The 143,216-nt window shown below is 44.7% G+C and overlaps 3 protein-coding genes across 3 annotated transcripts; 2 read left to right on the top strand and 1 right to left on the bottom strand.

Annotated features, from left to right (window-relative positions):
* Positions 1–49,326: 49,326 nt before the first annotated feature.
* SHQ1 (SHQ1, H/ACA ribonucleoprotein assembly factor) lies at positions 49,327–88,075 on the bottom strand. Its single transcript, XM_041425864.1, has 12 exons — positions 88,056–88,075; positions 85,834–86,016; positions 85,313–85,377; positions 84,750–84,872; positions 83,825–83,973; positions 83,043–83,155; positions 81,046–81,173; positions 76,284–76,438; positions 75,001–75,054; positions 72,921–73,044; positions 69,848–69,968; positions 49,327–50,353 (listed from the first exon to the last, which is right to left on the bottom strand). Exons 2-12 carry the CDS (start codon positions 85,974–85,976, stop codon positions 49,705–49,707), a joined length of 1,824 nt encoding a protein of 607 aa, XP_041281798.1. The 5' UTR covers positions 85,977–86,016; positions 88,056–88,075; the 3' UTR covers positions 49,327–49,704.
* Positions 88,076–91,148: 3,073 nt separating this feature from the next.
* On the top strand, positions 91,149–111,674 carry GXYLT2 (glucoside xylosyltransferase 2). Its single transcript, XM_041426057.1, has 7 exons — positions 91,149–91,219; positions 97,210–97,399; positions 97,598–97,729; positions 103,765–104,016; positions 104,974–105,097; positions 107,352–107,524; positions 108,115–111,674. The coding sequence occupies exons 2-7, from the start codon at positions 97,259–97,261 to the stop codon at positions 108,295–108,297; spliced, it is 1,005 nt and encodes a 334-aa protein (XP_041281991.1). The 5' UTR covers positions 91,149–91,219; positions 97,210–97,258; the 3' UTR covers positions 108,298–111,674.
* Positions 111,675–115,263: 3,589 nt separating this feature from the next.
* Positions 115,264–142,810, top strand: PPP4R2 (protein phosphatase 4 regulatory subunit 2). Its single transcript, XM_041425583.1, has 9 exons — positions 115,264–115,440; positions 116,138–116,219; positions 132,914–133,084; positions 137,691–137,784; positions 138,594–138,631; positions 138,954–139,028; positions 139,401–139,544; positions 139,813–140,081; positions 141,021–142,810. Exons 1-9 carry the CDS (start codon positions 115,407–115,409, stop codon positions 141,332–141,334), a joined length of 1,221 nt encoding a protein of 406 aa, XP_041281517.1. The 5' UTR covers positions 115,264–115,406; the 3' UTR covers positions 141,335–142,810.
* Positions 142,811–143,216: the final 406 nt, after the last annotated feature.

The raw sequence follows: 143,216 nt of genomic DNA, 5'->3' as shown, positions 1-143,216 counted from the left end.
GAGGCCGGCAGACTTCTCACAAAGCAGCATGATGTTTGCCATACATAAGAGCATCCTTGGCAAGGCAGGCAGGAGCCTGTGCTCAGAAGCCTGGAAGTCTTCACCACAAAATAAAATACCAAACCAGAAAACAAGCATTGCCCAGAGGCACTGGTGGCCAACATACTGCACCCTCTCTTGCTTTCAAAGCACAGCGTTAACTGCCATCGGGTTTGGGTGCTGATGCCAGAGAGAAGTCAGGAGGAAACTACTCTTGGAAATCTCACTTGACAACATCTTTGAATATGTGGCCCAGACTGAGTTCATAAGCTTTTTGGGAAAAGCGTTGTGCTAGGACTTGTGTAAACACGGAGCTGGCTGATGGATGACCCTGGTGCAACACAGAGATGTATGCACACTCCAGCAAAACTTACTGAATTAACAACCATTTTCGATTAATACAGGGACACTCAGAGACTTTACTGATAGCTGGGGAGGGTGGGGAAACAATAAGCAGAAGTTATCACACAGTGTTCCATTTTCCAGACTTCAGGAATGAGTTGGATGCAAGGTCAGATGGGCTATTTTTAGTCGTGCTGGGAGCACAAGCATAGCAAAGTGGGCAAGGGATGAAGCAAGAAGGAGCTGGAGAGATAATTGGTAGATGTCCTCATAAAACTGCCTGGGGGTGAACATTACTTGATATTTCCTTTAGTGACTCCATTAGGAAAAGGAGGGATTGTGCTTATAACCTGAAGATGAGAATGCTGGAAAAAGAGAAGAGTGCAACTTTGAGAGAGCAAAATGGAAATGGGGTGAAATATGCTGTTACTGACTTTGGCAGCTGGCTGCTTGTAATCAGCCATTCTCACCTGCAGCAGAAGCTCCTTGGTGTGGCACGCAGGAGGGAGAAGACCTGCCTCGGGTGTTTGAGTGCCACTGGCATAACTGAGCTCCTGGAAAGGCCAATGCCAAGCAGGGGTGTCAGAAGCACCAATGAACAGAGACAGGGAGCATTTAACACCACTGAACAGTGCACAGGAAAGATCTTGGAATTCTCCAGTTGAAGACAAAAATGCATTCAAGCAGGGACAAGCATGGAGAAGAGCTTCTAGGATGGTCAGGGGAATGGAAAACTGATTTTGTGAAAGGAGTCTCTACAAGCTCAACTTTCTCAGTCTGGGGAAACAAAGGAGGAGATATGACCACTGTAAAATACACTGGGGAAGGAGGCAGCACATTGCAGCAATGAAAGAGCTCTTAGACAAGAATGAAGAGCGCAACTGATCCGTGCTGGACATGTGGGATGGAAACTAGACATCTGTTTCTAACCTTCAGAGGAACACGGAACAGAAACAGCTTTGCAGTGGGAGGAGCAGAGGCACTCAAAGTAAAGACGGACCTTGATCACTCGCAGAAGGAATCACCCAGAGGAGCAGCTCACAGTCCCTGTGATGCCGCTGAGGTCAGACCCCGATGCTGTCACCAGAGTCCTGTCTCTTCCTTCTCACCCACCCACAGCAAAGAATCTCATCTGGCTTGTTCCCAGCCAACAGATTTCAGTAGATGTTCTCTCAAGGGAAGGGAAGACGTACAGGGAGAAGAAAACTTTTCATCCAGCTTTTGTGCCTAGAAATGGATTTCTCAAACATCCTGGGATCTCTGATTTGCTTCTAAATTTGGTATGTGGGTTTTTCCTCACAGAAAACTTAAAACTTCCTGTATTCAGCAAAATAAGGGTGTTTTTAAAGTTTTCTCTTTTTTTTAATCTATTTTTAGATAGTCTTTCATGGTTTCTTTGGAAAAAAGTTGTAGAACTGAATTAGCAAGTGATCAAATACCGACTATCAGGAACTTCAAACAGCAAGCCAAAAACTTTCTATCAGAAACAGCCTGCTGAAGAGCAACGTAGGAGAAAAAGGATCTGAAAGATGAGGAGCAATATGCAAGCAGCAGCCAGTGCCAGGAATCTCCAGGGTCTGTAAACCCTTAAAATGCCAGACAGACTGGAGTGAAAAACAGCCTGAAAGGTAGAGAGGCATAAAAAACTCTGCATGCAACAGAGTTAAATATAAAACTCGGCTGAGTAGTAAAGAAAGGCAACAAAAACTAGAGGCTCTAGCTAAGCATCCTGCATGCTGTACTCTACAGATAGCAAAGGCTGTGCAATTTAAATCTGTAATCCTTTCCCAAGCAAAGAGGCTTTTGCAACAGCACAATCTGGATGTCACCAGCATATGAATAGGCATCTTGGGACTGATCTGGAGAGCAGAGGTCAAAGTTTAGTGATGTATGTACTTGTCTCCCTAATGGGTCTTATTGATCATTATCCATACAAACAAGCAACATCTCCAAATCTGCTTTCCCCTTTGGGCTAGATGCTGGCAACCAGGAAAAAGTACCTTGCTCTCCTAGGTGCATGCTCTTTGTAGAACACTGAAGCCTGTGATAAGGAAACACACAAAATTGCTGGACAGACTGGTGAAACCCAGCAAGTGGAAAATGGTCAGTAGATCTCTGTAACATCTGCATAGCAATGATATGAGCACAGTGCTAAAAAATAAATCCTGATAAAATATATTAAAAATATTAGGAAGACATGAGTGAGGAAAGAGGAAGTCAACATTGCAATTCAATCACCTAAGTGAATTATGCATTGTGGAAAGGGCTGAAAAGTCCCAGTACAGATAAAATCAAATTCACAGTTGTCCAACCACAGGTATTCCAGCCAGGCACCTTAAATTGTCCTATCTGTGATACAAAGTGGTGGCAGTCCATTGCTATCTCCACACCACAAACACCATTTTCTTGAAGCATCTTCAACAGGAGAGCAAAAATGGGAAAAGCATGGGAAGATGGGACCGAAAGTACCACTGCTGTGTACTCCTACCACAGTGAGCACTGCGGTGGCAGTCAGCCAGCACGGTGGTGTGAGCAAAGCCAGCTCAGGTAGGGCACTGGGAACGCCCTCGGGTGGAGACTAAGCCGATAAGTACTCAAGGTAAGGGTGATTATCAGATCTCCTCAAACTTCCTGAGCTTGCAAGGTAGAGCCAGAGAAAGCAGCCTCACTCTGGAGACTTTGGTACTCCCACTTCTAGCTGCTGCCAGAAACTGGAAGTGAGGAAAAAAACCCCCAATCAGCACAGTCTACAGTATTTCAGAATCTCAGAAGCCATCCCACTTGGGTTCAAGTTCAGGAACCAGCTCAGGCAGCAGGGAGGTCCTGTCTCTCTGTGGAGATGTTTGTCCACCTCCATAAGCAAACACAAGGTCACTAAGGCTGGTCCTGCTGATGTACAGCCTGAGATCTGGCTGTCTGCTCTGGCCATCCTCATGCTCACCCATCTCCCACCCTGCAGGCTAAAAAGGGGCAGAGGAGTTTGGCAGGGCTTCCCTGGACAGCAACAGCCATTTCCCACCAGTGATTCCTGCTCCTGGCTCTGTGGGATGTGCAGTTTGCTAGCAGAGTTTTGCATAAACCTGGTTATCCACCTGCACAGCCTCACTTTGAAAACAATAGGTCTGCACACCTTGAAAAAGCAGAGAAACTTGGGAGTATAAAGGCAAGTATGGACTGTCATGGATATTGAGCCATAGCCCAAACCAGAGCAGCAGTAGCTGTGTCACTCCAGTGGAACTGTAACAACATGATCCCAGCCCCTGTCAGGAATGTTGTTGTTCAATACACATCTAAGTCACACAACAGCAACAAGCCTGCTGCACGCTCAATTTTCTCCCAGATACAGCAGATCTGGCTTGCTCTGGGGTGTGTGAAAGCACCAGCTCCAGGCAGCCAGAGATGCTGTGCTCTGTGCAGCTGGCACTGGGATCAGCAGCATCTGGGGGAGTGCAGCTACTCAGGACTCACCAAAACAGCAAAAACAAAAAAGCCTCTTTTCTCCTAGAGTACAGCTGATTTCCCTTCCTTCCATTCTCTTAACAGATGTCAGAAAAAAAGCATGAATGGCTGCAGCTCTGTGCTCAACTCACAGATTTCACACTTGCTGCAGAGCTGTCCTTCTGCTTCTGAACCCACTTCTGGAAGGTGTTGCTTTTAAAAAGGAAAAATAGAGAGAAAGGGGGGAAAAAACCCCTTAAACACTTAATAGTAAATTCCTTCAAAAGAAAACTTGCTTCAAGCCAAAAAACATTCACCAAGGTTCAACTAAACGTGGATTTTCACGACTCTGTAATAAACACCTCAATATGGGGGTTTCAAAACGAGAATGCTGAGACAACTTTGCTCCAAGCAACTCAAAATATATATATAATATATAACTTGTTTTTTTAAAAGAAAAATCCAACTACCCCAAGGAGACACTTTATGGTGTTTCAGTTACATATACATATAGAAACAAGCCCAACCAAACACAGAATAAAACAACATGAAAAGCTGTGGATTTGTGAGTTGCCCATCATTCCAGTCAGGCAGGAACAGGACTCTCCCCAGAACCAGATCATAGATCTGGATGCTATTGCAGCAGATTAACCTGAGATCACTACAGGAAGGGAGCATTTCCAGGTGAGAGAAGGGGCTCACTGCAGAAATGCTCTTGCAGAACCCACCTGACTCCAGCCAGGGTTCCCATGGCCTCTGTGACTCTGAGCCCAACCAGAGTGGTGCTCCAGGCTGTACCCACTAAGGCTGTAGATGTCAGAGGGGATCCAGCAGTGCTCTCCAGTGACAGGTAGGGATGGAGTGAACCATTTAACACTCCTGGGGCTGGAAGAGTCTCAGTTCCTGACCACTCAGATGCTGAGTGGCTTTTCCTGGTGCATAAGGTGGGATCCTAGAGAAGCAAAGCTCTGAGTGCAAGGGATGAGCACATCCATCCCTTTCTCAGGGCCAAGTCTGGCTGCTTTGCAGACAGACTTTGATTTGTTTTGGAATGCATCAAAACACCCTTAAATCCAATTTAGGCATTAAAGGGAAAATACCCCATGAGTGCCTTATGGCAGCTTTGCAGCCCCGAAGCACTTACAGCTCACGAAGGGGCAGAGGTGATCCAAACCAAGCATCGTGGTGATGCCAACCACAGCATCCCTGCAGAGAGCAGCAGTGGGACTCTGCTGCCAGGGGACCAATGGCCTTAGGCTGGTTTTAATTCTTGCCAGCTCCCTCATGCTCTCACGCAGAGGATGGATTGGGAAAGCACAATCCACATTTCTGCAGGGAAGAGACTGTAGTTAGGACTGCAGCCATGAGTTAGCTAAACTTGTCCAAATAAAGGGGGGAAAAAGCTACTTATGTTGTTTCCCCAGCCTCAGAGCAATATACTTCCCTCAGATCAATTCATAACAGGTTGTTGTGTTCAGAGCTAAAATTAATCTTACACCAGGAGAATGAATTAAAACAATGAAGAGCTTCCTGCATTCATTGCTAAAAAAATTAATCTTCCGAGAGCTTCCTTTTCTACTTTTCAACTGGCCACCTTGCTTTCATTCAAGGAAAGCCTGAGTAAAAAATGTAAAAATGCTTCCAGGTGGTTTTGGTTAAAGCGAACAAAGAGCTGTGAATTGTGTCAGAGCCTGGTTTCAAGGCATGGCAGAAGGTGGAGGGTTAGCCAGAAAGAGAGAACCACCACTGCTGAGATACAGCCACTGGCCTAATTAGGTGGAATAGCTATTAGTGATTCCACCTAATTAGATAATTAGATTAATTATCTAATTAACTGAGATTGTTGTTAGACAAAGGCAGGTAGAGCTTCAGAGGTGATAAGGAAGACATCAGGGCAAGGTTACTCTGATTTATATTGATTTCTTTAACAGTTCAAGAACTCCCCTGGTTCCCACATTTATTTACCCAAGTCTTGCTCCTCTAGGGTTGTTTTTAAAGTGATTAAAGCAAGGAAGGGGGAGGATGTCCTTTTAAAAAAAGAGAGGGGAAAAACAAGGATGTTTCATTGCAAGTTTCCCCCATACTACTGAAAATCTGGGATTTGGAAAAACCAAATGGGGTAGGGGAACGAGAACTACCTGTGCTCCCCCTATTTCTTATGCTTGGATCTTGCTGTGCATCCTCCCCACAGACCTTCTTGGCTACACAGTGTGTTTGTCTTTGGGGAGAGAGACAACATGTGAGCTAATGATGCACCAACACCGAGCGGGAGCTGTGGCTGGCAGCTTTTCCTGCATGGCTGGCTCCGTGCTGGCAGTGCTGGTGGGAACCACAAGCCAATTAAGGAGGCCTCGTTGCGGTAGATGTGGCATAAAAAGAGCATTAGAACATCCTGCCCCAGAGACCCGGCAGCCCTGGATACCCACGGGCGAGCGAGGCAGGTTTGCAAGTTTAACAAGCCAAGTCCTCCCCGCTCAGGCGTGAAGATAACATTATGCCAGGCAAGCCCGGCTGGAGGAGGCAGAGCTGGAGCCTCCAGCTTCCACAATTTCAGCCACCTGCTTTGAATTTCACCACCACAGAGTCAGGCCCACAGTGCAGCCCAAATTTTAGGGGGCACAGGAGGGCACACAACTGAATCCACACTGTCCTTCCCGTCCTACATCTATTGTTAGATGCATCAAGGAATTTGACCCACTTTGGGAGTTTCTGGTGGTTTTTCACATTCCATTTGTCCTTTCTGACTAACATTTTGCACTTGTTTGTCACAGCCCTGGCTCTGCTCCCTGTGGTGGATGCTCAGATTGCTGGAAAAAGATCCAGCTGCTGTATCCCACTGTGTTTAGAGCTTCTAAGCTCCGAGTGGATCCAGGGCACTACCCACGCTGGGTTTTGAGGCATCCTCCTTTCTCACCGAGCTTCCCTCCTCCAGTTGGCTGCTTGAATTCAGGACTTACAGGCTTTGTATACTTGCTCACACCAAAAACACAAGCTTTGCACACTATGACATAATCCTTGCAGAGACTCATAACAAATGCAATCCCAGGTGGGCTTTCCCCTGGGTTTTGGAGCTTGGCTGGTCCCTGCTCATGCTGCAGAGTACAACAGCATTTAGTGATCTGGTGACTAGCATGTCCTCAGCACCAGGGCCCTTTGGCTCAGCTCCCAGCAGGAATCCTCACAAATCAGCCATATGGCAGAAGAAAATGGTTTACACACCTTGACAAGAGCTCAGAGGTGACTTATGGTTTATCTCCTCTGGCTCTTGTTGATCCCACAGATACACCAGCCCCTTCCCACACCAAATGCCTCCCCATCTCTCTCCCTGACTCTGCTGCAAACCTCTGAGGTTTCTCTTTTGTATGCCCTCCTATCACTTGACTTCTTCATCCAGCCTTAATACCTGTGTATAATAATAGCTTAATAACTTTATAATAGCTTCAGCCTGTCTCCTGGGAGGTACAGAAATAAGCCTGTCTTTCCTAGCTGCAGACACTATGTTAACAGATCATTATTGGTCACACCAGGACCATTAGAACTCTCACCACCCATTGCCCCTGCTCCAATCCATGTGCCTTGGCATCCTTTTGGGCAAGATGCTCCTCCAGGCCACAGCAGCATCCCATGGAAAAGCTGCATGGGTATCTCATGGGCACGCTGTGCCCTGCCAGGTGTGGTGTGTGGGCTTCCCACGCTCTCTTCCTGCACCCCCAAAAGCCACAGAGGCCACAGCCATGATCTCAGTCAGAACTTGCCGTTTCCTGACAAAACAGCCTCATCTCCATGGGAGCTAAAGGGTTGCAAACACAGAGCAGCCACATCCCTGTGAGCCATCAGCCATCTGGTAAGAGTATCGAAGCGAGGGTTTTTCAAAGCCAACAGACACTTATTCTGCAGAGTTTTTCCACTGTAGAGAAAAATCACAAAAATTTCTATTTTGTTGTGTCATAATCCTGGTAGCTAAGAGAGATTTTTATCAGTTTCAACAAACTCTGAAACCCATTGCAGACCTTGGGGAAGGAGCACTCTTCAGCCAGCCACGGGATGTGGTGCCCAGGGAAAAGACAGGTCCTCAGGAATCCTGGAGGGTCATGTCTCCTCTGGAGAAACTTTCCCCAGTGGTTTGTGTCTCCTTGGAAATCTGTCACCAATGTGCCAATGCTGTCCCCCATTTTCCAGCAGGACAGAGGGAGACCACAGGCTGAGAGAAATGAATTTAAAGCAGATTTTCAGTCCCTATCGCAAAATCTGGCTGTTCTGCTGCAACAGTAGTTCAACAAGTTGCAGGAACCAGGCTGTAAGAAATCAGGCAATAAAGCTGGAGGCTGATCATCCACAGAATCCAGCAGCATTAATGTGCTGATCACATTTGGTGCTGAAGGGCCCAGGTGGGCAGTTTTTTAATTTTTGGGGGCTTGGAAATGGACCAGCACATCTCACCGCATCCCCAGAGCTCACACCCCCAGAGGACAGTAAACCAGGGAACAGTGCACAGGCAGTGCATTGACACTCCTCAGCATAAATATCAATTTTCACACTGTGGTCAGGTTCTGTAAGTGTGGGGAATTGGTGTGGCAACGGGATTTTAACGAGGTCTGGCTGCGATTAATCCCTTTCTAGGCAGCTCCTCTAAAGACTCCATTCCTTGCTCAGGAATTACAAGACTAAAGTGAACTGTAAGAGACCACAGTGAACACACAGATGAAACCATCCAGGGATGGAAAACAAAGGTACTCACTGGAAATTATTAAAGCAGCACAAAAACATGGAAGTCACCCAAAATGGAAGGTACCTTGGAATGAGTAAGAAATATCATATTGCAATTAATGCAGTGCAGGACATGAGAGCAAGACAGAGCCTACCTATGAAAGAGCATTCCAACACTGGAGCAAAACCTGTGGCCAAGCCTGGCAAGTGTGCTGGGGGACACCCATCCTGGGCTGGGGCAGATAGGAAGCAGCAGCAACCCCGACAGGGTGAGATAAAGCAGCACTCTGCAAATAAACTGAGATGGGTCACTCAGGTTCCTGCTCTTACATCATGCACCCTCCTGCTTTTACCCCTGCGGCGGAGAAGATTCCCTGCCCAGAAGGCAGCCTGGCTGCTGCCAGAGTGCGCTGGGAAAAGGGAGAGCAAGTGTGCTCTGCAGGAGAAGCAAACGCCTCCCTCCAGCCGATCTCCATCGCTCTTTATCTGCCCGCAGCTGCTCGCAATCTGGCCCCGCAGATAAGGAAGGCAGCGCTCCCCATCCTTCCCGTTCCTCCAGCCGGGGAGGTCTGGCAGCTCCGCGGGGACGGCAGCGCCACGTGGCAGGCGACAGCGTGGCCAAGTCCCACGGCTTTGGCTGGAAGGTGCCACGGAGCGGCAGCTGTCCATGGGGATGGCAGGCATGGCACAGCAGGGCTCCACACACATCTGCTCCAACCCACAGCCCTCCTGTGCTTCAGGAGGGTGCTGAGGGCAGGGGTTGGTCTGGATCCCTTCCAGACCCATCCCTCCTCTCCATCCTTTTGGCCATCCCCCTTCCCAGCTGTAGTAGTAACTCGGTGCCCTTCTTTCTTCCAGCTCTGTCAAGTGCATCCACTGTAAAAGGGCCAAATTCATCCCAGGTGTCCACACAGAGGCTTAACTGGAGGGACGCTTGGGATGGATTTAGCCCATTACACAGCGTGTTAATCATATTACTGCAGAAATCTGACGCAGTTCCCAAAGCACAAGCTGATGAATCCTCCTGGAGCCCAACAGGCCTCGTTCCAGCATGCCAGAGGTTCTTTTATTCATTAATCATATTTGCTTAATAACCTTGTATCTCTCCAGCGGAGGGAACTGCCAGGCTCACAGAAGGTAATTGTGGGATGGCTCTTCTGGAGAGCTGGAAGTACTGGCATTTTCAGCTGGTGTGTGTGGCACAGCCCTGGAGTAGTTTCCCGCCTCATCCTCAACCACAAAGGCATAGGGAGGGATGTGAAGCCCTGCAGACACTTCATACCCTTCTGTCAGTACTTCTCCCTCAGTCTGGCAGCAAAGTTTACGACAGCAAATTTATGATCTTCTGGGTCTGAGCTGCCTCTTGATTGACAAGCCCCCGCCAAGCAGCAGCAGCACGTTTAGTGCAGGTAATTACTGATGATGTCAAGAAAAAAATTGCAGAGAAGATCCTGTTCGCAGCCTGTTAATTGTAACTGTTCCTCTCGCTAAAAGTTTTGATAGGTGTAATCCATCAAATATGCTTTATGCAACTTTGCAGTGCTTGACTAAAGGCCGATTTTATTGCTTTAGCAATCAATGGGGGCTGCACTGTTGGAAGCAGAAGATCCCACTGGTGTTTCCCCATCTCCTGTATCAGCACCCGGTGGAAGAGAGGAAGGTGCTGATTCCAGAGCCTGCTGCTCACTCACTCCATGAGGTATCTGCTGCCGACATCCCAGGAGCATTTTTTAGCTCTTGTAGTCTATTAAAGCCTGAGATTAGTGCTCATGTTGTTCCAGCATGTGGTCTCACTTTGTAGCTGAGGTTCAGGAACTGCCCTTTTATTAGGCTTGCTGAGAATCAAGCTTTTTAAATATCCTGTGATTATATCACTGGAAATCTTTAACTGGCACATTTTCCAAAGTCTGTGTGGTTTGTTTATCAATCATCCCAGGGTTCTCCATCCCTCAACACACTTGTTTCCATACAACATTTCCTGGGTGCCAGTCCCAGAGCAAGAGTGACACCCCACTATAATCTCCAATCCTCAAGGCATTTTTTCCTCACTGTTGTTCAGGGAAAGGATTCCCAGCTGGCATATTCTGGGGCTGGAGCATGGAAGGAGTGCTATATTTGACTGCTCATTCCCATTCAGTGTTGTTCACCTCACCCACAACTCAGCTGCACCCCAGCAGATGATGCACCATCCCTCGAAGGGCCAGGGGCTTGTAGGGGACAGGCAGTGCCCATCTGGCAGCTGCTGCTTCCTCCTCCCAGATGAGGAGCAGTCTCACATCAGCAGTCTCATGGATGCTGTTAAACTACAGCCTGGGCCAGTTTTAAATCAAGCCCAGATGATCCCTCTCCTCCTTCCAAGGAGTGGTAAATCCCTTTAAAATCCCATCGACCTTGGAGGTGTTGGGGAAGACCCTCAGCCTGGCAAAGGGGCAGCTTTTACCTGGCGCTCCCCGTGCTGCCAGCACTGCCAGCTGCTTGTTAATCCTTCCTGCAAAGGACTGCCCTCATTCCCGGTTTCCAGCTGGAAAAATATGAGAGGACAAGCACCCAGGGACAGCCGGGCAGCACACGTGAGGGGTGCTGCTGGGGCACAGCAAAACACTGCTCTGCTCCTCCTCCTTGGCTCATCCCACCGGAGCAGCACATCCCGCTGCAACGCAAAGCAGAAGTGACGCTGACGGAGTACGACGGGAATGTCAATGCTCTTCCCATCAACAGCACAGGGAAAACAGGCAGAGCATATGTGTGTGTGTGGAACTGTGTCACTCTTCTTCCTGAAATGCACCATCCCAGTCCCCATTCTGGAAATAGAAAATCAGGGTCCTGCTGGCACATATGTATGGTGGGAAAGGACTTGGAAAATTCAATTTAAATGTTTTTAAATAGCAAAGGGAAAGCCAAAGACAAGACAAGGAGACTAAAAAGTGCTTCAGCTACTGGGAACAGCCACAAGTACAGGCTGGTTCTGGCAGAGTCATAATATTGTTTAATAACATTGCTGGAAAGCTGCTTGCATGGTTTAAAAGCAACCTTAATAAGAAGTAACTACAAAAATGTTAGTTTTGAAGTTACAGGATTAGGAGAAAGCAGACTGGTCTATGCTCTATGTTAATAGCTGAATCAATGTATTAGAGCAGGAATCTGCACTTGGTCTCACTGTATAAACCTGCTCGATATTTCAGCAGCGAGATATTTTTGCCTTGGTTCTCACAGAGAAAAATACACTCATTTATTTCTCTGAAATACCATATTATGATGGATGCAACTGCCAGGTTATAGCTAATGGATGTAACATGATGGAAAACATCATTATTTAGGTGTGGGAAATTGTTCTTTAGGAATCTGATGTCTGTAGCAAACCTGCACTCCTTGAACCTCAATTCCACAATGCATTTCAGATGTGGATTTTAAGTGACTGTTTCTAATTAGTGTATCACAGAGCCTTGTCAAAATACCTTTTGGTGAATGGCAATAACGTGTGCACAGGATTTTAAACCCTGCCTAGAGAGCAGCTGTGGAACTCGATGCTTGGCTGAGCAGCAGGAGCACAAACGTGGCGACCACCCCCAGCACTCGTGGGTGCTGCTGCTCCTGTGGCACTCATCCCCCCATGTCCTCTCACAGGGAAGGTGCCTGGGGACACGGCAGCTGGCAGTGCAGATCAGGCTGGTGACATGACATCTGCAAGATGCTTCTTGCAAGAGCCCTGCAGCTCCCGAGGGCCCTGCAGCTCCTGTCTCCCACAGCACGGGTACCCAAGGGCCACGCTGTGGGGGTGAGATGCCTGGCACTGCTGAGAGATGTTCCCAGCTGCACAGGGAAACTGGGAGCTCCCCAGTGGCACATGGCATGGGGGGAAGGCATTTTCTACAATTTCCCACAGGAAAATGAAAAGGAGCGATCAAGGAATGCGAGTGCAAGCATTCCAGCTGCTGCGGTGAAAATCCATCCCTGGTTTGGGATTTCCCCTTGCTGCCTGGGGTGATGGAGTCAGCCTGCTGTAACACCTGAGGAGAGCTCCAGAACCAGCCTGTGCTGAGCTTTCTTTGGCCATTTATTCAGCACTGACTCACTGTAATGTCCCATCACAGTGCCCAGCCCAAGGGTCACAGATCACAGATCCGTGGGCCCAGCAGCCCCAGCCCAAACACACTCACTCTCAGTTTTGACACCATTTCCTTGCAGCAGAAGAAACCCCTCTCTGCTCCCCAGCAAGGGCACACATACAAACATTTGCAGCTGGCTCCCATCAGCCACACAAAGATGAATGCTTCAGGTGTTTGATAAATGCTCCTTGCTTCCTATTAATGCTTCTGCTGTGTATCAAAAGAGGCATTAAAACCTGCCTCTGCAGCCCTAACAGGGGCACTCCTGATGGTTTCTGCTCTGCTGGAATAACACGCTTGGCTACTTCAGTGCTCGCCTGCACTCCCAGAGCTGTGCAGGCAACTCCCACTGAATCAGGGCTGCTCAAGGGATGGGGTTCTGAGCAACCTTGTGGGTGCCTTAGCCAGTTTGAGAGGTGCCAGCATCCAAAGGCTGGGCGCTTTGGGATGCTGCCAGATCATCCCTGTGCTCAAACAGGAGGCAGACTCCAGCTGCAGTTAATGTGGGCTGAGCCCTTCTGGTCACTCAGGCTCGGCTGGCACCAGGGGAGCCACCAGACCTGGCTCTTACCAGCTCTGCTAGCATTGAAAAGGCACTGGCAATATTGTCTTTCGTTAGCTGATTGAGAAATTAATGTTAATCTCCTTGCACCAAGCTTCCATCTCCAGCAGTTTTGTGACTGTCGCTGTCTTGTGTACAGTTCTCTTCTGCTTCTCCAGATTGCCCCAAAAAGCCTGGTCCATGTGGAGCCTCAATGACCACAGCAAAAAGAATGAAGCAGCAATAATTATTTCACTGGAATGCCAATCTTAGATCATTTCTAACACCCACTATATAGTTTTAAGCAGTTGGCAAAGTCCTGATTGTCAGAGTAAAATTCACCATGCTGGATCCAGCTGCCTGAGAGGGGAGGCTGCTGCTGCTCTGTGCCCTCAGCACGTGCACAGTATAGAGCACATATATATATATATATATGTAGACACATACTGATGTACACAGCTGGCCACACAACACATCACAGACAGCTCTCACACTAATGGGGCCAGCAATGGCCTCATCCTGCTCCCCTTTCTGGCTGGACAGGGTGAAATTCCACTGGTAGCAAGGTGGCCCACGGACCCTTTCACCTGCACAAACCTTGCCAGGGAAGCTGTCATGCTGGGAGCCAGCAGAACCACAGACTCACAGAATGGGTTGGATTGGAAGGGACCTTTAAAACCCTCCAGTTCCAGCCCTGTGCCACGGCAGGGACACCCTCCAGTAGCCCGGCAATGAGAAGGCTCAGTCGGCTCACGCGCCAGCACGCAGCCCCTCGAGTTATCCTCATTAGAGCTGGTACCTGTTGCAGAACCAGGCTGGAGGGAATTGCATTAGGCTGTTTATGGATGAGAGCAGAGCTGCAGGGAGGAGGAGGAGGAGGACAAGGAGGAGGAGAAGGAGGGGGAGGAGGGGGAGAGCTGTGCCGCAGCCACCGCTTGCCGAGCAGGGAAAGCCATGCCAAGGGGCAGCTGGGGAGCCACAGCCGCCTCCCAGGGCTGCGGCACCCACGTGGAGCCAGCCCCTGCCAACAGCCCTCCTGGAAGGGGTCCCTGCCCCAAAGGAATGGGGACACCCTCTCCAGCAGGCCCGGCACACGGGTCAGGGCATTGTTCTGGCCACGCTTTTCTCCAGCCAGCACAGAGGGCTTGCAGCTGCTGGGGGTTTTGTTTGGCTTTTTCTTCTTTCTCTTTCATGGCTGGGAGCTTATTGTGCATTTCCAACAGCAACCGAGTGACCCAGGTGATAATTCAGCTGCCACTCGGCCTGGCACCGGCACAACTTGGACGTGTTTCAGACACCTGGCATCACGCAAGGAGGGAGGGAGACAAAGGGATCGATACCCTCTGCCCCCGAGGCAAACAAATGGCATCGATTAACTCCAGCGGCCATGGAGACTTGCAGGAATTATCTGGGATTCAGCAGGTCTCACGGAGACAAACTCCTCCACGTGTTTCTCTCTGTAGGGAAGTGGTTTCATCCCTCTGTGCCTCCTCCCCCATCTGCTCCCTCTCTCAGATGTCCCAAACCCTCCAGGAGCACACACAGGGGCAAGAGGCCCCAGACACCTGCCAGCCCCTCTGGGATCACTCCTCAGAGACAAACATTAAGTAGAAAACAAGAGGGTTTTTCCTACAAATAGCAACCAGGCAGTTACAGGGTTTGGAGACAGATGTGCAGAGAGAAGCAATCCACGTCTGTAGCTGCCAACGCCTCATTTCAGCTCCAAGGCATCTCTGTGTGAAGCAGCTGATGGCTCTTGGGATACACACACAGCTCCCAGCAGCACGGTCTGGGACCACAGGCTGGGTTCTGCTTCCCTGGAAAAGGGTCCTGGTTCGGGGTCTTTACACCACGTTCTCCTCCTGGGGTTCAGCTCAGCCCCAGGCTCCCTCCTCAGCCCTCCCCTTGCCCACGGTCCCTCCCAGCATTTCCTGCAAATCATGACTCCAGGCTTGATGGCAGTCAGGAGTTAACACTCTTCTCTAAACTAGTCCTTCTGAACTGGATTCCCCTCTCCATTTTGGAGGTGCTGCTGTTCCCCTGGCAGAGCTCATTGGGACCTCCCAGCCAGGCAATGAGCCAAACTCCCCAAATCCTGCCCTTGAACAGTCACAGCCCCCTGAGAGAGGGACCCTGCTTTGTGGCATCCTCACCAGTGCACTGGCAGCCTGCTGCTGCTCTTGATTTGTCCCAGGGGCTTCCCCCAGAGCCGTTGTGCTCCTGCTGCCTTTTCCTCTCCTCTCCCTTCACCCTTGCACTGCTCTTCTCGCTGCCCAGCTTGATACTCAGCCAGCAAGGACATAAGCCACTGATAAAAGGCTTTTATTTATTATTCAGCCATCTCCAGGGTTTCAGTGCCACAATGCATTACCCTACTTCCCATATCCATTATTTATTTCCTGGTTCAACACAGGTAAAGCTAAAGTGAATGTGAAAGATGTTTGAAGCCCATACTCAAAAGATTAATCCAGCCCAGCTTCCCCAAGCTGAAATCCCTTCTCTGCTCAAAACTCGGACTAAAGATGAAATCCGGCTCCTGGTGAAGTCAAAGAGAGTTTTTAATAATGGATTTCAAGGGCTCAAAGCCTTCACAGATATCGGAAGGAGGAGTGGTCCTGGAGGCTCTCCCAGGCAGGTCTGCCCCACCACCCCTGTGGTGCTGCCCTCACCATCTCCCACACAAATGGTTCTGAGCTCACAGTGCTGTCAGACCAAAACGTCTTGGAATCTTGCTAGTTCCTTTTTTTTGTTTGTGTTTTTTTCTTTTTATTTTCCTTTTTTTTTTTTTTTTTTTTTTTTTTTTTTTTTTTTGGCATTGAGAATTCGAAGGGAAGCAAATTCAGGAAGCGGAGATGTTCCCGAGCCCTTGGGTCACAGCCTTTCTGCCATCTGCAAAGGAAGCAATCGAATTTCACCTCAACCCCCGCCAAGCCCAGGCTGGGCTGGGGCCATCCCTGCAGGATGCTGCCCTGCTCCCACCTCCCCGGGTGCCAGGGCTGGCACCTGCTCTGGGCACCAGTGCTGAGCTCCCCTGGACAGCATTTCTTCAGAGAACAACAGGATTTCTTTGGATAAACTGTGGCTCCAGGAAAGAGGGGGCGGTATTTTTTCTTCCACACCTCAGTCCCAAGAGGAGAGTGAAGAAAGATCAGCTGAGATTATTCAGGCATTTATATTCTGAAGAAAGCCAGCACTCCAAGAAAACGGAAAGAAAATCCTTAAAAAGGCAGGGAAAAATCCAAAAAAGGAAATGTTCCCCTTTTTTTTGTGCAAAGGACTGAGAAAGAGCAGGTAGGCTCACAACACAGCCTTCAGAAATGCTTTGCCATCCCCAGACCTACACCCTGGGGCGCAGAAGGGGAACTCCTCAGCACAGGGTGGCTGGCTTCCCTCCCTGCCTTCTCCATCCCTTCCCACCTGGCTGTGGCACCCCTTCCCACGCAGCTGGGGCTCCCAGGCAATGTCCCTGCCAGGCTGGGCTCCAGGGACCCCACCTTCCCATCTCAACTCATGCCTCACCCCGTCCCTGCCTCCTTGCTCCAGGACTGGCTTTAGAATTCGGACTTCGCCTTTTTAGCCCAGGTTTGAGCCGTGCCCAGCGGCAGCAGGGTGTGGGACATGTCCCACAGCTGGCAGCATCCCAGGACCCTCCAGTTCCCTCCTGCTGCCACCAGCTCTGAGCAGCGATGGCCCTCGGAGGGCAGGGACACTGCTCAGCGCCAGGAATCCAGAATGCGTGTTCCCCTCGATGGCCCTGCCCTGCTCCCCCAGGAGAAGCGTGGCAGAGGATGGCGACCTGCGGGCACCTCTGTTCCCCTCCTCTGCCAGAGCCGGGTCAGGAGAGGATGCTGCCCCGTCCCCTGCCACCCCCTTCACTGCGACAAAGCCAGCTCCAGGGGGCTGCAGCCGTCCTCAGATATGCAAGATCTCCCAGGCAGGAGTGTTGATACAGTGATTAGCGTGTTTGTTATGTTAAATACCACTGCTTAAACACGCGGTGCCCTTCAGCCGGCGCTTGGGAGCCCGTGTCAATATTGGCAGGGGAGCAGCAGCAGCAGATAAGCAGGAGGTGAGGAGTCCTCTCCCATGTGCCACAAACAATGCCTTCGCCGTAGCTTTCAAACCTTCTTTGATCACTCCCCACAATTGTCATCAGAAGAGGACTGGACTGTCTCTCTCTTTATAAATAACATCAGCTTTGATGTAATATCGCTACATTTTCTCCTAATAAAACGGCCTCGATTCAGCCCAGCTCTGAGTAAAGCCCATAAATATTGCTTTTCCCTTCTTAAGAGCACACTTAAGTCCCTCGGAGAGCACGGGAAGGTGCACACATCCCCAGCGTGGGGAGGATTCATCACACGCTGCAATTTAAACGTGCACTTAAGTGATTTACTGAACTGCAGCATTAAATGGGAAGCAGCGATTTCTTTCAACTGCCTATAAATACCATAAGTTCTTGTCATAGCTGGAGCTACTTTTAATGACTGGTGCTTAGCTACATCGAAGTTTTAAAACCCGTGGAAAAAAAAAATAAAATAATAAGCCTTACTTCAGCACATGGCTAACACAAAAACAACATTTCTTGTCCATATGGAGAACATATTGGCTGAACTCAGCTCTGAGGCGACCTTTATCTTCACTCGGGAGATGAGACCAATTAAGCCGGAGGTGGCAGTGCTGCCGGTGAGTTATCACTCTCCTTCCTCGGGCAGATAAAGGTCAGGCGTGAGCCGGTGGGATGCTCCTCCACCACGCTGCCTCTGCTACCTGTTGCCCTGAGACAGCTGCGGATGCCCACAGGCTGCTGCTCCCTGCATGGCCCGGGGGCTCATTTCCAGCTAATTAGGAGATTTTCGACCCTCCCAACACGAGGAGAGCGTCTTTAGACCTATGTGTATACATAAATATATAAAAATTCATATATACACCCTCCGGCAGCGTGCGTGGCAGAACTCCAGCCCGAGCAGCCTGAACCAAACCCTCCCTGCAGTGCCAGGGGTTTGTCCCCGCTCTGCCAGCCCATTCCCAGCGCGGGGCACAGCTGGGGACCGCGGTGGCCTTGGAGCCATCCATCAGCACAGCCGGGTATCACGGCCGGGCCGCAGGGCAGCCACCTCCCCCCGGGGATGAATTACAGAGCAATAAACCACGCTCGTCTCAGCGGCAGCGTTTTATGCCTGCCATCAATCAGGGGGCACAAACAGCTCTGTTCCCAGCAGCACTGGCAGAAAGCGAGGCAGAAGTGGGATCCTGGGGATTTACAGGGGGTCCCGGTCAGGGTGGGAGTGCTGGGCACCTTTGTACCTGTCTGCCCAAAGCTGCCCCGTCGAAAAATTCAAATCACAAAGTAAAACCCTAAATCTGCCAGGAGGAGCTGGGGAGGTTCAGTCCAGGGGAGGCTTTGGCAGAGGTGTTGCAGGTTTTGCCATCTGCTCATTAGTTTGATCTCAAATTGATGAAAGAGCATCATGTGAAAAAAAACTCCAACATTTTGGGATTTGAGGTTTTGGAGGAAGGGAGTTGAATATGTGTGTTTGGGGCTCACAAACCCTTCAGTGGCCATTAGATACCTCAGTGCCTTGTTGAGAATGGCCCTAAACATCTGCTTTCCCATTAGTTACAATTAGGAGAAAGAGCAAAATCCAAGCTGGTACATCCAAATGCCTGTATTCTAAGCACAAACACCTGGACAGGGAAAATACCTCCACTTGATACCTGCTCTCTGGTGAATTTGCATTTTCCTATTAGGCTTGTTTCTCCAGTGGAGTGGAGCTGCTTTCTGAAGCATCCCAAGGCAGCCAGCCTTCCTTAACCAAAAGGAAAAGGCAATAAAACCCCAGACCCCAGCTCATTTTTCAAGAGCAAAGCTCAGATCCCCGAGCAGCACAAAGTCTGCAAACCTGTTTCTCTGGGGTGCAAAGGTTAAAACCAGCCGCAGCAGCACAGTCACATCTTAACCTTGAAGCCCCTGGGGTCATGCCCCCTGCACTCCTCGGGCAGAAGCTGTCCCAGGCCAGCAGCTCCTCCCCTGCCCCAGGCAGATCCTCCCCTGGCACTGGCAGCCCCAGCCTCACACATCTCCACCGGATCCCAACATGCTCCTTGTTTCCTGCAGGAGACACTTCAAGGACACGGATAACAAGGGATAACCACACAACAAAGAGACATTCAAGTATTTGTGAACGGGCTTTTCCCTGGCTCCAGGTAGCTTCTATAAAGCCATCAGTTTTAATGAATGTTTTGTTGTTACCTAATGTTTCAGGACCTTACATTTTTCTTTGCTCTGCTAGGAAAGTTTTCCTTGCTGTTGTATAGTTTTTCCAAGCTAAAAATAGGACTATCTTTTTACCAATCAAGTCTGTCTGGGATTATGTATTCAAAGAGCGTGACATAGAGATGTGGAATAAAGGTTTTATGAATCACAAAATTGAATTCTTTAGGGGCTGGCAGCATTTTTTCTGAATAAAACAACAACTTAATGTCCTACGTGTTGTACTTTATGAACTGGGACCTAAACTTATCTTGTACAAAGGAAATTACAGAGGCAATCATGGGAGGTCTTTTATTAGTATTTCTTCTCTCCCCGGCACAGAGGAGAATATGAATTGATTGTCAAAGATTTTTTAAGTGCCTTTGATTGAAGAGATGATCTCTGATAAGCTGCTGGAGGAAAATAGAAGCCAACAGCTGCTCCATTTACCATCACTTAGCCTCGAGTTCTGGCATTTGCTAAATAAGTCTTTTACATTCACAAACACATCTCTGTGTCACGGCCATGCCACACACACCTCCCTGTCCTGTAGGTGTGGTGGGTGCCACATATTCCATGGGGCTGCAGGAGAAGTTACATTGTGATGCTGGGGACACACCCAGGTCCTTCCCCATCTCCCCAGCCTGAATGCTGCTTTTTTTCCAGCACTGCTCCATCCCTTCTTAAGCTGGGGGAGAGAGAAAATCATTCCTGGTTTAGAGCCCAGGAGAGAAAATAAGCCACTGGTTGTCCAGGGCATTGTGTCTAGCAGATAATTAAAACATCGAGACTGAATCTTTGCTGTTAATGAATTTTGAAGGGGTTACTGATCCCTGCATAACTCTGCCACGTGTTCCCCCCAGCATCTTCCCCTCACAGCTTATTACACCAAGCCATTGTCAGACCCATCTCATAGCTCTGGTAGCTGCTTCTTGCCATAAATCACCTTTTCCCGTGCCACACGATTTGTTTTTATTTTAACACCATCACTGCCCGTGTACTTCCCGGGCCATGCATGGATCACAGCCTGCAGGTGCCCAGCAGGAGGGCACTGCCAGCTCCCCTCCCTGCCCAGCCTTTGCCTCCCCAGGCTGCCAAATCAGGGCAGATGTGGGCATGAGCTGCCCCAACCCGTGCCAGGGTGCTGGGCAAGAGGCAGCACCAGACTCTGCAGCTGAGGCTGCTGGTTTTAGGGAGCCACAGCCAAGATCTGCTCCCTCCAGGGAGTACCTCCCAGGGAGACCCTTTCCTGCTCCATTTAATTTATAAAATGAATCTAAATGACCTCCAGCTCATCAAACAGTGCCAAATGCAGGGTGCACATCTGCAGCACCCACTCTGCACATGGAGCAGCCCTACATGAGCACAGCTGGGGGAGAAGAAACCTCTCAGGCTGCTGGTGACTCCCCCGCCCAGTCCTTGACAAACAACTGCCCTGGGCACAGGAACACCCTGCAGATGTGGGAGCAGGGCTGGAGCAGGGAGCAGGGCAGCAGCCCCACACTCCCTCCTCTCCTGGCTGCAAAGCCTGACCCAACAGAAAAATTTACATCCCGCACCTCTCCTGCAAGAGGTGCCTCGAGGCACCAAAAATCAATCCCCCTGCACAGTTTTATTACTTAGTTCAAAGTGCAGTCAGAAGATGTCCAACATATTTCCTCCTCCTCCCTCCCTCCCTCTGTATAAAGGAGAGGAGGAAAATTAAGTTGCTGGCTGCTGTTGGCCCCATCCCTGCCCCGGGCACTCCCGAGCTGGCTCAGCAGCACTTCCACACGTGTTGCAGCCTGGTTTCTTGGCAGCCTGCATTTGATGCTATCCTGGAAAAAAAAAAAAAAAAAAAAAAAAAGCTCTGGGAAGCTCACAGGCTCTGCATTTAGCACAAGCAATGCCTTTTCCAAAGGAAACACTTAAAGGGTTACGCAAGAATAAAGCTAAAAGGGCTTGTAATTAGTCAGAGTTGGGCAGGGGCTAAATTAGCCAAGAAAAGTCATTACCCGCCTGAGATCTTCACTGTGAGGCAGCAGAGGATGCACACACATCTCTTCAAGATGGTCTGCTAGGAGGCTTTATTTATCCCAGAAACCCCCAGTGCCCCAAATGAAGTGCAGCTGCAAACCACTGGCCCTGCAGAGCCACCACCTCGTCCTGCTGCAGCTGATGGGAGCAGATAAACCCTGTTCCAAAGCACCCTGACCCTGCCTGGCAGAGGGTTTCATGCCCTCTGAGCTCCCTCACAGCCAACTGACTGCTCTGGGGCAGAGGGGAATAAGAAAAGGGATGCACTTTGGGGTGCAGATGCCCTGGGGGGCTTTTCCTGCTGCCTCCATCATGTCCCAGATGCTGCAGCTTCAAGAACGAGTGGAAGAAATGGTGCTAGATTTTGGCTATCCCTGCTGGGCACTTGCCAAGGCAGAACTGACTTGTTCCTTCTGCCACAAGGCTCTTTCTGCTGGAAAACATCCCTTGGACGATGCCTGGGATTGAGGATCAGAGAGCAGGATATGCTAAAGGTACCAGTTTGGGCCAGAGCATCGTGGTCAGACTGTGCTGGGAGCATGGCTTTCAGGAAAACCCCTCCAGCCCGAGGGGAATGGAGCTCTGACCCACTGCTGAGATTCCTGAGCAGCAGCAGCAGCCACAGCAGGGACAGGCAGGGCTCTCCAGGATGGCTGGGGGCAGTGGGGATGGAGGAGCAAGGACAGGGCTTGCACAGAGATCAGAGTGGCCCTTAGCACATTTTCCTAACAGATGGGGTGAGGAGCTGTGTTTGTACCATGGGTGGGTGTGAGATTACTGGAGAGACAGAGGGAAACTGAGGCAGCACTCTCTGCAACACAAACAGTTCCCAGGGTGCTGGAGGAGCATTGCTCCAGTGTCCTGACCCAGACAGACAATTCTCCTGGTGGATGAACCTGTCTGTTGCTGGAGGCCAGCCCTGCAGCTCAGGGAGGCACTGTACCAGGGCCAGAACTGCAAACACTGTGACACAGTGGCTGTGGGACACCCCCAGCTGTGTCAGCCAGCACCCAAACACTGGAGATCCAATCTGCTCCTGGGGTCTCTGAAGCACAGATACAATCTGTTAGAATTTGATTTCAGGATGCAGTTCCACCATAAGTGATACCACAGATGTGGAATCAAACCAGCCCTCCTGCTCCCTCCACACTGGGAGTGCTGCTGGCCAGGCAGGATCCTGAGCTCTGTAGTTATAGCAACAGGCACCATCCTGATGGCAGCAGTTACACAACTCCCAGCTGCTCCTCAGAGAGTGCAACTGGCTGCACAAACCTCTGAGCAGCAACAGCCACCAAAACCCCACGGGCAAGGGCTTGGGCATCCCTGGAAGTGGCCAAGGCTGGGTTGGACAGGGCTGGGAGCAGCCTGGGACAGTGGCAGATGTCCCTACTTGTGGCAGGGGGTTGGAATGAGGTGGTCCTTTCCAACCCAAACCACTCTGTGATTCTGTGGCACGAGCTCCCTTCCTGCAGCACACCTGCCCCAGGAGCCTTCGGATTTCCCCAGCCACGTCCACACTGTGGGCACAACCCCCCAAAAAAGCAAAAAACCCTGTGCCTCCTTTGCCTGCACAGGCCTCAGAGTGTTCAATCCACATGATACAGAACATCTCCAGTGCCTGCTGCTGCCCCTGGGAGTAGCACTCCCTTTGGCACCCAGGGAGTGTGGGGTCAGCAAGGCACACTGGATCTGTAAGCGACACTTTGCCGATTTTCTCTTCTTCGCCACACGCAGCCAGGCTAAAGAGCAGTTCTCTTGCTTACAGCTCAGACACCCTGCTAGAAAATCAATAGTCATTTGGTGATGCTCTGGCACTTGGCTGGCTGCATCGTAATGCCTTGGGAGGAGCAGCTCCCACTTGCCAGCCTCCTGAGCAGGCAGAAACCAGCAAGAGTCAGACTGGCCTTGGGCAGGTACTCTGGGGCCATTTGAGCAGCACAGCCTGACAAATCCATCCAAACCTGCAGGAGTCTCATTCTGTGCCTGTCCAAGGGGCTGCCCCAGCCCATCAGATGGCAGAGAGCAGCGTGGAAACATCCCCTGGGCTCTCTGCATCCTCCCCATCCCTGCAGAGCACTGCTCCCAGCACACCCATCCTGAAAGTCCTGGAAAACAGGGAGCACACCTTGCATCAGCCTCACTAGAGCCTGGAGAGGTTTAAATGTCAGATTTATATGGAACACATCCCAGCCTAGACCAGCAACAGGGGTCCCCAGTGTGGAGCCTGGGCACCTGGAGCCTCTGTGGCAGGACAGCAGGCAGGGAGCATCCCAGAACCAGGACCAGCTCAGGGATCAGCCACAGGCTGAGCCAGAAAGGCTACAGGGCACAAAGCACAGCTTATTTACCTCACCTTGCCTTATTTACCTCCAGAAAGAGAACAGGAATTACAGAATTCAGTGCTAGAAGCAGGATCACTGCTTCAGGGTGGGAAGTGCCCCTGGATTCCTGGGCCAGCATGGGACCAGGCTAAAGCAATGTGATTCTGCTCACTGGCTTGACCAGGGAGCCAGGAGCAAAGAAAAGTGGGCATCAGCCACGGTTTAAAAAAATCAGGAAGCATAAAATAGCTTTGAGCTGCTTGGAACCAAACCCAAAAGCTGATGGAGCGGATGGCATCTTTGTTTAATGAGGAACAGAAATTGCTCTTTTCTGCAAATCCAGGACAGCACCAGCAGGGCTGGATTTCAGCAGGTTCCAAAGGGCAGCAGACACGGGACTTTTAAATGATAAATAAAATGTAATAGCCCGACCTCAGGAATACAACTGTCTGTTTTCAACGCTCCCCTGTTCCTTTAATTCTTCTCCATCAGTGCAGATATATGAAGTGCCACGAATCCCTGCCGCCTCCCCATCTGTGTGGCACAGCCCAGCCCAGGACCTGCTCGGGGTTACAGCTGCTTCGGGAGGCAGATCTCTCCCGGAGAGCAGCAGGGGAAGGACATGACTCTTTCCCCTGGGCGCTGTCGGTGATAAGAGGAGAATTAAGACCGCCAATCTATTTCTAATGGAGAGGTTACGACAGGGCGTTTTGGAAGCAATTGAAAGGTTGGTAAAGGGGCTCAGCCAGGAAATGTATGGAGTCTCATTACCTTTTATCTTCCGAGCACATAAAGTTTGCAGAATCTCTGTTTAGGTTAGCAGGAAAGCTCTGCAAGAATTATATATGCTGCCCACATGCTTATCAAGGAGAGCGAGCTGTGCTCTATCAGCCAGCTGTGGGGCTCGGCAGAGATAAAGATATCCCCCTGCCCAGCAGTGACTCGGATAAATCATCCTGTCCTCACTCTGCCATTAGGCCTAACCTCTGCCTGGCCCCTTCCAGCCCTGAGCTGCCACAGCCAGGGCCACCGAGCGTGGCTGGGGCTGTTTCCATCACCCTGGGGCTCTCCCTGCAGCGAGGGAAAGCAGGGAGTGCTCAGTTTACACAGCACAGCTGTGAATGCCCTGTTCTACAGAGCCATCGGGACTGCAGCTTAGATATGTGCACCAGGAAAACCAGTGTTTGGATCAGCTGGTTTTCAGGCTGGATCCCCAGGCTGGAGTCTGAGGGGCAGCTGGGGACCAGGAGCTGGCTGGGAAATACCTGTTTTTCTGCAGACCACCGTCACCAGCTCCATGGGTGTCACTGTCCCTTTTTGCTTCAACCTGGCTGCCCATCTGGTCCCATGGATCCCATGGCCATCAGCCCCCCCAGCAGCAGCTGCTGCTCTGCTGTACCACTGGACCATGGTAACATTTGGAAACATTTGGCTCCACCACACACATTTTCCCCCGAGACCTCTGGCAGCCCCAGACCCTCGGTGAGATGCAGAAAACCACACGGGCCAAACGATTGTATGGAGAGGTTTAGGCTGGGTATTTGGGAAAATTTCTTCAGCACTAGAACAGGCTGCCCAGGGAAGTGGTGGATTCACCACCTCTGGAAGTGTTCAAAACATGTGTGCATGTGGCACTTGAGGACATTGGTTAGTGGTGAACACGGTGAGGTGACAGCTGGACTCAGTGATCTCAGAGGGCTTCTCCAAATTAAACAATTCTGTGATTCCATGATCCTCCCCTACTGCTGTGGAAAAGAGGGTTTGCTCTGGCCCTAAGCACTGCTGGCAGGGTTGGCACTGTGGTCAGTGTGGAAGGGGGACAGCAGTGACCATCTGGGCTGGGGGACAGTGGTGACTGTCTGGGCTGGGGACAGCGGTGACTCTCTGGGCTGGGGGACAGCGGTGACTGTCCTGGCTGGGGACAGTGGTGACTCTCTGGGCTGGGGACAGCAGTGACCCTCTGGGCTGGGGACAGCAGTGACTGTCTGGGCTGGGGACAGCAGTGACCCTCTGGGCTGGGGGACAGCGGTGACTGTCCTGGCTGGGGACAGTGGTGACTCTCTGGGCTGGGGGACAGCAGTGACCGTCTGGGCTGTCAGAGCAGCCCAGGCCCCACGTGGGCGATGTCACCGCCAGCACTTGGGGACTGTCAGAGCCGTGAAGGCAGCACAGAGATGTCCTCAGGTGCCAGAACCTGCTGCAAATCCCAGGATGTGCATACAGGGAGAGACAGCCACCGCCTGCAGCATGTGTGACTCTGCAGCGTGGGCACAGACAGCGCTGGGGGCACTCAGGGCAATCTGTCCCTTCCAATGTGTGCAGCAGTGCTCACGAGGAGCGTGCTGCTCTGGAGGCTCAGACAGAGCTGGGTGTTTGCCATCAGCCACCAAGGCAGGGGAAGCAGTGATGCACATAAGCCACGTCCCAGAAGACTCATTGGTTTGTTTAAGCACCGTATTTACACCCGGAGAAGAAAACTGCCCGCGTGAAGGAGAACAAATTAAAATTCAATTTCGTCCATACCAAATAAACGCACTCATCAGTGGGAGGATGGTAGAGATATATTGGTACTCACATAATTCCTTGGTGGATTTTATGGGCCAATTGATAAAAAATATTCTCATGAGAGCAATGCACATTATTTCTAGAGCTCCAGTATTTTACTAGCGAGGCAATGTAGAGATGTGTGATTTACACACCGTGAGCAGAGGGCTACCCCGGCATGGGCAACACAAGTGCTCCATGGGGAATTCTCCCCTGGAATCAAGGCACAACCCCTCTGTTTGGCCTGTGGAGAAATGACAATCTAAGCCAGGATTTTTGTGGGCCAGGGTGGCAATGCAATGTAGTCACACCTCCCGTGCACTTTCTGTGTGCACAAAGCTCTCCCTTACCCGTGGTCTCAAGGGCATGAACACTTAAAAGCAAACAAACATGATTTTTCTGAGCTCTGAGCTTCTGGTTTCTTTGAATCCACAAGTCCTGTCTGTGAGGAGCAGAGCTCATTTAGTTAATTAGTGTCATCTACATAGAAAAGAGCACTCTGAAGCTCAGACTCCGGAGAACAAACGTGAAACTCACAGGAAAACTACCCCGAAACTTGGAAATCAGGTGCTTGACTGGTAACAGCTTTTTTGTATTTTACTACACCCCTGCTGTCTGCCCCTGCTCTGCTGCCCCTGGCAGATCAGCAAAGGCCAGGACTCCATGGAAAATTTTCTGTGGGATTCTCCTCATCCAGCTCAAACTCTTCACCCCAGGCACAACCTCTCACCTTTGAAACTGGGAAGGAGACATGGCTGTGACAGAGGGCTGTGCCAGGAAATATTTACTGGGGCTCAACATCCACCTGTTGGGGTTTTTCAAATTTATTTATGCACCTTTGCGTTCATATATATCATAGCTCAGCCAATGCTTCTTGGCATAAATTTTAATAAAATAATCCAAGATGGTTAAAACCAAAACTGACTTCATTACTTCTGACTGTACCAGTCACTGTAATCAACTTTGCCATGTTTTAGGCCACTCAGCAGTTTTGTCTCTGCTCATCTGTACTGACACATGTAGCTATTTTATTAATATCTAATCCTACTACAGAATAAATAAAAAATCCAATAGTAATACTGAAGTCTAATTAAAGACAAAAATCTGTTGCCATCTTCCTAGATTGAACTGTCTTCATTTTACTTCACAGATTTGTACTCCTGTCAATCAGCTCATCAGATTTTCTAGCTGTGTAGACAATTCCAGGGGAGGGATGGAGGCCCTGGAAAGACACCCTGGTGACGGTGACATGACCTGAGCACTGCTCGAGCAGATTCAGGTAAAAATGCAGCATTTGATTTTGCTGATTACATCTTGGGATCCTTGAATCAAATCTTACTTTCCAAAAGGCATTTCCGTGGCTTCAGGGTGTTCACCATGAAACAGTGATTCTTGGTATTTATCGGGTATTTTCAAAGGCAGGAATGGCTGCTGCATCCCTCAGCCAGAGATACCAAATTTAGCATCTTGTGGGAGGCAGCTGGTCACAGTTTGCAGGGCTGCCTTGGGGGCTGCAGCCTCTGTGTCTGTCACGAGAGAGCTGAGTGTTTGTGAGCTGGCAGCCTTCGGGTCTGTCAGATCTCAGCAAATTGTGCAGGTCCATGTGCAAAGCAGACCCAGCAGATCAGACACTGAGGATCTCCAGGCAGACCACTGGGTTTGAAATCAGATGTTGCTGCTGTGTCAGCGTGGGTGCACACCTTGTATTCTCCCTCTGGCCTCCTGTTCCTGTCTTTAAACTGCAGGAGTAGCTTCTCAGAGCTCCCAAACTGTGAGAAGACACAAGGATGTGACCAGACATTTGCAAATTGCAGCAGTGGGCAAGCAATCAAAGCCTCCAGTACCAGCAGCACATGGATTTGCACCATGCCCTCCAACACGATGTGCCTGTGCTGGCTTGTGGGACTGGGGGACTTCTCTGGCTCCCCAAACTACAACAAACACACATAAAAACACATCCTAATCAATAATTTATTACACTGAGATGGCAGCATAATTAAGTAACCAGAGGGCTTTGGGCAAATATCTGGTAGCATAAGGTGCAACGGGCTTTTGGCACGAGTTTTATTTAAACACGTTGGATCAATTTGAATCAATCTGACATGTACACACTTCAGGGCATGGCTAGTTTCAAATCAATTAAACTCCTTATGACTTTATGATTAGAAACCTGAGGTTAAAAACATTAATATAAAATCGCAGTTTATAAAGTGAAAAGTAAAATCCCAGCGTAACGTTTCATGAAGATCACAGGAATCATTATATAAGCTTCATTAAACAAACAAGGTAAGAGTAATTAGGCTGTAAATTGAGCCCTGTAGTTAAAAGAAGAGGAAACTATAATTAGGAGGTGACGGCCACTTAGCTAAAGATAAGGAAATATGGAGAATTGTGCAATTTCAAACCAAAACACAGTTGATTTCCTCGTGGGATGGTGCTTCCAAATGAAACCCTCCAGGGCAGAAGCTGGTTGGAAGAAATAGATGCAGGACAAGCAAGAAAAGCAACTGGTCTGAAATTGGCCTGGAAAGAGAGAAAAAACATTAGGCACATTAGGCAGCGAGGTAGAGATAGTGCTGGTATAAAATAGTGAATAAAACCCTAATTTGTATCATGGCTGTAAGCTGTGCTCTGAGGCTGTGACTCTGCAGAGTACTGAGCAAGTGCCCAGGGCTTCCTGTGGGGAGAATGTACATGTAAGTCCCACTAACTCACACATGCAGGACTAAAATGTGACCATGATCACCTGGACTGATGAGGAAGGGTTCAAGGTGGGTGTTTGGGAGCATTTCCAGGGGAAGACCTCCCAGTAAATTTTGTCCTCTTGTGCATTTAGTGTAGGAATTGCCAAATTCAAACATGCCACCCCTTACTAAGACAATTAACAGAAATCTCATGAGAACAAAATCCTTCCAATGAGCATTTAGAGCACGATGATTTTTCTGCTTCTCTGGCTTGGCACAAATGACCCAAACAGATCCAAACCATCCCCAGCACAACTGCATCCTCAAGCAGATTCAGGCCAGCACATCCTTCCAAACACTGTGATTCTTCCTCAGAAATATGGATAATGATGTTGCATGAGTTTTATCTGCCCTACCCAAAACACATCTGTTAATACAAAAAACCTCCGTGGATGAGAATACGGAAGGGGCTTCCCAGGAACTCCCTCTCTTACCCACAGGGCATCAATCCCTTCTGAGGGCACTCAGCCACAAGTGCCAAAGGGCAGGGTCCAAAGTCCTCAAAGTTATCAGGAAAACTCATCAGCCTCAGTGAGCTTTGCACAGGGCCTGGTGCCAGCAGATCTCCTTCACTCTTTGTTTTCATGGGGTTGAACACGGGAGCCCCACGCACGGCTGTGGGAACTTAACCTTTGCTCACACCCAAATGGATGTTTCTGCAGAGATGTGGAGGAATCTGAAGAATAAAAGAAAGATCTAAAGGATCCTCATGTGGAGGATCTGAATAATAAAAGAAGGATCTATTTTTTGCATAAAAATGCAAAATGTAGAATCAAAGAATCATTAGAAGGGTTAGAAGGGACCCTAGAGATCATCTGGGACAATCCTTACTGATTCCAGGCAGAGGAAGGACTTCCAGCAGACCCTGCCATGCAGGTCAGGTATTGTTCTCTGTGCTGGTGTCACAGGAAACCCGTTGTGCCCATTGTGCTCAGTGTGCCCAGTCTCACAGCCAGGTGAAAAATAATCTTCTTTCATTGCAGCCCAGGTGCCTGTGCTGGTGTCACAGGAAACCCGTTGTGCCCATTGTGCCCAGTCTCACAGCCAGGTGAATAATAATCTTCTCTCATTGCAGCCCAGGTGTTTCCAGGCAGCCCAGCTCCATGTCCTCCTCTCCATATCCTTCTCCTTGGAGAGCCCCTGCCACCCACCCAGGCTTACACAGCCGGGTGTCTGTCTGTCTGTCTGTGGCCAGATGGATTCATTTCACACCTAAAGGCATCTGGTCTCTCCTCCAGGCTTGCTGGGGGCTGCAGCACCAGGTCAGGCATCATCCCCTGCCCAGAGGGGTCTGAGCAAACACAGGACCTGTTTCCCAGCCACGCAGAGCCTCTCAAACCCCACCACAGCATCCCAGCAGCTCAGAAAATAAGGTATCAAGACTTGAAACAAACCCCAAATCTGCCACTTTGAACTTCTTGGCAACCGGTTCAGAGCCTTTGAAGCTGCATCCCCGTCCCACCTCCCTCCCGGTTCAAACGCCTCCCTCAGCCGGCCAGCACATCAGGACAGCACATGGACGGGCAGCTGCAGCACCCTGGCAGACCACCAGCACCAACACAGACCCACCAGCACCCCAAAAAACCCACCAGCACTTCAGCAGAACCCCAGCAGATGCACCAGCGGCCCACGAGAGCCGCGGGCACTCGGCAGCGCGAGCCAGGAGCTGTGCCTCGAGAGAGAAGGAAGGAAGAGGCTGGGGGATATTGCAGGGAATTAATAAACAGAAAGAAGGGATGGGCCACTGTGGTGAGGCACAAGGCCCCTGGGATCAGACCCTGGAGGGTGAGATGTGTGAGTCAGGCCCCACAGCCGTGACCTTGGGTTAGAGCACGGGGAGGTTTGACTCGCTGCCTGAGGCTTGGCTGCTTCCCTGGTGGGTTTTGGCTTGGTTTTCAGGGGGGGATGAATCACTTCTCCACGCTTTTCCTCCTGTCCAGAAAGGTGAGAAACTGCTAAAACCCAGAGAAACCCCTGAAGTCGGTGATATTTCCTGTGGCTTTGCTGCAGGCGCCAGAAACCATCTGACCCCTGGGGAAAGGGCTCCGTGTGTGCAAACGGGAGGAGAAAAACTGGTTCTGTCACACAGGTGCTGGGGCCATAGTGGTGGCCGGGTGACACTGTCCAGCCTCCTCCCTGCAGAGGACAGGGCAATGAGCCTTAATTACGACTTGGGGGGCTCACAGAAACCCCCCTACCTGGCAGTGCCACCGCAGGGATCTGGTGGGGGAGTGGGACGGGAAGGGGAGCCAGCATGGGAGGATTTTACGAGCTGGCACAGGGCAAGTGGCCAGGGACGCCTGAGCGCTGGCTGGGAGCCAGCACGACGCTCCTGCATTTATGAGGGGACCCGCTGGCTTGCCAGGAAATTACACAACAGTTAAATACTTTATTCACTGAACTAGTTTATTAAGGAACTGCTTGGGATTTTTTTCATAGAGGGACCGTTCTGGAAATGATGATGCTGCGAGCAGGAGCTGGCCCCGCCATGTGGCACAGGCTGTGACACTGTGTGAGGCTCAGTGACACTCTGCTGCTGTGCTGCTGCTCCCAGGGAACAGGAGCACAGTGTGCAGTGAAAAGATTCATAAAACGGGAGATCTCTCCCAGGAGCCTGCAAAGAAATCCAGAAGAGCAAATCCCAGCAGGCAGCTACAGTTACACATCAGCAAAGTCATGGCTGCAGCACAGGCTGGCAAGCCCACGTGGGTTTTTAATCTGTGAGTGTGGGCACTGGTGGGCAAAACCCACAGAAGGATAAATCCCACAGGAAATAAATGCTTGTTCCAGGCCTGGAATGGACAGGTTCCCACCAGGGCTCCCTGTGCTGGCATCCCTGCCCTGCTGTGCTCTCTGCAGATGAGATCAGACCCCCCTGTGCCTTCTCAGGTCTCCACTAATTTTCCATGGATGCAAACCCAGCTGTGACTCAGCCTGGCCTCACACACCAAGCAGGCTCTGGAGGCTGCCAGGATGGTAAATGCCAGCACAGAAACTAATGAGGGATCGTCCCTGCAGGTGAGGAGTGACTCAGGGGCAGACCCCGGACTCGCAGGTGCCAAAGCCAACACAGATAAATGACAAACAGTAAACCTTGAGACTAGGAATGAAACAATGCACTGAGTGAGAAGGTTACAGTATGGACTGACCAGAAAAGTCATCAAGGATCTTGTAGATAAACAAAGAAAGGAGAAAAAAATTCCCACATTTTCTTATGGCAGTGAAGGAGCTCTGGGCTCCTGTCTGACACCATGTGCTGGTGGCAGAGGGACTTTGCAGAGGGACATGACCACAGCCAGGGGGCTGCACACCCATCCCTACAACCCAGCCCCAGGGAGTGCCCAAGTTTTGGTCAGTGGCCTCAAGCACAGCAGCAGTTGTCTGCAGGGCCAGGGAGGGGAGGGCAACCTTTTCTGATGAGGCAGGATAATCAGGGAGCCTGTAACTGCCAGGGTGGCTCCGACAGGGAGCTCCTCAAAGGAGGGCGTGAAAATCATCTTAGACTGGATATTATACAGGAAATTATCTGAGATTGGCTATTAGGAAAATGTTCTTCACTTGAAGGGTTGTCAAGCCCTGGAACAGGCTGCTCAGGGCAGTGCTGGAGTCATCATCCCTGGAGGGATTTAAAAGACATGGATGTGGCACATGGAGACATGAGATTTAAGACACGTGGATGTGGCACTTGGAGATGGCACTGGGTTAGCAGTTGGACTTGATGGTCTTGGAGGTCTTTTCCAACATAAATGGTTCTGTGATTCCATGAAAATTGTCTCTGCCATCACAAAGCAGAAAGGTGGTGCAGGGCAGGAGGGGCACAGCCGTTATCGAAGGAACCGCGGCCATCCTGCACCTCCCAGTGAGGAGCAGCAGAAAATGAGTTTTCCATGGCCACAACAACTGCCAGCACAGTGTTTGCAGCTCATCGATCACCTCTGGAGAAAACAGGGATGCCGAGTGTGCTGACCTTTCCAGGGAAGCGCCGCGCATCCGCGGGCCGGCCGCTTCCGAGCGGGAGCGCGTGGCTTGGCTGTTACCCTGCAAAAAAAAAAGGATTTGTCTCGCTCCCCCGGCCTCGAGGGCACAGGAATCACGTCCCTCCAGGACTGGAAGAATGGATTTCCCCTTGGTTTTGCCCAGAATTCACCACCTCGCTGCACAAGCCTTCTCCCAGCTCCCCTGAGCTCCCACTCCTCTCCCTTCTGGAGACAAGGCTGTGGGAGGTGCTCGTGGAGCTCCAGAGTGCTCTGCCCTCTGCCCCCTCTGCTCCTGGGCATCCAGGCACACACAGCCCAGCGGGCACTAGATCATGTACAACTGCTGGAGTGTCACCAGCAAGGATGTGGCAAGCAGCAGCTATGGCCACTCACCCACGAAATGTAAATTTAATGTAACTATTTGCAATGTAAAGTGCTTTGCACTTTGAAAAATGCACTATTATTTGTGCCTTCTGTTGGAGAGAGGGGGGAAAATATATTCAGAAACAGTCTCTTGCGCGTGTTCAGTTCTTTCTGCCTCCAGAGTTACGGAGTTTATATTGGAATTTAGCAGCTGTGGGATCTGTGGACCAACAGTGCCATCACCACTAAATCATCTCTTATTTAGCTAATGCCCTTCATCACTTGCACTTGCCTGCAAAGCTACATCTAGAATAGAAAATCACCTGCCAGGCTCCCAGCACACCGGGCAGAAAAATTCCTCCTTCCTTCAGTTCCTCCAAAATGCATCATCCCAATAATACCAACAATGTATTTATAAATATTTCAGGACTAGTGGGTTTATTTTTAGGTAGTTATAATATTTTTATAAAAGTCCTTTTTTTTTTTTTTCTGGTTCTCATTCCACTTACCAAAAATGTCCACCTCCAAACAGTGAAATCCATTGTGAAGGAATAAATGCATTAAAGACTGCTTAATCCAGACACAAAATTTTATTCTATTTAATATTATGGTAAAGGTTTAACTTCCTAGTCAATATCATTAAGGAGCTAATTTTTTTAACTGTACCTCTGTAGTTATTAACGAAACAAGAAGAAAGTGTTCACAAACAAAAATACTTCAATTAATTCAAAATATTGTGGGTTGGTTTGTCATTTCCTGGCTTTCAAATGCACAGAATCATAGAATTGGAGAATGGTTTGGGTTAGTGGGTACCTTAAAGGCCATCCAGATCCAACTCTTGTGGCAGGTGGCTGCAAGGGACATTCATCAGAGCAGAGCCACCCCCAGCCCAGGTGAGCTGCAGGAGTTCCTTGCATCAGCCTGGTGGCACAGAAAATTGAAGATTGATGATGGTGAAGGAGATTTTCATGATTTAGTGAGGTAAGAGGCTCCTGCAAGGCTGGGGGGAGTGGTCTTCCACCTCGTTAAGTTTCCAGCAAGCTCCATCTGCTGTCACTGAGGGCTACACAGGGGGATGTGGTGGCTTTCCAGGGATCTTCTGGCTCCAGAAGACAGCAAAACTTAATCCCAGCACTCTCTAAGCCACAGCCTTAGTGATGACTAATAGAAAAAAAAAAAAAAATGAAAGGGAGAAGAGCAAAATGTGGGTCAGTAAAAGCTGTACAGGTGGTTCCCCTCAATTTGCTGCGCCACAAAGGACAGTGGGGAGGAAGGAAACCCAGAGCACAGAAATCCCAAAACCTTATTGCCAGATCTGCAATGTTTCTGGCATAGGGAGCCAAGGAACAGAGAATTATAATGAAAAACCATCATTTTCTGGCTTAAATTGGTGAAAATTGGGAGTTACCCAGGTAAAGGCTAAAGCATCAACAAAGCAACAGAAATATCCATCCCAGAGAGCCAGATTGTGCTGAACTGACCCCAGACATGAGGATGGTGGCCCAGGTTCCCTCCCTGGCTGCAGAGGTGACACCTGTACACGTGCAGGGGTTTTGGCAGGGCAGGCTGGGCTTGGGGACACCTGGCTCATGGACCCACAGCCTCCACCCCCAGCTCCTGGTCCCAGTGCCTCCCATCCAGTGCTCATGGAGGACCTTGCAAGTGTCCAGGGCAGCTGTCCCCAGGGATGGCCAGTGAACTGGGTCAGGCTTGGACTCAGCTCCCCTCACCCCACAGACCCCAGAGACGTGGGGCCATGGGGTGCCAGCACATCCATCATCTGCTTCCCAAGCTTCTGCCGCTTTTCTGCCTGGCTTTTCCTCTCATTCAGCACACACAGGGATGGGTTAAAACCTAAAGCCATTTATAGTAATTATGCTGAAGGTTGTCTACAGATAATGCAGCAAATAACACTGGATTTGGAAAAAAAATCTCCACTCTTAGCTTTAATAAAAGCATTTCAAAGCCCTGGAAGGTTATTTATAGGGTGTGTAAATGTAACTGGAGGGGAGGCAGAGTAAAGGGAGTTCAAAGGGTGTCTGTGAAAAGAAAAAAACCCACTGTGTTATTGACACTGCTTCCTGCTTTCTCACACTCAACAACCTTCTTAAAACAAACTAGAGGAAACAACAACAACAAAAAGCTACTGAGAGCTATTTGAGATTAAATAATACTTTTTGACAGCTGGTAGGAAAGGGACTGATTCTGCATTCATGCTTACAATAGCATGCTGCTCCCAACCCTGGCTGGCATTGTAGAAGCATCTGAAAGCCCAGAGGGAGCTGCGGGTCGGGGCTGGCAGGGACACAGGGATGGCAGGAAGATGGGGACAGGGATGGCAGGGACACAGGGGTGGTATAAAGATGGGGACAGGAATGGCAGGGACACAGGGGTGGCAGAAAGATGGGGACAGTGATGGCAGGGACACAGGGGTGGTGTCACTCATATTTTCTGGAAAAATCCCTTTTTCCAGAAATCCCAGGATTTCTCTCCTGGGAAGCTGAGAAGCCTCAGAGAAAAGGAAAACAATATTATCTCATTTGCTTCTCCTGTGTTGTGCTGCTTTGGAATATGGTTGGAGATTGTTTACCACAGATGATTGTTTAATTGGTTTCATGTGAATTGTTTTGACTCATTGGCCAATCACAGCCAAGCTGTGTCAGACCCTGGAGAGAGTCACAAGTTGCATTTAGTATCCTTTAGCCTTCTGACTGTATCCTTTCTGGATTCTTTCAGCATAGTATTCTTTAATAAAACATAATATCATAAAATAATAAATTAGCCTTTTAAGAACTTGGAGTCAAATTCATAATTTCCTTCCTTTGTCTGGGAACCCACAAATACAAGAGGGATGGCAGCAAGATGGGGACAGGGATGGCAGGGACACAGGGATGGCAGGAAGATGGGGACAGGGATGGCAGGAGGATGGTGGCTGCGGGAAGAGCTGAGCTCTCTCCTGCAGCATCAATGGGCTGAGTTGCTGCCACAAGGTTTTCCCTTGGCCCATCATCCCCCAGCATCACCCACGGCTCCAGGGGTATCTTTTAGGATAAGTGGTTTTCATTCCTCCAGGCTGAGCTGGCTGCTCTCCATCTCGTGAGGACCCCAGGTATTTTGGGATGCAGCTCTGGCCTCCCTGCTGCACTCAGTGCTCTGGGCTTTGGTGGGAGACAGCACCAGCTGCTGGGGGCTGCCCACGCAGGCTCACTTCAGCATCCGTGGGAGAAATTTTCCTGGCAGAAACTTGGCTTTAGGCAGAAATAAAATCTGTAGTGCCATCATTTCCTCAGGGCTTTGGAGCATCCGTGGGCTGAACAGGGTTAAGAGCAAGGCTGAGGTCTGCCCTGCAGCTCCCAACTTCTCCAAGGAGCACCTTCCCACTCCTGACTCCTGGCCATGCCTGGCCCTCGGGAAAACCATCCCACGCACCTACAGAAAGCCCTTGGATTTCTCCTCCAGCAGGCTCACCTGCAAATTCATCCACAGCATTTTCTGTGCAGGATGTTTCCAAACCCAGTGGCTCATCCCTTTTCTTCTGCTCTGTCTGGGGGATACCCTGAAGATGTTTGGCTGGCAAGAAACCTTGGTGAGAATGTAACAAATGTTCTCCATTGTAGCAAAAAGGAAAAGGAAAAAAACGAAGTGATGGAACAGGAAGAGAATTAAATTCCATGCAAGAACCAGGGTGGGGAGGGAGGGACACCTGGATAAGGACAAGGATTTTATCCCTTCAGTTCATCCAGCCTCAAGAGGGAAACTGAGGCAGGTGCCCTGCCGTGTCCTGAAGTCCCACCTGGAAACCTTCTCAGTCCTCCAGAGCTGACCTTGCTGCTTCCAAAAAGTTTCACAAATGAAGCTGGGAGGATTGGAATCATAGGACAGGAAAGCTGCACAAACACAGATCCTGTAAAGTGTCTTCATCTTCTGCTCTTCCCTTAAAATACAAACCCATCAAACCACGAGCCCGTATTCCAAGGAGGAAATTGCTGTGGCTGGCCAGGACCAGCCTGCCAGCCCCAGGCTCTGCTGATGAGCACTTCCCGCACAGCCAGGGTACAACAGCAGCTCAGTTTGGGGGGCTCATCCAGCCCTCCTCCTGCCTGGTTCGGGGCAGAGGCATCTTTGATCAAAGGGAGGAGGGTTTGGATGTGCTTGGCTGAGCAGAGCAGCTCGGAGAGGAGTGATGCTGGGTGAAAACATCGGGATCTGAGGCACTTTGCTCTTTGCAAAAGCCAGCACGGTGCAGGAGAGCCCGGCTGGCTGCTCCCCTCCTGCTCCAGAGAGCCAGCCAGCGTGTCGGATATTCATTCATTTTGGGTTAACTATCTCTTCCATTTCTGAGCAGCTTCAATTTTCCTGATGTCTCGGGGAATGGTTTATGAGGAAATAGAGCCTTGAGGGTGGACAGATGGAGAAAAATCTCCCTTCTCACCAAATTGATCACTATAATCTTTCATCTGCTCAGCACCGGCCTGGGCTGCTGGCACGTGGAGGTGCCACAGCTTTACCTGTGGATCAGCATGTCCAGAGGAGAGGAGCCCTGGAGCAAGACTGAGAGGAGGAGGATGCACAGCACGAACCCTCATCTCAGCTGACAGAAGGAAGAGGAAAGGAGATGGGGGGTTCAGATCCAGAGTCCTGAGCAGCCTCAGGGTTTGCCCACAGAGAGCACTGACACAGATTTAATTGCTGCCCTTGCCCCCTCCCTCTGCTGCTGCTGTTCTGGGGTATGAAGGAGCTTCATATCATTGCTAATAAGGAGAGAAGAGAAACCTGCTGTCCTTGGTATGAAGCACTTGTGTAACAACACATCCATGCCACAGGCTGTAACCAAAACTCTGACAGTGCTGGCAGTGTGGGACCTCCAGTGCTGGCAAAGTTCAGGAAGGGGTTAAATAAACAAACAGCTCCAGGGACTGATTTTGACACAGATCAACCTGCCTGAGGGCAGAAAATAGACCTTGCAAGGTCTGTTCCCTTCTGGTGTTCCCTGATGCAATGACATCACGGATACATTTTCCCCTGCCCAGTTGTAGGATTGCTGAAAATGTGACCAGCTCCAGGTGGTGCCAGTGGAATGAACGTCTTCCCTCAATGGGAAACACTGGTTAGCTGGCATTGAGCAAATAAATAAAAAAGGAACATGCAAGGAAGCATCCTGATACCCAAATTCAACCAGGTCTATCAGGAAGAAGCTGAGCCTACAGCAGCCTACACATGATGTAATTCAAGTGCCTGCACCCAGACCAGGTGACTCATGTGGCCATCATCCTTCTGGTCCCCAGACAGTTTCTCAATTCTCCTCCTCCCTCAGGGCTCACTTTTCACTTCCAGGCTGTCCAAGTTGCTCAGGAGAGCAGCCCCAGGCTGCCCAGCTGGCCCCAGCCTGCTCGGTGGTGGCACCCAGGATGGCAGGACCATGGCCCAGCCATGGGGAGGTCTCCTGCCAGGATCTCCAGCAGCAGAAGTGAATCTAGACCTGGGGTGAATCCGCCTGGGGTGAACACATCCATGGGATGTTGGTCAAGCCACGGGGTGAGGCAGCCTCTGAGCCAGCACCCAGGGAGATCCCCCACATCCTTTTCTCCTTTGGCTCCAGCCACTCCCACAACTCTCAATTAATATTTAAGATTTCACTGAATAGCTGGCTGATTTATTTCATTTCTAGGGCCAGTAATTTATGGAAATATATTCTTAAAAATCAAACAGAATGCACTTTACTAATAGCTGGGCCATTCTCTGACATTTTATAGAGTAAATGAGCATTTGTGCCCAGTGGCGTGTTGTCCCATGACTGAACCCCTATAAAGGGCTTAAAAAATATCTATTAGCCAAGCTCATTAACTTAAATATCATTAAAATAAATTATATTTCTCTACACATAGGCCCCAAAGTGAACACTACTCTCAGCGGTTACAGGTCAAACGCTCACTTACTCTAAGGACTCTGTGCTGAAAATAGAAAGGGTGTTAAAATTAGTTTACACATCTGCAGTGGTACAGAAATGATGTGCCCGTGCCTCACTGATCAGTTTAAAAGCGTTAACTTTGCAAATGCTGAATTTTCTTTTCCAGAAACATGAACTTAACGATTTCCTGCTGGTTCTGTGAACATTAAAAAGATCTTTACCTTTATTGTTCAGCTTTTTAGATTTATTCATGTATCCATTTCTCCTGTTTAGACATCCAGCTTAAGGGAATAACTCAAAGCGGGTTTATTTTGGTGCAGCTCAGTTTCTCCCATTCCTGGTTTCAGTTCAGGGGGGTGGTTTGTTTATTTTCCCATTAACCGGGCGTAAAATAAACAAAAGTAGCACCAGCTCCACTGCAAGCACACCAGCTCAATTAGGCTGATTTAAAGCCCTCCCCATCAGCGGGGCTGATTTACGGCCTCCAGCAGCTGCCACCACGGCACTGCTGCCATCCCTGCCCTTGTCCCCAGCCAGGATGGGACACTGGGCTCCCTGGTGGCCCACAAAGCGCCATCCTCTCACAACAAACACGGCAGTGTGCACGGGGGCACCTGGAGGTGATGCAGCGGCAGGCAATGAGCTTTCAACCCACAGAGCAAGTATTTTTGAAGGGCAGAGATGATGGTTTGAGTTGTGGGGGCTCTGTTGAACCCAGGCTGCCAAAAGGGAGCTTGTCCGTCTCCTTCTTGTTATGCCTCAACACTGAGCTGTTCCCAAAACTCAAAATAGTTGCATTTGTGTGACTGTAGGGGCTTAAAAGGCTGGAGAGGCACTTTTCACAAGGATTGTAGTGACAACCTGGGGGAGGACAGATTTAAATTTTACACTAAGAAGAAATTCTTCCCTGTGAGGGTGGGGAGGCTCAGGGTGCTCAGAGGAGCTGTGGCTGCCCTTGGATCCCTGGAAATGTCCAAGGTCAAGTTGGATGGGGCTTGGAGCAGCCTGGGATAGTGGAAGGTGTCCCTGCCATGGCAGCAGAGATAGAACAGGATGGTCTTTAGGATCCCTTCCAGCCATTCCGTGGTTCCATGACTGTTGTTAGAATATGGAAGTTAACAGGATGCCATCACCAAGGACATAACTGGGGGCTGTGATTGCAGAGAGGTCACACAGCCCTTGCTGTGCTCTACTCGACCCCGTGTCATGGGCAGGGAGATCCGGGGTGGCTCCAACGGCCCTGGGCTGAATTTGCAGAAGTTCAAGTCACTGATGAATAATCTCGTCACAGCACAGCGAACACGACAACCCACAGAGTGATTCTCACAGCCAGCTCCTGACAGGCTGAAGGAACAAGACCTTTTGACCTCGAAAGGACACCCTCCCAAAACGCCGCTCGGGCAGGTACCTGCACCCCAACCCGCAGCTGCTCTAACTGCAAACCAGGGCTGCATCTCAGTCACCTCGCGAGAGAAGAGCAACCAAGTCAATCTCTGTGTGGCTATTCTCAAAGCATCCCACGAGTTGTGTTTTCCTGGTTAGCAGCACCTCAAGAACGCTGCTGGCAGTGTAAGAGAAACCCAGCTCTGAGGTCCCCCCGTCCAGGCTGTGACAGATTGCTGGGAGAAACAACGCGGTGATTGAGGAGCTGGACTAATCACAGCAATTGATATAAATTACCGTGTCAGCTACACCGATGCCGCAGTCTGCAGGTTCACACCTCATTAAGCTTCCAAGTGCCAAATGAATCAACAGGGTTCAGCAGAACCATTCTTAATTAATTGTTGTAGCAATAGGGAAAAAGTAACGGAAAAAGAGAATCAGAACTCCCGGCGCAGGCGGGCGGGCTTGCACAGACTGAAACTCTGCTCCGATTTAGCATTTGAGATTAAAGACGCCCACGGATTAATCTCAGCCAGCAAAGAATTGCCAGGGGCTGGTTTTGGACGAGGGTGGAATGAAAATTCAGGCTGGCGACTCGCAGACGTTTTAACTCGAGTTGTGCAGTGTGTTTTGCATGGAGCTCTTCTGTCGCCTGTGAAATCTCCAGGGTTTGATTTCCCACCCCACCCGCAGCGGGCAGAGGCCACTGCTGGGCACCTCAGAGCCTCTTGCAGCTGATGGAAATTGCAGTTCAGCAGTTTATTTTTAAGCCAGATGTGTCCATTTTTTTCCTGTCTATATTCCCCAAAGCAAGATGCAAACTTACCAAGGAGGGAGGAGGCCAGGAAAGCCGTGGTCTCACCTCTGGCCGAGCTCCCAGCCTCCTTCTCCATGAATTCTGCTGTGCCAGGCTGCTGGAAGGACACAAAGTCAAGCTTGGGACAGAGCAGCAGCAGCCACAACTGAGTTTGAAAAGCAAAGGACTCTCCAGTCACCATGTCCTTGTCCTCACAGGGAGCTTTCCTCCAGCACAGGACGGAGCCCAGAGGTCTCATCAAAGCTTGGAAATCCTGGAGCGCAGGGAATGCTGAGGAAAGGCCAGCACAGCCTGTGGGCTCATGGCATCTCCTGTGGCTGAGCACAGAGCCAGCCTCCACAGGCACATCTTGTGGCATCTTTAGGATGGATTCAAGTCAGCAGCAGCAGCATCCAGCTCCCCAGGGTGGAGTTAGCCCAGCACGCCCGTGGAGCAGATCCAGCCGGGACCGCGGCGTGCGCGGCTCACACTCTCCAGGGGAGGTTTGGATATCTTCTCCTGCCTTCCCTCACGCGTGTTCCGCCAGCTTAAAGCCTCCCTGGAGCTCCCATCTGCTCACCACACAGCTGGTAATTGCGTGTGTAATGCGAGGGGCAGTTCAGCGCTCAAACCGCATTCCCAGCGTTGGATGTCTCCGGGTATTTGCGCTTTCCCCACCGCTGCCGCTCATCCGGCCCGTTCTCCCTAATCTGTAAAACATCCATCTCATGCTGGTACCCCAGCTTTGCTCCAGCCTTCAGGCCCAGTTACACCAGATCACCCAGTTTCTCTGCACCGCTGATTAACCTGCAGTCTCAGCAACCTGCCAGCAAAATGTAAATGGAAGAGAAAAAGGGAATGTGAGCACAGATTTCACCTCTTTGCTGCTTGTGGCTGGGGAGCACCACTGCCTGGCAAGGGAGCTTCACTGCTGGAATCTTCAGGGATGTGGGGTGCCAGAAGTGTAAGGGAGGTGCCCGAGGTCACTCAAGAAAACAGAGTAATGAGTCAAAATTACCCATGCTCAGCCCTCACTGTGCCTGGGGTGGGATCCAGTGGAAATACCCAGCCAGTTTCAAGGAACTTGGGGATATTTTAAAGCACATTAGCAGCCAGGAAAAGCTGATACTGCAGCCCTTTCTGCAGGGCCTGGTTGGGTCAGAGCCCATGGGGAAGGAGGATGTGGATCCCTGAGCAGACACTTGCTCAGGGCTGGGCATTCCCTGCACAAAGCCTCCTGCATTCCCACAGACACGTGCACCAGGGTCTGCTTCACATTATCAATGAAAATATCTTCCCATGACTCACCAAAATCCAACGGATTCTCTTAATGGACTGGTCTGTGACTTTCCTCACATTGAATCACTTCTCCTACTGAGCTAATGCATCACTATTTTCTTTCGTTTCTCTTTTCCCCATATAAATCTGTACTTAATTAATAAAGCCAGAAATTCTTTAAGGAAAAAAAATCTCAACCATATTTCTAAGCCTCAGAAATACTGTTCTAGCAACTAGCAGTATTTTAAAAAAATATATTAATAGCAGTTTGAGAACAAGGTTTTGATAGAGTTGGGTCGAGAAACACTTGTATTATAAATATTTATATTATAAATATTTTGTTCTTTTACGCTTATTACTACAAATCAGCGCGAAAACATTTCTGCCCTTGTTTTATTTTAAGGCAGTTAAGGTGCAAATTGGAGGATTAGCAATCCAAACAGAATCGCAGGAATACAAACAGCCCACGTGTAAAAGCCAATTGCCAAAGAGTCTCTGTTCTCCAGCAGGAGCCCAACACGGCAAGGCAGGTTCGTGTGTGGAAAGTCTCTTCACACCTTAATTACAGCTCCTGCCAACCACTTCAGCTCTGGAGTGGGATGTTTTCTCTGGTGAGAGGATACCATTAGCGCAAGGAGCAGCATCCAGGGAAAGCACCTCGCAGGGGGAACTCCTCAGGCTTCTGTTTTTAGCCACTTCGAAAAGCAAATTGATTAACACACACACGGCCGTGCTGGCGCACACACATCCCTCCCTGCCCGTGCTGGCTTTGCACTGACACCCAACAGCTCTGCAGGTTATGATCAAAGTGTGATTTAGGACTTTCCATTAGGGTCATTAAGAGCAGGGTATTAAGGCTGTTTCAGCTATGAGAATCCTGGAATATGCTGGGTTGGAAGGGAGCCATACAGATCATCCAAATCCAGCTCCTTTCCCTGCACTGGACACCCCACGGGTCCCACCCTGTGCCTGAGAGCATTGTCCAAACCTGCTGTGTAATAAATAGATTCTGGAAAGGCATATCACTGCAATTATTCATAGCTCAAACCTTCAGGATTTCAGAGCATAACCACGTTAGCACCAGGATCTTCTTGGAATAGAGACTTATCCCAGTTTTTAGGCAGGGCTATTCCCCCTACTCCCTGAGACCCTCCCCTCCCTCCACCACCGAGCTTGATGGGCTTTTCTGTCGGACATCTGAAGGTAAAAGGCAACTCTCCACGGCGCCCCATGCCAAATCCTTGTCTAATCCTTCACACCGTGGATAAAGCCCTGGAGCACTGCCAGGCACCAGGTTCAGTTTCACAGCTCCCGAACGTGGCACCCGCAGCTCTTTGATGCAGCCTGAGTGGATGCAGCTGGGATCCTCCCCCACGGCGCTGCAGCATCACCTGGACACAGCCAAGCCTGCACAGACTGTGTGCAACTCCTCAAAAAAAAAAAAAAAGTGCAGAAGCCCACAAAAAAGTGCTGAGGCAATTTAAAACCCCGCGGGATGCACACCACGACTTTAACTTTGATAGTGTTCCCCCTCCAGGTGTGTTATTCCCAGGATGTCACAGCCCCTGTGTGTTGCTTGTTACACGGCACACAACAGGTTCTGGGCAGTTTTTACCCCTCAGGTGTTTTCCAGTCGGGCTAACAGGCTGATTTGCTGAGTTACCTGCTGGCAGCAGCAGGAACCAGAAGGAGAAGGAGCAGCCCATGACCCTTCTGCCACCCCTGATCCATCAGCCATCCCGGAGCGTGGCAGGGAGAAGCAGCTGGGGAGGAATAAAACTCCTTGTTCAGGAGAGCAACTACTGACAGCTCATCCCATGCTCCCCTGGCTCCCCCTGCACTGCCTCCCACAGCCCTGAGCAACCTCTTCCTAAATCCACAGCACAGAGAATCACACTTGCTGTTTTTGTAGTGTCATCACTGGAACCCACATTCACAGCTCGGATGCTTTGACCTTGTCTGCTGCACCCCTACATTCAGATTTTTAAATTAATCATCTAATTCCAGGTAAGTGCTTTTTAAACTCGGCCGAATGGGGCATGAATCTTGCTGGATGGGAGATGCAGGTCTCAGCAGTGAGATGGATGAAGCCCTGCTGCGCTCCCCGTTTTGTTTCAAGGCTCCAGCAGCAATTGCCTGCTCTAATTCGAGATGGGAAGACTCGCTGTAGGGTAATTAAGCACGTGGGGAGCTCAGGAGAGCCGCCTGCCAGCACCTGGCAGTGGGATTCCCCTTCCAGAGGCACCTGCGCTAAATGGTAATTCCTTCCCTCCATTTCCCACTCCACTCCCGCCGCTTCTCCCGGCAGCTCGCAGGAACAGATGGAGCAATCGCCCTCCTCCTCTCCCAGCACGGACCCCTGCTGCTTCCCAGCGCCTGGCGCGGTTGTAATACACATAATTAGGCAAATCAATGGACAATGCAGCATATTAGAGGAGGTGGAGTTACATCAAGGCAAAACACGGATCCCTATTTATTTACCGCAGGAAGTGGGACATTTCTGCGTAATTGCCAAAAACTGCGGACGGGAGATGAAATGTGATCACAGCCCTGGCAGGTAGGGTGCAGCCAGCAGGTCACTTACCTGCCTTGTCTGCAGCACAGCTGAGGGCAACTCGGTCTCATCTTGCTATTCTGTTGATTTATGCTTTAAAAATCTCATTACCACTGATGAGTTAGACTCCCATGATTCGAGAGAGGGATGTTTGCAGCCGTTCACCCCACGGCTGACTCCAGAAGCACAACTGGAGGTTGCAGAATGCAAGCAGCAGCAGCAGCAGTGCCTGCCCTCCCTGGGAAGCCAAGCACACACAGCTGCTGGCCCCTGAGGTGGCTGCTGAGCTTCTCCTCCTGTGGCTCCCCAGGCACAGCTTTGTTTAAGGGCAGTGCTGGCTGCCTGCTCAGCAGCTTCCCTGCTCTGCTTCTTCAGCCCTTGCAGCTCCCACCCCGTGGGGAGCAGGACAGGGTGAGCTCTCACCATACCCCAGTGGTAGAATGAGAAAATAAAAAATAATAAATAAAATGCATTGAGTTAAAGAGTGGGTGTGCTGCAGATGAGCACCCTGTGAGCAGAGATGGGACCTCGTGGAGCAGGGTAACACTAAGGAAGGGGGGCTCTGCATGGAGAAGAGGGGTACAAGGCAAATCAGGGATGAGGGAGAGAGGCTTTTACATTTCTGGGCTCTTCAAGGAACGTGATTCCCCTGCCAGGAGGAAATCTGTTTCCAGGCCTGGCACACACCCAGTGGGTTTATCCTGGGTTGTGGATGAAGTCAGCTGTGCTCTGCCGGGAGGAAATCTGTTTCCAGGCCTGGCACACGCCCAGTGGGTTTATCCTGGTGTGGATGAAGTCAGCTGTGCCCCAGGACTGCCTGAGAACAGGACCTGTCCCAGAGAGCCACCAGAGCCTTGTTCAGGTGCTGCTGAGCCTCACAGGTGCCCTGGACAGAGAGCTCAGAGGTGTTTCATGGAGCTGCTGATACACAGTGGAACAGGGGCCAAGCCTTCAGACACATTACATTTTTAGGAGGTTTCTGGGATCTAATTTTGGTCAGCTTTATTGAATTTCCAGGGATTTAGAGGAGCAGTGACTGCAGCTCCAAGGCAGCAATGGCCTTGAGTCACTTGGATACTGATACACAGAAAGGTATTTAAGAATACCTCAGAAACTGCAGATTTTAGCTTCTCACCCTTGCTCTGCACAAGTCAGTAGCAGACAGAGAAATCTCCACTGTCAGATTTGAGTTTTACTCCTTTTTACTCTATTTCTGTGCTCCCCTTCCAGAGTCTGGACCTTTCTGAGTTACGCCTGGTACCTCTGGTGACAGCGGGGAAAATTTTTTCATTTAAGTCACCCTGCACATCAGCATTAAAGAGAGGGACTGAGCACAGAGCTCCTGAGATCACATTATCAAACCTTGCTGCTTTCTAGACCTGAAACTTTTTGTCCTTTTCCATGCTTATCACTTCTCCCGCAGAAATGAGCTGCTCTTGGGTCAGAGCTGTCCTTCAGGGAGCTCTGCCAACATCTTAGTCCTCACCTAAGGGACACAGATCTTGTTTTTGTCTCCAAGCATCCTCACAGTGCCATCAACTGTGCTGCTGTGTGGTGGTTTTTGATATGAGAAAACATTTAGAGAAATGCAAACCAACATCACCAAGTGCGTTTTGGATCTGATATCAGTCAGGTCACCAAAATGAGCATTTGTCAGAGAGGGACTGTTACTTCTCCACAACCTAAGGATACAAAAATAGCCTGGTTTATGGCTACCACAGTACTACAAACCCAGAGCTGTTGTGTCAATGCAAAATCATGCCTCACATGTGCCCACGTAGCACGAAAAAGGGGAGGAACAGATCCACCACAGGCTCAGGGAACACTTGGGTGACTCAGACACCATTTGTTTGTTTGCTGGGAAGGTGTAAATGTCATCCAGTGCTGAAATGCTGAGGAAGGGTCTGCAAGCTCCCACGGGACACTCCCCTGGTGCTCACCCTGCTCCCTGCAGACACCCCGGGCTTGGGGTCCCTCTCTGCTCCCTGTGCCACCACAGTGGCTCCACATCCATTTTCTTCCCCCAGCTTATCTCCCTCCGGCTTTGGAGTGCATTCTTCCTTATCTTGGAGACAAATGGCCTCCACGGAGAGCTCTGAACAGCAGAGCCATTTATCTGCCTGACATGTGTTTCCCTGTTTGTTTTCTGCAGCCTTGAGCCATGGGCTGGGCTGTGACAACGCTCAGCTGTGGCACTGGTGGAGGGTCAGCCGGCCCCTCCACTCAGGGCTCTGAATCAATGCCTTGGCCATATTTATCATTTATTGCAGTAAATCAAGTCTAATCGATGCTTTCTTGTTTTGACGTGCAGCAAAGCCCTTACAAGCTTTTCACAAATCTGTTTGGAATTAAGACAAGCCGGGGGGGAAAAAAAAAGATATTTAATCAATTCAGCTCTAATTTTTGAATTGGGGAAAGAGGAGAACGTGGCACTGTTCCCGTGAGAAAAAGGAATAAAAATCAAAGCCCACTTCTGTTTAGCTCCTTCTGATGGTTTCCAGCATTTCACTTGTTGCTTTTAACACCCTAAAGTACTACAAGAACAAGCATGTCCCTAAGACATCTCCATCCTCTTCCAGCCAACTCCTGCATGCAAAGGCCTCCCTCCCTTCTAAATAAATGTGCCTTCTTAGGAGTTCCTTTTTGTTTGTGTGTTTGTTTTTGGGTTTTTTATTGTTTGTTTTGTTTTCTCAAGTGTTGATACTTCACAGACTCAGTAAGCCTCAGTTTTGGCTAAACAGTATTAAATCAAAAGCATTATTTTCTTTTCGCAGCGTCTCTGTGCTTTCCTTCTGGAGAAGCAAGGCTTCCCTTTCACAGACACTGCTCATCCCGACTCTCCACGTGTGCTGGGTAGTTCAGCCTCAGGCGAAATTCTGATCACCCCACAGGCAAAACTCCACACCCCACCACTACAGAGGTCACATCAAATTGCCATCAGTCAATCCACACCATTCCACACCCCTTATCAGCTCCACAGCCAGAAAACAGAGTTTTACACAGATCTCTCCAGCCCCTGGGCAGCTGCAAAAGTTCCTGAGTTCATCCCTGGAATTTGGGGAGAGCAGGACCATTGCTCTTTTCTTCTGAAGTGCATTTTCCCCCTTCTCTCAGACTTTGGCAGCTCTGGTGTGGATTTTATTGCTGGCATTTAGAAGAATAAGTGCTCCCTGCCACACAGGATGGGAAAGGTTTCTCCCCCAGGGAACAGAACACAGACACTGATTAAAGGAGCAGCAGGTATTTAAGAACATAAAAAATATTGGCAGGTGAGGGCTGCTGCTCTCACTGAGCAGGAGCAGAGCTCACCTGCTGCTTTCCAGCAGGGAACAGCACTGCTGAAGAATAAGTCCTTTAGCTTAGGATTTTTGTACACTTTAATAGAGAAAAGGTTGAAAAGTAATCAAAACTTGCTTCTCCAGAGGAGTGAATCAGATGCTCCTGTTGGCTCTGTGCTCCTGCTGAGCCACACGTGGTGGTCCACGCTTCATCTTCCCAAATCCTTCTGCAGAAATTATCTAACCAAAAAAGCAGATGATTGGGAGCAGCCACCTGAATGCAATAATATAAACTAGCTAACAAACTGCATTAACCTGACTGGATTGTTTGAACATTTTAAAGGCAAAAAAAGGGTTGTTCCTTCACTCTGGTTAACCCTGCTGTGGTGGAACTGAGAGCATCTACAGGAAAACATGAAATAATTGGGATTTCTGTTCTTTAAATAGCACAGAAGTGTCCACATGTAGAAACTGCTCAAAAACAGCATAAAAGAATGAACACATGACAAAACTGCTGAAAGAACTGAGGAAGAACTGCAAAAATATAAACTTATAGAAGTTTATATTTACACATAAATACACAACCACTGGATCTTGTATTGATGGCGTAGAAATTTCCTTTATTTTGTACAAAAAATACAGAATTTATATAATTCAAAATAATTTGCCGTCACTATTTAAACTTTTAAACTTGTAACCATTATTTGAAATGGTTTGCTATGAAGCATTTTAAAATAAGAGTACAATGTCATAAACAAATTTATACAAACACAATGGGGATATTTTTCAAGTAAATCCCAACAGCTAGAGAAAATTAAAATGAGTAATTTCAGTTGTATTTGATCAGGACATCATTCTATCACTGAATAAGCTTAATGAAAACAGTTTCTAGAAGTTTATTGAAATTATACATTTTCACATCAAATATGAGACTGTTGGAGGAAAATAAAAATTAACTGCGAGAGTATCACACAGTCCTATCAATTCTTTTCAAAGCAGTCTTGTCCGCCAACAAAAAAAGAAAAACATTTTTGTGCAGCACAGGACAGCCTTGGGACAGCTCATTCTAGAACAAGCTGTGAGCTCCTGGGTCACACTGTGCTCCTGCACAGTCCTTTAGTCTTCATCTTCATTTGTGCTGCAGAGAAAAAGCAACGGGTTTGGCTTGGGAGACACCTCCAAGAAATTTCCCTTCCCAGCAGCATCTTCTGAAAATCTGTCAGGCTCGGGTACAGGGTTTTCTTCTTGTTCCTGTGAAATGCAGCCTGCAGTAGCCAATCCTTCAGGCTGCTCTGAAAGTCTCAATGCAGACTGCATTTGCATTTCTAATTCTTCCACCAGTTTTCCAGGAGCAGTCGTAGATTGCAAGGAATCCTTTGATTTTCCATCCCCGACCTCCATCGCCAAAGTGTCTGTGCCCTGCCTCAATCCATTACAGTCAATAAGTGGAGCTGTCCTCTCCTCCTGGAGCGTGCCTTGGAAAGAATTTATTTCCCCATCTTCGCTGGTCGAGGACTCCTGCTCATCTGAATCAGAGCCTTCTGTCTCAGATGATGAAGTGCTGCTGGATTCTTCAGAGTCACTTGTCTCCGACTCGGAGCAAAGCAGCTGTTGCTTGGAAACTGTGCCAGCAGCTTTTAACGCCTTCTCTTCCTCCTGTACCAGCACTGCTGCTGCTTCCAGCTCTTCCAGCTCCAGCCCCATGTGGGACTTGCTGAGCGTGGTTTTCTGCAAGGACTCACAGAGTGCAGCCAACTTTTTTGACCTTTAACAAAGAACAAGATATGTTATTGAACCTGACAAGCAGAACTTTCCCATTTGATAACGAGAACACCCATCTTAAACACTTCTTCCATTTGCTTGGTATGCAAACAACTTTCTCCTGCAACTCCTTTTAAAAGTGGATGTCACAGGAGGAAAAACAATCAGAAGGACTCCTAATTACAATTATTTAGGGTAGCTTTTCCCATGAGGTTAGACAATATCCCACTGAAAGGCTTTGAGGATCCCCTGCTGAAAGATCCTGCTGCTGGATGCTTCAGCAGTGCACAGTGAGGGAGGATTCAGAGCAAACCTTTCCAGGTTTGCTGTCTTTAGCTGCACACTCTGAAGCACAGGGCTGGCTGGATGGAGTTTATGTGCAGCAAAATAACTTTGGTTTCCTACCCTCCCAGATATATCTGTGAAATGCATATGAACCAGGAGAACATTCTGATTAGTGATCCAGGCTCCTCCTCTCCCACCCAGCCTGCTCACCCACCATCACAGATGTTCAGTAACTCTGGCTGCAGCTGAACTTCACCCTTCACTTGGAATTCAGCTGAAATATCATTCAGCAGGAGTAGCAGGAGCATTTAGATAAATGCCCCTAATAAAGCAGACACACCACACTGGCTTCAAATCTGTGGTGCAGCCCCATCCATTTCCTGGAGTGTGGGAAGCCAGCACGTGCTCTACCAGAAAAGGGCACCATGGATTTATAAACAGAGACTGAAATTAAGAGAGTGCCTCGGAATGGAGGGGGGTGAGGGCAGAGGGGAAAAGGGGTATAAAAAGCCAAACATACATCCTGTTTCTTGTTGTGGAGTTTTGCCTCAGACTATCAATCAGCTTTTCACCACTTCCTGCAGCAGCAGGTCTGCTATAAATCCTGCAGTAACTGACTGGGTTTCATTTCCTCTGCCAGGGCTGTGAACCTGCAAGGCACCACACACTGACACTGGAGCAAGGAGCTGGGATGTAATACACGGCTCCTGCGAGGCAAAAGTTAAAGTGCTTCTTCTCTCACTTGAATGATTTTAAAGATCTTTATATTCTATTTCCCAGGGGGCATAATTACTCAGTATAACATAGATGCTTCTATTTTTTTTTTTTTTTGCTCCTAAAGGAATTGCATTTTTAAGTGGGGGAAGGGAAATTCAATGCAGCTTCTTACACGTTTTACAGACAGGGCAACATTTAAATGCTTTAGAAACTTGGAATAAAACACACTAGACTTCCTTAGTTCAACCCACCGACCAGGAAACTGTGAAATTATTTTCCCAGAAGTAAAGCAACAGAAAACAATTTATATTTCTAGAATTTTCAAATCTAAAGCTAACAATTAAATGTAACATGATCCTACCAGACTCTGATAAAAAAAAGGGGTACCAATTTTTAAAAACTTATTAGAATAATGTTTTCTTTCTGGCAACTTATTTCCATTTTTTTGTCAAGGACTTGCATTTTTCTTGGAAAGTTCTGGGGGATTTGAGAAATTGCCAAGTTAATTGGGAACAAAGCAAGCATTCTCCCTGCTCCATCAGAAAAGAGAAAGGAAAAGAAGCCAAGTGATGCACTGAGAGGTTCACGGAGCCTTGCAGGTAGGTGGGAACAGAACAAGAGGCTGCAGGGAAATCTGCCCCCTGAGCAGGCTGGGGAGAAGCTGATTTACACCCCAGGTCACAGGAGTTTATATCCCTTTCAGAAAGCATTTTGCTTTGATTTTCCAACAGCTACTTTCCTTCCTTCTAACTGTCTGTGCACGTGCCCCTTCCCCAGGGAGAGCTGCTCAGGCCATGAAGGTTCAGTTCCTTTTCCTCTCCAGGTCCTGCCTGTCCACAGCCACAGGAGCTCCACGGGCTGGCTGTGCCCTGTCACAGAATCCTGTTTTGTCCCTTTTCACGTGGCTCCCTTTCATTCCACTGACACCATGAGAAACTCACCACACACCCTCTGCCACAACAATTTCCCCCCAGTTCCCACTGCCTGTCTCACCCCTGTTTCACTGCTGCCATTATGACAGAAAAGCAATTTTCAAAGTCCTGTTTCTCCCCACACTTCCATTGTATCTGTCAACTTCTGTAAGTATATTCTATAATTCTACTCTATTCTGTAATTCTATATGGTTTTTTTTTTTCTTTTTCCTCTTTTTGCCTATTTTTTCTACCTTTTCATGCCTATTTCCCCTACTCCAGACTCAGTCCTTAAAATCCTCTCCTTTCTTATAATGCAGTTTATATATTAAGATACAGAAATATATCACAGAACTGCACCAAGTATTAAGGAGTTGTATGACATAATGTGCTTTTTTGGCATTAATAAATACTTTGCTGTTCCAGGTTACCTAATGCCAAGTGTTAAGGAAGAAAACACACAGTGATGAACTTGTTTGACTCGACACACATTATGCTACTAAATTCAAAGTGGTCCTGCTGACAGATAAAAGAATCATTTCCCTAAAGCAATTAAGTTGTTTTTTTAGCTCTTGGCCATATCAGGTATTTGCTGTCCCTGCTCACTGCAGGGGGTTGGACTAGATGACCTTTAAAGGTCCCTTCCAACCCCAAATATTCTGACTACAAAAAGTCTCATTTGTTTTCTCAGTAGGTCAAATGTTTCTTCCCAACTTTCTCTCTTCTCATCCAGTCTCCATCAGAATCTACAGAGCTCAACTTTTAAATATGAGACAAACTCAAAACTGTCACCCCTTAACAATTTTATACATAAACCAAAAAATTCTGCTCCCCAACTCTGCAATCTTGTATTTAAAAAAAAACCAAACAACAAAACACCTGAAGAATGGGGCTGTTTCTTTTCTGCCCCTGTACAAGGGACTAAGAGAATTACAATGAGCCATCAGTTCATCTCCTTTAAGGCAATTATCTAATTTGAAGGAGAACCAAGTTTCAGGAGTGCATTTCACATCAGCCTTAAGAAAAGGTGGCAGCATTCCCTGGACAAAAAACAAGGCAAGCAGACTAAAAATCAGCATGGAGATGCTTTCAAAGGGAGGCCGTGGGTCTCTGAGCTGATGGTTTCCTAAGGTGAAAGACAAGCAACAATTCAGGAAAACAAAAATGAAACACCAGAAACAAGATCTTGTGTATGAGACCTGCAGTAAACAGGCCCTGCTGTTTCCAAAACCTTTTGAGTAGTGTTTGAGAGATTAGACAGCAAATACTTTAATTTTTCAAGTATGATTAATGGAATCCATGATTACTTTAAGACATGCTCATTCAGTATGCACATTTGTGGTAATGATATCTTATTATTATGGTAATAGTGTTCTTACATAAACATGCATAATAGGTTTTAAAGGTGCTACACATGATAATTATTAGTTATCACAATGTCAGTTGCTTAAGGAAAATGTTTAATTACAGGTTAAACTGATCAGATGCATGTTTTGTTTAATGCATAGCTTTGAGGAACAGATAAGAGAAGCATCTCGGGGCTTGTCCATGCAGTCTGGAATTAAAATTCCAAGACAGAACTGCAGTAATCCTTGTCTAGGCACAGGAGAGTTTCTTCAGGTGCTAGAAGAAGAAAAAAAATCTTGTTCTACAGATCTTAGATTATAAAGGAGTGAAACTGGGCTGAAAAAGAACAAAGAATCAAAGGAGATTTAACAAATAAAGGGAGATGGATAGAACTCTGAGAAAAATAAAAAGAGGATTATGGCAACAGGAAAGGGAGATCATTAGAGGTTTACAGCAAAGGCCACCTGTGGCAGCATGAAGAGAAGAGCTGGTGATGGCACTGAGTGCAGGACTGGGACACGAGTGACAAGCAGGGTGGGAGCAGAGCAGGACACAACTCCAGGTAAAGCTGAACTCCTACAAGCTCCAGTTCTGCTTTCTGTTCCAGGGAGTACAGAGAGCACAGGATCTGAAGAGCCAAGACAGCTGTTATCTCCAGAACATAGAGCTGTGAGGAAGAAGTCTCACTGCAGACAGACATCAGGGATTTGATTGTTTCCAAGGAAGCTTTCACATAAGCTGGAAAACAAAAAACAACCCAGCCACTGACAGTATAAAACAAATGCAGGACTTGGGAGGGGAGTACATCCAGCCACCAAATCCTCTCATTTTTCCCAAATGATGAAGAAAAAAAAATTATGCTTCTGTATACTATGTCCATCAGTCAGCACTATGTAAGGAAAAAGGTTAAAGAAAGAGTGTTAATAGCTCAGACCTTCCCATCTGCCTGGTACTTCCCTTACATGCAGTACTCTTGTTTTAGCAGTTATGTTAAAAAGACCAAACAACTCAAAGAGAACTTGTAAATATAAAAATCAGCAGTCTGCTCCTCATTCTGAACGATGGTGGTACTGCATACCCAATCATGGCAGGGGAATTACAGATCTAAAACACTCTGCAGATTATTTGCAAACAGGGGAGTCAATGTCACTGCCCAGAGCAGCTGTGGCTGCCCCTGGATCCCTGGAAGTGGCCGAGGCCAGGCTGGACAGGGCTTGGAGCAGCCTGGGACAGTGGAAGGTGTCCCTGGTTGAAAAAGGCTGATCTTGAAGGTCCCTTCCAACCCAAAGCATTCCATGGTTCTATGAAAGATTCACACTGGCAGCACAGCCTCTCAAAGTGCACTCAGTAACATCACACAGCGGAATGGAAAGTGACTTTTCCTGCACAGGCACAAGCTCCAGCTTGCTTTTGTTTTTGTAAACAATAGAAGGATTATTTCTACTGGCTCATCAATTGGGCTTTGCATTCACAGACGTACACAAACATCCCCTGCTCTGAAGTACCCAGTGTAAACAAGGTGTAAGACACGGCACAACCCAGCCAAGTCTCCCCTGCTATCTCCCCTGGCTCATCCCAGCCAAGTGACAGCTCAGAGCTGCCAGGGCACACCAAGCTGCTGCTGCCCCAGCACAGCAGGAAAAGGAACAAGCACAGGACCCTCAGTGTCACAAACACTGACAGCAGCTCTGCTGGCCAGCCTGGTGCTCGAATGGGACCCAACTGATCTTGGAATGAGCTAAAAGCGATGCTGCTCACATGTGGTTAGGGCCCACTCAGCGTGCCAGTGGGAATCAGTGCTCCATGCTGGCAGGGCTGACAAGCCCTGTTTTAGAGTGTGAAGCACTTTACATTAATTATCTTTAAGCCTCGCAGGCAAGATAAACAAGTCTCAGAGGCAGCAGAGCCGTGTCAAGCACGGACGTGCCTGCGGAGGGCGCGGGGCTGTGTCCGGCCCTGCCGCTCCCCGGGATGCATTCAAACATTCCAACACAAACCAGCAGCCTGCTGTGCCACTCTGCAGGGCTGACACATACAGAAAGGGCTGTTATTTAACTTATCTCCACTCAGCAGGAGCTCCGGACACACAGGGTCCATCTCATAGTAAAGCTGCTGCATTAAGCAAAAGGCTTCCTGTCTGCTGCATCACAAGAGCCTTAATTTTATATCTTTCACACACAAGGAGTTACCACATTTAAAGAGAAAGCATCAGGCTATATTTACACCACCTTTCTCCACAAGGCCTGGCAAAACTCAGCAGAGAAAGTTTCACAGACAGCCCCTTTCTTTGATAAAACAGATAAGATACCAAGCAATACAACCAGACCAGTATCCCCACTTTAAATGAGCTCCAAATTACATAGCTGGCAGCACTGCTTACAATTTCCCACAATTATTCATTTAGCCAGAGGCACTGCAAGTATTAAGACAACTCTAGAGTTAATATTATCTCAGACATCACCAGATATTATCCCAGAGTCTCAGCAGTTCAGATACAGAGAGTGTGCAAATTTACTATCTGTGAGACGTTGAAATGTCAGTTACACTATAAGGAAAAATGAAATTTTCTGCCTTGCCACCAAGACTGGTTGAGGACGGGCTGCAATAGGACATCAGTGGTGTTTCTGCAGGGTCTGTCACTAGTGAACACAAGGGCACCTGCAGAGGGACAGGCTCTCCACACCCTTCAGATGGTCTCATTTCCCCCTGCTCACACTGGCTCTTGCTGGATTCCATCCATCACTGTCTTCCAGCCCAAGCCTTATCTGCCCAGACATCAGGGGTACAGAGAGACATTGTTCAACATCCAGATAATGCCAGATGAGTTCCCCATGGAACTCTGTCAGGATCCTGATGTACATTCATATCCCTATGGCAGTAAGTCTACAGCTCAAGTTCTCTCAAAGCACAAAGCTCAACAAGTTACAGCCAAACACAAAAGCAGAAGATAAAGCGAGCTCATACAAGAATGACACAGCTGGCAAAGCACCCAGCTAGTCCATCAAGAACAAAATAAACTGTGCTCTGCTCTAAAATTCAGATGCAGCTTCTATCTAGTCTCAAACAGCTACTGGAGCAACCAAACTGGTGATCTTTGGGGAAAGCTTGAAGCTGGTAACTGAGATCAAACTGGTCACTGATCAGCATATTCTGAGAGCCAGGGGTGCAGGATAAAGCAGAGGAAGGCACATTCAAACAATGGCTGTAACAGAACTTAAACTTCAAGGGTTTAGCCCAAAAGTAGCACAATTCCTTCAGCAAGGTAACTAACAATGAGAAACATCCCTCCACACCTGATGTGCACTTTCAGGCAGCTTGAAAGAAAAAAAAAAAAAGAAAAGATTGAATTCTTATGATACAGAATTGACAGACAATTTGATTTTAATAAAATATTCAAGACATGAAAGAGTCTAGGTTTGATCAGGCCTGACTGGTAAGACACAAGAGCAATAATGATGATGGCATTGAATACTAAAGCAGAATTCATTAATGCAGAAACAGCTCGAGTCAACAGGCACAAAATTGCATAAATGGTCCAACAATGAGGTTAGATCACAAAACCCCTCCAGTTCAGGAAAAGAACCCTTATAAATGGACATTTAGGTGCAATAATAAGAAACTCATCACACTAAAGGCACCATCCATTTTGCCCAAACCACTCTTTAAAAAGTCATGGGTTACAAAAGAACTTGAGCCTCAGAATCTGCCCAGAGACAAGAGACTAAGGCTCAATTACACCTTTTAGAGTGTTTTATAGCATCTCACATACTTCACCATTTATTATTTCACTTTCAAGGTTATTTATAATGAGTACTTCAATTATACACTAGTCAGTGACCTCCAATCATAGTGAAATAGCTTTGAAAAAGCAAGTTCAGGATCAGGGAACAAAAATACTCCAAAGGAAGTTCTGAAGGAAATTCAGAGCAGAAAATAATCTGGGTAAGTATTAATAGTGCCACCCACTTTGCCTGTCATGCACACTGCTGTGTTACAGACCATGACAACAACTCACTTTACACAGTTTTTACTGCTGAAGTAACTTACTACAGACTTTTACCCCAATTCCCCACAAGTTTGGGCAATCTGTGCACAGATTTTATTTCATCCAGATCTGGGAACACAACTATTCCTATCAGGCTAAAACTTAAAGCACAATACTACCATGAAGTTTAAGGCATGAACTGAAAAATACACACAGCACCTGAACCCTTCCATGGCAGCAAAAGGCCCTCACTCAGAAGAGCACAGAAAATATTTTATAATAATCACAAATATGAATAAGTAACATCTACTAAATTTCCTTCCAGCTTTTATTAGCTGGTTAGCTCATCATACTCTACTAGGAGAGCTGAAAGAATCACAGACGAGGTCATACAATTAACAGAGATAAAAACAAACAGAACCATCCAAGAGTTTCATGGGCTCAGTTTATTATACACTTTTATAGTAAGAGGGAGAAGCCATAAATAACTCCATTAAAATATCATTAGCTCTGATCAATGAGTACAGAAGATAATGGAAGAATGTTAGTAAAGGAAAAACAGGATCATTTTCTTCAGAACTCAGGTAACAATTGACCTAAACTTTAACTGATCTTCTACCTTATCTGCAATAAAAGACAGATGAATGTAAACACAACAGCAAAAACAGAACATTTGTTCACAGCAATTAGTCCTGGATTAATCACTGTTTTCATAGGAAAGAAACAAACCACCTCCCCAGCATATCAAAGACTACTTCATTTCTAAACTTCAAGTCAGTACTCAAAAAAGTAAGTGCTGTCAGTCTGCCCAAGATCTTTTGTGCAACTGCAGGTAGGAATTCTTGCTTTCTATCTCTCAAGATGATGGACTCTGATTTTTAGCCTAAATAACCAGGCTTTACACAGTTACAGTGTCCATGTGCACAGTGACTGTTAATCATTTCCCTTCTAACAGCTCCTGGGAACAGCAGGCAACTTCATCAAATTTAAGAGCAACGAGAATTTTGAATTCCTACATACTTCATGAAAAGAAGCAGAGGGATGAATAATGAGCCTCCTGGGACAAGGCTGGCAGGGACACAGCTATTGTAGGGGGCCAGGGCAGGCACCCACCAGCCAGCTGATCCATGCTAATTCCAGCTGTGGATACACCTCGTGCCTGGTGGAGGTGTCAAAGGATGTGGGGAAGGGACAGGAGCACAAGGCTTGGGCTAGGAAGTTTATAGTCTCTTTTCCTCCTTTCCTCACACATACCAGACCAAGCAGAGACTGGAAAAGCATTCCCTGCACAGTAAATCTTCACTGCAAACAGGAAAACCACACTGAAAAATCAGTGCTGGGTTCAAGAAAGTCTGGAAAATGCATCTCCCTGTGAGCAGCATGCCTCCACTTCAAGTGGAGAGGAGCAGAAAAGCTGAAATGCAGCACCAGGAGACTACTCTGGGCATGACAAACCCCTTTCTGTGCAGGTGACCAAACACAGCCCTGCCCCATAAACAACGGCTGATGGGGAGAATCCAGAGGGCTTAAGAGGAACATAAAATGCTTTAATCTTGGAATTCTGGCTTTCAAAGGGCATTACATGGATTCTGAAACCAAGAGAATGATGTACTTACACTGCAATCCAACTGGCAGTCTTGTAAACATGAACTGCTATCTACATAGCTTAAAGTATTACAGTTTGTTAACCATAAATCAAATAGAAAACAGCACCAGCATTTCAATTTAAGTGACTTCTTTTATGTTAATAAGTCTCAATGTTTCAAGTGACTTTCCCCCCTTATTTATTCTGAAATTCCACAGTGCTTCTTTCATAATGAATCTAAATACTGCATGAGCTGAACTTCACATTTATAAATATTTTAAAAAAAGATGAAGCTTTCCAATATAACATCTTACTTTCATTACTTGGTCTTTTTGATAAGTTGAAACCAAACAGCTCATGGATTATAAAAGAAATCAAGTACAGCTTACTTATGTAGATGATATTATGAAAATATTCGTAAGAGAAAACAGACTTGGAATTAATATTGCACTATAAAAAGAAACTGAAGTGTATTTATATGTTTTAAGAATAGTTTAACAGAGCTCTGTTGCCAAAACAGCTCCAGTAAGTTGCAGCCAGTCCAAACATCTAGTAATGGCACAGCTTCCAAAGTCATATATGATAAACACAAATAATGAAAGATGAATAGATAACTCACCACAAAACAGATGCAGAGAGAGATTTTATAAAATGATAGAACTATTGGCTGTGTTACAGAAATGGAACACTGAGCTGTACTAGCCCCATTTCCATGAAGTTTCTTTGCTGCCATTACCTAAAATTTGGTCTTCACCATCACTGCTGGTGATCTAGGAGAAAGCTCATCTCATGCTGCAGATTAGACAATTTGTGTTACAGTATGGGAGTGAAAGGTACTCACACAGCAGGGCAGAAAATGTGAATTTTAGTCTCAGGACAATGCTAGCAAAGTTCTGTATTACAAAAATAACAATGGCAGGGAACAACAGGCTTAAAGGCACAATTACAAACATTACTCCAACATGATCCTACCCCTTCACAATGGATTTATCCACCCAAAAACACAGTGGGGCTGATCAGAGTTTAACTCTTCCACTGCTTCATCGCTGCCACTGACACCCGGAACACCTGAAGGGAAAACTCCACCTGCAGCCCCCTCACTCTCAGTCCATCCTCAACTCACAGTCTGAACAGGAAAAGACACCAAACCCGACCATCTTGCAAGCTGCTGGCAGGAAAGCAGATTTTTGCAAGGGCCTGGAGTGAAGAGCCTGCTCCCAGCTCCCCCCGGCATGCTCGGGCACCTGCTCCCAGCTGCTCTGGGGAACCACTGAACACGGGGAATGGTTTGAAACTGCAGCAGGGCTTGGTTAGGTATAAGAACAGTTTTTAACAATGAGGGTGATAAAACACTGGAGAAGGCTGCCCAGAGCAGCTGTGGCTGCTCCATCCCTGGAAATATTCAAGGCCAGGTTGGAGAGGGCTTGGAGCAACGTGATTGTGCTGAAGATGTCCCAGCTCACTGCAGCAGGGCTGGACTGGATGCCTGTAAAGGTCCCTCCCAACCCAAACTGTTCCATGATCATGCCTCATAGAAAAAAAATATTAAGTTAGCTGCTGAGCAGGTTGGAAACAAAGCAGGAAGATGTTCCCCAGCCTGGAGCTCAGCTTCCCCCTCGGACCAGAGCAGCAAATTCCACCTGCTCAGAAAGACAAGGACTGCACGAGCTCATCCTCCCCCTCATCAAAGCAGAAATGCACTCAGCTGAGCTGTGCTGCCTGAACAGACACGACACAGATCACTGACCCTTCTGCAGGCACACAGGAACTGCCTCCCAACAACTTTGGAAAATCAAAGCAGTAGCCTGAGGGGGGAAAAAATTGGCTTTGTTCTTTGCCTTCTCTGCCCACAGCAAGGTGCATTCAGACACAGCCTGAAGGAAGCTGAGCTATAGAAAAGTGATGGAATAAATAGGAAAAAACAACAGAGGGCAGGAGAGCAAAAACATCAAAGGAAACTGCAGCTAGCAGCTGGAAGGAGAGATTAAATCCCTTGTTAAAAATCCGTGTTTTACAGGGCTTGCTAAAACATACATGAGGGGGAATTTCTGGTATAATACACACCTGTCTATCACCTTTCTGAGCCCTCAGGGCAGTGTTCTGCCTTAAGGCTCTTAGGTCAGAGCACTGTGTTAGTTGGATATTGTTATTTACAAGTGCTCTGTGTGCACCTCCTGCTTTACAGACATGTGAAGTGACAGCTCAGGCCTCAAACAAGATGCAGGACCTAAGGAGAAGCATTGGTAGCAAATAGAAATTGTATCTGTATTAAAAACATGCATCAAAACACTGAAAGAGGAGACACACAGAATGTGCCTACAAATTATTAGTTATTCTTCTTAAATCCAAGAATAAGGTGTAAGAGCAGATAACTTGGGATGAAAATAAATAAATCTGGGGGTTCTACCAACAGTCAATGTACTCTCTAATGAACTGGTGAAGTCCTACCTAAGCTTTAAGGAAAATGATAGCATTTCATGTTTTAGTAGCATAATAAACTGCTCAGAATCTCCAATACTTCCTGCATCAGACCCAGAACTCAGGTTTGAACCGAAAGGTGTTGATGTGAGCTGCGCAATTTTGATAGAAACAAGAAAGACTGTACAGAATTGCCCAACAACACAGGAAGAATGAGTCAACTCCATTACTTTTCACTAGGAAAATGTGAAAATTTATTGCTGTCTGAATTTTTCCTGTTCAAATAGACTGTGTGATTTTTTTTTAAAATACAACTCAATGGCTAAAACCTGAAATCTCTCTCCCATCATACTTACAGACAAGTCCTAATCAACCTTTAATTTTTCTTACCAATGCACTCCTAAGTTTATTTGATGTCTTGACTTAACACAGGTCACTCAGACATTTACATTCATGAAGTATTTCCCCCCTTAATCCTCTCCATTTTTCAACATCTTTTTGAACAAGCACTAGAATCAGTGTTTTAACACAGTCTTACAAATGATGCATTTTAAGGTCATGCCACTTCCTTCTTCTAAATGATACTACTCTGCTTCTTCAGCTGAAGAGCACTCACCCTCTCACCTGGTCAGGTTCAAACAGTTCTCAAGCATGACCCAACCTATTTTTCTGAAGCTGTTGCCCTCAGCTGTCTTTTATTCTCCAATCCATAACTGTGCTCTGTAAGCTTTTACTGATTGTGTCATTTTAGACTCGCTTGTATTAAAATGCACATTGTTCAAATAAGCACTTATGGCCAGTCTGGGGCAGCCTGGGCAATTCATTTTACACCTTTCAATAAATAAGTAACATTTAACACCACGAAAAAAAATCTAACAGGACACATTATGTATTTTCTTACAGATTTTTAAATATGCATTAAATTAATCTCAAAGACCATCTGAAGCAGCCACTCATTATTGGTAAGAGCAGCTGGGACAGCTCAAAGTTAATTCAGCACTCCAGGCCACCAAGGAAGTGAATGGGAAGCAAACCCAGCACAGCACGAGCACTCCAAGCAGGCAGCAAACAGTGCTGCACACTGAGCTGCCTGCCAGCAGCAGCAATGCCAGCTTGTAAAACCTGCTAAGAAGGAATTACAATAATTGGGGATTGTAGTCCTGAGCTACAGTAATTGGGGATTGTAGTCCTGAGCTCTGCAGCAAGAACTCTCAGGACAGTCAGGGCGCAGCCCCAGCTGCCTCACCGTGTTCCAGGTGTGACCACGACCAAGGTTTTGGGCTTTGTCCTTGTACCTGCATGGCTCTCACCAAAGCAGAGCAGCAAAGGAAAGAATAGCCTTCAAATTAAAAATCTTCAAAGTAGGAGGGTTTTTGTTTTGCAGGGAGTGGGGGAAGAGAATTATGTGGCTTTAGTGCATCCCACAATGACATTATCACTAAAAAGCTACAGTCAAAAATATAATCCTCTCACAACAAAACAGATCAAGTTAAGGGGTTTTGTGATGGGGTTGTTACACTACCTGATAAGTGAACACAACTGGCTACTGCAGAACATAAGCTAAAAACACATGCTAATGGCAAAGCTGCTTTTAAAGCAGCACCATGAAAGCCATTTGGCTTTTCTCTGCACCACACACTCTGCAAACTGGAGTTTTTATCAAACCTGAAACCACTGCAGCCTCCACTAAACCAAGGCTGACATGCAATGAAGGTGAAGTCAAACCCAAACCCAGCCAGAGCAGGAACAGCTGCCCATGAGCCTGTAACACAACACCACCAGGGGCATTTTCCCTCACGCCTCAACTGGATGAAGTGCTGTAAACGTGCTGTACAAATCAGATTAATCCCACAGAGCCAAGAGGCAGGATTTTCATCCAGAATATATTACTGCTTATGCCTTTGTTCTTTGGAATCACGGCTGCTGGATCCAGGAGGTTAACAGCTGAAAATTAGCATATTTCTCTAACATTTGAGAATGCTTTAAAGCACCAATTCATTCTTATTATGTGTTAACACATTCCCTCTTCCCCCATCACAAATCAAAAATTTAATACACTAACATTAGCAGTGCACCCTTTGAAAACCTTTTAGGACAGTTTTGTTCCTGAATTCTCCTACCTGAACTCAGTATTTTCACAGCAGAGGTGCTGACACTACAAGGAAAACTTCCTTCACTCCTCATTTTGTAGGACAGTCCTGAGTTTCACAGGTTAATTAATTAATTAAACCCTTCCTAGGAACGTGGAAGTGCCATAAAGGTGAAATAGGACTTCATGAGTATAGGCAGGTTTAGATGGGATATTAGGAACAAATTCTTCCCTGTGAGGGTGGTGAGGCCCTGGCACAGCTGTGGCTGCCCCTGGATCCCTGGCAGTGCCCAAGGCCAGGTTGGACACTGGGGCTGGGAGCAGCCTGGGACAGTGGAAGTTGTTCCTGCCCATGGCAGGAGGTGGAATAGGATGACCTTTAAGGTCCCCTCCAGCACAAACCATTCTATTAATCCATGAATATCAACCCTACAAGCAGCAAAAAGCAAATAACAAAAGACTTTTAAAAGCCTGGCTTGTGTCTTTTCAAGCGTTTTGAGCTTTTCAAAACAGCAAAACACTAAAGAAAACAAAAATGCCAAGAAGAAACAGCTGCAGAAGAGACACAATCAAGATCTTTTCTACACACTTTGAAACATTTTTCAAAGTTTTCCAGATTTTAGCAAATAATAACCAAATCAAATTTATTCAGTTTGCAGATAAATGATCCATTTCACAAATTATTTTAACACACCATTGGAATTTATGTTGAAATTCTATTTACATTCACTGAAAGATCATATTTGACTACAGAAGCTTAGAGATGTTTATATGTTACAAAATATTTCCCCAAATCTAGCAAAAGCCTGAGGTAAAGCCAATGCAATAGACTGAGACTACAATACTTAAATTTGAGTTCTTTACTCCCTTGTGCACTTTAGGATCTGATGTGAGACAGGCAGTAAAAATCCTGTATCTTACAAATCTTTTTTTTCTCAGAGTCCTGGACTCCTTCATGCCTTTGCAGCATCAGGCCAACATTACACTGTATTGATTAAACAGGGGATTCAGAAAACCTGGGGAAAAGAAAAGGGGGCCTGAACAATCACAGTCGATCTCATCACCTCCGTGACATGCTGTGAATGTAATTAATCCTACATTTATTTAGGAGAAATTCACATCCTACACATCAAGCAGCAACTCCCTGCTGGCTTCAGACTGGGTAATTACAGTGTAACAAGGACAAGGCTTCCATTGTAAGGAAGAGATGAAAAGGAAAACAGACCTATGAGGCCAACCCACCTTTCAGGGGCTGTCTCACCTGCAAACCAGAAGAAGCAAATATGACACACTCAGGAGTATGTGATTTTAAATTAGTTAGTACCAATGAAGACAGCAGCTTCTACAGAGACTGTATAAATGCCACCTGGAATCCTGGTTTTCACTTTAAATCAAGGAGTCCATGCTCCAACTGGCACGTTACACCTACAGTCACCAAAATTAGCACCATCACATTTGTCACAGGGTGCAGAGCACGTATTTGTGAAGGATAACAAAGCAAGTTGCAGATACAGTTCCAAAGAACACAGCAAGGCAATTTAACAGCTCAGCTGTCTCAGCTCACAGCTCTCCCTCACTGCACGTGTTGAAGCTACTACAAAATACAACACAAACAATGATCTTTATAATCTTATGTTAAGTTAGAAAGTAGAAAAACATACATGGGATCAAACATTCTCCTGCACACATCATACATATAACCCTATGAGAAAAAAATCAACTGTACAACAGACAGGCTGGATGGACGAGTAACCTGGTCTTGTGGAAGTGTCCCTGCCCATGGCAAAGGGCTGGAACTGGATGATCTTCACAGTCCCTTCCAATCCAACCCATTCTGTGATTCTATACTGAGAGCACCAAACCCTGGAAAACTGCCAGGAACACTCACAGCTTCACCTCCAGTTCAGGAACACAGATAATACTCATTTACCAATATTAAAGCGGTACACGTTTAAAGTAAATATGCATGTCAGTATTAGGTAAAAATACTTTAAATTGCCATGGGCTGGAGCTGTTCCCTGAGCAGGGGTGCAGAACTGCCTGTACTGCCTGCCTGGCCAAGGACTCGAGGAAGCTGTTCAGCCTCCCACCCGTGCCACAGCCAGCAGGCACATGTGTTCAACAGCAGCCAAAAACCCCCATGTGAATAGAGCCTGGCACAAAGGGGAACACAAAACACTGCAGAAAGACATCAGGCCACACAAAGGAACCTCAGCACAGCAAGAGACAGTGGGTAAACTCTTCTGACTTCTCTAAAGGACACAGCTCCTGTGGGGTCACAGACATAGACTAACAGGAGGGAGAAAAAGCTCTCCTGCACCAAATGCACACCTGGACTGCCCTGGTCCCAGCTGCCCATATTGCAGCCATCAACCAACCAGTGGGTTCCCCAAAAACCCTTCTCCTCTCCTTCATCCCCTTCTGCCTCAAGGAAGGTGTGAAAGATGGAGAAAACCCCAGTCTTAGAACAAAAATTCAGTTCTAATTTCACCTCAGAAAGGCTGCCACATGTATCAGAGTGGCTTGTAAAAGCTCGGACCTGAAGAACAAAAGCACGCAAACCAGGCAAATTAAATTTAATTTTATTATGGAAATGAAAGCAATAACAGAAGTGACAGCAGGGTGGATGATAAGCTCACTTAGCAGGGGGATCAAATGAAGTGATGACATGTCATTATGACCTCAGGGGTTAAAGATGCAATTTTCCATCTGGCTGCATCTGGCTTTTCAACAGAAATGTTGACACCACCTGCTGAGATTTACCACAAGCTGCCTTCATAGGTCTTTGTCAAGCTTTTGTTACCCAGGTTAACATTTACTTTTCCCTCCTTTCTGATAAGTTTGGCTGAGCAACATGCTCCATTTCTTCTAAACCTAACAACACTTAAAAGGATTTACATGCCACCTTACACAATGGATGGAATTATTAATAGTCACTTTACTAGCAGCTTGAAGAGAAATACTAAGAACCTAGAAAGCAGGTGAAACTGTCTTTAAGATTGCAAGCAGAGAGATGACATTTTAGCTACATTTGCTAATATCTTCCAGTGTCTAAGACATTTTGGAATCTACTTTTTGCTTAGTAACAGGCACCTGAATAAAGTAATTTTACTGGGAAAAAAAAAAACCTAAAAAAAATCCTTAGAATTCCAGACCCAGCTTGTACTCCCCATCCCCAATTGACTATTAGCCACCTGTATGTGTTTTATTCAGCACCTTCATAATTTCCAGTTCTGGATACACTGTGCTTAAAATAAATCAGCTTTTGCCAGCCCAGTGACACATTCACTTATTCATCTAATTTACCCACAGCCAAACTATGATCTCAAACCAAATTTGTAATCAGCTATTGACACTCTGCTGGCTATAAGGATTTTGTTTCCACATGGCATATTTAAAAGCTAGTACCTACCAGGGGTGTTTCTCTTCATCTGGAATGGGACTGAGTGCTCTCTTTCACTATCCATTATGGTTTTGCTTGTGCCAAACTTTCTTCTAAACCCAGAGATCTGTGCCAGCACAGGTGAGCTGAAGAGCTTGTTTCCAGCTGGTTTTGAAGTGCCCAGATTCAGCACTAAAAAGAACCTACAGTCTGTTTTAACTGTTTAAACAGAGGCCCCAACCTCCACCAGGAGTTTGTTGCTTACAGGGAAAGGAGAAGGAAAACCATCCATGGATTTTGAGATTATCCTCAGCCACAAAAGGACAGGAGGAAATGGAGACAAAGGAAGTAAATAAAGCCTGTATGGAGGAAATAATAGTTAAGAAACGAAACAGGGAAAGTATCCAGACTGACTGGAGATGGAAATAACTTTAACACTGAAAGACCACCACAGTAACATCTATAAACACCTTCCCCTCCCAAAACTCTTCCACCACAACAGCAATTATAGAATCACAGGATGGTTGGGGTGGGAAAGAAACTCAAAGCTCACCCTAATCCACCTCCTTGCCATGGTCAGGGACACCTCCCACTGTCCCAGGCTGCTCCAAGCCCCAGTGTCCAACCTGGCTTTGGGCACTGCCAGGGATCCAGGGGCAGCCACAGCTGCTCTGGGCACCCTGTGCCAGGGCTTCAGAGGGAATTACCAGAGGGATGTCACAACCTTCATCCCTGGAAGGGAAGATGCACCATCCTCCTCTCCAGGTGCCTCTCCTTGGGGAGCTGGGACCCCTTGCTTGAACAGACAAATCACCACCCTGTCAAGGTATGCCCTGAATGACAAGAGAGCTTCGCTGTTCCCTTCAACATAAAGGAACAAAACCAAGTGTTCCCATTCCCTTTGCACTTGCTGAACTTCAAACACTGCTGAACTGCACAGCAATGACTGCAGCATATGCTTAAATGCTGTCCTGATTCAGGCCTAAAAATAGGACTGGGTTCTGCAGCTCCTCTCTCTCTCTCTTGCTCTCCTAATGACAGACAGCCATTGTGCCATGTCACTCTGACAATAAGATAGCTTAATTGCCCTCTTTCCAGCAGCTGTCAGTTCTGCTTAACTGGGACATAATGTGAGAGTCTGGGAGGAAATGTGTTAATCTATCAGTCACTTATAGCTACTGTGCATTTTCCTGGGCTGGATTTAAAGAAAACTGGGTTTATGACTGACTTGCTACTCATTATATTCATTGATATGGGCAGCAGAGGGTATTACTGCTTAATGACTCATTTCTTTGTGAAAGACCCATGAAATAACTTTCTCCTTTATTTACTGCACTTTTTCTGAATTTCCCCATACTTGGTGAATTTCCCACACATTTAAGGTGTGGTTGAAAAAGACCTCTTCAAATTTGACAGTGTAAAATGAACTGGCTGTTTCAGGAATTCAGCAGGATTGATGAATCAAAATATTTGGAAATACCTGTAATTGTTTTAAATTATTTTATGTATTGTTAGCTATAGGAACAGAGTCACTGAAAGCACACAGAGAGTAAGAATCAACATCTACAAACAATCATGAACAGCTATGAACTGAGGATCTTTAATTTTCCAAGAAGCACTTCTGGATCACATCTAAACATAACAGCCTGTGCAGGCTGCCTCAATTCTGTCTCATTCCCCCTTCTGATCACAATTATTACCAAATTCCCTCTATATCCCCTCACTGTGTTGTGCACTTCAGATATTTTATCCCCCAGAGGCTCCTGTTAAATACAAAGACTATTTTAGCCACTGGTTCAGGAGTCTGCATTGCTGTATTAACAAATAAGACAATGACATCTTTTGTGTGTATATTAGTCATGCCTGTTCCAACTCACACCTTTTGTGGCTTTCAGAGAATGCTGTGAAGGTATAAAAAGGAAGGAAAAATAATATAAAAGCTGTACGAAAAACAGAGTAAATCTGACAAGAACAATATAAAGCTTAGTAAGATTTGAACATGCAGCTTTGCTTTAATCATTTAATCCACTTCCCACTGTTTTCCTACTGGTACTTTTGGTTTTAAGCCATTAAAACATGCTGGTATTCCAACCAGTCTGGCTGCAAACTACCCAAAACTCTGGAAATAAGCTATGCTGAGTCCATTAAAAGAACACAGGTGAGACACAGAAGTACAAGGGTTTTGTCTGGAGGTGGCAAAATCCCTCCTTCCTTTGAAGTAGTGGAAGCCAAAGCTTCCCACAGTGCCAGGGAGAGCTGCAGGGGCAGGAGCACAGAGCACATGGGGATTTGTGACACTTGTTCTGGTGTTAATAATCAATTGGTGCAACTGCTACAGCCCATAAATCAATGCTCCATGCAGCTGGGAATGCTTTGCATGTGCTGTCAGTTGTGAACTGGAAGCTGCTTCCAGCCTTTATCCTGAAGTTACATAAGTGCTACATAAACATTTATCTTCATGGGAAAGATCACAATAGAATGAGAAATCCCCACAAGCTGTTTTTTTCTCCCAAAACCCCTATTAATATATTAATGAAAATCCATATTTTTATTTAGAATCCAATTCCTCCCTCCCTTTTCCAATGGTGTCCCTGTATAAAAAAAAATGCACTGAACATCTTTGCTTGTGTATCAAGAAGTGCTGGACAGACACAGTTACTACATGGAAAAACTGATCACATTCCCACACATAGGAGACAGAATTTATTTTACTGATATTTGTTCAGAGATAAAGTATACTAAAAACATCTCCCACATCAGCAACTACTGAAGAACTTACTTGACTTTCTGGATCCAGATGCAGTAGTCTGTAATGAAGAGATCATTAAGGATGTAGGCAGGGTCACTCTCCATAAAAATCTTGTGAATGTCCAGCAGACACTTCAACACAGCAGCCTTTCCTGGAAGCAGATTTCTGTTTTTGTGATTCACAAGAAATCATAACAGATCATCTTCATCCTCTCCCACCTGAGGGTTTAATAACCACGGCATCCATGACCTCCTTGGAAACTGGGCTTGATTCCCAGGCTGGGAACAGCAGCCCTGTAACTGTGTCCTCCAGCATGCACATCCCTGGGGATGGGGAGCCCCTGGGTTCAGCAGGAATCTCTGCAAGACCAGAGCCTGGAGGCCCAGCCATGCGTGTAATTCTCCACAGCTGAAGCAGCCCCTTCCCCCAGCTCCTCCCCTGCTCCAAACTGCAGCACACACAGGCACTGCATTTAAAAAGAGACAAACTAAGCTGAAAAGTAGCTCAGAAATAACAAGAAGTTATGCCCCACCATCTCTCTTAGGAGAAGCATTTTTCCCTTTGTGCCTACACAAATACCAGTGCTGGGAACATGCAGCTCACAGCAGGGCCAAGCACATGGAACTGAATTGTGTGAGGCAATGTAAGGATTACCTAACAGCAGGCCAGGGCCTGGAATTAGGGAGAACTTTTCCTACTTCTGCTAGTCACAGAATAGTTTGGCAAAATGAAAGAAAAAACTCACTTCATGTTCAGGAAGGAGCTATCTGACACACAGGCAATAAATACAGTAAAAGATGAAAAATGTGTTCTCAGTGCACAACCATAACACCTTCCATTGTCAGTTTGACTTTTCCTTCATATTCAACATTCCAATTAGCTGGTATCTCCCCCCTTAGTTTTCTGATGACAGTTGCTAAAGGGTTAAGTGCTGGAACACTTAAAAAAATTATTTTCACCGTTTAATGGTGGGGAAAGAAAACCCACATTCAAATGAAAACAGCCACCACTGCAAATGGAATCTAATAACCCTCTCCCAAGAGGCTGGCTCCTCCTAGGCTATGAAACCTGAACAGGGATGAAATTACATTTTACAGATTTAGAGGAGAGGGGAAAAAAAAAAAAAAGAAACAAAAAAGATCAGAACTCCCCCTGCTGTTCAAGCACAAAATTTGTTTGCTTATTTGTAAGTAATTCCATGCTAAAAAAGATACAGCCAGAGAGTGAAAGTTAAGGGTGAGGAAGATAGCAATAAGGAGGAAGAATGGGGAGAGCAAAAAGCCATGGCAAACAGAACAGAAAAACCCCACTGGTTTTGGAAACCAAGTCAGCAAAGAAAACCTAAAACCCCAAATATAACTAGTAACTTTTAAATTGTATCCCCATCAATGCTTGTCAAACATCACTATTTTGACTAAAAAGAAGTGTGCTCTTTTACAAAGAAGTGATGTGTGGAATTAAAATTTTGCTGATTTTTTCAGGTTCCAGCTGTCAAGCTGTCAGCCCAAACCATTTCCAACATCCACTCCTGTTACTCATCTGCCAAGTAACAATGTACATCAGTGAATGTTACACTAATTCCCAACTAAAAATGTCTTTCTTCATAAATTCAAAGTTCTGGATTATAGTAGCTTGATGGGTCTCTAATGAGAGGCTGCAAATCTTGCCAGACTTGAAACAGGCGATTCTGCATCAGGCAAACTATCAAATGTCTGCTTTCAGAACATGGGCCCATGATATTTAACACTTTTTGCATAGTTACAGCTCTGCATTATACTGATCAATAAATAAACTGCTTTTTATGTGCAAATATTACTTCCTGATTATTCAAAAAATCCCACTAGTTGTGTTTAAAACCATGAATAAAAAAAAGCTTCCAGTGTGTGCAACAGGAAAGTCAGAGAAGGTGTCTGCAGATCACTGGATCCTTCTGCAGCTCCTTGCTGAGAGCTGCCACACAACAGTCTGAAACCTCAATTTTACAGACTCAGAAATCCAGTCCTCTTCCCACAGACTCTTTCAAAATGAGGATAAAATTTGACCCCAGCTCTGTATGTGCCATTTGATATGATAATCTGATTTTACACCATCATGAAATTCTACCAGCTTTCATCCTGTGTATTTGGAAGGAAAGTTTAAGTCATATATCTCTATTTTACATTCTCTTCCCCCCCACAGACTTCTATGTGTTTTTCCACATTTTGAAGGAGGAGCAGTCATCTAAAGACAAACTGAACTTTGCTGTTATTCTCTTTTTAATGGAACAGTATTCTGAGACACCAAAAAAGAACTCTACAAACTTTTAAATTACAACATTCTGAATCTGATTTTACACCATCATGAAATTCTACCAGCTTTCATCCTGTGTATTTGGAAGGAAAGTTTAAGTCATATATCTCTATTTTACATTCTCTTCCCCCCCCACAGACTTCTGTGTTTTTCCACATTTTGAAGGAGGAGCAGTCATCTAAAGACAAACTGAACTTTGCTGTTATTCTCTTTTTAATGGAACAGTATTCTGAGAACACAAGAAAAGAACTCTACAAACTTTTAAATTAGAATATCCTGGTAATAACTTACCCAGTCAGGCAATATTTCACTGGATCACTGAATGTTCACTGCAACACCACTTTCCATTGTGACATTAAAAGAAAAGCAAATTTCTTACCTCTCACTGTATCCTGCTCAGAAAAAAAAAACCCAAAGGCTGTCAGCACTGCATCACTGAAGTTTTGTTATCAGAATTTTCTTTTTCACACTTATGAACAGCAACATAAGGCAGTGCAGATAAGTGAGGAGGGACAGCAACCATCTTTCCCTTAAAACTTCACTCCCTGACTGTTATAATGTCAAAGGGATTTTCAATCAGCAACAGTTTTTGGCAGTAGTAAAGATTAATATTGCCATTTGTGTGGGTTTTTAATCCTGCAACTCACATTTAAAATAAACCACTGAAGCACTGATTCTCAGTGATCCTTCTGTCCAAAAAATAAATCTAATGCTTTTCTCAAAGTAACTCATGCTAAATAGAGAAGCTGCAGGTAACTTGAACAAGCCAAGGTATGAAGATGGTTTGTACAACTTCCAGTCCCTAAACACTCACCCAGCTGCAGAATCATGACTGTGTCACTGCAGGCACGTGTCACCAGCTCAAAATGCCTGTACAGGGGATAGCACAGCACTCTTCTTCCAAAAGATACCAGGACATCATGGATGCTGGAGAAACTCTGTGTGCATCAGTGAAAAAACTGCATTATTCTGTGTGCATCAGTGAAAAACTGCATTAGTACGTGTGCTTGTTTGTTTTCATTTAAGGAAAAAAGCCATAGCAGAATGGGGGGGGGGAAAGCACATTTTGATTTATTATACCTCTAAAAATCTGTATTTGAATAGATATGGAAATGTACATGTTAAATAGAAACAAGACACTGCACACTGAGTTTGCATGGCAAGATAACAGAAGTCCTGTACATTTTAGTGGTTTGGGATTAAAAAAAACTGTAGAGAACACTGGAATATAACATCTCAGTCAAGACTTTGCCATCCTTTAGATTAAAGCAATAAATTACATCTGTCCCACATTATTACATATATTAAGGAGAAGCTATAAAAAGCCTTTTAAGAATGAAGGAAAATTAAATCCACATGATATTAACCAAATACATGTGTACATGTAAGATCTTTAAAAATGATACATGACTCTGCTTTTCATGAAAATTCTAGATATTCAAGACAGGGATAAATATACCTGCCTGGGGAGAACAGTTCATTGTCCTCCTTCATGAGTGAGGAACACCTCTAATTTACTCAGGCCAGAGGCATTAAGGAGTTATTAAAGACTTTCTTAAAAATGATTTCCCTTCCAGCTTTCACTTTTCAAGACAAAATGCTCCATTTATTAATGAATTAAAAAAAAAAATACCTATTTCATCTTGAACTCTCAATCTATTAAAATTAATAAAAGCACTTTGCTGACAGCCAGCACTTCTTTGCATTCTGTGTCTACCTCAACCCATTGTTCATTTTAATGGATCACCAGCAAGCATTTAAATCATTTATGGTTTGTGATTGAATATTTAGAGGCTAAGGTGTGTACATGTCATGGCCAGCAAAATGGCAGTCAAACAAACCAGAGCTGAGGCATTCTTTTTTGTACAGAATGATGAAAACTCCCAGCCCTAATGGTTTGTCTAACAGAGATAGTTATTAAGAGTTTGGTGCCAGGACTGTGAGTTTTCTAGGTGTGAAATACACTGCTGGCACAGGCTGCACCAAAAACTGCTCTGTCTAACAGAGATAGTTATTAAGAGTTTGGTGCCAGGACTGTGAGTTTTCTAGGTGTGAAATACACTGCACAGGCTGCACCAAAAACTGCTCCATCACAGGGTAAGCACGTGCAGAAAACTCCTTCACTATGTTAGGACATAGATATGGGGGAAAAAAAAAAAAGTGAATTAAGACAGGGCATTTTAACTGCACTCCTTTGTAACCTGCTACTGCAGAACTCAAAAGAAAAGAAAACCTTGGCAGAAGACAAGTTATAACTGAATATAACATTCAACACTAGTGGAAAAGATGGAAGGACTGGACCCAAAAATTCTGTCCACTTTCAGTTTTGATCCTGCAAAGTGAGACTTGCCTCAGCAGACTCGGCTCAGAGCTGGGACAGGCCTTTCCACCTTCCTGCATTTTAAGAATTAATGGATTTCAGGCCAGGTCCAGGCCTTTCCACCCCCAGGTCTGTAACAATTTCTTTGCACAGGCCTGGGTGCTTTCAGTGAACAACCTGAACGTGGAGAGATGGAATTCAGGCTTTCCTCTGATCTCTGCTGGTTCCAAAGGATGAGCAGCAACTCAAAGAGGGATGTGGCACTTGGACATGGTTTAATGGTGGACACGGTGATTGTGCTGGTAATGGTTGGACCTGAGGATCTTAAAGGTCTTTTCCAACCTTTATTATTCCAAGAGTATGGCTGAAAAGAAGGGGGCAGGTAAAGCAACATCTGCCCACTAACTTCTGGAGCCCAGAAATCAATTTCTGGTACCATTAAAAACAGGATATACAATTAATTAATTTTCAATACTGAAAGAGCAAAGTTGGCACAAAACCAACACAAAACACCAAAAAAAAAACCCCAAGTAACCCAGTAAAAACACAACACAAAACCTTACTTTTACCTTACCTCCAGCCAGCACAATGTTGCACTCAGTTTCCTGATGTTCCAAGATGATTCAACCTGATTTTAAGAGAAGACAGTAAAACAAGTATTATCTAATCCAACACTGCTGGCAAAATATTTAAGATAACATTCTGGCAGCAATTTAAGAGCCTTTGTGAATAAGAAGCAGTAATTACATTATGTGCATTGAAATGGCCACAGGACAGCATTAAAAATTATATTGCAATGCAGATGTTGAATAACTGAGTTGCTTTCCATAGTAAGATGATCCAGTCCATGCACAAAATCTTAAAAATATAACAGCAATACACAGAGAAATGGTATTTTAGTGGATTTCTGTCCCTTTGCACAAAGCAACAGAGACTTGAATCAACAAAAGCCAAGCTCAAATGCCTTGTTTCATGAAAACAGCTCAAGACTTTTGGCTTGCAGAGAGAGTCCTGAAGCCAGCAGTACATGTAAAATGTCATTATTCTTAATATGTGACAGATTCATAGCAATTGAGTGGAAGTGTGGTCCAGTGGGATGATTGGGGCAAAAAGCCAGAAAGCCTTCATCTATAATCCTGGCTCTGGTAAAGAGTTGTGTGGCCTGAATGTCTTGGTTTTCCTATTAAATAGGAATAAAAACAAGGGCAGGGAGGAAAGGAGAAAAAACCCCAGTGTGTTTTCCACACACATCATACAGTTACTGCAAAACCAATACAGAATTGCACAACTGTGGTCCTGGCAGATTTGCAATTCTGCAACACAACCAGAATCCCAGATTATTCTGGTGAATCAGCAGGTCTGAACATTTTGCTTGTCATTCTGATTAAGCCAGAATAGTTTTAATTACGTGTGCCAGTATTTTGGTTAAAAGCATTGAAAACACATCTCCTTGGTTCATATCAGCACAGGAGATGTGAGGCACAAAGTTGTACTTGGAAAGCAATTCCAAGGGGGCAAGGTATCCACACAGAATGAGAAAGAACAATTATTGTGTTCAATATGCATTTGCATAAACCAAGATACACAAATCAGAACTACACAGAATTGTTGCAATCTCCTGCTACTCCACATCTCTCCTATTCTAACACTGCTGCAGAAGAACACAGGTATTTAGAAATCCTACTAATCTCCATGTGCACCAAATCTAGAGATATAAAGTCTTCCATTTTAACTTCATCATGTAAGTTTAATGCCAGGGAATAAGTTCATGTTAAAAGGTATGTTCCCTAAATGGCAGTACAGGGTCCAGCACTAAGTTCCTAAAACATATTATATTCTTTACTTTTTTGAACTTACATTCTTGTCCCCTTCATTGACACGGATCTCATAGCAATATGCCAGAAGAATATCAATTAATCCAAGATATACGTGGCGACGGCTCCTTTTATCCAGGAGATAAGATTTATTTGTGAACTTTCTCATCTGCTCTCTTTCTTCCTCAGAGAAGACAACTATAAAAAGTAAAAGGATAATTGATTATGAATTTAAAGCTGGCACGTTCACTTTAATAGGTGGTAATAGTACCTCAACAGTGTCTTTAAAAAGGAGCATGGAACTAATCACAAGTCACCCACCTCTCAAGAAAAAAGCCTAAATCACTCTCACTTTCTCTTTTAACTTTTATTAAGCTCTGGTATATTCATTTCAATGTCAAGCACTGCATGTACACACTGATGATTTTGAACCTCTCCAGGTGCCAGGGATTTCTGTGGATGCCTGGATATCTTATACAGGGATAAATGCATAATCAGGATCCAAGTAAAATAAGGATTCTTAAGCCCACACTGTATGGGACAAAAATCCAGAGGGAAGTGACAATTTAGAAGGACTATAGCTGTTCCAACTCTGTTTTTTCTGGTCCTGCTAAGCAGGTCAGTATCACCCCTTGAATCACAACTATAGATGATGCCTCTTCACTCTATCAGGACATTTCTTTGTAAGCTGATTCTTCAGTGTAAACATGAACCACACTTCACTTTTAAACACCAAAGAAACTCCCAATGAAATTAATGAAATCTAGCAATAAAGTTTTCTTCCTTTAAAATTCAAACTCTGAAGCATCACAGAATCTACAAGTGGACCATAAACACAGAAATTCCAGGTCTAGTACACAACATCAAATAAGATGTAGACTAGACAATTCCCAAAGGTAAATGTTACAAGATGCTCCTTAAATTGCTGCAAAGTGCCAGGTGTTCTAAATAAAATATCTTTCTCTGAGAAAATACTTCAATGCTGAAAAAAAATTCCTGTCAATTGCCTGAAGTTTTTGAAAATTAATTATCCAAGCCTGAAACTCATTATTAACATGTCCAAGCCACCACCTACTTTGTTTTCCCTGTACTTCCAAGTACGTGGTGTGAAATTACCAGAACAATTAAAATTGTAATTACATTTCTGCTGTACTAAGCCTGTACACTTTTGTACACTTACACTGCCAAGTTTTAGCTAACAATCTGTACCACTATCAGTATTAATCTGATGCAAAGCAGCACTTGCTGCTACTTATCAAGAAAGCTAAATTGGCAAGTTTTTTTGTAACTTTGATTTTAAATTGTTTAGTGTATTTGCCAGTGGCAAAACCATGCCAGAATATAAATATGTGTTAATATACCCACATCTAAAGGAGTCAGACTTCCATCTCACAAAGTTTCTGACAGATGAGACTGCAGACATTACCTTTACACTTTAATCACCTCTTTTCCTTGTTTTAAGCTGGCCATTCCTCATGTTAAAAAAGAAGATACTTCAAATTGTCCTCCAGGAGCAGAGTGTCAGTGAAGCAGAGTTTAATCTCTGAGGGGAGGATGAGGTCTGACAGCCAGAGGGTGTTTTGTTACAGCCCTACTGCTATTTTACACTGTGATAACACCACTTAAATCACTGGGAGATCAGTATCTCCAGACTGCTATGACACTTGCAGCTCTAAATGTGTTAGGGCACTTAGATACAACGTGCTGGACCCACACAGAGAGCTGACTCAGTGGTCAGTCAGGAAAGCACAGCTCAGGAAGCACCTCTGATAATCTGCTGTGAGAGCAGAGCCTCCCTCAGTTTATAATCCTGTCAAGCCAAGTCTTGAATCCCACAGCTCTCCCAAAGGGAAAGAACTGAGCACAACTGACCCCTCCTTCAAGCCAAGTCTTGAATCCCACAGCTCTCCCAAAGGGAAAGAACTGAGCAGAACTGACCCCTCCTTATATATATTTATGTATATTTTTTAATACTAAAATAGTATGCTAGCACAACTGACCCCTCCTTATATATATTTATATATATTTTTTTAATACTAAAAATATTATGTTGAAATTTTAAGGTTTTTAAGTGTGTGCCTCTACCCCTGCACGTCAAGGAATCGGCAACATCAGATGAAGGAGAATAGTCAGCAGAGAGCAGGTTAGTCAGAATGAAGTTAGTTATTGATATTTGTCTTGCCTTTTAAAACCTGAGCCTGATCATTTAGAGTTTTGCATGAACAAAAAGCAGAATTTCCTCACATAACAAAAACAGCTCTGCAGCAGAGCAGTGCCAGGAAGGAACACAAGATGCAAAGCCCTGAAAACTAAGCAAAGCAGGTAGACAGAAATTTGATAAAAAAAGGAAAGTAATCCATCTTAAACTTATGAATCCACCAGTAATGGCATATATTTGAGCCAAGCCTTAGTGAAAGGCAGAACTTTGAGAGGAAATTGCTTCTCTTTCTATAAAGAAATAAGAAAGAGAACAGCCACTGTAAGCATGAGAGGTTACCCTGAACAAAATAAGATATCCTTGGAGCATATAAATGTTAGATTAAATACATATGTCAGCCTGAGCCTTTGAAGATTATTGTGCTGCCTAAAGAGGAGTTTTTTACAGTAGTGCAATTGGAAGTAGAATAAAAATGAACTTTTAACCAAGCTGAATGTGACTGTTAGAAAATACAAACCCTTTCATCTGGAATCTGTAGAAGCAAGACACTAATGTAAACTTCAGCAGCAGCAGCAAGGAAGCTTTCCAAAAATGTTATCCCCTCATGGGAAAGGCTGTGTAATTAATAAGGCTTTATGGAGTATTACTTGACTTGAATGAGACATTGGAAGTGTGAACAAGAGAATACACAGTAAGATGTACAAAAAGGACAAAAAGAAAAGACATTTGGGATAAGAAAAAAATTTAAAAAGGCAAAAAACACAAACTATGCACACAAGCTGGAAAAAAAGTAAAAAGGTCAAATAAAAATAGACAAAGTAAGGACAGAAGAGAGATGAAAACTTTAAATGTTAATGAGAAGAGATGAACCAAAAAGAGAAAAAAAAATTGGTGATGAGACATTAGAAGAACCTGATGACTTAAAAACAAAGAGAAAATAACCAGGGATAAATATAAGAGCAGTAATCAACCAAAGAAAATCTTCAGTTAATTGCAATGTCATGCAAAAAATAAAAAAGGCCATCTGTACTTCTAATTACTTCTTGCAGCCAAAGACATTATAAAGACAAAAGTAATCAAGATTTTGGTTCCAAGAAACCAATGAAGACAACAACTGAAAAGACATCAATGTAAGTCAGGAAAAGGAAGAAAAAGAATTCCCTTTATTCAGTGTTTCTTAATAAGAAAATAATTTTTTAAAGAATCTGCTAATTTTTATGTCTCTTTCCCACCATAAACTCATTTTTACATTTAACCTGAGGAGCAACATGTCTTGATTCAAAACCAAATCCTTCCTTCCCACAGGACAGAGAGGAATTGCTGATGAGCTGCACCATTCCTGTGGCTGGGCACAGCAATAGAAGAGCACAAATACATCCTGCTGCTGATCAGATCCCAGGTGGAACAGCCCCGAGCCACCTCCTGCCCTCCTGCATTCCCATGCACAGGAGACCTTCCAGTAGAACCTGCACTCCCTCTCATGGTGGTTTCCTTCACCACAGCTCACTCAGGGCTAGGAACTCCACTGATATCAGTCACTTATTCCAACAGCACAAATGTTACCAAACTGAGGTTTCTCCAAGGAAAAAAGGGTGGGTTTGTTGGCATTAACATCTCCCAAATTCCAGATTGCCTCTTTTGTTACTTAAATTTCCTCAAGATTCACAAAACAGCAAGAGCCTCTCCACTCAGCCCCATGGAGGCGAGATTTTTTTGATCATTCTTATGAAATAGATATCTGTTATAACAAATGGTATGGAGCAAAGATGATCCTTTATAAAATCCCTTTTCTGTGTAATTTCCATTAGCAGCCTTGCCAGCCTTTTGAGGAGTTTTTCTGGTTTTGACCCTAAAACACAACAACAGACATGTTTTTCCTCAGTACCTCAGTTTGGAAGAGAAACATTCCTTTATCAATAAAATGATCCAGCAGCTCTTCATTTTAATTATATTCCTTAAGCCAAGCAAACAGGAGTAATGTTTCATTTACTAAGGAGTGAATGGATAAAAACAAACAAAGGAAGCCCTCATTATTGTATTCTCAAGCCTCTTGTACCTTTGTCCACTGCTTTTTAAATCAAGCGTTTATGATGGACATAATTAACAATTTCAGAGGCTGCAAAGACACCAGGAATGAAGATCAGATTACATTCACAGTAAAATACATAACATCTATCCAAATTCTATTTTTCTCCCAGAGAAAATGGGGAAGTGCAGGTATTATCAGTGCACTGAGAACCCGTGGTGAAGGGATTATCATCACCTGCTTTAGGAATATCAGATTTTCATACAACATAGGAAATGAACAAAGAACAATAGAAGAAAATGCACAATAGTAACTCGCAGTGCTCTCTGTAATCACTGTGTGCAGGGAGGCAGCCTCAGTTATCTGTTAGCAGTGTTCCCACAAGGTCACCTACCCACCCTGGAAACATTCCTTCAGGCTTCTAAATGGACACAAAGAGTTTTCTTTGAAAAAAGTTCCCTGAGACCCATAAAATAATGTAATAAAGTAATAAATATTAAATGTAACCGAGCAATAAATTTACTTTAAGAACAATAAGCTATAACATGGCATCACAGCAATTATCACTCAAGCAACAGATGTGTGTGCATATATATTTTTTATATATATGTATATTCTTACCAAATGCAGGACTGTCATGTTCCTGATGACTTCCTCCCTGCAAGGCTGTCATCTTTTTATGAGCATCAATCCACCAGGGTTTGTACTTTAAAAGATGCTTAATAGTTTCATCTTCAAAAAAATCAGCTCTAGGGAAAATAAAAAGAACTTTCATATGCTATTTATTTCAATTCATATTGTATGTGGGTACATATTAACACATCCAGAGAATACATCTCACTTGGCTCCAGGTTATTTTCCATGTTAGAAATATGTTGACTTTAAAGCAAAAAAGAATAGTTATTTTAAAAACCCCAAGATTCTCCTGTGTTTCAGTAGTCCTTACCTCCTCCACCTTCCCTGGGCCACCCAGAAGCCCAGGGAATTAATGAGCTTGCAGCATCACATGAAGCTGAACCAACCTGATTTGTTCTGAATGCAGCTGAAGGGAAACACTCCAAAGGCTTCTCAAACAAATAATTTTGTTGGGTAGCTCTCCCACTTAAGATCCAGGGAGTTTTTTGGGAGGAGGTCGTGCAGCTGAAGGATAAAGGTGGATCAGGGATGGGGATGGACTTAAACAAGGACATGCAGCAGCAAGGTGGAAAAAGCAGAGTTGTACATGAATTCTGGAAGAAAGATCACCTCCATCTCAGCACAAAGCCACTGTGGTAAAAATCTCAATCTAGTAATTCTGGGAGGATTTATCCTAAAGGATTCAAGTCCTAAGCCTCCTCTTACCATCTGAACTTTTTCTTCAAGCCAAACAATGGCATCAATACCAAGAACTGAAAAAAAAACATGGGAAATTTCTCAATACCTTCTTCATCCCCACACAAAACCTGAGCACAAAATGCAGTTTGCTTCCCTCTCACGCTGACAGATTTTTTTTGTTGCCTCCTTTCAATATCAAAGCAACTTATCAGCCAGGGCACATTCTCCTCAAGGCCACCAGAACAGTTGTTTGCCCCCATTTCTACCAGAGCTTCTGTTCTCCTCAGGAAAACAATTTTTCTTGAAGAAAGGCTGGTATCATCTGTTCTGAAACAACCAAGACACAGCCATTACACTAAATGGTGTAGCTCTACCAGGCCAGAACACAGAGTCTAAAACTGAAACTTGAAATTACTGCAATTTGCATCCCATTAGAGGTTAGGAGCTACTTCACTTCAGTGAAATGTAGTTCAACAAAGCTCTTCTGTTTTTTGTGTGTTACAGGAAGACATGAAGATGCCTCTGGAATATCCAACTGAGGAAAAATTCCACGTTAACTTTGCAAAGTTACCTTCTGAAACAACCAAAAATGGGTTAAGCCTTCCTGTCCCCACAAAACACACCACAGTACTAATTCTCCCCACTGAGGACTACCCTCTTCTCCCATCAGATCCATCTTGCAGGAATCTAGTAATAAGTCTCATTGCTTTAATTTACTTATCTGAACCTAACTTCACCTGAAATACTTCAGCCTGAAAGGCACAAAAAATCATTTTCACCTCACTACATGGAATGAAGCATAAAAGAAAGACAAAGCTTTGGTTTGGACATTTTCTTCATTCTGCTGTAAAACAAGTTTCACACGATGAAAGCAAAAAAAACCCAAAGTAGCCAAGACAAAATTTCATCGCTTCAAAACTCAAAGTAGCTCTCCTAGACAAGCATGGCTTATGAATCCTTCTTTCACAAGGTGAAAACAAAGTTCTGATTTTGTCAACCCAAGATACCAGCAGGGAGTGGCTGCTCAGCTGCTGAAGAGGTAAAGTGTGAAACAAGGTTGTGCAACAGCTGACAGCAGCCCCCTTTAAACACAGAGTAATTAAACAGTTGAGTAACCCCAAAACAAATGACCAATGTTTTGTGTCAGCGTCATACTAAAAATACCCACTAAGGCCTGCTCTGATGAGACAAAACCAGACCAAAAACCAAGCTGTTCTTTCCAAAAGTGATCTTAAATCCAAACATTTGTGAGAAGGGAATGTGTTTCAGAGGTACTTAGCCAGGTGAAGTTAATCAGTACTCACAGGTAATGATCAGGCTCAAACTTGGCAGCCTCAGCTGCCAAACGTCTCCTCCTCCGTTCCTCTGCAGGAGTTTGGTCAGGATCCTTAATGTCAATAACATCACTGAGCTCATCCTGCAAATGGCAACAGAATTACAGGAACAAGCCACTGGCATGGCACACGAGATTTATTCAGGAAGAATTCAAGAAGGGTGCTCATCAGCATTGCACTGAAATCCCTAGAAAAGCTTCAGTCTCCAAATTCAGTCTCCACTATGCAAAAAACAAGGAAATGCAATTATTTGAAGCTCCTTAGAACTCATGATGATTTATCAAGTCTATTCAGGCTATTTTATCATAAGGCAGGGAGGTTATTTTGCATTATGATAAATTTGCAATGTTAAACAAAAGCACACAACCCCAACAAAGACAAGATAAGAATCACACACCATTTGTGACTTTTGAGAATAGTCTCACTCTCTGAAGTGGCTGTACATTAATTAATAGGCAATTGCAGTGCCCTTTTAAAAATTATTAGGTAGTTTTTCCCATCCCATTTCCTGATGGGAAATTTCTTCCCAAATTTCATGGTAAAAAGCAGCATCCATGTCCAAACACTGTAAATACTTTATCCATAAACAGCAATCCTGCTCCAAACCCTGTGAAGACTATAATTCATACAACAGTAGGTTAGAGTTACATAACTGAGTTGCACTTTTCAGAAGTTTTTGTCTTGTGAGCAAGGAAGCCTACACAGCAAGTTACCCAGAACTTCTAGGGCAGGAGAAGACAAAATGCATCTACCTGCAGCCTCTGGAACACCCCTGAGCGCAAATTCCCAAAGCCATAGGGGTGCTGCAGTGGTGGAGGGCTTTCTTCATAAGGAATCTGATCCATTTCCCAGTCAAATTCTTCTTCATTCTCTTCACACAGCTCAGCAGAGGCAGCTGTATCTACAGCATGGTCAGAAAAGGAAAATCATTGCATAGAAAAATACATGGTATTTCCTTGGAAGGTTTATTGTGCTACTGGTGTTTGCCTGTCTTATTTTAGTGCATCTTTTAAGAAATCTCATTCAACACTGAATCATACAGATCTCCAACCCACAAGTCCTGCTTCAGACTCCCCAACTTTCTAAAAGAACCATCAGGAACACTAAACTTTAAATGCACTCCCTCAGACTGAAACATGTTTTCCATTGAATTCAGTAAGATCAGCACTTGATCCTAGGAGAACCCTGAGAGAACTTAAGTGATGTTATAATCAGTAATTTAAGGCAGGAATTAAAAAAATCAGAGACAGCCAAGCATTTTTGGCTGTTAAGAACTGATGTTAAGCAAGACATGCACTAGAACCTGTGGTTTTAATTAGCTTCTCACTTGAGCTAATAGTCCAGTTGTAGTTTGTAGAAAGCAGAACTGTGTGTGTGTTCTACAGCCACTAGAGGGGTACAAAGCCCCACAGAGCATTAGCATTTTTTAAAGCACATTTTAAGCATATTTTGGAAAGATTTAAACATAACTAAACCCCTAAAGTTGACATGTGTATGATCTGCAACATATATATTTCTGCTCTTATACATACTTTTATTTATTCACACCCTTCTCATACCTTGGACTAGTCAATAATAAAAATATTGTACTTTTCTAAATTTATCACTCTACAGATCAATAACTGTTTCATTAGACACATGTATCATCTTGTATAAACTAGATTGATTTTGTCATACCCATCTCTTCTACCAGAGGTTTTGCTGATCTTGATTTCTTTGGTGCTAAAAGAGATGTCAGCATGTCCAGCCCCTCAAAATATTGGCCAGGAACCTCCTTGGGCAACTGAATTGTAAAAGTACCTTGAAATAAAGTAGAAATATAATTGTTGAATTAAAATATCTGAGACAGGCAAATGTGCATTTTTCCTCTATGAAAAAGGCTCAGAGTAAGTAGGACACATGCAGATAACATTTCATTTTTCATTGATCCCTGTGCATGTTTTTAACCTTATTTCAAAACAATTCAGGATTTTAATGATAAAACATGAAAGAGAATATTTAGCTACTTGAAGTCTCCTGACTTACATTGTATAAACACAAACCAATATAAGCAAGCTTTATTTAATTTTTAATCCTTACACCAACAATCCACAGAAGCTACATTCACCAACCTGATTATTGTCTTAAGTCATGTAATAAAGGTTTTGCAAGCAACAAATTTATTGCTTTATCTCTTTTTTTCTTGTTTTAAAGCATAAATTACTGGAAATAGCAGCAGTTTTTGACACAGATACCAATACCTTCATCTGTATTGTAAGATGCTTTTTCTCTGCCATCCTCTACAATTCTTCCAGGAAGTGTCAATCTGCAGGCAAAAAACGAGATGCCTCACTGAAAGCCTGCCTAATTCTGCAAGTTAATGTCTCAGCCTATAAAAATGTAAGGCACATTCCAAAAGCAGCACAAAGGGCTTAGCTACACTCCTCTTCACAGTAATGCAATCCATGCAGTTCAATCCCCCTGGATTCCTCCCAGGAAAAGACACACTCTACAAAATCTATACCCAGAGAGTTGTCTGGCCATTTACAATTAAAAAGCCATTGTACAGTAAATTTAGAAAAGTATTTCTTTCAACTCCCTTTAACATGATTTAATGCCTAGGAACAAGAGGCCAGATCCAAAAAAACCAAATCTTTGCATGAACTGAGCTGTCTGTAGTCAACAGAATAAAAGCTGCAGATGAGGAACATTCCAAAGGGACCAAATTAAGTTCATTTCCTACTATGAAGATCAACTTTTGAAAACTTTTTCCACTACTTGCCTGAGAAAGTATGGTTTAGCATAAAATTTGAAGTCTTCCCCTTCAAAGTAAATGTCAAACTCTGAAGCTCTGGCATAAGGCACTCTGATTTTTACTGTAAGGAAATCCGGGTCCTGGGTCAGTTCAAAAGCTGGAGTTATCATGATGAATCCAGCAGGAAAAGCAAACTTTGCTTGTGTGGCCCTGCAGAAAGAGAAAAAAAAAATATTATTGTAACTTCCAATTTATGAGAGCAAGTGATGTCTCTCCAAAATTCTGTAAGAACATTTCAGATTCCCACATAATTATCCTCCATGTGCTCAAGAAGAAAACACTGATGACAACAGCATAAAAGTGTTACCAAAAACATGAAGGTGCCACCTCTCTGCACCTTAATTAAACAACTGAATGCAGAGCTGGAGCAAAGGAAAGCACCTGTTCCATGCCACAGGAAAACCACATTAAAATTCAGTCCTAAATCTTCCAGCTTTTCCTAACTGTTACTTATAATTTCACACACAGAAGATCTTAGACCTTTGCAGTTCTCTGGTGAACTGAACACAAACCACTATTAAAAAAAAATCCTAAAAACAAATAATACTTCCAAAAAAATAGAGCTGTGTTTTGTAATTCACACACATATTAGGCAGAATATGAGCAACAGATTCAAGGGCAGTTTAGGTAACATCCCTCAGAACCTTATGTATGTATATACACTGGCATATGTACATATTCAGCACAAGAAAAGGAATTTATATAGTACTATTCACCTAATATACAACTGTCTGACCTTTCAATAGCTTCTCATCTCAGGTTTAATTTAGAACCCAGTTATGGATTGTTTGGGGATTTTCTGTTTGTTTTGGAAGGTGTGTTTACAAAAGGTCACACAGTTTTGAAAATTAGCTTTTTAAACCAAAATATTTTAAACATTTAAACAAATAAAACCAGAATAAAACTATTATTTGGAAAATAACTACTTCTCACTCACTTTCAGTTACCTTTACTAAACATATCCTCATTCTGACAATTCCATGAACAGCCAGAAATCATTAACCATCAATGAGGCAAAATTAACAGAGCACCCTTTATCTGATATGGGTAATTAGCCCTATTTAGTACACATGAAAAATATTAAAACTTCCCATTTCACAATATCACGATTCCAGGGTTAACATTCCAGGCTGAGAAGCTGCCAGGTGTTTTATGGAATTGTATCTAAATGGGAAACACCTGGCTTGTAGAACACCTACAGCAATACACCACATGCACTTTCCTGTGGATTTTCTTCTTCTATCAATACGACAAGCACAGCTAAGAGGGACCAAAACCCCAACAGCTCATTTGGACTCTTCAGGGATGACTTGCCAGTGTGCATTTTTATTTTCCCCAGTCAGAGGTCCCTAAATAAACAGCAACCCCAGCTCTCCCTGCCCTGCACTCCTGCTGCACTTGGAGCATCCCTGGCCCAAATTAATCACCCCAAATCCCTTTTGGGGGGCTCCCACACAAACCCCTGATATCTTACAGCTGAGGAACCACTGGGACACAACACTCAGGCCCCAGGTATTGCAAATAATCACACTCTCCTGCACTAGGGAAAGGCAGAGGGAGCAGGGCCGGGACAGGGGTGGTGCATGTGTTAAAACACAGGATTGCTCGGCTTGGAAGGGCCTGGGGAATCCTCCAAGGCAGGGTCACCTGGAGCAGGTAACACAGGAACCCCTGGTGGGCTTGGAACGTCCTCAGAGAGGGAAGCTCCACACTCCCCGGGCAGCCTGCTCAGTGCTCTGCCGCTCGCCATGCCAAAGTTCTTCCTCACGCTGAGGCGAAACTTTTCTTGTTTCATTTTACAGGCGCTGCTCCCCGTCCTATCGCTGGGCACCCCTTAACAGTCTGGTCCCGTCCTCTGACACCTCTTGGCGGTATTTATGTACATTAATCTCATTTTTCGCTTCCCCAGCCTAACCAGGCCCATCTCCCCATCAGAGATGCTCCAGACCCCTCATCACCTTTGCTCCCTCTCCTTGTCTTTCCTGCACTCAGGAGCCCAGAACTAAACACAGACTGCCGCCGGCGCCGTCACACCGGGCCACGCACCGACCTGCGGCCGTACCCCCCCTCAGCCACACAGCAGCGAGCCGTGCAATGGAACAGAGCCCTCGGGGAAGGCTGCTGGCACCGGGAGAATCCCGGGAACAGCACCGAGAAGACACCCGGCCATGCCCGCCCGCGTCACTCACTGAGCCCCGCGCCGCTCCCGCCGCCGCTTCCCGCGCCCGCCCGCACCGGGGTGGAGCTGCGCATGCGCACTCGGGCGGGCCCGCCCCCCTCATGGCTGCCCCTCAGAGCGTCTCGCCGTGTGGGCTCTGCCCGGCCGCTCGGTGTTTATAGCTCGGCTCCTGTGCGGGAAATGTGTACAAAGACAAAGAGCTGATGTGGATTCTTGCTGCCTGTAAATGTGGTGGAGTTTCCTGCTGTTTGCAGGAGTTGTTGGAAAGCGAGCGCTTAGCAGGCAGTACGGATGTGGGCAGTAGGGCATTTAGGGTGAAAAGTATAATCCATCGCCTGGACAAATGAAAAGAATAAATTCTTACCTGCTGTTGCAAAATACATCTTGCACAGCATATTTTGCTTCAGCAGCTGCTTTTCATAAAGAGACGTGGAAATTGAACTTGAGTGTGTTGGGGAGATGGTTTGTTTCTTTCCTGTGACACCACTGGTTAATCCAGCGCTATTCCTGTGAACAAATGTGCTATTTCTGTTATGTTTACACTCCTCTGTCTTCTCTTTGCTGCACATAAGGTAGAAGATGAGTAAACAGAAGAGTGACCCCAGGAGCACTGTCAGATGAGGAATTCCCAATTACATAAAGCTCTTCTAAGCTACTGGATTAATGCAAACATCGACAGGGTGAACAGGGGACAGATCCTGATGGATCAAAACAAATACAGCAGGAAGGAGAACAAGAAGATCCAAGAGTAGAAAAATTGTTTTAAAAGCTGTAATTTATTAAATATATCACCTAATGTAGAATTAATCTAATTTTTTTGCCTTTGGACCATGAGCGGAATTGTGGTTCTAGATAATTCTCTACATTTTAAAATGCTGCTGACTGTCTTACTGCCCCCTCTGAGATGCATTCAAATATTTTTCCTGGAGGGAAAAAGCATAATTATGTAACCTCTCCTAATAAAGTTTTCTTTCAAAAAAAAAAAAAAAAAAGTAGACAAACAATCCTGCACACTGGAAATCCACTGAATATGTACTGAACTGAACCAGCAGGTCATGTACTCACAAAAATTAAAAAATTGGCTTAAAAATAGATATTTCTCCCATCTGATTTAAAATTGATGGATGGTTTTAATATTCAGCCTAAACTTCCTTGTGTCCCAGTTTTTCCACGTGCAGAAATTGAAGATGTATGGCATATAAAAAGCTTTTTTTCATGTTAAGAAGTTAATGATATCTAATTTCAGATGCTGATTTGGTTGGGACCAAGGCCTCAGTCATGTCCTCAGAAACTTCTGATGCATTTCCAGAGAACTTCAGCACTAATTAACTTTTAGACCTTACAAAGTAATCTGCAATAAGTATATTGGACAGGAAGCTGGATTATGAACCAGTAGACAACATCTTCTCTGGATAAATTCAAATTTGCAGGACCAGCCTGTGAAAGATAAAGAAGTTTCATCTGAGCATTTATTCTTGTCTCACTGACCTTTCCAAGACTGCCTCAGAATTATTTTTTTTTTAGAGCCTAAGAACTCCAAGCCTGTTCTTTTTTCTTTCTTTTTTTTTTTTTTTTGCTAACACTTTCCTTGTAACAGAACTATTTATATGTTGATTTTAGTGAAGAAAGTGGTGCATCAGCCATTCTGCTTTTCCATCCAAATAAAGGATGAAGTAGCATCTCCAAGGAATGGGTACTGCTTTCTTCTGTAAAATACATACTGAATTTTTTTTTAGAGCTGTAATGAAAAAGTTTTATTTGGAAGTGTACGAAGACTACATCTATTAGTGCATCTTTCTGATGAAGGGAATTTGGCTGATATATATTTAATCGAGCACAGAAGAATTAAAATGCATTATCTACAATGTTTTGGGCAAGTAATTAGGACGACTTGCTGTTTGCTTGAGAAACAGAAACACCAAACTTTGCAATTGACAATTGGCTCTACATTGTGAATAACAATCAGTAAAACTGGCAAGCTTGGAAATGGTAATCCAAAACAAAATCACTGAGAGGGCGTAACTGACACATCTAGAGGAGAAAGTGATTGTATTGATGATACAAAAATCACACATTTGAACAGCATGAGGATTTCAGCCACTGGTACTCTTTTTCATTAAGTATAAAGTTTGGTAGGGTTTGATAATAGTCCATACATTCTTGGGAAAAAAGCATATGTTTATGCATAGTGGTTTTTCTGTACTTTTTCATTTAGTATTGCTGTTTTCTCTTAGCATGAGGTAATTTACATTTTCATACCTGGCCACAATCCGAGTTGGATGAAACTCTTGAAACAGTAGTTGTTCATTGTGTTTGGACCGATGCTAAGGCAAAGTACATTTTGGGACACCACTGGTGAAGGCGTGTGGTGTGAGCAGTGTAAAATGGACAGGCTGTACAGTTCCACTGCCAAGTGAATGCCAGTGTCACTTCCAGTGGCTCCAAGAGGGACACGAGGCTCTTCCAGTTCTAAACGTGGGAGTCTCCACTTGCACTTCTCTCCTCTTTGGTGTCTCCGTTCTTTGTACTCCAGCTCCATGGGGCAGCATGAGTCCTGGTATTCCTGTCACTCTGTACATTTCAAGGCCGTAAATCAGATTATGACCCCAAGCAGGATTTACCTCTGTGAAATTCAGTGTTGTGATTTCTGCTGATGTCCCGCAGCAGACTGGTTAGGATGGGTCACACGGGGACAAAGCCACCCACAAGCGAGTGAGCGCCTCGTTCCTTCCGCAGGTATCGCACCTTCTCGTTTACCTGCCCTCGGTGCAGGCGGAATGAGGAGGGCGCACTGCCTGCAAGCGATAAACTGGGGCAGCAAGGCTGAGGGAGGCTCGGTTTCCCCGTTAGCAGAGGAAACGCGCTGTCGAGACGAGCTTCCCCTTTCTCTCCTGATCACACTCAGCACTGCCCACCCGTGAAACCAAAGTACCCGCGAAAGTACCGCGAAACCTCTGAGCACCGGCGGTCGGTGCCCGGCGCTGCTCGCCGCGCCGCGTTAGGAACACCCAGCCTGTAGCACAGCCCGGCGTTCCGCCTGCCCGGGCTGTCCCGGGGCCGGGCTGCTACTCCAGGCAGTACGGTAGGCGCGGCCCGGCCCGCCCGCCGCCCGCCGCGCCTCGGCCGGAGCCCCCCGAGGAGGAGCCCCGCGGGCGGCGGCAGCGCCAGCGCCAGGTAACGGGGGCGGCTCCGTGCCCCGGCCCCTGCCCTCGGGAATCCCCGGCCGCTGTGCCCGTGCCCAGCCCCGCGGGTCCCCTCGGCGGTGTCGCTTCGCTGCCGGTGCGTCGGGCGCTTCCCTCTCCCAGATGTTCTTCCCCCGCTAGCGATCGGCGATGAAAGACACTTGTGCGAACTGCTGGGGTTCGCAAGTACAAACTTTCCCTGCAGCTTTCCCCGGCAGCGTAGTTGCCAGAGCTGCCACGAAAGGTTTTCGCCGCGCCCGAGCGGGGGGTTCCCTCCTGTGCGGGAGCAGCTTCTGGAACAGCGGCTTTTCCCTGGTCCTGGCCTTGTTTCGGAGGCACCCGCGGGCAGGGTGCTGCGCTGAGCGCTGCTGTCACCTCGGGGGCTGCGCTCCGCGGGTTTGCCACGGAAAAGGGAATGCGGCTCCTCACAGCCCCGTGCTGCCGCTGGGTTACAAACTGCGGAGCGCTGGCAGATTTTAAGCTTTCGAGCTTTTTGTTTTGAATGTTTTTTTTATATGTAAATTAACTCAGCAGAACTTTAAAGGTGTTTTAAATCGTGGTGTGGTGTGTTTCCTGTCCCAGCACCATACAGGCAGGGTATTTTTTAAAAAACTAATTAGTTGAGAAAGGGCAGCTTTCAGTGGGTGGAGGACTTGTTTTCCCCTTTGCATTCCAATTATATTATGGTCAGTGTGACCTCATATATCTAATTAACTTGGTATGTCTTTGTGTGTCTGATTCATGATTTCACAGAGATGTTCTGAATGAAAGACTATTCCCGTTTCTTGAGCTCTTACTCCTTAACTTATTAAAGCAGTTGGTTTCTCCCAGCATTGTTACCCCACTGAATGCAGGAGATGTTTTTCTGGGGCTGAGAGTGGGCCACGGACAGAATTTAAATGCCGGTATTAAAGCAGGATTATTTCCACTAGCAACTGTACCTCCTGAAGTCATTTTTCTTTAAGGCATATCTCCGTGATTATCATGGAAATCAAGAAGAACACTGAAGGAAGGAGCCCGGAAAGTATGGAACTGCCAGAGAGTGTAAACAACCATTCCACTTCAAAGCACTTTGCAGTAGCATCTTCATGTTTCACAATTTGACATTATCTAACTTTTTGATTATTTATTGACTTTGCAAGTCCTTTTTAAAAGGTCTGCAACACAACAGAAAAAAGAAAAAAAAAGAGGAATTTAGTATTCAAAGTGTGCATTTTCTTCGGAATTTTGTTTGTGGGGCTTGGTGGTTGTTTCTTTCCTTCCTCATCCTGCACCATTGGCCCAGCAGGAGTTTGTATAACTGAGAAGCACAATTCTGTAGGTCCTGTTCACCCATTTGCTGAAAGATTCTGTGTTACATAGTTACTACTGAAATTTATTCAGGTGAGGGTATCCATAAAAAAAGGTTTTTTTGTGGGGAGGGCGTGACATAAGTGGTTTGGAAAGACATCAGGTGGTGGGATCTGCTGGGTTTTAAAAGCCTCATCCAAGCTAAACAGAAGGCACTGTGGGGGGTTTGAATTTGGATTGTAAGAAACAGGCCATGGTTATCCTTTTACTTCCTCCTTATGAGCAAAGGAACTTTTTTTTTTTTTAATTTGATGCAAGAGATCCCACTTTATCTAACTGATTCATTCAGGATAATAAATCTGATTAGGACTGTAAGATCTTGTGAGGTGATCACAGTATACATGCTTGTATGGAACTGCAGAATTGATTGACAGAACTTGAATGTAAAACATTTAAATTCAGTTTTGTCAAGTTGGTTTGTCAGAGGATGCAAGTTTTGAGCTCAGCTCAGAAACAAAAGTGTAACTTAGGACTTGTGTTTGCTTCTTGAGACTCAGCATCGTGCAGGGAAGATGAATTGTATTTTGACTGGGATTTGTAATACTGCTCTCTGTTGTCCCATGGAACCAGAAGACATCGGGTTTTAAGTTTTAAGTGCAGAATTCTTTTGACAAAAGAAACTATATGTAAAGGTTAATGTAGGCACATGTCATTAGCTGGCTGGTGCTTCACAAATGTTAGCAATGACATTCATGTGTCCTGCCTTGGTCATTAGATAATTTGGACAGATCTAGGTAAGTTTCTGGTTAGCTTTGAAAGCTTCATTTTTTGTGGTGGTTTTACTGCTCATTCCTGCTAGAAGTAGGAAGTCCTATGCTTTTGGTAAGACTTTTTTTTATATGAAGAATTTTAAATACGTGGCAAACCCATGTGTGCAATGTATCAAAAGAAGGAGGATTGTTTTACATTTGAAGGGCAGATGTGAACATGCTCTCTCTTAAACCAGCGTGGCGAGGCAGGGGAAGTGAACCTTCACCAGCACATTTAGTTCCCTGAAAGGAACTTTTCCAATGCAAAACATCCCTTGCATGGCAACCTCTCTAGATACTTTTTCTTTCTGTGCAGCTTGTGTGCACACAGATGCAAGTTTGGCTTGAGTTTGATAATAACATGCCGAAACCCCAAGTATTTCATACTTGTTTCATAAAGAACCCACTTCATAAAAGAAGAGAGAAACATCCCTTCTGGTTTTGAGTGGCTTTTCTCCCTTCCTCTGAGTGGTAGGAGAAGGTTGAAACTTCAGCCATTTTTGGATTGACAGCAGCTCCAGTTGGTTTTGTGCAACTGCTGCAAAGTGAGAAAGGTTGATTTAAAAAAAATCTGTATTTCAAAGTGTGCAAGAAAATGTGTTTCACATCATGGAGCTGTTGTTGGGACGTTGACTCACGGGTATCTGTAGGGAAGGAGCCTGTTCAGTGAATCACCAGTTTTGATACAATGCCTAAATCTACCCTTGTTTGTGCTGCAAAAGTAAATGAGATCATAATGGGAAGAAGGTTTCAAAAATCAGCAGCTATATTGCATTTTGGAAGTGTCTGCATGCATTATCTTTCAGGAATAAATTTGAAGGCTTGAATAGATTAGCAGACTCTGTAATGAGGTAGAAATGCATTATTTTGAATGGATTTGGATTGATTTAGACAGGTTTTGGGTTAATTATGTTTGAGACACTTTGGCTGTGACTAATAAGAAAATTACATGTAATCTAAACTTTAAGACCTAGGAATGCACACTGTTGTGCTTGAGCACTCAGACTGCTCCTGCTGTGTCAGTGCCTTTCTGAATAAATTGTATTCAGTAAACAAAAAACGAGTGAGCAACTGGATGGGAGTTGCTCTGTATTGTTGGAAGGTCTTTGCTGTAAACATTTTATTGTGCTCCATCTTATCGAGCTCAGTCTTCAGCCACTCCGTGGGGATGTGTTCTACAAGTGTTTTGTGATGCTTTCCGGAGTGCTTGATCTTAGTTTGTGTATTTGTTCTTGTCAAACACATTAAACTGTAGGGCCCAGGTCTCTGCATTGCTTTCAGTGTGCTTAAACATTTAATTTAGGTTATAAAATCCAACTACAGAGTGTTCATAAAAGACAAGTTGAACTATAAAGGCATGAATGTAAATATTAGGAAGAACTGGCTAATGATAATAATTGCATTACTCTGTGTATCTTTGGGCTTTTTAATGCCTTGGGAGTCTCTTGAGGTGGGAAATTCTTAGAGCTGTAGCAGCTGTTCCCCTTTGACAGGTAGGACAACTTGGCTGTGTCCTGCACATCTTTAAGGGATGTCCTTCCATCCAGGTGTTCCTCCTGTCCTTTCCATTCTCCTTGCCCTGTATGGGGTGCCTGCATGAACAGGGCAGGGAAGGGGAGCTGGGATCTTCTTTGCCATGGCTTGTTTGTCCTCCAGGCACTTTGACTTTGCCTCTTCTACACCTGCCCTGTCTCAGGCTTCTGGATAACTTATTTTTTAAAGGCTAAATTAAAATTGCAGTCAAATGCATCCTGCTGTGGCACTGTTTTATCTCCTATTGCAGCTCACCTTTGTTTTCACTGTCCTCTAAGTGTCTTTATGTACTTACAAAGAAGATGCAAAATGTGTCCCAAAGTTCTTCTGTACCTCATTGCTGCTTCTCTCACTGATTATTGCTCTCAGTGTCCCAGACTATGACTGGTGTAGTTCAAATAGCTCCTTTTTCTGGGATGCTTATTCCAATTCAGGCCACTCCAGGCTCCTGAACACCTGCAGTGTTGGAAATTCCTCACCTCCAAGGCTCATCTTTCTCCTCCAGGATGTCTGTGTTGGATGTCTGTTGTTATCCCTACTCCCATGGGCTTTCCAGGCATTCTGCTTTCACCAGGGATTGCTTCTGCTGAGTGTCCTTTGGAAGTGTTGTCTGCACATACTGGATTTTTCACTGCAAAACAGCTGCATAATGCAGAGCTCGCTGTGGCTAAAACTGCCCAGGAAGGCAGAGTGCTTTGGTGTGGGCTTCTGAAATGTTGCAATAAAAGTGCAGAGTTTAGTCCCTCTCCCAGTGAATTCCATTGCCAGAAACTACATCAAAGCAGCTCCCAGCCTGTGCATGGCTTGATTTAGAGACTCAATTAAGGGGAAACATTACACAGATGGAGAGAAGGGGGGAAAGGTGATCTGTGTGAGCAGCTAATTATTCACTTCAATAATTCAGCAATTTTTACACTAATCGGTTGCAAAGTAAATACCACTTCACATAGATGTAATATTCCATTATTTATACACTGATGAAATTGGGGGTTAATTAGGACTATAGCAGAAGATTTTAAACCCTTAATGAAACGTGTTTGCTTTGTACAGTCAGTGAAGTGCCAGTGCCTGGTGTTCCTTTACACAGAGGTGGGTTACTCTGAAGGGTAGAATGCTGCTGTCACACAGAGCAGCACTTCAACGTCTGGAAAAAATAATAACAGCTTAAAACTGTCATTTTTCTCCTTATTTAGAACTTCTGTTTGTAGCATTAACTGCAGTGATTAATTGTGTGTGTGCAATTGTGTGTTCTGAGCAGGGCTGGGATTGATGTGCTCTGCTCAGAGATATGTCCAGAGCAGGCGGTGATCTATGATTTGCCTTTTGAACTCTCCAGGAATGATTACTGTGCCTGGCATTTAGTTGCTTGGTCAGCTCCATCCTGTGTGATGGAGGCTAAGTGCCATCTGTGTTGGAATGTGGATACACCATGGTGCAGGCATTCTTGGAGGATGCAATTTTTACCTCCACACTAAACACAGAACCAAAAGACTGCTTTCAAAAGGTCTTCAGCCCCCCAGGAGAACCTGATTTTTCAGGCTAGCAGGAAGCTTTATTGTGCCTCTTACTGTGTTCCCTGTATCTGGATGAAATGTATTTAAAGCCCACACAGGTGGGTGCTAAGTGAAAATCCCACAGTTTGGCCCTTGGAATATAGTCTGATTCATCTGGGATATGTGACTATATTTGTTTTCAGAAATCTCTATTTTAGCAAAATCTCATGGATTCCATGGGGTGAAATGGAGAGCAGTTCTTTGAAACTCTGCCAGTACCTTCAGGCCACAATTAAGGCATGCATCTTTAATAGAAAATTAATTAACAGAACAATTTACATATGGATGCAGTGGGTTTTGTTTTTTTTTTAAAGTATGGATGTCTTCTTCCAGCCTAGCCATTAGGGGCTTGGAAATGAAGTTGCTGGATGCAGTTGTGTGATCTGCATTGTGTTAGAAAGTTGGCTGGGTAGTTGTAACTCTGTTCTGGCTTGCTGACCTCTGGGCTGGGGAAAGAGCTGTCATTTGCACAGAGCAAGGTGATGTCTGGTTGGAGATGCTGTGAAATTGGCTTCAACTGTGTCTACAGTGCACTGATTTTTGCAAACCCAGAAATGTAGGAATAACAGAAAATAGCCTTTTTCTTTATGTTATAATTGTAACACTATTGATCTGTACCACGGGCAGAAATTACCATGCTATTTGCTTGTTCTGTAAATATCTAACCAGAAAAAAAAACCCTGATCCCTTTCTAAATGATGAAGAAAAAAAAAGAAAACAACCCTGATGTCTGTTAATGGGCAATTCTCTTCATGTCTACCTCAGTAATTTTTATGTGCCTGTCCCTGAATTTTCAGGAAGCCTGGAGAGCAGAAACACCCAAAGGAGCCCTCCTCCTTGCAGTGCATGCATCTGGCAGTGGTGGCATGTGGGGACCGGCTGGAGGAGACGCTGATCATGCTGAAATCAGCAGTTCTCTTCAGCAGCAGGAGGCTCTGCTTCCACATCTTTGCCGAGGATTCCCTTAAGCCTGAATTTGAGACAAAGGTGAGTTTCTCTGTAATTTGATAATTAAATAAATATATAATTAGTCAAAAGTTTTTAATCTCTGAGAAAATTACATTAACATCAACAAGTAGCAGCTGGAGCACGTTGCTTACCGTACACACAAATTCCTTATGCATGCATTTTTTACAAAAGCTCTATAATGTGTAGTGTCTGATTTCCTACCACCATGTCTTTCAGTTAAAGGAGTGGCCTTCCTCATACAGAAAGAAGTTTGAGTCCAACATTTACCCAATAACCTTCTCAGTAGGAAATGCTCAGGAATGGAAAAAGTTATTCAAACCATGTGCTGCCCAGCGCCTGTTTCTTCCGGTAAGGCACCTGGATTTCTGAGTAGGTTGCTTCAGGAAAAGGTTAATTCCAGGAAAGGAAGCTTTGCTGGTGTAATATTAAAACCATTTTCAGGCTGAAACATCTGCTTAAAGATAATTTTAGTCTGTGCTTTAAGACGCTGTTAAAAAAACAGCCCAGAAATCCAGCGTGGCTTTTTCCTGGCTAACAAAGGATGTGTGTTTCTGATTTGTCTCCGGTTCCATGAGCCTCTCGGGCTCTCCAGACTCTCCATACTCCAGAGAGAATGTGAGAGCTCTCTCAGGGCAGATCTTTTGGGGTAGATGCTGCTTGCCTTTTGTAAATAACATTCTTTACAACATCCCCTCTTTACCCACCACCTTCCTTTCCATATGGTAGCCCTTAAACTGATGCTCTCAGCATTCCCTTTTCCTTGAGTTTGACTTCTTTTTTCCAAGACTGTCAGAATTGCCCTTAAGGTAATAATTCCAGTGTGTTTGAAATTGGATTTCATGCAAGAGCTTGGTCTATCCTGGACTCTTTAAGTCCACTGAAAATTGTATTATACCCAGTGTTGTAAACTTGGAGAGAAAGGAAGTGTTGATACCAATTTTGCATATCAGAAGTTCAAAGAATGTTTGTATAAAGCAATTTCTGTGGAACTGAGAACATCTATCAAAAATACCTCGTGGGTTGCTGTTGATTGGGGTGACTCCAGTGAAGTGACAAGCTGTTCACATGATCCAGGTTTCTTCATCGCTGTCTTAGGAGAAGTGGAGGGGGGACAAAGAAATCTTTCCCCTCTCAGATGGAAACAATCAGAGACAGCTGCATGTCCAGATATGTAGCCTGTGAATACATATGTGAGAAAATATGTGCTGTCAGCAGTTCTGCTGATCTGCCATTTCGGGGTGGACTATCAACAGCACAAAGGCCAGATGGGCTGGAAGTAACTCCAACTGCAGCAGGGATCCTCTCTCCCCCGAGTAAATATTTGTATCACCTGGAAGATAATCCCTAAGCGTGAGTTTGTTCCATACAGCGTCAGGATGTCCTGGGTAAACAGAAATCTCTGTTCTTCTGGGATACTTTCTGTCATTCTGGGAGACTAATCATAGGAATGACTTTTATTTCTCTTCACTGTTCTGATGACAGAAAGGGGTTGTTATGCATTCATGCTGATTTAGATATGTAGCCTGTGAATACATATGTGAGAAAATATGTGCTGTCAGCAGTTCTGCTGATCTGCCATTTCGGGGTGGACTATCAACAGCACAAAGGCCAGATGGGCTGGAAGTAACTCCAACTGCAGCAGGGATCCTCTCTCCCCCGAGTAAATATTTGTATCACCTGGAAGATAATCCCTAAGCGTGAGTTTGTTCCATACAGCGTCAGGATGTCCTGGGTAAACAGAAATCTCTGTTCTTCTGGGATACTTTCTGTCATTCTGGGAGACTAATCATAGGAATGACTTAACTTTTATTTCTCTTCGGGTTGTTATGCATTCATGCTGATTCCTTCAGGCTGGGCTTTTACTGATTCCTTTTTGTCACTCTTACATTGCTGAAGTTCTCCAGTAACTTCTTTTAAGGAGTATTAGACTGTTGCTTGTTGTGTTAGCAGAATGAGAGGGCAGCTGTAGATGTTTGTTTCTCTAGGGGCAGTTGCAGAATGCTGTGTGTGGTCAGGCTGAGGTTTATGGCTGTGAGTAGGAGGGGCTGTCCAAGAGGAGTTGCAGCTGACACGGAGTTGATGTGGGTGTAATAAACAAGCTGTCACCATAGCTGAGGTGGCAAATGTCCTGGGGGACCCTCAAGGTTTGATGCTTGAGTTCACAGGCTGGCACAACCTTAGGCTGTGTTTGGGTAATTCCAGCCATTAATTTGGTTTTTTGGTGTTTGATAACTGGGTTCTGATATTCCACTTGAACTGCCAGCACACAATGGGAGCAGAGGGTTCCAAGTGTTCACTAGTTCACTGTTTAGAGAACTAGTTTTATTTTTAATAAATACCAGCAGAATATCAGTTTGGTTTTTTTTCATCTTTCTCTGTACTGAGCACTTTTCCCTGCAGCAGCATGAAATGTGCCCGGATCTAGGTAGGACCCCAGGAGAGCAGTAGTTATCAGCTGCTTAGCTCTCAGTTGTGCAGATTGTCTCGCTCCTGATAATGCTAAGCCCGAGTGGAATGCGAGTCTTTGATTCACAAGTGCCTTTCTTGCCAAAGAAATCTCCTCTGCAGCGCCAGCGGGCGTGTGAAAGTGGACAGGAGGGTCTGAGGAATGTGTTCAGGGAAAATTGGGTAAGAATCTTCCAGTGGTTTTACCCAGTGCTGAAAGCAGAGCTGTGGGATGTGACCCTGCAGTGTGCAGTACTGAACTGTTCTGTCCTGGGCAGCAGGTTGAAGTGCACATTCCCAACTTGCTGGCTCTGCCCAGGATGCTAAAATATTCAGGAAGACTGTACAGCATCCTGCGTTTTCAGAGGAATTCTGAGACATCTGATCACATTTGCCACTTCGATGCAGGGGACTCTGTGTAATCTCAAAAGTCAATCTGCTGCACTCTGCTGCAGCAAAACCATCCAGGGCATTTGTAGAGACACGGAGGAAGATGTAGATCTTTTTGTAAGCACAGAGTGAAACTTTAACATTAAACTAAGAGGGCAGTGCTCTCAGCAGTCCCTGGGAACTGGTTTGTGCTCCTGCTACGGGTGTTAAGACAGCAGGTGAGGAACATCCTCTGGTCCCAGGGATGTTGGTCCCTCAGGGCTGGCTGCAGCTGCCTCCGTGCTGCTCTTCTGGAGCTACCAAAACAATCAGCTAAAGTATCCTGAAATGCCTAAGGGATTTTTGGATGATTTTTGGATGAACATTTAGAGCCCTTCTCAAAACACTTAATCTACTTAAGAGCTTTTAAGATAGATTAGCAATATCCCTGTGTTACAGCTTTCCTCTTGAGGGATGCTCAAGTATCCGGCCCAGTGGGAATAGATGCCAGGGCCTTATCTAGACAAAAGTCTCTGCTGTAACTTGAGTTAATCTCTTACTACAATGAGGTTTAGTAACTCGACTTTGTGGCACTGTTACTCTAGCATTAAGCTAAGTGATCTGTCCCTAATTTTGGATAAAACTGTGCTAGGCTGCCACATGAGCCCTCACAAACCCTTAGGTAGCCCAGCTTCACAGTACACCAGTGTGTGTTTACTCAGGAGTGGGTTATTCTTTGCCAACCTTGCTAACACAGGGAGAATCTATGGAGACAGAAGTTGTGAAATCAAATTACAGATAATTGAGTATTTAAGTGAAGTGCCAGGCTAAATATAGCCAGTTCTGTGCAGAACTTTTTGACAGATTTACTAAGAATACTCTATATAGCTGCAAAAAAAAAAAAAAAAAAAAAAAAGAAAAAAAAGAAAAAAAAATCACACTTTTAAGATGTGTAAGTGCCTGCAGAGCAAGGGGAAGACAAGCAGAGCAAGCTGTATTTCTGGCCATTCCTTTCCAAAATCCCAGGCTGTCAGGTATATCTGCATGGTTTGTGTGTGCTCAGACCTGCAGACACAGCCTGGCAAAGCTCCTGCTCTAGGTCACTGTGTGTCACTTTTAACCTGCACTGCAAGTTCCTGCTCTCTGAGGAGCTCCCACAGCTGCCGTGGGTGAAATTAAATCCCTCCTACCCAAGGCACAGCCCGGAGAGATGTGAGCAATTCAAACTGACATCTGCAGCTTTTAAAGGAGTCTTAACATGTGAAAGTGGGAAGGGCTTAAAGGAGGTAGCACAGCTCTTTTTTAGCTACTTGAGTGTCATTGCAGGACAACACCTTGGACACAGGAGAGGAAGAATCTTTTAACCAGCAGAAAGGAGGGCATGGGAATGCTGAGAGGAGGAATGCAAGGTGGGATCAGGTGCTGGTAGGCACTGCACAAAGAACTGCAGTACCTGCTTGAATCTGTAGGAAAATTACAACAGTCCATGGACTTGCACAGATTTAGATTTATTTGTGTCTTGAAATCTGCTGAAAGAACGTTTTTGTGCTGGAAGAAGCAGTGGCCAGGCTGGCACTTATGCTTGGGAGGGATGAGGAGGGTCTGTAGGTACCTGTTAAACTTCCCCCTGAACTGGGGTAAGTTTTTCCTGCTGGAAGATGCCTCAATTTGCCTTTTTACCAAGGCTCCCTTAGAAAAAAATCTTAAGTGGTCTGCAGTGTCCTGTGGACCCACAGGCAAAGTCTGCTCTGCTTGCATTGCAGTGTTACCTCTGGAACCTGTGGAATTTAGTCTGTCTCAGACTAAATTTGGGGATGATTTTTCTTTTTCAAATGCATTTTGTTTCTATGTGACTCCATATAGCAGGCCCCTAAAAATTAGGACTCCTAGATGCTGCAGAATAATTAATACACAATACCCAGGATATCCTTAAACTGAAATCCTTTTTTCTTTTCAGACTTTCTTCTCTTGATTTGTTCTTATAGTATCTGTCTTTTTTTGCTGGTTTGTTTTTTTAATACTGGACTTGAGGATACTTAACATCTGCAAATATTTACTCTGAGCTCCTAGTCTATTACTGTACAATTTTTGTCAGTTACTTACAGATACCTCCACATGGTGATTTGTGGGGTTTTTGTGGGAAAATGCTGTATTGCTATAATCTTCCATCCAGCAGAGAGATCTGGACTGTGTTGAATGTCTTTACTTAGAGTTTGTTGTATGCCTAACTTTTGTTTAAAATGCAGAGACAGTTCCTTCTGCAGCCGGCCCTGTGCTGTAGGAAGAACATGTAGTTATCCTGTCAGAAATGCAGGTCAGGGATTTGTTAAACTTGACTAAATGTCAGTCTGAATCCCTATGTGTTGAGTCAGGTGAAAAATCTCATTTAAGTCTTTACTCAGGGATTTGGCATCTTAGTGGATTCCTGTTGAGCATGCTTAGAGATGATATTTTTTCACCCACTTTTTCACCCATCAATTCTAATGTGTTTCACTCTTATTTCACATGTAATCCTCAGTCACAATACATTAGAATTTATATAAAACCCAATTTCTTTGGTAGAATTGCTTTTAACTGCATAAACAGGAGAGTTTGTCATTAATGTCATTGCAGTTGGATGAGAGAGTGATTGTTGTGTTCCACATGGTGAAAATCCAAAACCTTTTGGGTTTGCTTTTTGAAGAGAGAGAAGTAAATAGGGGGTTTGGCTAGACCAAAGTAAGAAAATTTCAGTCCTTCAGGAAATTTTGGACAGCTTTAGCAAATAATGAAGAGCAATGAAAATGCAGTTGGAACTGGTGGTCAGCTGTAGGTAATGATCTTTACTACTTTACAAAGACTTGAAGCACCAGGTCATTTGTCCCACCATGGATATTAATGAAGGAGTGTGTAAGGATTTGGGCAGCCACAAGGGGGAACATGGCCAGCAGGAACCGCTGAAATATCCTGGCTCTAATCTGCAGTTACACCCTTCTGACCTGACCAACTTTACTGTGGTTATTCCTCATACAGAATCTGCTAATAGAGCACAGAATATGACCTGGTGTATTTTAATGTGACATTTCTGTTTAACGACCAAATTTTGTTCTTCAGGGGGATGCACATATGTTGATGATCAATGGGATTTTCTTAATTAATGTGAAACAGTTGTATATATTAATTATATATGAAGGGAAGTCTAAATATTCTGGACTCCTGGGTTATCCTTTCTGACAGTGGAGATCTTGAAAACAGCTCTGTAAATACATTTTATGTACATGTAATTTTTGAACAGGAACTAAGTAGTCCTTGCAGGTATTTTTGGGAGCTTGATGAATTGCTGCTTCATAAGAAGGTTAATCCAACCTCAGTGCTCTGGTAGCTGCTTTATTGTGCAGTTCAAAAAATACCCACAGCAAACAACAAACCAATAATCCGATAACTGTTGTTCCTCTGTGTAATTACACTTATCTGATAAATCAATAACCTCCTCCAAATTACCAGTTTAAAGCAAAAGTCCCTTCTGCCAATAATCTTTGTGCTTGCCTCCTCTCTGATTTGTTTCTCACCCTGCTGCGCAAACCCCAAAGGTGATTTTAAAGGACGTGGATTCCCTGCTTTACGTGGACACCGACGTGCTGTTCCTGAGGCCCATCGATGACATCTGGCACCTCCTGAGGGAATTCAACTCCACCCAGCTGGCTGCCATGGCCCCCGAGCACGAGATCCCCAAGATTGGCTGGTACAGCCGCTTCGCCCGGCACCCCTTTTACGGCAGCACCGGCCTCAACTCCGGCGTGATGCTGATGAATTTGACGCGCATCCGCAGCACCCAGTTCAAGGTGAGAGCGCACGCAGCTGTTGCAGAAGCTCAGGATTGGGGTGTTTTCACATCTTGGAAAGCTCAGTGTAAAATGGCATGATGGTCGTAATACGGAGAGTCAGAGAGATACGGAATATGTGTAGTTGGATGCTAAAAGCTGGTGTGAAAGTGATTGTGAAAATAAATGAAACTTCCTCAAGGCTGGAGCAGTGAGAACTTGCAGCTGAAGCAGTCTGGTAGCAGTGTTAAAAATGGCTTCCTCAACTTCTTACATTTCCCTGAAAAGATACGTGAAAGAACAAACTCAAGGATCTTCAGTGCAAGTTTCCAGTTTTAAAATTGGAAAGCTTGATGTGAATATCCAGAGAAATTGGTGATTTTTGCATCTGTTGTGAAGAGACTTTTGCATCCTGCTGCAGGTATGTGACTCTGTGAACTGGTGTAAGTGAGAAGGGAACATTTTCACGACAGATCCATGTCACTGAGCACGTATTCTCTAATCACTAAAACTTTGCTTGCCCCAAGGGGTTCCTCAGGCAATGCCAGGGGTTTCCCACATTGTTACAGGAAAAGCTGGAGAAAACAACCCCCAAACATTGTTCTTATTACTGTAATTCCCAGGGAAGATGATCTTTTGTCTGGAATTTTCCCTGCTTTTATACCTTGGTTTTCACCTTGTCCCTGAATTTTTCACTTTTTCCCCCCTCCTGTTACTTGGAATAGGAAGATTGTGAATAGCAGGAGCTGACATCAGAGCTGGGCCCAGGAGACTTTGTTTTCCTGTTTAGATAAACACAGTGAGTTCTGCTGTTACAGCCCTGTCCAGGTCCAACATTTCCTGGCAGTTTTTAATTTTTCACCTGGGTGTCCAGCATGGCTTAGCAGAGCTTAGAGATTTTTGTGTGCCCATTCTGGGTCAGATACCACAGCACTGACCATGACATTAACCCCTTGCTTCTGTTTTCCTGTCCTACAGAACAGTTTGATACCAGGTGGCTTGACTTGGGAGGAAATGTTATATCCATTGTACCAAAAGTACAAAAATTACATCACGTGGGGAGACCAGGATTTGCTAAATATCATTTTTTACTTTAACCCAGGTAAGCAATGATTCTTGGAGTCTTCATTATCTGTGTTGAGAAAATAACTTGAGCTTGATTTTTTTAACTGATACTTGTTGTTTGTAATGTGCATAAATACTCTGGTATGGAGTTATTATGTAACTGCATCCTCAAAGGATTTATAACCTATGAAAATATTTCTGACATAGCTGCAGGTAATGGGGCTTGGACTTGGTTCCATTGAATGTATAAATCTGTTTTCTGGAGATTTGAGAATATAATGAGGTGTAAAAGTAATGATGAAGTGAAGGGGTGAAGTTCATGTCATCTGTGTGCTTCAGGGTGTCCCTGGACCAGGGTGTAGCTGCAAAAATGTTTTTGTTTCAGATGTTTATCTGAATGTGAAAGTGCCAAACTTTCTGCAAAGCTAAGCCCTGTTTTTCTGAAATTCAGCTGACTTGTGATAATTATGCAAATCAGTGACAAAGGTAATATAGAGAGAAAGTGGACACAGCCATTGAAATATCTCATGTAAAGCAGCTTCCAGCCTCTGAGCTGAGTGACCCGGCCTCAGCAGGCACCAGATGATGTCATTGATGTCCTGCTGGTGAGAAATGCAGGGATTTAAACACTGGAGCATAGCACAGACTTCCCAGAGAAGCTGAGAACCACATTTCACGCTTCTAAATGGATGCTGAGTATCCATCCCTACTGCTTCTCCTGGTTTCCTATGTGACCTTGTCACCTTAACTTATCTAAAGAATAAACCAGGTTTGGAATTATCTTTATTCTGCTCTCTTTTCTTTTTCTCTGGGGAGTCACAGGGTAGGTAATTGGATATACCCAAATCCAGGCAAACTGCTGGAGTGAGGAGAAGCAAAGCAAAAAGCAAACATCTGTTTACTGCAGACAGATGTCAAACATCAGTGTCCCATAGATTACCCCCAGTCCTAGGGAAATAGAGAGTGGGAATTAATTTCCAAAAAGAAACAAATGTTATGGGAGCATGGTCTCCTGGAGAAACAAAAATATGGAGCCAGATAGTTGTGGAGACAGACACAAACTGCTCACTGAAGTGTGCAGGAAAAAAAAAAAGGCTGCAAAAATACTTTGGTGTTGTGATGAGTGTTCTCTGTCAAAGCTACATATGGAGACTCTTCTGCACCACAGTGTGTCCTTTCCTCAGAACTGGTAAAGAATTTTTTTATGAATTGTGACTGCTCAAGAAAAGAAAATGAAAGAACTGTGTACCATTAGCACAGAAAACTGGACTTTCTGGGCTCTTAAGCTCTGGGTTGTTATGACTGGCTGGGGAGGGAACTGGCCAAGACTGCTGCAGGTGCTTTTTTGTAGATGTGAGTTAAAACCACAGCAAGCTCTGTTCCCCGGGCCTGAGGAGATGCTCCCTTTGCCCATCTCCAAAGATTGCTGTCCCTTTCTGAAAAACTCTGCTGGAGAGGCCTTAAGGGAAGAAAAGTTCAGAAAGTTTTTCTTCTGCTTTTCAAGAACCTCACGAGACCAGCTGCAGGCTTCCTGGGAAGCTGGGAAAGGCCAAGGGAAGAATTCAATCATCGGTGCTTCTGCCATGCCCTGCTGGCACCAGCCATCATTCATTGTTCTCCAGGGCCAAGGCAGAAAGGTTGCAGGGACTGGAGTGATTTATGACAAGCAGATTGCAAGCACTGTGTGCCTGGAGTTTAAAAAAAATCACCAGGAGAAAGGGAGTTATGAGCCCTTTTGAGAAATTAGGCTCATCTCTAAATAACCTAGACCTGTGAAATTAATGGATGATGACTCTTTGGAGGGCTGTGGATAAAATACACCACCCCTTATGCTCTGCTGTGTAACAGATTGTCATGGCCTCTGTGACAGCTTCAGCAGCAAACACTGGATATACTTTGCAAGTTTTCCCTTGCTGGCTTCAGGAGGAGTCTGGATTTTTCATAACCCCACTGCTGTGTGTGCTTCCCCAGTCGTCCCTGTCGCTCCAGAGACTCCTTCCTGTGGCACAGGGTGCCGGACAGTGCCACCTGCTGTGTGCTCTCTGCTTTGGTTCTTCCACTTCAGCTTTCTGAAGGGCTCCCTTGGGTTGTGTTCAGTCCCAGATTTTGTGTTTCCTGTCTGTGACCAGCAGCTGGGGGTGTAGTCACCCACGAGGGAAGGAGGTGTCTCTGTTGCGGATGCTCGCAAAAGCTGAACATTCCCCGATCATCGGTCCCAGGCTGGTTTGATTTGTTGTAACCCTTGTCTGACGTGTCTCCTCTCCTTCCCTGTGCCCTGCTGGCGTGGGCAGAGTGTCTGTACGTGTTCCCCTGCCAGTGGAACTACCGGCCTGACCACTGCATGTACGGCAGCAACTGCAGGGGGGCGGAGGAGGAGGGGGTCTCCATCCTGCACGGCAACAGAGGCGTCTACCACGACGAGAAGCAGCCCACCTTCAGGGCCCTCTACGAGGTGATCCGGGATGTAAGTGCTGCCTCCGCAGAGCCGCTCCCTGTGCCCCGGGCTGGCTTCACTCAGATTGCTCTGCCAGCCCTCACGCTGCCTAGTTGTGTTTGTGTACATGAACGTGGCTGCTTTGGCTTCTCGTGCGTTTGAGGCGGTTTAGGCATTTTTCTTTTGTATTGTAGTAATCAAGAAGGCTGATCAATTGCTTTTCTATAGTATTGAAGGTAGAAACAGCTGGCGTGGAGTTTCTCATGCTGAGGCTGCAGCTCTGGTCCATAATTCCCAGGAAAGCTTGTCCTTCCTGAGCACCTCAGCCCTCCAGGCATATAGAGAGCAGAATCTTGTCCGTAGGCACAGGTTGGGATGTTGTGTGTGTACAGCTCTGCTTGCCAAAACTCCTGTTTCTTTACAGTATCCTGACATTAATAAAATTTCTGTCAATGCACGCTCTCAGGCAGGCAGGATGTGAAGTGATGGGGTTGGTGACACTCAGCAGGTGGGGGACAAGACATTCCCTACCTATGGAATGTTTTCTCTTACAGAAATTTATAAAATGCCCTTTCACAACTAGCGAAAACTAAAAATTCTTTTTTGTTTCTTTTCCTTAGTTTCCATTTGAAGACAATCTCTTCCAGTCCTTGTACTACCCTCTGCAGTCGAGGTTTCTGGATACAGTGCACACTTTATGTGGGAGAATTCCACAAGTATTTCTGAAGCAAATTGAGAAAACGATGAAGAAGGTGTATGAAAATCGTGTCATTGTGTACTTGGGGGCCAACCACAGATACTAACTGTAGCTCTCTTACACAGAAGTTTTAAGTCTTGTACTCCATTTCATGAAGGATATAAATGAAGAATATGAACTCTTCTACCAAAACTCAGAATTAAAATATTTGTATTTCCAATTTTCTAATAACCCTTGAAATTACAAAAAGCAGGAAATCCTAGAAGCCTACTGAGATTGTTGCTGAGAACAGCAGGAGAATCCCTTCTTTGTGGAATACAGTTGTGGCCTGCCACCCCAGTCCCTTACAGTTTAAGAAGGTATTCTCTCTGCAAAGTGAATTGCATTAGGCACAGTCCAGGACTATTGTCAGTGAAGATACAAACCCAGGTACTGGTGATCCATCCTCCTCTTCAAGTGCTGTTCCTTGCACAGCAACAGCAGTATTCCACTGCCACACAATTTTCCATCCCTGCCTTGGGAGATGGCCAGGGCTGCCCCTGACTCCCCTCTCCTGCATGGAAATATATTTCTGCCTGGCACTTCCATTTCTGGGACCACAGAATTCTAGAATGGCTTGTTTTGGAAGGGACCATCATGGATATCTTGTTCCACACCCTGCCAGGGGCAGGGACATCTTCCACTAGACCAGGTTACTCCAGCCCTGTCCAGCCTGGCCTTGGACACTTCCAGGGATGGGGAAATTGAGACCTTTATGCTGGAATCAAAATGAATAGCCTCAAAGTGGAAGAGGATACAAAATGGCTTTGATGTTTATTTAAAATACTTCATTTAGTTTAAATTTCCAAGGTGTGATCATCATCTTCTGATAAGCACAAAGAGCTTGTTTAAATTGCAGTAGCTGAAAGGTGCTTGGGACCATTCCCTGGGGAACTGGAAGGGAGGACACTCCTGCAGAGCAGCTATCCAAGAGCACACTCACTCCTAAAGAGCAGTGATCCAAGAGCAGACTCCCAGAGGGCATTTTCTAGGTGTAAGCCCCATGGGTGTGTGTAGGAGTGCTTCAAGGAAGCAGCAGAGAAAATGATGTTACTTTTCAAGTCTGTTGAGCAGAAAACATCAGCCATTACTTGGAACTGCTCATTTTTGTATCTAACAGGCAAAGTAGGAGCAGGGTGGGCAGGGTGAGATAATGGAGCCTTCCCCTAATGAAAGGAAAACTGGCAGAGATGAAATATCCTGTATATGTATCATACATTTGTTAGAGAGAAATGCTTTGGGACTGTGGATGAGGGAAAGGTTATGTTCCCAAAGTTAAAATAGGATTTCTGAGGAATTGCAGTTTTGGGCGTTCTCCCCTATCCAGTCAGGGTTTCATATGAAAAAACCAGAGTCTCCCTTTTATCTCATACATTTCCCTCTCCTTGTGTGGCAGTTCCTGAGAGGAGGGAAAGCACGACCTTGGTGCCATCCCAGGCTGCCAGGTAAGAGCCTGTGCAGAGGATGGAGTCCCAACAAGCTTTTCCCAAGGCCTGGAGTGTGGCAGTGTCTGTGACACAGCCTGGCAGAGAGCAGGGCTGCGGGCAGCTGAGCAGGGGAGTGCTGGGACAGGGGCTTGGAGTAAGGGACAGCAGAACTGCAGGACCTCACAGGAGTGACAGGAACAGAAACCTTGTTTGCACCTCTGCTGCAAATCGTAATCACAGCTTGGTTAAACAGCGTTCTGACTCCAGCCCTTATCTCACAGTGTTTGCCACCGGAGTGTAAATTGACATGTGAAGGACAGAGGCAGCTCGACTGTTGTGATTGAAAGCCTGGGACCCAGAAAGTCATTTAAACTTGAGCAGAGGTGCCTTTCCAGCTTGCCTTAGGATTTTCTATTTCAGCTGGAGTTTCAGTTGCCAATTTTTAAGCAAGAGTACCCTTCTACCTACTGAGAGTAGTTTGAAATGTAACCCAAATGAGCATTGAAGATTTCAGAACCAGAAGGCAAAGAAAAGAAGGTAAAGCTGCTGATTTAAAAAGTCTAAAATAATGTATGACAGGTAAAACCTTCAGGCCAGCAATTCTGAGAGCTTGTCTACAGTATTAGCTTGCTTTTGGTCTTTATTTTCAAGTGTCAGGGTAAAGCTGACAGAGGTCTGAGGAGGCTGGTGGAGCTCCATGCTGGGCAGGCTGAATTCCTGATTTCCATGGTGTCTCCAAGGCACAGAGAGCTGCAGAGCACAGCCTTGCTGCCCAGACAGTTGCACCCCAGTGCTGAGGCTCTGGAGTTTGGGAGGCTGTGGTTGTGTAAGCCGTGATTCAGCGGAACCCTGCAACTACAGGCACATTCAAATGAAGGAGTGGAATTCATTACAAAACAAAGGCATTATTGCATATGAACTGATAAGAGATTAAAGCAGTGCTTTTTGTGTTCACAGGAGGTGCTACATTTTGTTTAGGATGAACTGAGTTGTGTTCTCAACAGCTATTAAATATATGAAGTACTTGCTTTAACATGAAGACTCTTGTTAATTTAATATCAGCTGGCAGGAAGAATGGGGGAGGTTCCCCCCTGCTGGGCTTTTTTCTGAGGAAAAAAGCAATAATTTGAGCTCTCCAAAGTGTTTTTAAACAATTACGTAACTTTGTTTTTTGTTGTTGTTAGAATTATTAATTTATATTTCACTACAGCTTCCAAAACCATGTTATACTTTATTTTTAACAGTAGTTGATTGTAATATTCATTTTACTTAGAAACCAGTTTTAATTCATTTTGTATTTCATACTTGTGGCTAATTCCATGTTAATTAGCCTTCATTTATCTTAATAATGGGATGTGTAAATACTTACAAAGACTTTATGTCCTCATTTCCCCTTCCTCTCCCGTGTTTTAGTTATTTCCAGTGGTATAATGGATAGAGCTCAGCAGCATTTTGCTTACAGGGGAAACTGGAAACTGCTCAGTGTGTGTGTGTACAGCACGAGCATGTGTGTAAAAAATGTCCCTTTTCTCTGTCACTGAATTGCTTGTGGATTTTTCTTTGACAAATGCACTGATTGTTACAGCTCCCAAGGAGGCTGAGCAGTGCATTTCTGAGTTGAAGACGGTCCCTTGGCTTACAATACAAATAAATGAAATTTTAAGCAAGCTCTACAGTTTGCTAGTTTTCTTTTAAATACAAGATTTTGTGCTGGTCTGGTTGGGATAGAGTTTTGTAGGTGTGATGTTTTAGTGTGTGTATACCGGGTTTGACAGCAGGGAACACAGATAAATGCTCCTCTTTTACAGTTTTACTGTAGTGAAAGAGTCTGATATTGGATATAAAGAGAGACAAATACATTTAACTTCCCCCAGAGTGCTCGTGTGTCCTGCTGCAGCTCCAGCTGTGTTACGGTGAGCGTAGATCAGAACCTTCTCTCAAAGGAAACTGGAGTTTTATCTTTTATTCTTTACTGTTTCTCCATAATGTTTCACTCTCTGGACGTCATTTAGCATCATTTCCCCTCCCTCCTTCTTGTATGCATTTTTGACATTCTTGTGTGGTTGCTGCTGTGCTGTCCTTGCTTGTGACATCTGTGTGTGACAGAAGCTGTCTGTTCAGCCAGATCCTGGTGCTGGGTGATGTGTTGGGCTCAGCCTCAGCTCTCAGAAATCAAGAATAAAGCTGTCCCTGACGTGGATGGGCAGAGGTGGGCCAGCTGTAAAACCAGCCCTGTGTAGGTCCTGGGAAGGCTCTGGGTGTGTGTTACACACTCACAGTCACACTGCTCGGTGAGCCAGGGTTTTTCACTTGCAAACGTGGCTCCAGCCAGTGCTGCTGTGGGGAGAAGAGAGATTTCCCAAGCTGGGAATAAAGTACAACTACAGAAAGAAATAAACCTTGACACTTTATCAACTGTCAGAGAATCCTTTTCTCCTCTCCATCAGGTGCAGTAAAATGTGATGGTAGTAAATGCAGAGTGAGCACCCCTCCAGAGGTGAGATGGGATGGGGCAGTCACCAGGATCATTCCTGCAGGGGCTGGAAACGTTCCCCACTGCTCTTGGGGCAAGTGCTCGTGTGTGCTGGGGTCAGCCTGCACCTCCCGAACTACAGAAAGAAATAAACCTTGACACTTTATCAACTGTCAGAGAATCCTTTTCTCCTCTCCATCAGGTGCAGTAAAATGTGATGGTAGTAAATGCAGAGTGAGCACCCCTCCAGAGGTGAGATGGGATGGGGCAGTCACCAGGATCATTCCTGCAGGGGCTGGAAACGTTCCCCACTGCTCTTGGGGCAAGTGCTCAGCCTGCACCTCCCACTGGCATAAGGAATTGTTCAAAAGAAAGAGTGATGTTTGGAAATTCTGCTTTCATTCTGGATCAGAATAAAAACCAATCTGTCAACACTTCCTTTGAAATGAAAATGGAGACAAAACACCAAATTGAGAATCAGCATGGAAGATGAACAAAGCGCTTTGTTAATGTTTTCTTTTGAGGTAAAATATTTTGGTTTGACTTTCACATTTCTGTAAATACAGCTTAATTGCTGCTGTTTTTCCACTATAGCCCAAAAGTGTGTATGTATAGTTTTGATAATTAATGCTGAAATAATGACACAGAAATAACAGGGCTCTTTATTTCAAATAAAGACCTGTTCTTGTATAAGCATCTTTTCCTGAGTCCTCTGAAAATGTTCACTCCCTCCTGTGAGGGTTAGAACTGTGCACAGAAGGTGCCTTCTCAGGGTTCACAGCTTCAGGGAAAGATCTCCTTCCCATTCTGCTCAGCACTTCCAGAGGCCACCACACTTCCAAAGGGCACACCTCACACCTGAGGCTCCAGGTGAGAAAACAGGGCTGGTTTTAGTCTGACTGGCTCCGGAGTTTGTGGAGTGATGTCAGGAAGCTCTTGTCCCAGGGATGTACTGGGAGGAAGGTGTGAAATACAGCGTGGAAAGAAAACTCTGCTGGCCAGTTTGCCATGGGCTCTTGGATTAATAGGAGACAATCCCTGGGGACTTGTTGGGGCCAGTGCCTGAGCCAGGTAAAGGCTGAATGATTGTCACATCTGACTATTCCTTGGGTTTTTTTGTATCTCCTGTGGGTAATCTTTCAAAAGAAACAGCTCCCACAAATACAGTTTTTCTCTTTTCAGCCTCTTTTTTTAAGGCACTGGGTGTAAGCTGTTCTCATCTTTCGATATCCCAAGTCTTCCAGATTTTTTAAAAGCACAATAAAGATTTTTAGGCATTTTCTCAGAGGAGAATCTTAATTTGTCTCAAGGTGGCTGTGATATACTTTAAAGAAAAAAAACCCCAACAACTTTCCTTCCAGAGATCCATGATTTTTAGTGCCAAGTTATTGTACCATACTCAGGTTTGCAGCTATAAATTGAAACAAAATCTCTATGCTCCTTTTTTAAATCCTTTGGTGTGTATCGATGTACAGTATTTTCTGAAGACCTAAGTGGGTCTTGAAATATAAGATTGTTGTCATTTTCTTATTGTTCTCACTGGATTCTGCTGCATCTCCCTTGCTTGAATGCTGTATTGAATTGCTACAGATTGTTTCAAAGCACAACAATCAATTTTGGTTCAAACTGGGTGGAAATACCTTACAAATTGCCGTCACACTTCAGTGAAGGGAAACTGCTTTATGTCAAGTTGGGTCAGGGCTCTCTAGATACCTAATCTAAGCTTCATTACTGAGAGCAGAAGTAGCTGCTGGTCTTACACCACAAATAATTTTAATTATTGATCCATGCCCAGGGGTTGAACAGCCTATAACTCTCAAAAAGTACATTTTTAAATCTGAAACGTAAATCTTAATGAGGCTTTGTGTAAATTTAGTGGAAGAAAAAAAAAAAAAACCTGGATTGTAAAACAGTTTCTCATTGTTCTTTATCTAGATATTTAAACCACCACATCTTCCCCAACAAGGTGATTATTGTTGGGTCTCAGTGAATAAAAGCAGGCTGGGAACTGACACAAAATGAAATCATCCTCTCTGTGTACGTTTTTATTACAAGGTGTGTCAAATACCTTACAAGGAGTAATTATCATTTATGTTTCATTAATGAAGAAGCTCAGGCGTGATTGCCTCACCCATTCGCCTGAGATCACACAACAAACTGATGATGAAACTGCCTACAAGCTTTTTGTGTCCTAGGATTACATTTAAATGTTTCAGCTTTGAAAATGGAAGGAAAAGGTGATTTGCTGTGAACTGAAATCTTTCCCAGTCAGTAGAGGGGGCTGGGTTAGAGCCTCTTATCTGCTCTTCGCTTCACCTCGGCACCTTGGCCAGGGCTTCACGTCCCCAGAGCCAAGAGCTGGCACAGGATGGGCGAGGGGATCCTGCCAGGAGCACAGGGAATGTGTGCCAGGCTGGAGGAGAGTCTCCTGCGGGAGTCTGAGGGGAGACCTCGCTGCCATCTTCACCATCCTCGCCAGGAGAGGCAGAGGGGACAGGTACCGATCTCTTCCTTCGCTGCCGTGACCAGTGACAAGATTCGAGGGAGCGGCATGAAGCTGTCGGGGAGGTTGGGGTGGGATATTAAGATTTGTCCCCCCCGAGGGTGCTGGCACTGCCCGGGCTCCGCAGGGAATGGTGCCGGCCCCAAGGCTGCCAGAGCTCCGGGAGCGTTGGGACAGCGCTGCCAGGGATGCTCAGGGTGGGGTTGTTGGGGTGTGTGTGTGTGCACGGTCAGGAGCTGGGGATCTTCTGTGATCTTCAGAATAAAAACACAGGCTCGTCCTTGCACAAACGGGGGAGCGCAGTCACCCTCAGCCTGAGAGCAGAGCGGAAAGAACAAGAGCTCTCCGAAGGGCCGAGGCGTGAAGGGGGGACGGCTCCGCGTTCCCTCCCCCGAGGATCCGCACGGCGGGGCCGGCATGAGGAGGACGATAAGCCGGAAAAGAAGCCCAGAGCCGCCTCAGAGCGCGGCTGCCGCTCAGACGCTGCGGCCGAGCCTTTCCCGCCGCTTTTCCCGCCCCTCCCTCACGGCTGCTGGCCCCGCCCCCTGCCGCGGGACCCCCGTTAACCCCGCCCCCGCCGCGGGACCGCCCATTGGCTCCGCCCCGTGGCTCCGCCCTCGGCGGGCGGGGCCGCGGGGCCGCGCACGGGCACGGCGCGGGCGCCATGTTGGAGCGTCGCTGAGCGCGGGGTCTTGCTGTGAGCGCGGCCCGGTCTGCGCGGGACTGGGGCGGGGGAGCCGCGCGGAGCCGCGGGGGAATCGCCCGGGCGGATCATGGACGTCGAGAGGCTGCAGGAGGCGCTGAAAGGTGGCGGCGAGGCTGGCGGCGGGGGCTGGGGGAGCGGTGTCGCCGCGCGGAGGGGAAGACTGAGGTCCCTCAGACCCTGTGGGGGGGAGCGCCCCTCGCTGAGGGCGACGGGTCCCCGCGCTGTGGGGAGGGGGCCGCTCGCTGGAGGGGGGTCCCGCGGAGTGGGGAGAGCCCGGGGGTCCTTGTGGGGAAGTGGAGGGCAGAGCCCCCGGTCTCCCTACCCAACGACCCTTGGGGCTGCGTGCGGGGGATCGGCGGCTCTCGGGTCTCCCCGGCTGCCGCCCTGGACTCCCCGGTCTGGCCGCCGCTTCTCCCCCATTCCTCCCCCGCATCCCGGCCCCTTCCCTCGCATCCCGGCCCAGCCCGGACCTGTCCCCTTCTCCCTCCCCAGCCCTCTCTGTTCTGGGCTCAGCTTGAGGAAATCGGTCTTATTTCTGTGCCGTAGCTGCTCAGAAGAAGTTGCAAATCAACTTTTGCTACTCGGCTGCGTGCGGTTTCTCCGCAGGAAAAAATAATAAGTGTTTCCCAGGGCTGGGAAGCTGGTGGAGTTCATGGGAACAGCCGGAGCATTGTGAGAGCACAACATTGTTTGTGTGGGAGCTGTACTGATAGTTCAAACAAATCGCTAATTATTGTGAATTTTTGTTCTGTCCCGTCTTCTTTTACCATTCTTTTTGTGTCGTTTTCATGCCAACAGATTTTGAGAAGAGAGGAAAGAAGGAAGTGTGTCCAATACTGGATCAGTTTCTTTGTCATGTTGCTAAGACTGGAGAGACGATGTAAGTGTGACTGTTTTGGTGGTCCTCAGTTGTGACTTAAAACAATTCTTGCATTTTACGTCAGTGAGATTCTACCAGGGTTCTTTTTTTGCCTGTAGGTCGCTTCAGTGAGCTGAATCAGCTTTCCTTAGTTCCTGTTTAATTTTGTGTGGATTAATTTAGTTTGCTGATAGTTTGGTCTAAGGAGAGGAGACTTCTCATATAGGCTTTGCTCTGGGGTGTCTGTCAGGTCTCACTGATCCTGCTCAGCACAATAAAAAACCTGTTGCTTTCCCTGGATTTTTTAAGAGATATTCAGGTTTGTAAGCGGCGAGTTCAGCTGCTGTTGCAATGCCTGCTGTACGCTGTTGTATAACCGTGTTTGCAGTATCTCATTGTGTTATTTACCTAAAGCTATCGGCCGCTCACATTGTTTCTTTCTGAGCTCTGTACCCATGCTGTGGTCGTGTCTGTGTGAGGGGACGCGATCCGGAGGCGCTTTCACGGCCGGGCCGTGTGGCAGCCGCTCGGAGCTGCCGTGGTTTCTCAGCTCGGCGGGAGCTTCCCTCGTGCCGCCCTTTCCGTGCCGCTTTCCCGGCGGCTTTCCCGGGCGGCAGCGGAGGGAGCCGCGCTCCTTCCAGGGATCGCTGCTGCCGACTTCCTTGCGGCTCGCTATTTGGCAGGAAGGGGAAAGGCTTCCCCGGCTGCGCTGCTGTATTGTGGCTCACTTTCTGGCGCCCAGGCTGTCTCCTTGTTTTTGAGGCCTAGTGCCAGGCTACGGCTGCGGCAGGGGAGATTTGCTTTTGCGAGTGTTTTGTGATCAACCAGTGACCGCAGGGGCTTTGTTTGAGTTTCTGGAGTCCCGCGAACTTGTAAGAGGTTTTGTAGGTTTTGGTGGTTTTCTTTTTTTTTTGGTAGCTTGCTAGTGCTGCTTGGATTAATGGTTTAGAAAGAAAAACAAGTTCTGAAATGTACTTTGCTCTTTGAATAGAAGGCTCATGCTCAGCAGACATACACAGCTCTAATGCTTCATGTTTTGGTGTAGTGCTTATAATACAGAAAAAACACACCACTGTAAGCCCATACTAAAATGTGGTTAAAATATTTTTCCCATTCTGAGATATTTCTTCAGGTTGTTTTTACTGTTTCTGCCACTATCATTTATATTCCAAAGTAATTTTTAAAAAGTGATTCTATAGGGGCAAGTTCTTGGAAAAATTATTTCCTCTCTGATTTTATTTTCATTCAAGAAATCTAGGTTTATTTTTATTATTTTTGTTTTTACAAACTTCAACCTGAACTGGGGTCTGTAATCTGATATACAGATCCTGCCTTCTATGTTTCCAGAGTTTTCTTCTTGGTTTTTTTGAGGTCTGTAGCTCTTTCAGCCTTCTTAAACCTTTCAGTTGCATTAAATAGTTTTTTGAAAGGTGTTGAGTCTGAACATCAGAAGTGCATAATATTATCTGGAGATAGGCATGGAAATATTGTTTTGTAATGCCAAATTTGCTTCAGATTATCTACCAAAGTCTGTATTTGTTCATCAGACATGTTTGTGTGTTCACTGATGTGTTATGTACGAAAATATCAGGGAAGAAATGAGTAAAAAAATTAAAACTAAAATCTCCTGGGAATCACTCACATGAAGATCACTAACGTGCTTTTTAAGAACTTAATGTACTTTTAAGCTGGTACAGCTTGACAAGTACAAGTATTCTGGAATAGGCAGACCTACCAAATACATGCAGATTTAAAATGCACTAGATAGTCTTTATTTTCACTTATGTGAAAAGAACTTTGTGTAATAGAATCTGAACCAGTAGATACTTAAGATAAAATACTAGTTTGCCATGACATTTGTTAGGATTTTTACAAAGTTCAGAGTATAGCTTAAAAAAAACAAGCAGTGAGGATGGTTTAGTCAGGGGTAATTACACCCATGGTTTGCAGACTTGATTATTGAACAACAATGGATCTTAGTCACAGCCTGTTCCTAATGTAACAAACAAAAAGTACTGAGGCAAACCAGGACAAGTGAAATGTGAAATACTTTTATGTTCAGTTGTTAGTTCTAGGAGAGTTACATGGTCTTCATGGGGGTTCTTTCAGCTTTTTAACTTCGTCATGAATACTGATTTTTAGAGGATAAACTGCAGTCTGTATCCTGGGGTAAATGCTCTCATCCTCCATATGTTTCCAGACACAGTTGCAGCAGATCTTGGTGACTCAGTAAAATTAGTTTGGAAAGGTAGTAATGAAGTAAATGAAAGTGACTTTTTGGGTTCTCCTCAAAGCTTGATCGCACGCAGCTCACCCAGGAGATGGAAAGCACAGGCTCAGGGAAGGTCGCTGGGCGCCTCCCTGCCCCCACTTGTTCCAAAGTGCTTATTCACCTGAGCGAGCTGGGAACAGGTAGGTGCAGGTTTAGGTGAGGCTCTGATCTTCCTGGGATTTCTCTGGCAGCAGCCTTGCCTGGTTCAGCCTCTGGGTCACTGTTCCACTTGGGCTGTTGAGCTGCTTCTGCAGCTCTGTAGGAACGTGGGGCAGGAACTTGTCACGGTCCTGGCTCTTTAGGACAAGGCTCAGTTCATTGATCCACGTGTTCTGTCCTGGTAGCTGGTACTTCCAACTGCAGTGCAGCTGGAGAGGTGGTGAAGGGGAGGAACAAAGGGTGAGAGGTGGTAAAGCCACCACTGCAGCTGTAGGGCTCTTAGTATCTTTGTTGTAATTAGAGGTCCTTTTCACTTACAAGGGAGGTGTGGAACAAAAACATTGCTAATTTTGGTTCTGTTATCACTGTAAGCTTAGGTGTGTTATCACTGCTGTGCAGTAAAATCCTGATCATACAATGATGTGCATTCATTTCATCTTTTTGAAGTTTTCCTCTTGTGCAAAGTTAACCATTCACTTAATTGCTGGTGAGATTATGGCCTACATTTACAGAAGCCAGTCTAAACTTCCTTTATGAGAGGTGACAGAAGCAAAAGTCTGATTGCTTGGCTACTGTGAAATATTTTTGTTTCTTAACAGTTGCCATGGTAAGACTTAGCCTTAGGTGAAATATATTATAAAGTTTGTTGTTCAACCTTTTTAAAGTTGTCTTGAATTTAGGATTTTTTTTTTCTTTTCAGAGGAGTAGCATACTCCTCAATTAACCTGACTTTTTACTGAGATACTAACGTGGAATTTCCTTTGTGAGACCAAGTGCAGTCAGGCAAGTTTGTTATAACCTCCTTGTCTCCAGTTTGTAACAGATCAGTGTGACTTGCAACACTGAGCAAAGTGAAGAGGGAGGAAATCTGTTAGTCCTAGTACTTAGCTGTATCTGAAAGACCTCTAGAAACAGGGTGAGTTTTTCTGTCCTTTTTTTGTAAGAAATCCACTTATCTATTTTTTCTGAAGTAGAAAGAGCTTTAAGAGATGGGATAGAAATCAGAGCATTGCAGTACTAGAAGTAAAATGCAACAGTGACATTTTTTCTTGTTTCTGAAGAATTGTTAAAAATAGTTATGAAGATCACTTATCAATTGTGATCTTGTGTCCTGTATTTAAAATGCTTTCCCTTACCTCTTAAGAAATTCTCTTGGGTTTAGAGTCACTCTGCCCCTTCAATAACAAAAATGTTTTAAAACCATTTATTTAGGTACTTCACCAAGAAAATCTAATGTGTTGGACTGGAAAGGAAAACTAGATTTTTCTAAAGTGGAAAATAAAACTTTGAAAACTAAAGCAATCAAAAATTTTATGTTGGTTTTTTATGCATTTCCTTGCTCCTGCCCTGGGGCAAGGAGCCTATAAAGTGCAGTTTTAATGGCTTACTGTAGTGGAAAGTATAATACAGAAGCTTACTGCCAGTGAAGGAATCCAGAAAGTAGTGAAATACCAAAATCTGGAGCAGTACAGTTCGTAGGCAGAAGTGATTAATTGTAAAATCCTTCTAGGCCTAAGTAGAGAACACTGCCCAGGACGTGATGCAGTTACACTGGCTGCTCCCCTTAGTGCAGCTTAAACAGCCATTAAAATACATTCTGGTTTTATTTCTTCCTGTAGTGAAATTCTTTTGGAAGCTCTGAAATGTTGATTTGAACCTCATCTGAGCCTGAAAACAGAAGTTGTTTCTTCACATGTTTCCTGGAGGGCCAACACAAGTGGGTTTTGCAGAGCTTCTTGAGTCAGGTTTAATTTATGTGATTGTAGGGCAAATCTGGACATCAGTGCTGTCTTCATAGAGTAGTTGGAAGCGACTTGTGGAGGTGATCCAGGCAGACCCTGTGCTCAAGGAGAGCTAATTCTAAAGTTGAATAAAATTGATCAGGGCTTTGTGCAGCATTTCTGAAAATCTCCAGTCGTGGCAATTCCACAGCCTCAGTTTGGCTCCCTGTTGCACTGCTTAACCATGTGCACTGGGAAGAGCGTTTCCCTTGGAGCCCCCTGGGCCCAGTGCCTCTGAGAAAGGAACCTGTTTCCATCTCCCTGGCTGCAGGTAGCCCTTCCCTGGTGGAAGTCAGCAGCTGGATTCCACCAGCAGAGCCTGTGTTCCGAGGCAGCCGTGCTGCCTCAGCTTCCCCCAGCGGCTTGGTCACGGCATGGCTGGCAGTGCGGGGCTGGCAGTGCGGGGCTGGCAGTGCTGGGCCGGCAGGGCTGGCAGTGCGGGGCTGGCAGGGCCGGGCTGGGCTGGCAGTGCGGGGCTGGCAGTGCCGGGCTGGCAGTGCGGGGCTGGGCTGGCAGTGCGGGGCTGGCAGTGCCGGGCTGGCAGTGCCGGGCTGGCAGTGCCGGGCTGGGCTGGCAGTGCGGGGCCGGCAGGGCCGGGCTGGTAGGGCTCGGCTGCCCCCGGGCCAGCCCTCAGTGCAGGGCTGGCAGGGCCGGGCTGGCAGTGCCGGGCTGGCAGGGCTCAGCTGGCAGTGCCGGGCTGGCAGTGCCGGGCCGGGCTGGCAGTGCCAGGCTGGCAGGGCTCAGCTGCCCCCGGGCCAGCCCAGGGGGTGCCCTGCTGTGGGCTCAGCAGCGGCGTTTGTAACTGGGTGTGGTTGGACTTTGGATCCCGGCATTGCAGTGGATGGAGCCTGGGCTGCACCGTGGCCGCAGCTTTGCCAGGGCTGCTGTGCCTTGCTCAGGTTGAGCTACAGCGTTCTCTGGTCCTCCCTCCTCGGCAGGCAGTCAGGTGGATCAGCGATGATTTGCCTTTGGTAAATTACATAACTGTAAATGTAAGTTACATAACTGCAGTTCCACCAAAGATAATGGCAAAAATACTTTTGACCTTTTGATGCTGTTTCATGTACTTTATGTAGCAGTGAACTTTTTTTTTATTACACTTTTAAGCTTTTTTGAATCAGTTTAACTTTCCTACTGTTTGTTATGGCAATGAAATAGTTTGTTTGCTGTAGGAGAGATAAATGAAGATACAGTAGCCATGAATTCCTACAAGAACAAGTTTGCATCTCAGTTTAAGTGTTTTAACTATGTACTGTAAAGGCTTGTGTAATATCCTTTCTCTTGTTACAAATGTATAGGTTTTTTTTGCCATATGTTCTCTTTTTTTATTACACTTTTAAGCTTTTTTGAATCAGTTTAACTTTCCTATTAGTTTGTTATGGCAATGAAATACTTTGTTTGCTTGTAGGAGAGATAAATGAAGATACAGTAGCCATGAATTCCTACAAGAACAAGTTTGCATCTCAGTTTAAGTGTTTTAACTATGTACTGTAAAGGCTTGTGTAATATCCTTTCTCTTGTTACAAATGTATAGGTTTTTTTTAGCCATATGTTCTCTGGCTTATTTCACATGCTTAAATTTAAATCTTTTTTTCCCCTTAACTATGTTCTCTGCTTTTATTCAACAAGCAGTTGTCTTGCTCGACATGTGTGTTCTAACATTTTTTCTGATTTGGAGACAACTTACCTTCTGGAAATCTTAATGCCTATTTGGGGAATGTAATTCCTTATGATTTTTTAAAAATATGAAATAAGTCTCAAGTTTCTGCTGTAATAAGCATGATCATATTTTTTCTGAAAGCAGTTTCTGTGTGCTTTGATAGTTATAAGCCTGTTCCATTTCCATGTTCTCAGCAAAGCAATAGATGTAAGTAAACTTGCTTGCATTGTTGTCCACTATTATTCCTCACTAACTCCATTCCATTCAGCATATGGAATTACCCCATACTAATTCCCATTCCACTGACAGTTTTCTGTTTCATAATCCACTGACATCTTGAAAGGAGAGGAATCTTTGGTCAAGAAGCCTGCTGATGTACCTTTCTCAACACTAATTTAGCTTCCTTGCTCTTTTACCTCTATTATAAACAATTTCTGTATGTGTGAATTGTGTAGCTGCAGTACTTGAGAGCAATCAGTGGTGGTATCAATGAAATCACTTGCTGCTTTGGGAAACACACACTGTTGTAGTGTTTTATTTTAAGTGCTGCCACTTCATATCTATTGGGAGTGGAGTTTACAGTATAAAGGTCAGACTTCAACTGCCATTATAAAATGTGTGTGATGAACTGAGCCTAATAAACATTAGGCTCTCTGTGGAACACACGTGTGAGGAAAGGCAAAAAGCAAGCTCTGATTGCAGCACTGAGGTTTTTGGGGTGATTGGATTGTTTTAATCACAAATGTAGCTCTTTGCACTTTCAGATTTGCAGTGTTAGTGTGGCTTCCTTCCCTGTTGCTATACACAGTTCGTTCTTGTAAGCACATTTCCTGATAATCTTTTTGGCAGCCAGTCCATGGCACTTTGCACAGAAAACCTCCCCACCATGCATTCTCTGGTAGTTAATGCACTTGCATGTGTTTCTGATGATCACTTTTACTTGTATTCTGTGCTCATCCTTCTCCTCAAACTCACTTCTCTGCCTTGCTTGATAGGATTTGTTGTCACCCTCAGGGTTTCTCTTGGTTTGTACCTTCACCTTTCAGTGACATTGCTGTAGTGGCTGCCTCAGTGTGACCTCTGATATTTTCCAGTGGGCCTCAAATCTCTGTTCTGTGGGGGCTGTGCTTGTTGGTATTTCACCTGCAGGACTTTCCCAGGCATTTGGGTATTGTTCACTCTATATTAACTTCTCAGTGGTAAGGATGTTTTTCCATTTTGACTTTGTAATTGGTGAGCCCTAATCCCTCTTCCTGTCTGAAGCTTTTGGCAAGGTTTGTGCCTGATAGCACTGTGAGGAAGGAACAAGGCAGGAAGGAGGGGTACAAAGCAGTCTGGTTGACTTGGGGAAGGTGGATTATCACCTTTTTTTTATGGATAAACCATACTGATGCTGCTTTTCCACAAAGCTGATGCATGTCTGTCAGGTCTCAGCTTTAGAAACAAAGCTACTTGAAGACAATGACAAAATTTCCATGATGGCAATACCTGGTGATGCTTGGCTTGGAAGTGGCAGTTGAGTGTGAGGATGCACAATCACCTAATGCCTGTGGATTAGGTCAGTGAGGTAGGGTGCACCTTGTCATCCCAAGCTTAGCATGTGTCAGCTGAACTGCCTCGTGGAGAAGCCAATTAATTGGGTAGCTTTTGTTTCTGGTTTGGGAAGAGTCAGTAACAAGTGCAATTTCCTTGACCCCAGTAGAACAGTGAGACCTGAGGGAGGCCTGTGGGTTTTTGGGACACTGCATAAGGTGGCAGGCACAGGACTCACTACAACAGAGATCCAAGACAGGGATCTCTGTTGCACAGGGTGCATTTTCCTAATCTGATTTCCCAGCTTTATTGCTTGATACAGTAAACATCTGCTCATATTATGTCAGTGTGGCCTGCAGCTCCTTGAGGTGAGCAGCTCTTCTATCAGTGACAGCCACACTGGCCAGAGGAGCTGCAGCAGTTCTTGTGTGCATTTGGTTATTCTGGGCAAACCAGGGATACCTGAAGCAACATTGGTGCCCTGTATTGCTTTCTACTCTGCTATAAGGAAGATAGTTTTTGAATGAAGAATGTTATGATCTTTTTTGTTCTGTGGTCAGTTTTTGACTTTAAAATAAAAGAAAATGAAAGGTACTCGAGTTTGGGTTTAGATGCTGTATTCACAAATGTACTTCCTAGAAAATTTTGGACCAAAATTTTGTTTCTGTTCTGTGGGACAGCTATATTCTGTTAGAGTCAGCTGAATATTTATCAGCAGAGATTAGAATTAGTCCCTTGATGATTACAGATAGTGCTTTAATGTCTTCTTCAGCTGCATGTTTCCATAACTAAGTCTTAATCTTTGTTGTTCCTGGCAAGAGCAGTAGTCATTTGCAAGCAGCAGAGGTGAACACTCTCACTACTGAAGTAGTTGTAGTTCTAATATCTGACAGTTTCCCTGGTTCTGGAATGAGTTCATTGTGCTCCCAAGGAGAGCAGAGACTGGATTTAGGCTGACAACAATCAGCTAGTGAAAATGGAAAAACACCTCCTGTGCTTGTGGGAAATACCAGTTTTCCTCCTTTGAACTCTTCAATATATTTTTAATTAAAGCGAAAGGTAACATGAGGTAAAACCCTGCTGAAGATAAAATGTGAGTGTTTAATTTTACACGAGTTATCAGGCGAAAGGGAACAGGACGCTCCCCCAGGACGAGTGCTTTGCCAGTGTTTTCCCAGCAGGAGCACACTGCAGCAAGGCACAGTGTTCCAGGAAATTCACCCTACCTGGAGCACCTCAACGTTTAAATGGATTGCTCGTTTAGAAACACTCAGAAAGGATCTAGCACTTGCTTAAGGCTTTGATTTGATCTTAGGTTGAGGTGTTTGTCTGCTTGCCAGAAGCATGTGAGAAGCCAGTGTCCACTGGTGTGCAGGGGATTTTCCTGTGTAAATCTGTTGTCATTGTTTGGAATTTCCCGTGTTAATCTGCACTGTGTGAATGGTGAAAATAGCAGCAGCCTGCAAAATCATGACACTAAAATGAATTGCATCAAAATACAGTTAAAATAAAGCAGGACAAATAGAAAAATAGGTTTAAAATACAAAGAATATTTGACACAAGAGTGGAATTAGGTGAAATATGTTCTTCTACCTGATAAATGAGTGCTGCTGCTTAAAGAAATGGCTTAGCTCCCTACTAGTCACATCACACATCTTACTCAGCCTTATCTGCAGCATTAATTTTGTGGTTAGATCAGTGATGTGCCTCACCTCCCTGTGTGTGGGATCACAGGAACGCGTGGGAGCAGCAGAGCAGGCTTGCCCCTTCTGGTGTAGACAAAGGACAAGGTTGAGTGTGTGTTGGGCCAGCACCTTCCTGCTCTGCACTGGGGTGGGATCCCTGTGGGAACCTCAGCACGCCTCATCTCCCTGCTACTGGGAGTTCAGTGCTGCAGCTTTTCATCCCAGAAATTTTCAGGGGTATTTTATGAAAAAGTTGAAAGCACATCTGTTTAAGAAGCAGTCTGTTTATACCATAAATAATGAAATAGTAATTCCTGTATGAAAGCTAACATGTGAAATGGCAACAGGTTTGGGTTTTTTCATTTGCTGGTCTGAAAATGATGGGAATTGTGTTTTATGGGCAGTTCTTAAAATTTTTAACTTGTGCACCCCTTCCATATAACTGTGTATGTCCCGGTATCCTAGGTTATAGCCACTGAATAGATCTCAAATTTAGATGTGGTGGATAAAGTGATACAAAACATACAAAACCATGGCAGAAAAGGTGGAGGGAGTAGAACAGAGACACCCGATGGAAGAGCTGGGAGTGGCCTCAGTCTCATTCTGCACCGGCCTGCCCTCCGTGGGTTCCCTGGGCTGCTGGAGAGGATCCCTGGCTGCTGCTCCGAGGGAGGGGGGCAGGACGGGCAGCCCCTGGCAGGCTCCCGGCGCTGCCTGCCCGCCGCTGCTCTTTGCACAGCCTGGGGGAAGGAGCCCCGCCGGGGCTCCTCATGCCTGCCCTGGGTTCCGTGCTCCCTGGTGGCAGACACGGGCCCTGCATCAAGGCTGTGCAAGAGCAGGCTGCCTGGCCAGGGGTTTGAATTGACTATGTGATTGCTGAGTGCATTTCGTTTTCTCTGCCTTTTCACTTTCCACATAGTTCTGGAGATCCCATTGATTGACCAGAATAGAAAAGGAATTAACTTGTTTCGGATGAAACTTTAACTTTGCCTTTGACAGCCTGGGGAAATTACTGTTTCTTAGAGTGTATCTCCATCTCCTATGAGCTCTAGAACAAGGCACAAAAGAAAAGAAACAGTTACTGAAGTTGGCAAGTTACTTCCAAACACCTGTTTCCTACTAGCAGGTCTCTGTGAGAGCATTGTGTAAGTCAGCAAAAACGGTGGGGCAAAGGTAATACCAGTGACTGACATCTCTTGTTCCATGTTATGTGACTCCCTCTGAGATTGTCCTCTGGTTCTTTCCTTGTGTGTTCTGAGGACATTGCCTTAAAATCAGTTTAGCTGGACATAAAATGCTTGCTCCTAAATATACTAATTTGGTGGGGGTATTTTTGTTTTGTGGTGGTTTTTTGTTTGTTTGTTTGTTTGTTTTAAATTTCTGCTTGTCAGAGAGCCAGTAGTGGGAGAAGTGTGGAGAGGGAAGTATTTCCTTTTATTAAGTTTTGATATTTCTTTTATGGCCTGTTCAATGAACAGAATCAATAGTAGATGTACTTTGGTTTCATTTTATGTTCTGTGTGGTATTCAGCATCTCTCCAAAACAGATGGCATCCTCTTAAAATTTAAATCAAGTAATTTTGTAATGAACTTAAACACTGTGAAATCTGAAGACAGACATCCCACCAGGACTCCTGGGACTCTTCATGTTTTAAGTACATAGCTGGGTCTCTGGAAGCTTAACATCTCTTCAATATAATGTTTTTCTTAATTAAATCTCTAATCTGTAAGGCAATTCCAGAAAGATTTATGGAATAATTGCACTACTTTCATTTCAGGAGTTAAGGCTGTTTCAGGCACTCTGAATTCTTCCTCCAGTTCTTCAGTCAATTTTAGGTTTTGTCCTGCTTTGCTTCAGTAGGTCTTACTGGAGTTTGAACCTTAAAATCTGTAGAGTTTGTCTAAAGTGGATGAGCCATATGCTCTCCCCCAGGGCTATGTCTGATGTTTTATGTCAGTTGTTAAAAGGGAGAGGAGTAAATCAGTGGAGTTGTCTTCTGCACTCCTGGGGGCTTGGCAGCCCAGCCTCCACCTCGTGTCCAAGTCGTGTGCTGGTGTTGGGGTGCACTGTTACAGCAAAGCCTTGCAGTGCTAAATATGTGTGAGGGAACCACAGGATTTGTTCAACATGGATAGTTTTCCCTTAAAAATAGTAGGGATTTTTATCTTTGTCAGGTCTTGCCCAAACAACTTCGTTAAATATATCAGGCTTTTTACTCTTCTCTTTGACATCTTATCTCCCAAAGTGACTGTAACAAGTGGCAAAAGAATCAAGTGTAAAAACTTGTCCAATGCTCAGAAGAAAATACCAGTTAATTCTCTGACACACAAGAGTGCAGATATTGAGCTGCTTCTCCTCCCCAATAACCATTGTGGTAAGAGAGAAAACTGCTTTCACAGTTTCTCCAGGACAAACATTTTGCATAAGCAAGAGATAAGGGAAAGGGGGGATGCCTTTTACACTCTGGGAATGATATGATTAGATTATTTCCATGTAAAATGCAATTTTGTTTGGATATGCATGTTTGGAAGGATGAATCCTATGCAAATCCTGTTAGCAGAGACACAGTCATTCCTTGCAAGCAACTTTCTGCTACTAATTCTTTGAAATCAAAGCATTGCATCAGATTTTGCCCTGCTTTCTGTCTGAGGGGGTCTGTTCCCTGCTGAGGATGCTGTTCAAGTAGAACTGGTGCATTTCTAAACTTGGTTATGTTGCTTGGCAAATTCTGTTGATCTGTAGTAATGGATTAGTTCCAAGAGCAAATCATGTAATTCAAGTACAGGTGTGAAATAGATTGATTGCTTTTATTAGAGAACAGAGCTATTTAGGATTGTGTTCTTCCATGACTCTGCTCTGGCAGTGTTAGATTGTTTCTAAATTAACCTCTCTTTTTTTTATTGTTGTTTTTTATTATTCTTCTCCCCTGTGCAGTGGAGATATTTTTGCTGCTTCATCAACTCTCAGTGACTCAGTGTTGCACTGTTCTGACTGTGGAGTTCCCCATCCCTCCTTTGTGGCTTTCCTCTTAGAGTTTAAGTTTCTTGTCTTCACCTACTAATTTTGATCCCATTCTGGGGTTTTGTTATGTGTGTGATTTTTTGAAAAAAAATCATTTTATTAGCGATTTTTTTTTGCATAGTCTGTCATTTAATTTAATCCCTACTGGCTCATTTCATGTCTCATGTCTTCCCTCACCCTTCCCTTTTGTCACCTTGTCTCTCTAATTATATATAAATCTTCTCAAAACTTGCTGATGTTACTTGTAGGATTGGCTGTTTGGTCAGGTGCTGTATCCTTTCCTGATTGACTTTGAAAACACAGCTGAGTGTCTTCAAGCACTGAAATACTTTCCATCCATTTTTCTCTTATGTGTCTAATGGTCAATGAAATTGCAAGGTCAGGGACTGCACTGGGGTGCAATATTAGGGGGTTAAACATCTTGTCATACCTTGAGGCACATTATTAGCATGTATAAAATATTTAAATAAGATAGAAAGACTGAATTTCTTGGACTCTGTGAGCTTCCATGCTCTCATTTGTTGCTTGACTTTTAAAGGTGCTTTTTAAAAAACAGTTAAATTTTTGAGTTAAACTACCAGCTTTTGTGTCTGTCCTGGAAAAATTTGAAATGGGTGGTGTCTATGTGGATACAAGCTGTAGTTCTGCAGTGCTGTGATTGATTGTTCCTCTTCAGCCATTCCTTTGCCCTTGACTTTTTTTTTTTCTTGATAGGTGCTTTTTACTTGAAATCAGTTTCTTCCTCTTGATTTTTTGTATGCCAGAGCAAATCATTTAGCTTGATAAAGGAGAGGATGGTGCAGGAGCTGGTGGCACGGAAGCAAAGGACTCTCATGATAAGCTGACATTTTTTCCTAAATTATTTGGAGCATGTGTGGAACTCCAGGCTCATTAGCCCAGGAGAGCTCTTTGTACAGGTACATTTACACAGGGTGACCCAGATAGTGTAGTGAAAGGTGCCTTCAAGTACAGAAAATGTATATAACTACAAAGGCATCATTCTCTGAAATGGAAGTACACTGAACCAAAACATTTTGGGATCAGCTCATTTTTAAAGTATTATTTTTGAAGGTGGTGTTTCAGATCATGCAGTGTTCTCAGTAACTTTTTTCTTTCAGTGGCTGTAAAAGCTCTCGAAGTTGCTGATACAAATTCCCAAGCTAGTGTAGTGGACAGGAAGAGCATGATTTGGAAGAAAAGGCTGATTATGTGCAGTGCTGAGTAGGAAGAGCAAGTATTTATAAACAAGCCTGCTCTGAAAAAAAAGTATGAACAGTATTTTCTCCATGGAATTTCTTAAATTTGTTATTCTTACGGAACTTGTTTTGTTTGTCAGTTATTTTCCAGTGTATAAAACTTAATGGGCTTGTGCATAAAGCAGACAGTAGAAAAAATTTCTTTTGCTTCTATTTGGCTCTTGATCCAACTAAGGAAGGTATTGCCAAACTTTTCTCTTGGTTTTGGGTTCTCACATTGTGTAACAAAGCAGGGAAAATAGAAGTCTTTCTCAGGAAGCTTATGATACATGTGGAATATTTTTCTTTTCCTAGAAAACAGATATTTGGCATTTGTTTGTCTCTTCTGTTGTCTGTATTTCTAAGCAACCAGTCTTTCCATGAATGGGGCTAACTTAAAATTTCTGGAGGTGTAGATAAAGATTGCTTTGATAGCTAGCAGGATATGTGACTTCTAATCTTAATTTTGTACTGCCAAGCAGCTCGACCCATTGTTATGAAGGAACTGGTTTTCTCTATGGATGAGACACACGAGTTTGTAAAGTTCAGCTGATGCCAACTTGTACGTGTCATTTTCATAGACTGGCAAAACAGGAAAGGTGACTTGGCTCTTGTGACACTCACTTCTGATCACTTCCACTAAGTAAATGGGAACTGAGACAATCTCACTGTCCCTGCAGAAATAATTTTGGTTCTTTTGGTCAGAAATGAGTTCATTATTTTAACAACACTGATGTCAGGAGATGCACAGGACAGCTGTGTTTATTGTCTGAATTGCTGCTCTGTCTGAGACTGCTCGAGTGTAACAGTGGCCTTTGAGCAGTTCAGCTTTCCTGCTGCTGCTACTGCAGCCAGAGCAGCAGGGAATCCAGCAGTGCTGGGAAAAACTGCTGGGGAAACACAGTGAATGTCTGAGCAAGGCTGTGCTGAGCCCCTTCTGCTGTGGTTACACAGCCTCTAGCAGCAGCTTGCTGGGCTGATTTGGGCTGCTGTTACTCTCTCTGGGCTAGCTGTGGTCACCCTGTGACTGCAGGATGAGTTTATCCTCAAACCCTGCTGCCCCTGTGTGTAACCTGTCCTGTGTTACCTGGCCAACAGCCTTTTAGCAGGTGGTTTGGAATGCAGGTTCTGTGTCAGTAGTTCAGTGTGTTACAGATGTAAGTTCTTAACTTTTTTTATAACGGGAGAAATGCTAATTAAAATCTGTAGTTTAAAATCCAAGTGATAGTTTTCGTGACTTCTTGATACAATCTTTGTTTTCTGTAGTTTCAGCATTGTAAAGGAGCTGGTGGGTGCTGCTTTCAGGCAGTAGATTGCCATTTTAAACCTCATGTTGATTTATTTCAAAACTGATGGGTTAATAGTCTGTGAAAAGATAAGTGTTATTATTTAGCAAGAAATAAATAACAATGAAAACAAAGAACAACTCAAGTTTTAAAGTGTGGAAATACATCCAAATGGGGTTGTCAAAGAATGTTTAGAGTACTAGTGGAATCCGCTTTCATGAGGCAAGTAAAGCTCCTGGGATGCTCTGTGGGGAGCAATCCCACACTGTCATGGGGTTATTTACTGTGGTTGTGGTTTGTTTATGTATTAAATGTGTGATTTGTTACTGACACTTTGGTTTCATGGTGGTAACACTGCAGAGTTGTACAGCTTTTTAATTTAGCATTTGCAGTAGTAATGCCTGAAACTGTACATTGGAACATTATAGTGTTCTGCTTTGGGTGTAGAATGCTGATTGGAGACAATCCAGCTAGACTCAGTAGTGTTCTTTAATCCATACCATTCCCTTTTGGGACCTTGATGTTTACTGATTTATTAATTTGTATTATTATTCACTAAGTCTTGTGATCCCTCCTGTTGTGAGGTACCTAAAGGTTTCTTGTTAAGGAAAACAGAGGTTTGCTTTCCTCTTTGGAATTCCCCTATTCTTGCAAAATGTATCATTCCTAGTGAAAGACGGGGCTTTGTTTGGATCTCTGTAGATAAACCTGAGCTGTGTTTCCCCCCTTTTCATCTCGTAATTATTTCTTTGAGACAAAGGAGAAAATTAGGGCAAAGATGAGGTGGCCCTGCTTTTGTGGTGCAAGCAGGCTGATGGAGCTTCCTGGGCCCATGGATTGGGATTTGGTGGTGCTGGAGAAACAAACATCACCACATGTGGTTCACAGCACACATGGCTGGGTCAGCCCCACAGAAGGGCAGCTGCTGTGTGGGGTCAGAAATAGGCAGGGCTGCCAAAGGCAGCCTGCAGAGATGGAGCCTTTGGCTAAAAAGTTCTCTGTATAGTTTAATATTGCTTTGAGCAGGAGCTGAAGGGCTGTCCAGGGGCTCACATTTTACACTTGTTTGGTTTGAGCCTGCTCCTGCCAGATCACGTGTGTTACAGATAAATGTCAAAGATCATTTTCTCTCTTTCTTTATTGTTGGTTTGTTACTCCCTGTTTCTTCTTTTTCTCCGTGCTGGAGCTGTGCAAGCTCCTGCATCAGGAATGGAAACAAATCGATCCTGAACTAAATCAGTTGGTGCTTTCACGTGGCTCCCTGTGCTGATCCCAGGGGAGTCCTGGATGTCTCCTGTGGCTGCCATGGGTGGGGAGGGGCTGTCTCAGCACTTGTCTGTTGTACCCAGCGAGAGGGACTTGTTTGCTTGAAGAAATTTCAAAATCTAGAATTTGATAAATGATGAGACTTGAAGCTGTAAGGCAGGAGGAACCACCTTAAAAGCTTACTGCTGTGGGAATGTTTATTGGGAGTCAGAGTTGTTTTGCTCAGTTATTTGTCAGCAAGTGCCAACTGTGATACAGAAAATACTTGCCTTTTTGAGAAAAAGAGGTACCATGAAATGTTTTTAAGGTGTGTGGAATTACAAAAGGCCTTTGGTAAGGTTTTGTGAGGGGAACAGATAATGCTGTGTATAGTTGCTCTATGGATTCCAAACTTGAAACCCTTTGTGTTTTGGTGTGGTGGATTTTTTTGGTGTGGGTTTTTGTGGTTTTGGGTTGGTTAGTTTGTTTTCCCTTCCACCTCTTATGAGCTCAGTGAAAACTGTAGGCTCCCTTGACATTGTATAGACAGTGTATATTTCACATTTGGGTTTGCCTTGTCAGTGGATATTGGTTCTTTAAGGAAATGGCTTCCCCTGCTGTTAGTGGCAGTTGATTTGTGTTCCTTTGTTCCAGTGTAATTGTTGAAATAGTTACCGTGCTTTAAATTCAGGAAGGAAAAGAGCACTGCATCACTTGCCTCGTTTATCTCAGGACTGGCATACCAGGGTGAACGTTGTTATGCAAACATAAACTTACACTGCTGTTCTTTGGGTTTAGGACTAACTTGCCTATATTTCAATGCTTGTGTTTTATGCAGGGTTCAGTGGTCTCAGTTTAAAGGTTATTTTATTTTCAAACTGGAGAAAGTCATGGATGATTTCAGAACCTCAGCTCCTGAACCAAGAGGGCCCCCCAATCCAAATGTGGAATATATTCCCTTTGAAGAGATGAAAGAAAGAATTCTGAAAATTGTCACTGGATTTAATGGGTATGTATCCTTTGTTTTTTAAAATCAGGATAACAAATATATTTCCCCTGCTTTTAACATAGTAGTTTGTCCTGTCTCTGTGACTGTTCATTTTGCTTCTTCGAATAGATGAGCAAAGCAAATGTGTACTTTGGAAATACATTACAGTAGTTTCTGAACTTCATGATTGTGTCACTGAATGAAAAGTGTGACATGTGACATGCTGTGCTGTCACTCACTTTGTTTTTCCAATATGTAGTTTTTAAACAGTACAGTTCAAACAAGTATCATATTACTGTGTGCATTTAAGAGATGAAATAGACAGTAAAGTCAGATTTCTTTTAGTACATTTTCAAATACCAACTGAAAAGAAGTCTGCCTTTTGGTGTTCAGTTCCTGATTGTTTTGTGGCAGTTCACTGGCTTTTGAAGAAATCACGCTGTGAGAAACAGGGTGTGACCAGGAGGCAAAGGTGTACCTGGGCTGGAATTACTAAATTATGCCAGATTCAAATTTATAGCTGAAGTGATACTGATGAAGGACATGGGGTGTTTGATCTGTTGCTGACAGTGTCCTAGATTGAAATGTATCTGTGCCCTTTCCTGGTTTCCTAATTTTGGAAGTTTTTGTTTCCTTTCAAATAAAGCTCCTGATGTTTTTGTCTTATTTGGTGTGTCCTTTTTACTAGCTTATGTAGTATTTTTGTTGTTAAACTGGATTACATACTTACATAGCCATAAGCTGAGTCACTGTGCTTGTGGTGCTTAGTGCTTAAGAGACTACTTTCAGCATTTTTCTCAGCTTGTTGAGTTCCAAATCTTGCCTGCTGATACTCTGAAATTTCAGGTTCAGAGGTACTGCTGACATGTCCTTAGTCTTGTATTTGATGCTGTATTTATAATGTCATTGTTCCATGCTATTTCATTTATTTGCAGTTTAGGAGTCTAAGTCAGATCTTCTCTTCCCCCCACAAATGCTCTCATGTAGGAGACTTCTAAGAATGTGAAATTCAGCTTGTTCTCAGCTCCCCAATATTTATACCGGGCTGCTTCACTGCAGGAATTTAAAAACAAACCTATCCTTTATGCTCAAGTCTGCCTCTCTCCCGCCTCCCCCAGCTTTTTGTTCATGCTTCGTTGGCCACAAAATGGGTAATGTTCTCCCAGGGACAGCTAATGAATGGGCTGCTGTTATCTGCTCTTGTTCCCAAGTGCACTGAACAAACCTCTGGATGACGAGTCTGGAGCTTAGGCTGTGCCTGTGCTATTTTCATCCTTTGCTGTAACACTTCAGGGTGCTCAGCTTCCTCAGACTTTGCAGTGACACTCCCAGGCTTTGAGGAAGCAAACTGCATCCATTAGTTACCTTAAAGGAAATAATGCCTGGGGATGTTTCAGGAGCTGGGATTGCAGAGTGGTTCATTTAGTAAATCCTGTAACCCCCACAGGGAGGATGTGATTGGAAAAGCTGAATGTGTGGAGATCTGTCCAAAAAATAGCAGCAGCAGGTTTTGGGTTGTGTGATTTGTATATCCAGGCTGCTTTAGAGCTGTGGGTGTCATTTTGGGTACCAGGCAGACAAAGAACCTACTTGGTGTGACTTTATTATTGGGACATTTTTATTAGTGTTTAAGAGAGCGGGAAAGAGTTCATTCCGAGTAGCAAATTTGCAAAAACTTTTAATTTGAGTCGAAGAAGTAACACATTAAGAATGACCCCTGTTTTGGGGTCTTTCTAGCTGAAATGCTTTTTGAAGAAACCACAAACTGGCTGTTTTAACCTGTCTGTATCTTACTTGACATGGTGTCTTCAGAGCCAGATTCACTTTATGAGTCTCTTACAATTGCTTTGGAGTAGGAACTTCTGTCCTTTGTTAGTGAAACAAGGAAGTTCCAAGTTATTTGGGATCTTTGATGACAGAGAAGTTTTCACAGCATGAATAAAATAGATCATAATTCAAATGTCATTTTTGGGTGTTTTTTGGTTTTTTTGTGGGGTTTTTTTTTTTTTTAGAGGTTTTTTTTAGAGTTTTTTTGTGGGATCTTTGATGACAGAGAAGTTTTCACAGCATGAATAAAATAGATAATAATTCAAATGTCATTTTTGGGTGGGGTTTTTTTGGGGTTTTTTTTTTTTTTAGAGGTTTTTTTTAGAGTTTTTTTGGCTACAATTTCATATAGCTGTTATAAATAATGTTCACAGATCCCTCTTCAATCCTGTCCAAATGAATATTTGGTTGGTAATTCACTCTGGACTGTAGTGCTGGAAGTGCAGTTTTGAGTGTGTTGGTATGGAATTTTAAGTGGTTACCTTAAGTAGACAGATCAGGACTATTCATGCAGCTCATGTACTGAGCTAATTCAATTTCTGAGTATTTACAATCAGTTCTCATGCTGCTCACAAACTTTACATTGGTGTTCCTTTATAGATTTACACCAATTTAAATTGCTTGTTTTAAAATCACCTTGTTGAACTATTTTAAAACAATCATTTTTTTCACCAGAAGGAGTTTCTGAGGTGAAATTAACTTTGGGTTTTTTCAACTAAAAGCATTTGTAAATGTTGGAGGAGTTCTGTGCAGAGGGGTGATTGTGTGACACCGGCTGCCATCTGCTGCTCAATGCATGAAGTTCACTTTGCTGGAAAGAATTCGGAGGGAAATGAGCTGGCTTTTCCTTTTTCATTTTAACTTGTTATTACTGAGAGGAAAAAAACACCAAAAACCACAGCTTTACAGCTTTTCCTTCTGGAGTTAGTTGCAGGCTGCACATTTCTTGAATTTTCTGTCATACTTGGGGAATTAGGATTGCATTGATATTCCAAAACACTTCATGTCACAGCTTTCCAGGGGACCAGTTAAAAGTACAGCTCAACCCAAATTAGTCAGGTACTGATTCCCCAGGATGTCTTACAGATCTGGCTGATGGAGAATTATTTAAAAATATGTGTGTTTTTGTTTCTGTTGAATAAATGGATTTTTGAATGGATTGTCTATTCTATTTTCAAAATAGCAAAATTTCTTCAATTAGGAATTTCCAACCCAAAACCAAAATGACCATCACAAGAAATAGTAAGATCAATTTAATATTTTATCTATATGGAAAAATTAGCAGATTGAGTAAATTCTTCGTGACTTAAAAGAAGGCATTGTGCAGAATCTGAATATTGTGAGTATGGACTTGATCTTTAAGGTCTCTTCTTAAGCTTGGTGATCTTATGAAGAATTTGGGTGTCAAAGATGGCTGGTTGACCAATGAAGAGTAAGGGAAGGGAGATTAATAATGCCAGAACTATTGGCAAGCTTAAGAGCCTTCATGTAATAAACTGAATTAGAAGGAACACTTGTTCCTGTGGTTTTTCTGGTTTTTGAGGATTAGGACTTCCTCAGTAACATAATGTACAGGCAGTTCTGGAAAACATAATTAAATTGTTGATACTTAGTCACTGTCTGAGTACCACTGGCTTCTAGTTAAAGTGTCACGTGGGATGATGAATTGGAGCTGTGCTGACCTCTTTGCACTGAGCTTGTGGAGGTCTGGGCATCTCTAATGTGGCTTTTTAGCTAATGAGCAAGCTGGAGATCCATGCTGTGTTAGCTCATGACACAGGCTGGAAATGCCATGTACTGACTTCCTCAGAAAATAATAAATGTGGAATTTGGACAAAAATTTACAGTATAGGGATATACACACACCTACATGTCAGTCTGGACTGGTGCTGCTCTGGATTTGATCAATTGTATTCCCAACCACAAAATGGCTCATAAATATTGTATTCTGTCAGATATTTTCTTAGATAACTTTTTAAATGTTTATGGCTTCAACTTCCAACAGTTAACTATAAAAATGCATGGTGCTTCATAATTTTACTGAAATATTTTTGACAGACATTTGTTAAAATGTGACACTGAACTTGGGTTGAAAGTGTGTGACACCTCTGGTAACTGGGAATTGTTTGCAAAGTGTTGCTTGTCTGAAGGGTCAGTTTCTCATTTCACCAGGCATGAAACTGAGTGCAGAATTGTCAAAATCAAAAATGTGTTTGTGATTCCTGTAGGCTTATGCATCACTTATTATTATTACTTATTTTTCCTGATCTGTTCCTTGATAGATGAGTATATTGTCCAGTTGTAGCAAAATAGATTATTTGTAACAGCTGAAGTATAATGGTTCTACTAATTCCAACATTTACTGCTTTTTCTGTAACTGTGTTCTGTAAAACCTGAAATAAACTACAAGTTGAGACTTCTTTAGCTCTAGTGTGTATGACTCAAATTTGTTTTGAATCCCTTAGAATTTCTGTTCTGTGTATTGGAATAGTACAGTCAGAAAGTTTACTGTTGATGATCTGATTTCCTTTTCATTGTTTTAATGAATCCTGTGAATTGTGGGGTGATGCATTTAGGATTCAACTTGTTTTTTGTGGTGGTGAGCACAGGAAACAGCTTTGTATGAGACAGGGGAAAATAAAGCCTTAAGGTGCCACCCAGTATTGCTCATGGTAACAAATTTCAGTACTGGTTTTGTTCCACCTTCTCAGTAAGAGGGAGAAAGTGATAATGTTGTTGCTTCCTAACAGTTGTACTTACTAAAATAAAATTAAATTGTTACAAATCTATTTCATTGCAGCATCCCCTTCACTATCCAGCGACTCTGTGAGTTGCTGACAGATCCTAGGAGGAATTACACAGGAACAGACAAATTCCTAAGAGGTGTGGAAAAGGTATGTATTTCTCTGAGAAAGCACACAGCTCCACAGTCACAGCCACCACTTAATAACTTCCCAATTGCTCCCAAAGGTCTGCTGCTTTCCTTGGGGCTCAGAGCCAGAGTACACCTCATGGCTGCTCTCAAGTGTCTGAGTTTGTTTCGTACCTCTCAGCAACAAAAAGGAGTTTTAAAATAACTGCAGACAAAAGTTAATCTCAGGGCTGCAGCTGCTGTGTTTCCCAATCACTGTGCAATAGTTTGTGGAGGGTGGCAGTTTTTGTATGGAGTCCTAGTTAGAAATTATAAGATGAAATACCCTGAATCTTTTGATCAGGAATTGCCTCCCACATTTGGTTTCAGAGTAGATCCAGAGGTGAAGAAGGGAGGCCCCTTCCCTCCAGTGTCTTTTGTTTCAGTGTTTAAATCCTGTGGTGTAGCAGAGTGTGCCTTCAGATGAGCACACAGGTGTCTTACCTGGCATTTTATAGCTTGTGTCAGAACGTGGGATCTTTCAGAAGCCAGGGAGAGACTTTGAGAATATTCCACAATAGGATGCTTCAGCATTTCTGAATACTCTGTTCTTCAGAGATCCCTCAGTTAGAAATTACAGCCACTCAGGACTGAGGCTTAATGTGCTGGACAGTAACAAACTTAATAAAATCCTGAATTTTAGTGTAATTATGGCTGACCTTGTAAGAGGGAGCAGAGGTATTTTAACAGATAGGACCAAAATCCTGTAACTCTTAAAAGTTCTGGGATGTTGTCAAGAGCTGAAGCTTCTATTTCTGAACTCCTGATGTGTTTGTTGTTTGTATATTACAGAATGTCATGGTTGTCAGCTGTGTATATCCATCTTCAGAGTGAGTATAATCCCCTTTTCCATGAAACTTCAAGCTTGTGTTAGTAACAGGGAGGATGCATGTGTGTGTCTGATGTCTCTCTCTTGCTGTCAGTAGTTGTATCTAAAAGCCAGACATGCAGAATTCATTTTTTGTTATCAGCAGTTCAGTCAGCAGCAGAGATGGTGCCTGCAAGTGTAATAATTGGGGAATAAATAAAAAGCCTTTGGGGACTGACAGTGGGGGCTTTGTAAGATTGAGTTTGGGAAATTCTGTGCAAACAAGCTTGAAGTGATTTAAAGTTCTGTTATTCATAATATTTTGTTGTTGTTTTGTTTGTTAGGAAAAATAATTCCAGTAGTTTAAATCGGATGAATGGTGTTATGTTCCCCGGGAATTCACCAGGGTACTCTGACAGGTGAGTTTAGCTCCAGGGATTCACTTCTACTGGCTCAAAGCAGTGGAGTTCTGGGAATAAGCACCCTTAAAATGAGGTGTGACATGGAATACTGGGAATGGGGATAGAGGAAGCATGAGCATGTGTGCCATGTACTCTGTATTTTGATCTCTCTAACCTCATTGTGAAGATTTTTTTTTGTTATGTAAATTTGGTTATAAAGTCTGCACATTGCAGGTGAGGAACGTTTTGTTCAATATAAAACAGCAAAGCCCTTCATCTATTTGTTTAGTTCTGTTATCTTTTAAAGGAAGGGTATAACTGCTTTCTGCCAAGTAGGAACAAATGACTTAGCTGAAAGGCTGGATTAACTTTTGATTATTATTTTTCAAGATCGAATGTAAATGGCCCTGGGACCCCCAGACCCGTGAGTCGGACGAAGGTTTCGTTGTCAGCTCCCATGACAACCAACGGTTTGCCAGACAGCACAGAGCATAAAGAGCCCAGCTTGCAGCAAACAGAGGAGAAGAAACACAGGTTTGTCAGGAGGAGTGTGTCTGAAGCTCATGATTTTATTTATGTTTTAAAAATAGTTTTAAAAAGACTGACCCTCTGAGGGATCCATAATAGAGTCTTAAATCAGGAGTGATGACTTTGAGGTTTTGTTATGTAGTAAGTGGAGCAAATTCTGTTGTTACCACTTAATGTGTTTAAATCAAAGGAGTTGCTACTTTTTTCTTAAAGTGTGACAAGATACAGAATGTTTGTCTTTAATAAAAGCTACATCTGGTTTTGTTGCTTGTAGTGAATCACCAGCATCTGAAGCAGAAGGTGCTCAGAGCAGCCCGGTGAAAAATAAGCACTCTGAGGATGATCCTGCAGAAGCAGAAGGACATGAGGTAAAAAGACTTAAATTTGACAAGGAAGGGGAAGCCAGAGATGCACCAAACCAAACTGCCTCCAGTGAAGTCTCTTCAGGCATGGGGGAAGAGACAGAAGCATCCTCTACATCTCAGGATAAAGAAAAAGATGCTTCCTGTGCCAGACAGCACTGTACAGAGGAAGAGGAGGAAGGTATTTCAGATTTCACGGTCTTCTTTTACTTCCAAGGAGTTGAGATTTTCTTTGCTGGAGACCAGTGCTGTGGGATTGCTGAAGGTCTCCAGCTGTGCTTAAAGAAGAGCTGCTTGTTCATACTTCAATTTTACATAATTTAGCAATTCTGTGATTTCTTTTCCCTTGGTCCTACACTCAATTTGAAACTTACACAGGGGTACTTAAAATCTTCAGAGGTCATGAATTTGATCAAGAATTCAAGAATCCCCATGTTAGGCTATCATCAGGTGTTCTCATCCTTTCTCCAGAACAGGGATAGGTCACAGTTCTGTTTGACTGTCTTCATTAATTATGGAATTTATTTAAATACAGATACAAATTTATGTTCATCCACTGAGGAGACTGAGCAATAACATCTCCACATCTTATTAGAACAGCAGAAATTATCTCACTGTAGGGCGGGCTCTGTACATAAGTTAAAAAAAGTAAACTGCAGTTAAGAGACTAATCTATTTTTTACATATTCTTCAAAGTTTCCTTTGAACTATTTTTGTGGCTCATGTATTTGTACAATGTTCCTGTAGATCATGATGGCTGTACACCTGAAACAGCCATGGTTTCATAATTTCCAAAAAACTGATTCTGACAGCAAGTGGAGGGTGTGGCAAAGCCAGAAAAAGTTACTTAAACTTTGTCTTTATTCACTGACACTTAATTAAGTGAAGCTACCTGTTAAATAAAACAACTTTTTTTTTTTTTTGTATGTTGGTGTAGTTCAGATATCCTGACAAAGCTGGCTCTGACTCTTTACCTCTTCTAATAAAATTGGGGTTTGTCTGTTTGTCCTCTCATTGGCTGTGCAGTGCAGGTTTTGCTCAGCATAGCTTGGAGTGGAAAGTAGCATGATCAAGGTATGTTGGAAAAATCCCTTGGTAACACTGTACTTTTTGTTCCTAGAGTCCTTCATGTCTCCCAGGAACGTTGGTGCAGACAGAAAAGATCAAGACAAAGACAGTGACTCCTCGAGTGTGGCTGAAGAGAGCTCTGAGGAGAGCAGTCAGATGGAGGAGTCTGAGCAGCCACGGGCAGAGAAGGATTTACACTCGGCTGACAGTGACACCAGTGCATCTGCCACCACTGGAGCTGACTGCAGTGACACAGAAGAGCTGGGGTCCTATGCTAGTGAAACTCCAGAAAACTCCTCAGAGACCCCGATGGAAAACAGTGATGAGGCCACAGAAGCTGCAGATGAACCTATGGAGCAAGACTAATTTAAATAAACTTAGAGGCAGTATTTTCCATAAGGCTCCGGTTTTACACTGTATAAATAATTTTATGTAATAAAGTGGACCTTTAGTTTTACAAAAAGAAGCAGGTTGTAAAATAAACTTCTCCATGGATTGAACCTTGAAAGAGTTGTACATGATAAGAACTGTGAATACCAGCTCCTTCAGGTCCTGCTTACCGCTGAACTTTCGTTTGGTCAAATCAGTGGTTTGTGTATAGTTTTTTTTATTTAGAATAAAAGTTTTTAAACTGGAAGGTAATTATAATTTTGACAACTTTTTTGGAGATCACCACACCTAGTTGTATGTAAGCAAGAAAGCTTTTTGTCTTGTCTTTTTCTGACAGCTCTAGCAGTTACTTCATATTTTGGTTACAGTTTCAACATTTGACATGTGAAATTCGGGGTTTCAGGCTGGTTTCCGGATTTTTATTTAAATACACACCAAGAAACCTTCTGTTGTGTGTTTCAAATGTGTTCCATTTCTCACACACATCTCCACACAGCATGCACACCTCCGTGTACCCTCGCTGTTCTAAGGGGGAAAGGGTATATTTTTCTGTTTCTATAAAAGATAAATACAGCAAATACTTTTTCTATAGGAAAAGACTGAGTTCACCTCTCAAGGCACTTTGCTTTGCCTCTGGAAAAACAAAACACATGAAATCTGGCCCATATGAAACCCTGAAAATACTAACATTGTTGAAAACACCAGAGTAAACACATTCCAAGAGAACTGTTCCAATGACAACATTTTTGTATACTTCTGAGGTGCCTGAGTGAAAGGAGTTCATTTATTTATGAGAAAATGTGCTTTATGTTGAGAACGTTGTAATCAAAACATTAGCTTAAACTTTTGTAGAAGAAATGTTTGAAAATAAAATACCTTGGAAGAAATGAGCAGGTATTTGCCTTTTTGAGTGCTTCTTGGAGCTTGTGAATATTGTAGAGAAGTGTCAGAGTTCCTCCAAGGTTTGCAGGTGGCATCGGGCTGATCACACCACTGGATGGGAAGGATGGAGATGTGACCCAGGTCATGTTCCTGAGCTACGAGGGGTAGGGGTGCAGAGAAATCACCACGATTTGTATAACATTTTGGAAGTGAACTAAATATTTTTGAACATGCTACTTTGACAGCCAGTGTTACATTTTTTTCAAACCAGCTCAAAGCACAAACTACTGCTTTAAACTCAATGTTTTCCAGTTCCCATATTTAAAGACATGCAAGCTGCAACCTCCCAGTCACAATTACTGGCTGCCAAATTTATACCTGTTTCTTCAACTGTACCTTTTTGATATTTAGAATTTTTAAATTTCTGTAAAGTAGATTTTTTGTAGATTGTAATGAGTGCTCACTGCCATTGTGAAACGGTATATAATTGTATAATTTCTGTGTGTAAACTGAATGCTTGGGCTTTCAATACAGTATTCATATAAAGCAATAAATATTAATGTTATGAAATATCTGAGTACATTTTTATCACACTTGTCCCTCTTTGGTTTTAAGTTCATGTACCTGAAGTACAAAAATGACCTCTAAAATGCATGCTGATAGTTTCTTGTACTACATGGTCTGCTTTGTATTGTTTGGGGGAAATTTAGGTTTTGGTTAATACCAGAATTAATTTGGCTCCGTTGGACTATTTATAAAGTAATTTCTTGCTGATGTTACCTATCAAGTTGTGAGCAGACAGGATTCAGGGAGACGCTTGCAAAAAAAAAAAAATCTTGATCGAGATCCCCTTGCAGAAGGAAAATTGTACTTTGACTCATTTTCATTGTGCTGAAGGGTTGGATGTGTGTTATCAAATTAAAGGACTGAACCAATATATTGAAATTAGGAAAGTTTAAGAATATAGTGACATCTT

This window comes from Onychostruthus taczanowskii, unplaced genomic scaffold (genome assembly GCF_017590055.1).
Source record: "Onychostruthus taczanowskii isolate IOZ18803 unplaced genomic scaffold, ASM1759005v1 scaffold9, whole genome shotgun sequence".
In the NCBI taxonomy this organism is placed as follows: domain Eukaryota; kingdom Metazoa; phylum Chordata; class Aves; order Passeriformes; family Passeridae; genus Onychostruthus; species Onychostruthus taczanowskii.
Note: the sequence above shows the minus strand (reverse complement) of the source record. Positions and strands in the feature narration are given on the sequence as shown.

What these genes read in the sequence shown, in the direction of transcription:
- PPP4R2 (XM_041425583.1), top strand. Translation starts at nt 115,407, where the DNA reads ATGGACGTCGAGAGGCTGCAGGAGGCGCTGAAAG. An exon ending in GCTAAGACTGGAGAGACGAT is followed by an intron (nt 116,220 to 132,913) that starts GTAAGTGTGACT and finishes TGTTTTATGCAG; the next exon opens with GGTTCAGTGGTCTCAGTTTA. An exon ending in TGTGTATATCCATCTTCAGA is followed by an intron (nt 138,632 to 138,953) that starts GTGAGTATAATC and finishes TTTGTTTGTTAG; the next exon opens with GAAAAATAATTCCAGTAGTT.
- SHQ1 (XM_041425864.1), bottom strand. Translation starts at nt 85,976, where the DNA reads ATGATAACTCCAGCTTTTGAACTGACCCAGGACCCGGATTTCCTTACA. An exon ending in TCAATGAAGGGGACAAGAAT is followed by an intron (nt 75,055 to 76,283) that starts GTAAGTTCAAAA and finishes TCTTAAAATCAG; the next exon opens with GTTGAATCATCTTGGAACAT. An exon ending in ATCTGGATCCAGAAAGTCAA is followed by an intron (nt 50,354 to 69,847) that starts GTAAGTTCTTCA and finishes TCTTTGTTAAAG; the next exon opens with GTCAAAAAAGTTGGCTGCAC.
- GXYLT2 (XM_041426057.1), top strand. Translation starts at nt 97,259, where the DNA reads ATGCATCTGGCAGTGGTGGCATGTGGGGACCGGCTGGAGGAGACGCTG. An exon ending in AGCCTGAATTTGAGACAAAG is followed by an intron (nt 97,400 to 97,597) that starts GTGAGTTTCTCT and finishes CATGTCTTTCAG; the next exon opens with TTAAAGGAGTGGCCTTCCTC. An exon ending in CATTTTTTACTTTAACCCAG is followed by an intron (nt 105,098 to 107,351) that starts GTAAGCAATGAT and finishes TGGCGTGGGCAG; the next exon opens with AGTGTCTGTACGTGTTCCCC.